Raw genomic sequence first — 144,120 nt, 5'->3', positions numbered from 1 at the left:
GCGAAAGCCGTGCGCGTCCCACCGCCCGGCCCCAGCGGCGCGCCGAAGACCGAGCCCCCGGCGTCTGGGGCGGAGGCCGTCCCCGCCGAGGAGCGTCGCTCGCCTCGCGGCGAGGCAGAGGAGGCCGGCGGGCGCCGACGCGGCGGGCGGCCATCTCGGGCCTTGCGGCCGCGAGGGGCCCGGCCGGCTCGCTCTGCCCTCCGCCGCCGCTCGCCAGCCGCCGCGCGGGGCCGGACGAGGCCCGGGCCGGACGGCTGCGGCACGCGCGCCAAGGAGGCGTCGAGCCTGCCGCGCTGCTGGGGTAAAGGCGCCCCTCGGCCGCCTCCGGGGAGTCGCTGTCACGGTGAGCGCCGGCCGCTCTCGGCTGGCTGGACGCTTCGGGAAACACCTGCCGAGGGGCGCGACGGGAGCTCACCCCGCCGGCCTGCCACGCCCAGCACCGCCGAAGGCGAGGCGCGAGCGGACACCCGCGGCCCCGCTGCGCCAGGCGGCCGCCGCCTCCGGGCACCCTCGGCGCGGGGGGGGGGGGGGAGGGGGGGGGGCCGCGCGGCGCCGCACCAGGGCGCCCCCCAGCGGCGCCGCGGCCTGCCCTGCGCCGCCTGCCCCGCTCTGCGATTGGCTGCCGCTCGCCGGAGGGGGCGTGGCGCGCTGAGCCTGCGCGGCGCCGATTGGCTGGGCGGGCGAGGGGGCGGGCGGCGGCGGCTGAGCCGGCGGGACGGCGGCGGCGGGGGGCCAGGCGGTGGCGGTGGCGGCTGGGGGCGCGGACGCCTTCGCGCACAGGTAGCGGCGGCGCTCGGCGGCGGGGGCCGGGGAGGTGCCGCGGCGGCGGGGGCCGGCGCCCGGGGTCCGCACGGACGCGGGGTGACCTCCGAGCCCGGCAGAGCCAGGGCTGTTCCCTGCGCGGGGCCAGCGCTGCGGCCGGGCGCGCCGCGGCGGTCCGCGCCAGGCTGGCGGTGGGCGCCGCGCCGCGGGGCCCCGAGGGAAGGCGGCGCTCAGCGGCCGCGCGGAACGGCTCCGGCCTGACTTAGAGCGCGCGAACCACGAAAGCGGTGTTCCCCGCTGCGAGGGTGATGGGCGAAGGCCGTGCCTCCGCTCGGGCCAAGCGCCTCCGCGTCGGCACGGAGCCGTCGGCGCCGCTCCCGGCGGGCGCCAAAGGGCGGCGCGGGCCCGGGAGCGGTCGGCGCTGCCCTCTGCGGCACCTCGGTGTTTTTAAATGGCCTGAAAGTTGATTAGGCTCATTAGGTCGTCTAGTTTGACGTGTAACAGAGACCGTAGAAATGAATCTTGTTGTTCTGTCTTAAGAGGAGTGCTTCGCATCTGGCCGTGCACCTCTTCCAAGAGGCACGCGCTCTGTCAGGCAAAACTCCGTACGTTATTTCTCATTAGCGCTCGTCTAACCAGCAGCCTGACCAAATAGGGCTTTGTTAGAGCCCTTTAGGCTCCCGCACGAATGCCGGAGAGTCTGTTAGGGAGGTCTGTGGAAACGGTCTCCAGGCTCTCCGCGATGAGCGGTGGCGGGGAGGACCCGCTCCGCGCTTGGAGCGCCGCCCTGCTGCCATTGCTCGAGGACGTGCGCGTGGACAGAGAGCTGGGGAGGGGAAGGGGATGAGACTGACTACTTGAGTTTTGGGTTTTCCTTCTGTTCCCACAAAGCTTTTTGGATGCCTCTGGACCTGGGTGGTACATGCAAGGGCCGCAGCTGAGCTCGGACTGCCAACTCCGGTGGTGTTGGTCCAAGCTCCACCAAAGCCCCTTCTCAGCTCCCACCTCGCTCTGGTGAGCGATGTGCCAGAGGTCCTGGGCATTCCCAGCAGCAGTGGCAAGAAGCTCAGTAGCTCTGTTAGTCCATTTCCCACTGGGGTTGGTGGTATTTCCCCATCTAGGGCCCAGTGTGACAGTCCTTCCCAAAATGCCGGTGTACTGAACCAGGTTCCCCAGGAACGTGGCAGGAAGGGAGCTGCCAGAGCTCTACTCTCCCCCTGGCCCCTGTGGCTCAGTAGTTATAACTTGCGTCTCCCTCCTCCATGAGCATGCTCAAATCGCCCTCAGGTAGCAAAGGGAGTGGAACAGTGCTTACCGTGCTCTAAATGTGTGCTCTAGGCACCGAGTGCCTAAATAAATAGCGAATGCCTCCTGCTGACTGTGCCTTGTGAGAAAGAGCTTATGCCAGCCCCAAGCCCAAGGAGAGACTTCACAGTTGAGTGAACCAGAAAGAGGGTGCAAGTCCTGGAGAGGGATGAGGCTCAGGGCATTTTCTGCTGGCTGACTTAAGCAGTCAGATCTATTAGTATGCAAGGAATACCAAGACTGTCAATCTGGTTTGACATCAAGGACTGAAAAACTTGGTGCAACAGCTCACGAGGATCTTTACCTAAGCCATCCACCTTAGATGCATACAGACCTGAAAAACATACTGCAGACTCACTGACCTCGGAGCTTAAGTTGAAATGCTCTGCCTGTCATGCATCAACATAGTTGTTTATAATCACAACCTAACAAGCACTCGTTGTTAAAAGATGTAACTTACTGCTGGAGTTTTGGGGTATTTTTTCCCTTTCAATAGCAATCATAATAATCGATTGCATGCAGAACCAACAGATGATGACAAAATAAAACAACAAAAAAACTTTGCTATGCCATGCCAAAAACTCCTATGAAAAGTAAAATGCTAGTAAAGCACATCTTCCTGCCCTCATTTAGCACATCTTTTCTTCTTTTTTCCCCCAGTAACACAAGCTCAGGGCTATATTAAGAGTTTATTGTTTGACGGTTATAGATAGTTGATACATCTGAAATGAAGCTTAAACCAATTCCCCCAAACATAAAGGGACAACACCATACAAAGTACCATCACAGGTGTCATGTGGGCCTACATATGTATTACTTAGGTAGTAACCATCACAGTCCTTCCGACCTGACAGAACAATCTTGGACAAAGAGACAAAAATATCATTTCATTCCTCATAAGTCCTACAGAGCCTTTAGAGTCCTTACCACTGTACAGATGGGTGGCATGGCAGGGGGAGAGGGAGGAGGAGAGGAGAGACCATGGTGAGGTCAGGAACAGAACTCGGAAGAGAATCTAGAAGTCAAATTGTATTTGCTGAGACTAGAGAGAGCAGGATTAACTGCTGGGTTTATCCCATTTGGTGTTGCTGGTGCCAAAAATTATTTACAGTATTTTGTTGCATTTGCTGCCTTTCCACACCAAACTTTCCAACTTGCAATTTCTGTTTTTCTTTTTCCTTTATTCCTTTGCATGCGCCTCTGTCCCTTTCACTCAAAAGTGCCTGATCCAAGCTTTTGTTTGTAGGAAGCCTGAGGAGAACAGATTCCAGAATAGGTAAGACTCCAGATATTCAAAGTCAGGGAGGGTGCTGTTCAGCTGCGGACCGTATTTTTCCCTCCCTATTTGTTTGTACTTCAACCTATTTATGGCCCAATTTTGTGCAATTAAGAGGGAGAAAAAATGTGCTGCATCGTGCAACTCGGAATAGATGTGAATTTAGATCCTGTAGCAGAGCCACTCCCTCAGTATGTGGGTCCAGTCAGGCTGGCAAATCACTGAGGGGGATGGAGTCTCCCTCCTCTGCTGACAACAAATCCCTTTATATAGCTTCTGAATGTGTGTATTGAAATGGAAGGTTCTTTAGGGCATTACTTCAGCCACTACTCATCTAATCACGCCCTTCCACATCTGGCTGCAGTACACCCCTTGGAGGAGTACTCATGATGACCGCCTGATGACTGTGGACTGTTGGCCCAGCACCGATCTCAGGAGACAGGGGCATGGGCTTGCTCTTGCATTCAGCATGCCAAAGCCTGCCTCTTTCTTCCCCTGTTTGTTCTTCAGAAAGCAGAAAGTTTTCAGAAACATTTTCCTACTCTAGAGCTGCTCGTTTCTCCGACTTCCTCTGAAGGTAGCTTCTTACACTGCTACTGTCTCTCTGTTGCTTTTTGTAGTGAGTGTCTACGTTGTAGTTAATTTTAAGTTGCACTTCATATTGAAGAAAGTACATGAGTGAACACGCTCAACCCTGTCCATCTCCATCAACTCTGTCTGGTGCTTTGAGACCCTGAAGAAATACATCCTTACAGAAGGAAATCAGAAGTCCTGGGGTCATCCCTCTGATTTGAGGGAGACCATGATTTTGTTCTCTTTCAGTGACTTGTCAGCTCATGTTCGCCCTATCATGTCGGTATCAGAGACGATCCCCAGACTCTTGAAACGTAGTTCTTGGAATGATCATCATAGAGTAGATGGGGCTTGCAGAGGCGATGCTCGCGTTCCTGCAGACTCCGAACAGGCCTCTGTGCTGCTGAAGGTGCTGTCCCCGTGGATTAACAAGAAATCCCAATGATGTGCAGTCACAGGAGCCAGCTTTTCAGAAGCACTGGCCACACAACACTCTTCTTGGTGAAAGCTGTTTCTGCAGATTAGGTCATTTCATTCAGGTTCCCTCCTGGGGCTAAACCAGTGCCTTAATTTTCTGCAGACTGTATGGAAATTCAGAACATCCTGGCCAGCTCCGAAGAAAAATATTCTGGGGACTCAGAAGAATTAAGCAGTCTGTCTGTTAAATAGCTCAGGCAAGACATAAACAGTGCACAGCAGCCTTGAACAGCTACTCTGTGGTTTCCCTTCTAGCAGGCCTGAAGGGGTGCTTTGGGGTGAAGGGCAAGACAAGAATGTAAATCATCGTTATCCCAAAGACACAGGACTCAGCATATTACCCTCTTTCTCTTCCCTTTCCCATCTGGGTTTCAGCCCTCCACAGTTGTAGACACTCAGTACAAAAAGGATGGGAAAAACTGTGGACAGGGGCTCTGTATTAGTGATTCTATGAAATGCAAATAGAAACTAGGGCTACACACATTCCTGTGATCTCTGAGCTACCTCGTGATCTCTGAACTACCTCACTTCAAGAGGAAATGACTCACTTTCTCGTGGACGTTACGCCTGTATGGTCTTGGGGCAACACCATTAAACACAGAAGGAATTAGGGGCAAAGAAAAAAAAAAAGTTGTTGCAGACATAAATTGCTTCCCTTCTACAAACTCAGGATAGCGAAACATTTGCTTTTGCTTCAGAGTATCTGTATGTTTTTAAAAAACACCAGCTAACATGAGAACGATGGTGCGGAGGTGTAGGGAAGGATGAGCACGCTTTGGTCTACTTCCCCTTCAGTGGGGGTCAGAGCATTTTCAGAATGATGTGTCTTACTGGAAACAGCGGTGGCCCAAACGTAGCTGGGGTAACGGAGGCAGGTGTTGGCTTGTGTGGGTTTGTTCACGTGGATGGTGCTTTTTTTCCCCCTCGTCATTCAAGGAGGATTAGAGGCAACAAACAGCAGAGCACGCTGGCCTCTCGTTCTAAAACACTACCTTAGCTCTGGCCCAAAATGGCATGGTAACTCAAGAAAAAGGCTATACAGTCAGAAATGGGAGACTTGCTCCAAAGACCAAGGATTTCCTCCCTGAAGCTGCATCAGCCCGTCATCAGTTAGCTCACTGGGCTAGCACGATGCCTACTCCGTGTTGCAGCTGCACTCCCTGCCGTCAGCACCAAGAGGGCAGGGACAGAAAGGGGGGAAAGTGCTGGTACCCTCTAACTATCACAGTACAATAACTCCCGTGCAAATAATTATACCCACATAAAAGGTAAGTCAGACCAACCCGCTTCCTCTGTTATGGCAACACAGTTATACTGGTAGGAAAGGTTGTAATGGAACAGGTGACTTCCCATTAGAGGGCTTGAACTGCTTTAAATAGCCACTAAAGTGGGTCAGAAACTTGTGTTTATTACCTTTTTAAAGTAATTTTTCCAATTAAAGAGTGATGAGAACGTTAATCATAATCTCAGTTTAGATTAGAAACTTTTCACCTGGGTGTAAGTTTGCTACCTGGTCTCCTGCTGATGCAATCGTTTGCTGAGTGCAGCTTCACCACTTCTTTATTTTCCTCTCTTCAGAGCGAGTTGGAGATGGTGGACCATCTTGTAAACACTGAGATCAACAGCCAGCGCATTGCTGCCGTGGAAAACTGCTTTGGGGCATCTGGGCAGCCCTTAGCTGTGCCAGGGAGGGTCCTTTTAGGGGAAGGGATTTTAACCAAAGAATGCCGCAAAAAACCCAAGCCTCGCATATTCTTTCTTTTCAACGACATCCTCGTGTATGGGAGCATAGTGATCAACAAAAGGAAGTACAATTCCCAGCACATCATTCCCCTTGAAGACGTCACTTTGGAGACGCTGCCAGACACCTTGCAGATGAAGAACCGCTGGATGATTAAAACCTCAAAGAAGTCCTTTGTGGTTTCTGCGGCTTCCCTCACAGAGAGGAAAGAGTGGATCAGCCATCTGGAGGAGTGCATCAGACACCTGCTGACAAAGACGGGCAGGCAACCCTCCACTGAGCACGCTGCCCCTTGGATCCCAGACAAGGCGACAGACATCTGCATGCGCTGCACCCAGACCAAGTTCTCCACGCTCACCCGAAGGCACCACTGCCGCAAGTGCGGCTTTGTTGTGTGCGGAGACTGCTCCAGGCAGAGGTTTTTGATGCCACGGCTGTCCCCCAAGCCCCTGAGGGTCTGCAACCTGTGCTACAAACAGCTGCTGGCAGAAAAGAAGAAGGAAGCAGAGGCTGATCGCAGGCAGCCAGAGCCGTTCCACACGGCCATGCCAAGCTATGAACCTTCTAGTGGCGATGACAGTGACAAATCCGATGACGACAAAGTGGACCAGTGGCCAGCAGACACAGAGTTTTATACCTCAGAAGTATCTTGGTCATCTTTCCATAGCTGACCTTCTTGGGAGTAAGAGGCATTTAAAAACTGGGGAAACAACTGCTGGCCTCCAATGCATGTCGTCCTTGATATTTTCTCTGGAGGCCGTGCCTAGGAAGGTGGATATTGGCCTCTGTTTGTGCTGTCTACGTGGGGGACGGGGATGGGGGGTTGCCCCTAGTAATTCTGAGAATTCGTGTCGTTATTACAAGCAGGGAGAGAAACAGCTTAGTGCAGAGCACAGGCTCAGGTAGAGGAGATCTGCAGATTAATCCTGCTCCACATGAGTTCACCCTTCTGTGCCTTAGTTTTCCTGCCTGCAAGAATGAAGCAATACTGACTTCTTTTCTTAAGTGTTTTGAGATTTGCAATTGGAAGGAAAAGGAGCAAGAAATCATGGATTTAAATATGCTTGTCTGCAAGGGATGAGTTCTTCTTTCTGAGGCAAGAGGACCTGCAGATGGGGCACCGCAGAAACCTGGTGCTTTTGCTGCCTGCGGTCTATTTTCTCTGTGGAGAACAGAGCACCTCCAGGTCTCGCATTTTCCATAAGCATTAAACCTACTTTTAAAAATTCTCATTGAAAGCGTGCAGGCCCAGTTGGACAGCCTCTCTTCTCTGTAGAGCAAAATAAGCACAGGCTTTGGTTTCTACAGTAGGTTTTCTGAATCTGGGAAACACTAAGGGAATTGTGCTCTGAATGCAGAGAGGTCATATGAGGCTTGATAGGAGCAGCCTTAGCAAAGTGCTGGAGCGTTCAGCTCTCTCACGTGGAAAGGAGCCATTTTGGTGATATCAGGCAAGCAGGGAGGGAGGAGGAGAGGGGAAAAGGGTGGGTAAGATTTCATACGGAGGAACGAGGTAAGGAGGAGGCTTCCTGAAGTTGACTCAACTAAGTGCAAAGCCCCAGGTCTCAAAATAGATGGTTTCACCAGATTACTAAAGGCTTGATGAACTCAAGCCTGTCAGGTGAAAGAATAGCGCAGGGAGAAGTTGCTAAAAGTCTTGAAGGAAGATCCAGAAAATGCCCCAAATTAGGATCCTGTGAGGTGCAGCATTTCAACGTCCGCTTTCCTCCTGAGCAAGACCCCAGGGAAGTGGATGCTTACTTGTGTGCTCATCTCATTTGTATCAGTCTCACTGAGTTCAAAGTTAAGATCCTGAATGTGTTTTCAGGATCGGGGCCCAAGACTTTATAGTTAACTTAATTCGAACTTTTAAAGTTCGTGTCAAGTTAGAAGTAAACTGTTTTTATTCAAATATTCTATCCTAATATAGTGTGGGAGTAAACATACTAAAAGTTAGACAACTGCAATTGTATTGCAGCAGACAATTCTACAACAGAAACTCAGTTATTTCTTAGTATATTTTTGTATTGCATATTTTATATTCTGGAGAAGGAACAGGGCTGAGACTACATTTCAATGTTATAAGCCATTTCCTTACCATTATCTGGTCCAAATACTGCATTGCATGCCAAATGGAGAGATTTAGGTTTCTTTAATTTACGTTCAAAATAATCATTCTTACTTTCTTGTAAACTGCTGCTGTCCAATGAATTTGTATTATCTGACTGTGTGTTAATAAAGATATGGCCAACAGGAAGAAGCCAGGAAAACACAACAGAGAAGTATGTTGTTTTTTAATGAGAGTCTTAAGAAACAGGACACATGCTTTGATTTAAGCGTGGCCAGCCCAGCATGAATTCTAATTCTTCAGCAACTCCTTAGTCATGGGATGAATATTCTGGTTTTCTATTTACTATTTGAAGGTGAGTATGAGTGAAAAATTGCTAAATGTGATGCTTCCTTTCTGTTTATCCTATTCTTTCATCTGACCAAGTTTTCCAAGTCTTTCGCAATCCCCTGCAGTAGTTTATGTTAATTGAAATGGTATTTTTCCGGTGGGGACATAGCTCAGAGTGGGTCAACAAACTTCACGACCTAAACAGATGTTTCTGGTTTTTAAAGCAATAAGTACACAGAGTTCTGTTTTTTCCATCCTTCTTCAAGTTTAGTTCATAATTCTAAGCAGCAGTGATTGTTTTTATAATGCCTCCCACCCACCAGAAGGGTGTATATGCTATGCAAACAGAAAATGACCTTAAAAATAAACAGCCATTAGAACAGTTCACAAGCCAAAAATAGCACAGTTGTTGAATCAGCTTCCATAACTTAAGTTCCAATTCTGTACTCCTTAGTTAGGCAAAACTCCCTAGTTTCTTCCCAGTAATTGGTTCAGAAATATATTCTGGTTTTCAATCTACTCCATATCCTTAGTCCTCTTAGTGATCAACTTTTTTTATCTCATATATCTAAAGGTCTTACTATTAACAGGCCTAAGAGAGCTATGAACTGTTCTTACCCACTAATGAGGGACAGTCACAGCTTTAAAAAAAATGCCTTGTTATAGAGCAAGACCTTTTCTTAGTCAGAGAACAACAACAAAAAAAAAACCCACCCTTCTAAGCATGCGGTAGTTCATGGCCTTTCCTGAAATGCAGAGATCTTTCAGCAACAATTACTTCCCCTTTTCTTACAGGAAGTAGGCATGGAGAAGAGTCAAGGGTAGAAAAGCTGTGACACTCTTGAGTAAAGGGGTGAAGAGTTAGCATCACAAACACTGGTTATTTTCGTAGTGTTTTGGAGCTAGGGCACGAATTAGGACTTGCATTTCCATGGACTTCTTACAGACATAACTGGCTTCATGTACGTTGAAGTTCTCTCTCACAACCTTTTTGCATTATGGCTAGACACTGGATCAGTGTTATTCTCAGCTGCGCAGTAGTGCAGGCAGAGCACTTCAGAGTATCGCACAGCAGCTGCTGCCGAGACCCTTGGCTGTTGTGGCAGTGATGACCAGGGAGAGCTGTAGGGGCCAGGGCTGGAAGAGATTTGAGAAGACATTTCACATGGAAGGCCTAAGTAACCTGTGACTCCTAAATTGTTAATATGTATTGTAAAAGGAGTCTGCCTAGGAAAATATGAGGAAATTTAAACAAAGCCTCTTTTTTTTTTTTTCCTTCCCTTTTTTAGTTTCCTTAGCCAAGCTTAGGAGCTCAGCACTGGGATTAGAGCCTGGGGCTCCTGGCTTGTTGCCTGCTAAACACATGGGTTTTACATCATGGTTTGTGCTTTTATAGTCCATTTTGGAGTTTTCCAGCCTGATTCTATTCTATCTCCAGTGCATTAATAGGGCATTTCCTGTTTTTCTTTCTTTCTTTTTTTTTTTAAGCTAAATAAATCTGTTACCAGAGATTGGTTCAAGTTTGCAAATTCACGCAACTAGGAACAGGAGTAGCTTGAACGCTCACTTTGAGAACGTATGCTGGGAATTTTGCAGGGTTGTATCCTCTTCCTAGAAGAGGCTCTAACGTGGTGCATGGAGAGCAGTTGCTAGAAGGGGTTTCTTGTTCAGCGTCCTACCGGAAGGTGTGAGGATTGGACCAGCACAGCACTGTACAGCCACCCTTCCTGTGCACCTGCCTGGGTGTTCACCTGAGCCCATGGTGACCTAGCTCAGGAAATCTGGCCCAACCAGGGCACTTGAACAAGAACCAGTAATGGTGCAAAGAAAGGGATAATGATGCACAGCCAGAGCAAACCAAGCAGGACAGTGGCAGCCCTGATTAGACTCATTTAAACTTGCAGCTGCTGGGTCAGGAAAGCAGTGAATGGCAGAAAAAGTTATAGCGCTGCAGCTCGGAGGGTTGTCTAGCAGGGAAAGGTAACAGAATAAGAAGATACTACGAAGATCTTTCAAATCCTGGAACAACGTAGCAAAGAAAAATGGACAAGTAGAGACTGAAGGACTAGCTGGAATCCAGTTACATTTAGAAAAATGCAAGAATTTTTTGGCCCTCAGCAAAATCCTTTAATCCTTTCTTTTCAGCTGGGCACGCAACAGCCAAAGGACTGGCCCCACAGCTGTCAGGAAAAAAAAAGAAAGTGCATTGAATGAGACATACAAAACTTGAATTTTAGCTTCAGACCTGCTGAAACTGCTTGGGATTCTCTAGCAAAATGGCAGAAAAACAGAGCTAAAGGCCATGCAATGATGAAATCCACATCAGCTCTCCAAAGTCAATAGGATGATAAGGAAGAAGAAAACAGCTGTTACTGTGGCAGCCAATCATAAAAGCAGAATAAAAGGTAACTGGAAGATCTGTGAGTAAGTGAAAAGAAAGGGTCAAAGAGCTTCAGTGAAAACTGTGTGCTGAACCTTCCCTGGGGCAAAGCCAAGGGACACCGCAAAGTCAAGAGCATAGTGCTGACTCAGCACAGTTCACACATGTATGAAGGCAACACAATAAAGTGAGCCAGCTTCACAGCTTCAGATTCTTGCTCCAAGTTACTCAAACACTTAGTTTCTATCCAAGCAGGAGTTCTGGCTCTGCCACAGCCCATGGCCTCTTCCAACTGTACTATTGCAAGGCTGTTTTTCATTTTCTTCATCTTGGGATTTTTGGTCAACAAAAGGAACTGATGAGCGCAGAGGGCCCCAACTACTGCTGAGCTTTAAAGTAACTAAAAATACAGGCTTCTATTTTCTGACTCCTTCTGCTCAAAGCCTTAGATATTTAAGAAGGGGGTTAAGGGAAAGAGGAAGTTAAACTACATTTACTGTCACTTCCAGGGAGGACAAAGGATTGCAAAAGATCTCCAAAAAAACGCTTGCCCAACCAACCAAGACCTGAGCACTGGAGATGCTCTCCGTAGCGTCAGTGCCAAGCAGCAGCGATTGGGAAGGAAACCCCTGTCAGCTCGGAGCGAGTTCTTCAGCTCGTGCTGAGCGTAGTTTTCTAACGTGAGTGACTGGGATGAGCTTTCCCAATTGCAGCAGCAGCCAGGAATGCTGTTTAAAGGAACGTGGCTAGTTATCTCTTTGTGTCACATTTAAATACCAGAAAATAGCAGAAAAGTCACCGTCAGTAAATTCGTTTCATGCATCTCGGTGCTGGTGGACAACCCCCTCGAGTTAATGCTGCTTTGGCACTCCTGTCGTGAAAAAGCACAAAGTCTCCTTGGCACATGACCAAGTCCCAGACAAGTGCCAGACTGCAACTCCGTACATGCCTCCCTCCACTGCTGCGTGGTGGAGAGGAAGCTCGGCCGGCCTGGGCTGCCATCAGGAGCCGATACAGAGCGGAAGGCAGAGGGAACAAGGTAGCGATGGAAAATGTGTTGTCTCCACAAGGCAGGAGATGACCCCAAAGAGGCAGGTGCTGTGGTGATCCTCCCCACACAGTCCAGCCCGCTCCTAACACAAGCGGGAGAGCACGCACGTGGTTCTCCACGTGCCAGCAGCCAGAGTCCCACAGGTCACTGCTCTTTATCTCAGTTAGTCCTTTCCACCCACAGTGAAGGCTACACTGGCCTGGTTTTACTGAATTCCTGCAAAATGGGTTATACAGAGACCTCCAAAAAGTTCCTGTTTCCACATCACGGGGTAAAGCACTCAGGGTGCAACAAATAGCCAGGTCTGGTTTATGCTGTGTGTCATCTGCAGGAGAAATCACAGTGCAGCACATGTGCGTGGGAAAGAGCCTTTCCTGTCTGAGCACCTCCTTGTAAAATCCCAAAACAGAAAGAGGAGTCAGTGCTGAGTTCCTGGGACTGCAACCAAAGGAGAAGTGGCATGCAGGGAAACAGTATCTAATACTGAGTAACCCTGAGAAACTCCCTTTGAAGTTGGCATTTGGCTTTCTTTCCAGTCAGACCCAGGGATGGAAATAAATCATTAAGCAGGTTTTCCGTAACCTCTTGGACAGCGGTTCACAGGCAATAGCAAGTTACGCAAAATCTCTCCAGTGTGTTATGATAGGAAAGCTGAGAAAAAGAAGGAGAGGAGCTAAATATAAGTCTTGGTTCTTACAAAGCATTCTCACGTAGTGCCTCCTCTTGCACAGTGCAGCCACACTTGTGCGCAGCCATCTGCTGCGCAGCAGCGACCCTCCAGCACAGGTTTCCACACTGCAGCAAGGGAGCCCTGCACAGCTGGCTGAGGACTCGCCCGGTGGAACGGGGACACAGCCATGCTCTTTTTAGTTCTGTCTAGCCTCTTTTTTTGGTTAAAGAACGCTTGGTTCCTATTTCATGGGGATTTCATTTTGTCTTTATATTTTTACCCTAAAAACAATGTGTTTTGGTGAGAAGCCTTAGAAAAACAGGATTTGAGAAGGGAAAAGCATTAACTCAAGGCCAGCCCGGCCTCTTTTCCTCTAACAGAGGACAAGATTAAATAAAAGGTCACTTTTTTTTTAATCAGAAAAATTACATGTAGGGTAAAAACAGATGCCTTAGTGGTTTCCTATATGAAAAATCTTCCAGAGAGATCCGAGGAAAAAGTAAGTGTGACAACGAGGCCTTTCACAGTGGGGTTTTTTTCCTCTTCTCATCCAAAGCCACCAGAAGGAAACTTCTCCCGTAACACACATCCCCAAATAACCATTAGCCTATGATGACGGCATTCACACAGCACAGCAGAGATGCAGATTCAAGAGATATTTGATCTATTCTGACACGAATTCATCTCTCAGATGAATGCCCTAATTGCTCTGGGATGGGTGTATCTTCTGATTATGAAAACAGATCATCCAGGCATCAAAGAAAACACTAAAATAATCATCAAATACATCCTATCCCACATTAAGTGAATTTTTGACCAAACCAGGTTCATCCCGCTATCCAAATAGCTTTAATTAGAGCACCATCCTGCTTCACAGCGCTCAATCACAGCTATTGCCAAATGCTATTCCAGGTCTGCCATCAATATGTATGTACCAAATGAATAAAGCTGAACTTCCTGCCTATCTGGTGGCAGTGCTCATTTATTGTTAGGAGAATCTGCACCAGCTGCAGGCCCACAACCATTCAAGGAGAAGCTAGTCACTGTCCATCCTGTATTTACATATAGGAAAAACCCTTCTCAGTCATTGTTCAGGACCAAAGCAGCCATAGGACAAACTCAAATGTGAGTAGGTGAAAATGCACTGGAGATAGCTGCTCTTCGGACTGATGGTAGGCATGTCTTTTTGGCTACAGATGAAGCAGGTTGAACTAGCCCAGCTGCTTATCATCACCTTTCCCCGTCCCTCAGACTGCTCCTTGAAACTATTGAAATGGCCCAGGTTAGTTTGACAACACATTTTTGCATAAGCCGTGATCATTTCAAGAGACCCTGACAAGGGAGCAGCTACACATGGAGTTACGGACCTAGGCGGACAGCAGCAAGGGTAAGTGGGCATGCTGGGGCGGGGGGGGAGGAGGGAACCTGTTTGTGACCTGCTGGACATACACATTAGTCCATGTGCCACTTCCTGTTTCTACGTTTTACCAAAGCAGCAGAACAACCCCTGTGCCTCGGACTTCACGTCAGGAAAGCAGCACTTACAGAGGGACGAGGGACCCCATTACGATTCTCAGCTGTCACAACAGCATTTAATGGCTTGAACAGGTCAGATACTGTAGCGCAAGCTGGCAAACCAAAAGCGCAAACCAGAACAACCCAGGTCACAACACCCAAGTCACAACCACTTTGTCTCCATCAGAGCCTCTGTCTTGAGGAAGGCTTACTCAGCAGCAGGTTTCAGATAAACAAAACACTTTCCAAAAAATGGACTTGAGCAAACCCGTTTACTGAATAGCCTCTAGGAGCCAGGGAGCCTAGCAAGATTTCACTGTGTACAACTTTCTTAGTCTTTTGTGTCTTTTGTGTGTTGTTCCTGGAAGATTTCTCAACACCCTTTGCACCCTCACCCCTGCTCCCCTATGGTACCAGGAATGAGGACACCCATCCAGCCTCGGCAGCAGTACTGAAAGCCACCCACCAGCAGCAGAAGTGGAGAGGCAGAAAGCACTCACTGAGTCATCTTCACCCCTAGGACAGCCACCACAGCAGAGCTGCAGCTAGAGGAAGCTTTGCAGGAGATGCATGTGTTTCTTCTCTCAGAGGAGACGCTGTTTTTTCCTAGCTTGGCAGGATCCACCTGCTCCCCTGACACACTGCTAACGCAGCTGCCATTATTTAATCACAACAGTGGAGCAGATGGAGGAGCAAAGCTGTGCTCTAACCCTGCCAGGGCGTCCGCAGCATAGCTCTCTGCCTTGATTCACACGTTAGCCCCCTGACCTGAGCAGCGACAGGCCCGCATCAACCGCCCCAATCACCCTGTGGCCAGGGGAGAACTAGGCCTGCCGGGTGTCAGGCCGACTCCGCAGCATTTGTTCAATCTACTAGTACCATGTTCAAGGTAAATACAACACTTGCAGACTAGAAGGCTGAGAAAACCCTTATATCTGTGCTGCGTCCCACCAGGCACATGGGATGTCACACAGTGCAGCCATCTGTTTGCAAGGAAGGAGCGCTAATGATGAGAGGTCCTATGAAATCCAACTGGTAAAGAGCTGTGGTGTTAATCAAGGGAAAACGACCTGCAGAAATGGCCGCACTTCGCTATTTCAAGATTTCAGCGGTACCACTGGTGCTCCTATAACACAGCAGTTAGAGGTACATTAGAAAAGCGCTGTTGGTAAATCTACACCATGGATTTTTCCCAACATTGTTATATCTGCCCCACAGTGGAATAAACTGGTTCAAAAGTGCATTAGAAATGCCAGATGCTAGTACTTAATGGTGTTCATAGCCCCAGTTTGTTCAGTTCAGATACCCCATGAAATCACACAGTCTTCTATCTGAGCTCCATACCTGCCCTCAGTTGCGCAGTCCCACACACCAGCTCATTTCTGTCTCATTCCTTTGCAATACGGACAGCGGCACAAAAGAGAGGTGAGAAATCTTGCAGCAAGCCCGCAGCGCCTCCAGGAAGGCACTGCAGCAGGACTCCAGCACACCCTGGGCAGCTGCTTTCTAGCTCTGAGCATGGAGACGATGAGGCTGAGATTTCCAAAGTGGCAGGCTGTAACTCTTGCTCTCCTGATATGTAGCAGAGCCACAGAGTCGCAAGTTTGCTGTATTCGACCACAGCAAGTTTATGCGGACCCGAGGCGTGTTCCCTAGGTGTACATTACCTACATACAAATGGTGTCTGCGATGCAGCTAGCCTCAGCCCCCAGGGCCAGTATCTCATAGGGTGCCTTGTTGCTCAAACACAACTCTTCCCAAAGCCTCATGTTTGCAAGCGCTCCAGTAATCCACTTACAGAGTATTCCTCATTTCACTGACAGTCTCTTTCTCTCCTTAGAGACACGCAGTAATCAGAGCCCAGCGCATGACTGTATCACAAAAGGAATTCGAAAGCATGTGCTTGTTATTTTAGTCATCGCAAGTTAAAGACTCTGCTAAAATAGTGTTACTCCTCCACATAGCTCTCCCCGCTCTTTCCACCTCAAGAGTGGTGAATCTGGGCAATTCATGAACTACGCAGGGAACCCACAAGGATCGCATCCCCTCTCCCACTTGGGGGATGGGGAAGAGCCCCGCAGTGCAAGAAGGCAGAGGAGCTAGCCATTAAAACGAGCATGAGCGATGCAGCTCCCGAGAGGCAAGTTTTCACAGGCAGTTCAAGAACCAGATGTGGTATTAATAGCTGTTTTGACCAAACCAGACTGATCCACTTCCAGTACAGTTCTGCCTCCCACCCTGCAGCAGTTGAACTTTCTTCTCCCTGCCTGTCCTCTCCCACCCACCGCCCTGTGAGAGTTTGTCTGTCTCCTATGTTTCAGAGGCTGAATTTTCCTGGAGTTAAACCCTCATAGGCTATGTGGCCAGTGGAATGTATGCTGGAATGTGGAAAATTCCTAACTTCTGAAAGCACAGTGTATCTGGCCAAATGTGCCTCTTATAGCTGAACAAACCTCGCAGGACAAATATGTCTGTGAGCTGAGAGTCTGCTACAGCTTCTGGAAGGACAGCAAGAAAATAGATGGGTAAAGAGAAGGATGTTTTTTTACACAAACTTTTAATTAGTTCTATGAGAACATTAAACATTTAGAAAGAAAATATGAAGAACTTTTTTAAAGGAGTGTATGACCCATGTAATCTCCCTCTGTAAGATAACTTTTCCTTCTGCAAAACAAAGCAATAGCATGATGGTATTTTAATGTAACCTCCACTGTACCTGCATGTGAATGAAAGGAGCTTTGCTTCTTTAAAGAATACTCTCTGATGATTTGGATTCAGGTGGCTCCATTGCTTCATGGAGCACGCAATAAAGACCATTTTAATTTTTATGCTGACTCTGGAATCTAGTTAGAGAATATGAAATACCTGCAACTAACTAACAGAGGGTAAGTAGTTTTCCTATGGTTTGCTTAATCACTTGTTTGTACACTGGAAAGTTTTCAGGGAGGAAGGTTCCACTCTTGAGAAGGGATAACAGACACAAAGGCAAATGGGCAGGTCTTCCCCTGTTACAGGAAAAACTTTTCTTATAATATGAAGTGTGATGTACTGTTTTCAGAACATGGTTACTTTGGCAGCATATGTCACATTTTACTTGCAGTAGCACATATGCTGGCACAACGTTAAAGAAATTGTGTGTGCTAATACATGTTTGGGATAAAGTATGAGAACAGCCTTAACAAACAAGAGCAAAAGTTCACCTACCTGAAGATGGTTAGGGAAAACGTGTAAGAGGCAACTACAGAGCGATACTTTCTTTGTTGTAGTCTCCTGGCAGCCAGGGCTTAGGGACGTCTTAAGCCAGTGGTTGCAGCTAGACTAATGTGTTTAATGATCCTTGCTGGCCCTCTCTTCCATTAATCTGCCTAATCGCTTTTTGAACACATTTTTGTTTTGGCATCCAGAACATCCTGTGCCACTAAGCTCCACAATTCACTTTTACATTGTGTGAAAAAATACTTCCTTTACCTCAATCATTTCAATGGGTACACCCTGACTTTTATGTAATGTTATTGTTCTTCTTGTTCTTCTCTGTGCCATTCATAGCCTTTGTTTAAAGCTCTCCCCATTACTGTCTTTTCCAACGTGAAGTTTTATCTATTTGATCTCTCTCTACAGAAGTGCTCTCCCATGCTACGTTATCCTTCTCTGTGTCTTTCCTAGCTGTACTCTACCCTTCCTGAGTCAAAAAGGACTAACCAGACTGGACTGAGCAGACCATACACAGTATATTCAAGGTGTAGCTGCAGCCTGAATTTACTCAGTGACAAAACAAAGTTTACTGCCTTGTTCTCAATTTCCTTCCTCACACGTTCTAACTTTCTAATTCACCTTCTGAGCTGCTGCTGAGCTTATGTTTTCTGAAATCTATCTATCCACAATCACCTCAAGCTCTTCCCTCAGAGGAAATAGGTCATTCAAAGCCCAGCTTTATGCCTGTATAATCAGGTTATCTTCCTTCTATGGACATTATCTATACTGAACATGACCTACCATCCTACTGACCAGTCGCTCATGTTCATGTTAGCAGCTCATGCAAACATAAGATTGCAGACAACTGGAGGGTAGGTGACTTGGCTGCACTGAAAGGCTTTGACATCCTACTGTTAAAATAGAGCATATACACTCTTCCGTGACATGGCGGCATAGCACACGCACATGGAGTGCAACCTTTTTTTCCTTAGTGGCTAGTAGACATATAGTACAGTAAGTACAATAAGGCACCAGCAGCACAGAAACTGGGGCTCTTCAGTTTAAGCGCAGCTAGAGGGCCCAGGTTTAGCCCCTGTTCTAGTGGCACTGGGACTGTACCCTCTGGACAGGGTTAACAGTTGGTGGAGGCCATGTACATGGATGTACATACCTGGAAACAGAAACTCTGCAAAACACTGGAGTCAGCTTGGGCTTCGGCTAGATACCTGAGGTTCCTACAGATGTGCCAAAGCTAACCAAAAGAAACGGGGCAGCTTTGAAGTTGGCTCAGCTGCTGGGGTGTGGAAAATATAAGCAGACAGCAGTTGATTAATTGATTTCCTCATTCTTATCTCAAGACACCATCCAATTTTGTTTTATTGCCTAACAATATAATACAGTTAAAGTTATGCCTAGCAGAAACACATACCTTTGCCACAAGGCTGCTTGGCAGACTAATCAGCATCAGTACAGCACTTTGAAGATGTAAAGTGCTACAAGAGTGCTGCTTCTTATCCTCACTGCTACTTATCATCAGCAGTGCAATGCATAGGCTAATCTTCGCCCTTTACCCAAGGGGGATGTGCTGCAGCCATTGTCAACAGCCGAGTCCCACAGGGCCCGGACTGGCAACATGAAAGACCGAAAGAAGGATTAGGCTCAGCAGCACAAGCTCCTGCAGAGTTAAACTTCAGAGAGGAAAGAAAGCCTCAAGTAAGCAAACGGCTGCCAGGCAATGGACGACTGTTCGCTGTGGTTATGGAACAAATATTTCTATATACAGATTCCTTGAGAGAATGGCCTGAAGCTTGGGAAAAAGCAGGCAAGCCCTTTTTATGGAAACCAACCAGAACTGATCCAAGGGCCTGCTTCTCCATCACCCACAGCATTTTATAACTGACTTTGTTCCTGCATAAGTAATTAATTTAAGTGCAGTTCAGTAAAAAAAAAAAAGTCTGCTCCATGAACTTTAGCTAGTGGACAGGCACAGAACAGGAAGCTGATTCCTACTCATAACTCATCAAGCCCCTTTTGCTCTAACACAGTATTTGCTAGACTGTTTTGCTCTCTCCTCTCTCTTCCTAAGTTGAAGCATTTGCTCTCACATTCCATCTCTCCTGAGACCAAATAATATATTCTGCTGTTGAGTTTTCTGTACGCTTCACTGCTCTAAAGGGAGCAAGCTATTAACTTACAATTCTGGAAGATCTGGTTATGCAGGGCTTAAAATTAATCTGAAAGCACAAGGTAGAAAAGTTAGGTGGTCCCCTCATTTTTGCCTGAAAGAGTTGAATACTCAGAGCTAGAGAGATTTGAATAAATGCAGACAGAAATTAAAAGTCGAAGCTGCCCTGGCCTGCCTTTTTTCATGCAGAAAACTTCTATTAGTATCAAATGGAATCGCCTGCCAGAGCGAGGGGGGGGAAATATGTCCCCTGGAGTCAGTAACACTGTACATTAGTACTGTTACCTGAAGTGGAAATACATACAGATATAAGAACTTGCTTACCTATAATTTTGCATCCAAGTTTGCTTTTACCCATTGGCTCACACGCTTCAGCAAGAGCCACAGATCCTTTAGCTCCTAGGGAATGCTGATCTGTGGGGGAGCATGGTCAGGGTTAAACAAAAACCTTCCACCTTGATAGCCCACAACAAAAGTCACCTCCACAGCTTCTCTCATGACGGACTTCTTTATTTCTGTGTTTGGGGCCTGATTCTGACTCAATCATCAGGTGATTTTGAGTGCTATACTCAAAAGCAGCATGTCAGAACATGGGACAGATTTCTTTTCACCCTAAATCACTTCTGCCCACTGAGACTGAGCAGGAAACAAGGGATACAAAAACATTTACATTCCGTTAGATATTCCTGCGCAAGGTCTAATTAGTTAAGGTCAAACATCAGTGTGTATCTTTCAGTCCTCTGGAACAATGAAAGTAGCTTAAGTTTCACAATCTAGCAGTTTCTTCCTCATCCTGATTGCTATGAACCTGTACTAACATTTATTATACATTCTTCATTCTTTGATGCCGATATCTTGACTGCAGGATTGGACAGTGACTAGCTGCATAATAGTACTACTATTATACTTTTGTAACGTGCCATTTCGCACAGACAAATAAGTGAGAGGCATTCAGGAAAGAGACAGTAAGTTACTCAAGGTCACCCAGCAAACAAGGAGAAGAGCCTGCAAATGCGCTACCTTTTCAGAGTCCCAGCAAAACAGGCTTTCCACCAAGCCACGCTGCTTTCTTTAGTGACAGCTGAAATGTTATCTTTGGTGAGAGATCAGCAGTGATACTAGATGAAAACCACACCAATGTGAGAGAATCACAAAGGTGGAGAAGTTCAAATGCAATGTCTTTACCAAACGTTGAAAGCCGTCATGTTCATGTTTGCATATATCCTCCCTGCTGAACAGTCATCCAAAGAAACTGGAACGGCTTCATTCTGGCAGACTTCAGAATAATTTTATATATTTACCTCTTAGGCTCTTGTGGAATTCATAAATCATACTTAATGAGAAGTATTAGCACAGACTTATTGCAATTACATGATGAATGTTTGATTTTTGGCTTACAGCCTGAAAAATACAGAGATTGCTGTGATCTCTAGAAAGGTAAAGATGAAACCTCGTGTTTTAATTAGGGGCTAATAGCTTCAGTTGACTGCCATGTAAAGGCCTTCCTTTTTCATAAAGCTTTCCAACCCAGCTGAAAGGCTGCTGTTTTATTAGTCTTGAGTTATATATCAGCTGCTGGAGCCAATGGCAGCCTTTCTAAGGAGCTATTGCTTTCTCCAAAGAGCTCTTACTTTGCTTCTACGTGACTAGCTAGTCATCATCTGGTTGCATTGGTGCTAAACTCCTAGTGTAGACAGAGCTCAGTGGGTTCTATCACTGCATCTAGGCTGGATAAAAACCCTGAACCTGCCCACCTTTCTCTCGTTATCACCGCTGAGGCTGCTGCAACATTATTAGGAAAAGACAGAAGAATTGGATTTCACACGTTGCATGAATCTGAAAAGACTTTTAACAGAAATATTAGGATTGGTATAAATAAAGCATGACCGGAAATGTGTGTGTGTGTGTGTGTGAAACACCTTAAGACGCAGCAGAATAACGATTTTAAAAGGCCTACATTGATAGCAAGGGATGCTATTTCCAGTTAATCAAACTGAGGAGTGTGTTGTTTCTGTAAGGCCCAGAAGACCTTCACTCTGACAAGACCACAGTAGAGACGTCTTGTTAACAAAAGACCCTGCCTTTGACAACAGGATGATGGCAATGAGGTTGCAGCAAATCACATACGTCGTTCCTTTTTCTGTTAGCCCAGCAGGAAGGATATAAAAGATATCTGAAAGGATATGAGAGAGTTGTCCAAACAACTAGTTTATCATTGACAATCAAGAAGAACCGAGGAGATGAAGTGAGGGTTTCACTTGTCCTCCATGTTGTATACAAGAGATCCTGGTCAGACCATTTGAACACATTTGTCATGAGAGTATGACTGGGTAAAAGCACTCTGCTTACTGGCTTTGCATAATATAGTCACCTTCCCCTTACACAAGATCTTTCACTGACTTTTGTTACACTAATTTCCTACAAACCAATCAAAGGGCAGAAAAGGGATGCTAACCATGATCTTTTAGTCACTGCGTTATAATCATCAAATAACTGTCATCTGAAAGAAATGTTGACACAGTGGGTCTCAGTAGCTTTATGCTGTGTGTACTACACAGGATCTTCCTTCAAAAGAAGAGCTATCCCAGCACCCGAGTGCTTTGGAACACATGGGCTTTCCTCTCTAAGAGAGAGATGAGTGCCCTCAGAGTAGGTGATTGCAGCCATTTCAGCCCATCAGTGTATCATGCACTGAAGCACATATGACTGAAGCTATAAGCCATAAACTATGAAAGGGCAAAGCAGATCTGCTAGGGTCCAGTGGCCTACACTCAGGCTACTGTGTGCAGCATAGCACACTGCATCACCGGAATCATAAAAACAAACGTTTTTATGATACTATCATGCCCCCTTTTTTTTCCATCAGTAATTATCACCCCTCGGCTCGACATCAGGAGCTTGCTATTGTCATCACTGTTTCACGTGAAAGCAGCTGAATGGGGAAGCTGAGTGACTGCACAAAGTCACCCAGCAGATTATTGCTGCAGCAGATCAATCCGCCTTAAACAAACTGCCCTAAGACAACTAGTAAAGCATCTATACAAACCATTCCTCTATTCAAAGTGAGAAGGCACTTACAGTACAGGCAGGAGAGGGAAGTAGCCAGCACACTGAGGAAAAAAGACCTCCTCCTGGATAGTAAGAAAACCCACATGGTCAGCTATGCAGCACCCCCTCCTGTCAGCAGTTCACAGGAGCTGTATTTGAAAGAAGAGATGGAGACTGTCTAGATGGGAATAATCTTCCCCAGCAAAGCTCTGCTTGTGCGTAGTGCTAGAAGAACAGTGAGCTGTCCTGACAAAACAGTCAAAGTAATGCTAATTCATGCTACTTTTCATATTAGAATAATAGGTGAGAGCTGATGTGACAAAGACGATGAAACAGTTGGAGCCAAGAGCAGCCAGACCCTCCCGAGGTTCAAACACCAGCTCTTTGACTAACTCCCCTTTTGGCCTCCTCCCTCCCTTTTGTTGCTGTTTAGGTTCTCATTTCCAGTTGTTAGCTCAAGGTTATTAAGTTACATTTTTGTCTTGAGTTTCAGAGATCTCAGGATTGTTCTACTGTTAAAATTCTTTGTGCACTTTGGAACTGCCAGATGTACTACGGGGTACAACAGATGATCATCAAGTTTCACCCAAATCTCTCAGGGACAAACCTGGATGCCGCAGCGGTGGGCAAGACAGCCTAAGAAATTAAGTCATTCAGTGGGTCATTACAGGAAACCCTCTCCCACTGCAGAACCACCTCACCAGCACTCAGCATTTTCCTATGGGTCATTAATAACAATTCATAGGAAGTTACTGAGACAGCTGGTGAGACAGCCCAGGACAAAATGCCAACAGTACATTTTCCTCAAAAGCTGTTCACAATCCAGACAAAATTGAAGGGATGCCCATTTGAGGGAAGAAACCCATCCAAAAACTTACTTCCTCAAAAACACCCCTCACATTAAGAAGGGTACAAAAGGGGAACTACATGTCTGGGAGGCTTATGGAGTCCTCAGTCCAATCAGATGCCCAAACAGACACAGCTCTGATGCCCTCCATCTGCAACTGGCAAGGACGTCGTCACCTATCCCGAGGCCCATCTTAGCTCCACTCTCTCAGTTTTCACTCATTTCAGAACTAGAACGAAGCCACAAATCCTGTTAGACCTCCAGGTAATAAGAACTAAAACAACTCATTAGCCTAGTGGCCCAGTCACCATGGCACGCTACCATGCTGCACCACCCTAGCACCCTGCTCTCTATCCTCAATATAGTACAAGGTCTCTGTTCTAATTCTCAAATCCCTCCAGAGGACTGAGTCTAGGAGCCTCTTGAGATGCAGCCATGACCACAACCGTTTAGGAAGCCTGCGCTCTATGGCAGGGACTAGTAAAAAGAGACAGAATTTTTCACAGCCAGAAAAGGCCTCACTCCCGCCATGGACAAGGGTGCTCTTGGGCCCCACTACTTCTAGAATTAATGCAATGTTCAGCTTCTCTCCACAACTGGTGCATGCACACCTGGATTTTTGAGACAAATACCGCTATGCAACAGCACTGTACTGCCTGCATGAACAGATTCAGTAGTTTGATAAAATTAGTAAGAGAGGAACATGCCCGCGCAAAGTAAAGGCCTACTGAACTAAAATTTGAATGGTGAATGTAAGGTAGAGCAGTATTCGGATGACTGACCTTTGACATGGAGGATATTTGTTTTTTGTTAATTAGGCAGCAGAGCAATAAATTTTGTGATGCGTCAGCTTATTGGCATTGGAATGTATTTTGACTAGAAAGAAAATATGCTTTGATATAACTGATATAATTCATGAGAAATTATATGTTGACTTTGAGAATATTCATTATATATCTACAAGATTAAGTAAAGATGGCATTATAATTTAATGTCATTGTGATGTGAAAAACAAAGTCATATTAAACAAAGGGATTAGAGCATCCTGAGTTTACTGGGTGGTGTCATATATTCCACGTATAGTTAACCAAATAAGATGCGAATTAGCTGGTTTGGAGTCAAAGAGGAAGTTAATAAAGGTTCATTTGAACAGTTCTCCAGGATGACAGCTTGATGTCTGTCATTTGTCTTGCTTCTGCTATGCTTGTTAAAGTTGTTTGTTAGAACTGATTTTGATTTTAGCAATAAAGAGCGCTTGCGTTTTGTTTTTTGCTGTGCAAATACAAATCCTTCCAGTGACTTTTATGTGACTTTTTTAGAGGAGCAAACTCTCAAACTTTAACAAACCTAGCAAAGAAATTGGAAACCTTACTAAGCAATTCTTGAAAGCAACACACAAAAGGGAAAAGCAGGCACAAGCATTTTGAAGCAGATGCACAGAAGAACGCTGCACCAGAAGCATTTCCCAAAGCAGTATTCAACAGAGGGAAAATGTCTACACCACGTAGCTTTCGGTATCGCTGCTTCTGTCGGAAACTGGTCCGGCAATGCATTGGCATAGTAGTCTTACAGGGTTTTTAGTGGCTGCCCTGGCTTTTATTTCACTACACTGCTTTGTAACATACTCACATTTCATAGCGAATACTTGCCTTGCAAGGGAACTCTTAAGCAGCACCATCTTGGCAAAAACATGAACTGTGAAAACTGGGCCCACGTTAAATGAAAGCTCTCAGGAGTAGAAGCAGTTTAACCACAATCAGTATGAGACACGGCTAGTAAATTTCATAAAGAAATGACTTAATGCCGCTTCTAACTTAATTACTTCTTACTCGAGGATAGTAGCAAATATCAACATGAGAACTTTGAAAGCCAAAGTAGAGCAGAGCCCATGTGAACAGCAGTTAAACACAGGCCAGTCAGTCCTAAGCAACAGGTAAGTGCCATTCCAAAGCAGGCCCGGGAAGAGCTGCTGCAGGTGCAGGCTTCAAGGTGATCAAACTAGGAAAGAAACACGTATAGGCAAACCCCCAAGACCAAGCAATTATCCCTTAGCGGCTTGTTGATTTACCAGCGGTCAATGAGTCTTCACAAACTGGCTGTTGCTCAGCTCATTACAACCACTTGTCCTTCAGTAATCCTAAGTAAAACTGACCTCCTTTATCTGATTGTATATTTTCTCATGGTAACTAAAAATGACACGCAACTGCAGAAAAACATTTGTGCGGTCATAGCTCACGTGATAACCACCATGAACTTCATCAGGGAATGTATATGAATTCTAGTCATAGCTGGGCTGATATTTGTAATCTAATAAAAACCCACTGAGTCCAGAAGTTTGATGGATTAATAGCAAAAACAGGAGTTTCACCTACATTTCATGAAAAAATAACTGTGTTATGCATATACTGAGGCAGCCTTGATAGGTCACACGCCAGGCTCAAATTTAATTTAAGAAATATCTAATTGCCACTAGATGGCATATGTCAATTACTAATCTCTGTTGGAATTGGGTTTTTTAAACTAGATATTCCCTCCCTTTGCTAACATAATACTTTATCAGCATGTTTGCTTTCCATTTTTAAAATCAGACAGCTTAAAAAAAAGCACAGAGAAATAAAAAGAACCTTAACTAAAAACAGACCATCTGCCAGTGAAAATCTAGCTTGATTCTATCACATCTACAACCAAACTAGGTTAATAACCAGCATCACAGATGGTTTCTTTATACAAATATGTGCATCTCCCCACAGTGACTCTTTCAGCTGCTTCCCGAAACTGCTGGCACTGCTTTACCTCGTCTCCTAGGTGACAGCGGTCTTACACTCAGCCTGGACATTATGCAGCTGGAACGGATTTCAGAAGATGTCATCCCCTGCCTGTGGCAGCTTCCAATACCAACAAGGGATGCAGCGGTGGACAGCCATGTCTATACCAAAGAATAGGAATAGATGAATATTAATACATTCTCTTGCAGCTGGCTTCTTTTCCTCAGAAGAACAAATTTGTTGAAGAGTACTACTTCCGACTTGCCCAAATCCCCTGATAAGGCTAAGCAGTGAACATTGTGGTGGCCTTGCTACTACAGGACTGAAGTCAGAGGAATAAAAATGGAGTCTGATCTTTCCGCAGCATTCAACAGTAAGAACTGGCAGAAGTCACTGAAATACAAAGAACAAAAACATCACGGACTCCCATGCTCATTCTCCCTCCGCAGTTGTGTGTCAGGGTCTCCTAGATCACAAGTACTATTTCCTAATTGTTTCTCCACACTCACTTGGGATAAACAGTTGAGCTGGATTCTTCTCTTCTTCTATTATCAGCAATGAAATGCATTTCAGACCAAACTGCAAACCTGGCTGCAAACCTATTGCTACCACTTTGAAAACAGGTACCTGCTGCCTTCCAAGACGCTCCGTGGGCATCAAAGCTGCTAAACAAAGATACAGAGAACACACAGAATTCAATTCACTTCTTTATGACTGAGCAAGGGTTCTGCCTCAGTTGTCTGATAATCTGAAGAAGTTAAATTAATTATTTTAAGTTATAATGGCTAAGAGCATGCTGTTTTCTGTAGCACAGGGCGTAAGCCTTCCCATGCGCTAACTCAGGTTATGGCAGTAGGGCTTAGCGTATGGTAGACTGGTCCACGCTCTAAACTGCTTAGACCTGACTTTTGTTGGTACCCATATGGCTCATTCTCATTTACAGTACAAGGCAGGCTCAAAGACTGACATTAAAAACAGTTTAACATTATCAAAATGTATAATAAAAAATACTTGAAAGAATACCCTAAGAAATAGGGTAACAGGGGAGAGCACAGGACTGGGATCCACAGAATCAGTGCTCCATTCATGGCTATGACACTGATTTAAGTGATACAAATCAAACCACTACCCACATCTAGACCCCAATTTATGAGCACCTGTAAAATGAGAGTCAACATGCTGATGTCTGAAATCACCTTGAAATCTGCTAGTGAAGACATCTGTTTAAATACTGGGTACTACTACAAGTTAATTGAAACCAACATCTTTCTTATGGCCTACTTTACAATCAGATGTCAAGTTCTTTGATGCCTGGGGCTCAACAGCTGATCATAAGATGGCAGGCACTAGCCTACTGTATGATTGAATCACCTGCTGCTGTTAGCAGTGTGGCATTTTGGAAAGAGTCCATTTAATTTGTGAAATAACCAGGAAACTGGAAATAAAAGTAACTGCCTTCATAAAAATAGTGTTTTAAAATGGAGATACAGAGTATGTAAGGTCTTAAGAAGCCAACTGTCTATAATCTGTCAGTGCAACTATATAAACACTGATTTCGGATATGGAAACAGGATAAGGAGTATCCACTCACCATTCACTTCCTTCTTTCAGTTCACTGAAAAGATGTTTTCTAATGATGAGAAAAAACAATCCTTGCCATCTACTCCAGACAGGAAGGTAAACTGGATTTATTAATGACAAATTATAGTTGCAAACTAAATTAATCAGATGTGTACAGTGGCAAATTTTTAATTTAAAACTTCCCCATTTAAAACCCAACTTCTAGAAGTCTGACCACACAAACACACACAGATAAATCTTTATTTTTAGAGGAAAAGGAAAGAGAAATTGCCAGAATAGTTTCATTTGTGTTTTTTATATATAAAAGAAGGCACATGTGTACATTTTCTATTCATGAACTTGTTTTACAGGTGCCTTGAAACAAACGGTGAACAACTGGTTACAATATTAAGCAACATTTCACTTGGAGTTTACATTAACCGTGGCTGGGATGTTGTCCCATATCATTACTCCTATGCTTGGAGCTTACATTAACCGTGGCTGGGATGTCGTCCCATATCATCACTCCTAACTGTTGGCTGGCCAGTAGAAGGCTGCCTTCTTGGTCAAATTTCAGCACCCAATACCTAAAGATTTCACTTACTTTAAAGCAAAACATATGCCACTATGATGCTTCTTAGAAATTTGGTAGAACATTATTTTCTCAAGAAAAAGGGATTTTCTTTAAAATAGATTAAATTGTTAACTGTAATATAACTTTTTGAGAATATTTTAATGAAAATAGAGAACCAACTAGAATCTTCTGTTCAGATTCAGTCAAGAAGACAATGTTCAAATGACAATTCTAATTCTAGGGATAGTATAAAAATGGTAGATTCACCCCCTTTTTAAAAAAATGCCATGCTTTGCCATTCCAGGATATCAGGAACAACTAATTATGCATAGTTTGTTTACCCGTTGCTTTAAGTCTCAATTAGGCATTTCCTTCACATCTTAAATAAAGGAATAAATAACTCAAGAATTACAATAAAAATGAAACAAACAATAAAGAAAGGCTTGAGATTTTTGAGTTCACAGTAGAAGTCCCTTCCTTCTTACAGCTTTCCTTTGCAGGACTTTAACAGACAGTGGGTAAAATTCTTCCAAGCACCCAAGCTACTTTGGCACCTATCTGCCATTTACAGAAGGAATTTAAAGCACTTCTGAAAAACAGGATCAGATCTCCTATGTAAAACACAGTGACTTCGAAAATTTTGCCCAGTGCTACCTTAGCCTAAGAGAAGCCTAATTCCTTTCACTGATTTTGAATTCAATCCCATCTTACAGTGCACATTAAATCAAAATTACATAGCAAGTCAACATCAGGATAATGCAGTAATCTAATCCTAGCTTCACAAAAAGCCCAACAACAAAAAAAACACTTAGATCTGCCTAGATTTATCATTAGTAGTGATAACTAGTAACTGCTATACTGAAGAATTGCAACTGTCAGAGTGAAATTCATTACAATGTAAAAAGCCTGCTCTAGAAAGGTTTATTCTCCATACTGTATCTCTGCTCTTAGCTCTTTTGAGAGGTAATTTATCAGCACTCCTGTCAACTTTTGCTGGAGACTAGCATCTCCCATTACAAGAGCAGTCAGCTGAACAATATCAGTCCAGTCTAAGCTCCTGAGAATAACAAGGGCTTCATCATAGAGTTTCTGCCGCTCAGCGGGAGGCAATTCCAGTAAGATCTGAGGGACCGGCCTGAACTGTCCAGTAGTCATCCAGGCACCAAGCAATCCACCAAATGCTCCCCCTAGAAAATAAAGAGAGATGTTACCCTCTGCTCACTTAATGTTTCAACTTGAAATTCTATCCAGAGGCTGCATCAGTAACATTCCCACCTTTATTAGAAATCAATGCAGAGCTGTAGGGACAAGGCACATGTACTTTTAACTAGGTTTATACAAGATCTTCAAAGCACCAAGGACTTTTAAGGCTTTTTCATTCAACAGCAATCACAAAGAAACTCATTACAAAATTTGAACTAATAGCTTGAAGCCCTAACTCGGAAATAAAACAGCATTCCTTAGGGCATTAGTCTCTTTAGGATAAGTTGTATTACTAAATAAAACCCTACCCAAAGAAAAGTACGTAACCAATAGCTGCCTTATCAGCGCCCAGCCACGTGTAATCTCTTAATAGAGACTCCCAGAATGAACCAAGTTTTCTGCTTCTGTAAAATGGGGCGTTGCAGCCTTCCACTCCTGTGGAGTCAACACCTCAGAAGGTAACACCACAGAGAGTAACAAACATCAATTTTGTGGGGGTATTTTGGTAGGTGAAAGGCTGAATATGTCTAATCAATATCCCCTTATCAGCCAAGAAATACTCTCATAAGCAGAGTGGTTCCAGGTCATCAAGACAACAGCAGAGGGATCCTGTATAGCTGACGTGATGATTATGACTGCTACTGCTGAGAAATCAGCGTTACAGTCCCATCCGGGTATTCTCCTTCAAAGAGTTACCAGGTCAACTTGCCAAGCAGTGCTTTTACAGAGGAAGTTCATACAATTTACAACACAGCCCAGAGACACAGATATTGTGATGACAGGAGCACCTTCACAACTGAAAAGCGTCAGAACTCACTCTCTACTTCCAAAACTCCCATCCTCAAACAGTACTCCTAAAAAGTGATTTATATACGCTCACTAGGATGCAATTTTTCATTAGACAAAAATTCCTTAATCTGCACATTTTATTGAGTTCGCAATTTTTCCTGTGACATCAGTGAAATACTTGAAAGCCTACAATGGCTGAATTCATCCGCAAGAAACCTTTATGAGAATACTTGGTATAGGGGGACTTAATGCAAAAGTCAGTAGAAATACTAGCGTACAAGTTTCTAGCTTGAGAAGATTTCTTACATGATCCCTTCCTTTCCTTCCAAGTAACACATCCCCAATCCATTCCTCTCAAGGTGACCAACCCTCAGAAGGCACGATATGCTGCACGTTTCTTAGGCGGCTGCTGCAGAAGGAAGGTAACTTACCCCTTAACTCTTTTTGTGGAAGGCCGCAATAAAGACGATCCTTGCTATGCAGTCACAGATCTACCTAGGCTGTTTGTGCAAGTCAAAGTACATTTCATTGCAGATGTGTGCTAAAGCCCACTACAGTCCCTGGGACATTTACTTCCACAATTTTAGAGTTAAATGAGGATCTTCTGATTTTGCTGCAGAGTAGCTGCAGCACAGCTTTCCCCCCCACCCCAGTAACAGGTATAGTTGTCCCAGTGTCTCTATTACCAGTAGCTGAAGAACACTGAACTTGACTTGGAGATACAGAAAACTAAGACAGCTTTAAAAAACACTGAAACAAAGGAGAAAACACATCCAAGAGTAACTTCAGTGCTTCTAACCATCTCACTCAAGAAGGTGGCTAATTACATTCTTAATTGTACTTCTAATTCAGAGCTTATGAATTCCTTAGAAATGTTTACTTTGAGCTCTTAGTTCTTACTGACTTCAGCCGTACACTTGTCCAAATAATTATTTTCTGCTATTAATTAAGCACTGTATGTGTAACAGGTATAAACACACAGCTTTATTTTGTGCTTTCTGTTACAGTTCCTCCAGATTATTTCTTTTTGTTTGTTTGTTTGTTTTGTTATTCAAACTTTGCTAAAACTCAGGCAGGGGTACGGCATCTATTGTGATACCAATATGCCCTTGAAATTTGTGGAACTGCTTCCAAGAGTAAAACTGCAGGCATGACTCCAGCATTCAAGGACTGATGCCCACATAACCTCAATAACAAGATGGTTTTCAAAACAGACAACACTGTGTAGTTCAAGAGATACAGAGTAGAGACAGCTCTTCACTATTAGACTCAGACTTTCTGTAATTTTTAAATACATGAAAAAAAGCAAAGTGACAAGGAATAATACATTCTGGAGAAAAAGACCAAGTTCACCCAGAAGTGGAAAGCAAGTAGTTTTAAAATAAAGAAACTAACATTATTTTTAAAGAGCTCGTTAGGAAGACGATCCTGTCCCCTTGCTAAGGTTTGACTGAGAATACTTACTTTCCCTTTACACTCCAATTTCCTTTTCTCTGTACCACTGGGAACCAACGTTTTTGCACCTGAGCTCAACTGCTCTTCACCCTCCCTGACTGCTCCCACTGTCTCTCTCGCTCCTCTGCCACTGGCTCCCCCACCCTCCTCTTCACCCCCCTGCTACAATGCGGGAGCAGAATCCACGCCAACAAGCTCGGAGCCTAAGTTTGTTCTCTGTTTTGTGCCACACCTCTGACACGGGTGTATCTCAGCAGATGGGAACCAGCACTCTACCCATCAAAAGCAAATGGGTTTTCAACAGTTTGTTCAAAGGGTCCCAGAGGAATCAAAATCTAAACCTCAAAATGTCTGCATGGTTTCCTGTTTTTGACAAAGCAGTTGAAGTCAAAAGGTTACTATCCCTCTAGAAAGAAACACTGGCACATGCCTTAATGACGCGCACCTTGTTAAAAACACTCCTATAAAAAGCTGAAATACAAAATGGCATCTTGTAATGGCTCAGTAACATGAAACGTCACCGCTGCCTGCCCTGCCCTTCAACAGTCAGTGCGTTAACCGCTCTTCTTATGCCTAAGACGAGACACACTTACCTACAGCAATGCCAGGGGGACCCCCCACCAAGCCCCCAATAAAGGCCGTTGCACCCGCCAGCAGCGCTCCTCGACCTGAGTGTCTGACAGCAGCTTTCATTCCCTTCTCCTGAGAGAGGTGGCAGAACAGTTGCATCACATCATCAACCTTGATGGGCATCGTGGCTCGTTAGGATCCTGAAAAAGATGCTGTAAGTCATGTTTTGATCACTGCAACAGGGACTAAATCCTGCTGCTAAACTTCTTTTTTTTTTTTTTTTTTTTTTTTTAAAAAAACACAGTTCAGGAATCCATGAGCCTAAAAAGGCAGCAGCACAGTCAATACAGGAGACAAATCACTTTCTCCTTCCTTTCAGGGCAAGCCAAAAGATACACCCATCTGTAAACAGCTAAAGGTTAGTGAAGTAGCAAATGAAATCATGAAACAGACCAGAGAAATCTGTATTTGTGACAAATTCAGAGGCCTGAACAGGGACAAGTAACAGCAATTAAAGATTTAAGAAAGAGTCTGTCTAATTTTACAGTGTATTGTCTTTGCCTCAAGCAATTGCCATGTTCATTCTGCACTGCACGTGGCTCCAGGGAAAAGACAAAGCAGGGCCTCATTCTAACATAACGAGTGGATTATAATTGCCAATCTGACAGGTGTTTCCTCCTTGTCATAATTCTTCCAGTAAATCAGCTGTTTATTTTCACACACCTATTCTTTTCCTTGCATCTTGTAAGAAGTTTAACACTTCTAGGCTGATGTCTGCAGGGAGGAGACCGGGACAGCTGAACACAGGACTGATGATAACAAGCAGGAAGAGTCAGGAGGAAGGAAAGAGATTTGAAAAGGAGTTGGAACAGACCACTGGGACTGGATGTAAATGAGGGGGCGAGAAAGACAGGGAAGCAGAAATGCAGGGATGTAGGTGGGAGTAGAGACAGGACATAGACCAGACAAGCGAAACAATGCTCATTTGTACAATCAGGCAGAGGCAGGAGAGGGACAAGTACAGGAGGAACGCATCCTTGGAAACATCTTTTCAGTAGAGCATAAGGTAGCAACCTCTCAGGGTATTCAGTTTTCCCAGTTGGAAGTTAAATGGTCCACATGAAACTCAGTAGGAGCCAGGAGATGCTGCCGCTCAAAGCAGCAACATGCTGCAGATCAGCAGGACCTTGGCCCGTATGAAGCTCCAGGTTTCTGCCGAGTTACACTAAAGGAGCCCCGAACAGAACCACTGCCTCCCATGGATCTCTCTCTCAGCCCATTCCATGCAATTAGAAATCTGCTAGTGTGGGGGAGGTTGCTGACATCTGAACCAGACACTGACCTCTTTGTAACCAAACCCCTTATAACTCACTCGCTTGCTGTCACCAACAACCTAAATGCCCTTCTTTCCACAGAAACCCACGCAGAGTGTGGCTAACCACTGTTACTTTCGGTGCTACCGGTGACAAACGCAGCAGTGGAGCCTACAAAGATGAAGGTTACAATCCTGAACGCTACAGGACCAGAAAGCAAAGCTATTACACAGAACAAAACCTGTGACAAAAAAAAAAGCAGGGATATTTCAGAATTAAGAAACAGTAATATAGGCCATGATTTTGGAATCCCTGCATATTATATATTCTTTTCCATGGGTTGTCTGCCTTGCCACAGCAGAAGAGTCAGGGAGTATAATAAAAGAAGACATATGCCTCATGTTGCAGATGTCAGCAAGTACCGTGAGCAAGGCAAGAGACTATATGAAGAGACAGTATAGCTTCCCTGCTAAAAAAAAAAAAAAAAAAAAAAAAAAAAAGCTGCCCTGAAAAATTAGGTTCTATCCCTAATGTTTGTGTGCTGTTAAGCCAGTCACTTAAATTCAACTTTTTAGAAATGGGGTTACCTATCAGTCACTTTTCCAGGCATTCATCATATGATCTTTGACCTTTTTTGCAAATCAAAATAACAACCGTATTCAAATGCAGCTCTGCTTGAATAGCGTTACATAATGCTAAGCACTGAAAAAAATCCATTCTGTGGCTTCAAGTTTGGTGAAGCAAGTGGATACTCTTGACTTTAACAACTATTTTAATGATAGAACAGACAGAGAGAGATATTAAAAACATCCTCACCTCATACGGCAAAAACAAGTTCAATATTTACAAAACACACTGATTTCAGACCAAAGAAAACAGAGCAAAACCCATGAAGTGAAATTAGTAAGTTCCATCCAAATAGCAGAGTTTGAGAAGTGTCCAGTAAATAAGGCCTAAGGACTTATCACTGAATAGTCAGAAAAAGAATACTTATTCATTAAGCAAATAATACCTTTCATTCTGCATACCAAATGAGCAGAAGTCTTGCAGGAAAAAAAGTATGTAATATGGTAAGCAAATTCATCACATATACGCAAAAGGCACAGAATTATTGTTGTACATACGTTGTTGTATATTACGTGTTGTAACCTTAGTGCTAGCTAATGCTGAGTGTTTGACTTTCCAGTCTCTGGAATACTCTTTAAACACAGTGCATGTGCCAATACTTCATCAGCCCAAGTCAACTTATCTTCATTTTGCTTGAACAGATCTCCCGAGTGTAAAGTGAAGTGGTATCCACAATTCTTCATATTAAAAATTAAGTACTTGGAAAGTGAAAACTTTCTTTGCACTGAAACGGCTGACTCCAAAACCATCTGTCACCGCAGTACCCACGCACCACTGACACCAAACAAAACCGTGTCCTCTGGGCAAGGGATCATATACTTTTCATAGCTGCACAGACACCCCATAGGAAGTTCTTCAAATGGCTGCATTCCTCTCTCTACTTAATCTTCATGCCAATCTAATGAAAACATCCAAGTTCTTAGTCTTACCAGAGGTGCCTTTTTTTTTTTTTTTTTTTAAGGCTTCTGATACAGCAGTGTATGAGAACACTGGTGCATGTTAGCTACTGACAGCAAAGTGACACAATCTGCTTCTAGAGTTAAATATTTCTTTGTGAGCTCATTTGAGAATATTTAAGCTCAAAGTAATAAACACATGGCTGATCTGTTCTTTCCAGTGCAGAAGAAAAAAACCTCAAAAACACAACTTGTAGAACTCACACTACCAAGCCTGGTAACATTCAGAAATGAAAAGATTAAATACTCGTTTTTACTTACTTAACGAAAGGTAACTAAAGGATGCCTCATCATTTAAGAACTGGAAATCCTATTCACACTCCTGCTGTAAATTTCAGTTCCTGCTTTCCCAGAAGGAAGCTCATTCATGCTTGTCCTGCATCAACTTTCTGTAGCGTTTGATCCCATCAATCACGAAGTAGCACAATCTCAGACCAAACTGCCTAAGTACTGAAACGAATTAGGTTCTTCCCTCCGGGCTAAATCCAAAGCACACTTCACGCAAAGTCCTCCAGTATGAAGGCTTTGCAGCACTGACAAGACAACGCGAGTCGGAGCGCCGATAGTAAAGCCAGGACTAGCTGAGGGTCTCCTTGAGGATCAAAGCTAACCATACGACCCTGGTTTTCTTTACATCTAACAGAAGTCACGGTCTTGATGAGCTATCAAAACTAGGCTCAGGAAATTCTCCTCGCAGACAGATTTTGTCTGTCTTATAACACATTCTGTTATGGAAGATCTATTTCTCCTACATCCAGTAAGCTGCTTAACAATTCCTTTGTCCAGCTGATTTCCTCTCAAGTTTTCCAGTATCACTGTATGCTTTGAGAACTAAGACAGAGGGAAGAAAGGCAGGTTAATTCCATTTGCACGTAATATACACTGTTCTCAGACAGGGCTGCTTACAGTCATTCCTTGTGTTGTGAAGGGATAAAGAACAGATTCGCTACTTCGATTTTAAAATATTTGATCAGCACTCAAATGACAATGATAGAGATTCTCTAACTACCCAGCTGGATAGACCTGCAACAACCGTTAGCGTCCATCGTAACCCCATGGATCTGCATCTAAGAAGACTTAATGAGAGAAAGCTTCAGAAGGCTCAAAAAAATCCATGAGAAGTTGAAAAAATTGTGTTCTGCCAGACAGAAGTATCAGCATAGTCTAACACAATTTGAAAATGGGACTGTTTACCTCATGGGTATAGAGAATCAACCCACAAGAAATACAAGATTACCCATCTTTTCTCTCCTGCACCCGATCTAAAACTTTTTTTCTAGTGTAATTCAGCCTCTTGCTCACCTGAGTTCAGAAGTAACAGTCTGTTTCCTCCCATCAAGCTGACTTCCACAATTTTCTAAAGTAATTTAATTGTAACATATATGAAGTGAAGTTTCATGAGCAAAGAAAGCCAAATGAGAAGCATCAGGTTTCTGCAGTATGTAGCAGTTGGCTGTCCACAGAAATCAATCTGCATCACTCTTTTACCACACTGGCAAGTCAATAGTAAGAATGAAAGTTTCTCATAATGATGTATCACCTCAAGCAGTGCAAAGGTGAACAACTACTCCAGGGTTTCTTTGAATAAACAAACTCTTTCACGGCTAGATTCAAAGTGCAATTAGCTTAAGGGTGAAGAAAAAACAGGCCATAACGAAAACAGCAGCCATGCTGCTGTCTGGTGGCATACAAAGCATGGCAAAAATACAAATTCATAACATATATTAGTCTCAAGCTAAAGCAGAAACCTATTGGAAATCAAGCAACTTTAAGTATTTCTCCATAGTAATCTATTTTATGGCTTTACTCCCCTCATAACCTTTCCAAAGGGAATTTTCATTTGGAAAACTAATACTTGGGGGGGGGGGGGTTGCGGGGGGTGTGTGTGGCTTGACTGAACAAGGTTCCTTGGCAAAGCAGTAAATTTTATTCTTAATTCTAAATGTATCACACCCAAAATTCCCAAAGATATTACAATAGACACTCATTTCCTTCCAACTCCTACAAGTATTTCTACGATATCTTGGCAGATTAACCTACACATGTCATGCATCGGGTGCTTGCATTCAGTAAGCAGGACTTAAGGTATAGTTAACTATATTTATAGGGTGGAGTTTTTTTAAGTGTACATATAGAGCACAAGATGGACCCATCAAAACACAGAACATTTTAAAACAAACACACAATTAAAACAATTACCCTACAGGTTCCTATATTTAGCACAAGCATGTGGCTGAGCAGGCCAAAGTTCCAGAAATCTTTTAAGAAGTCAGACCATTACTAATTTTTTTTGATAATTTCAGTTTCCGATGAAGGACCAAAGTGCTCAAACAGATGACTACCAGTAAGGACATATTTTTTAACCATACACTGCTGGCTAGGAAAGCAGTTCATTTTAACAATACATTAGCAAGTTGCAGCACAGAGAATTTCACAAGCGGTCAAAAAAAAAAAAAATCAGCAGTCAGCTTGCTTCAGGCTGAGGAAATCAAACCTCCTTACAAAACTCAGCAGCTGCAAACCTAATGCTACATACACCGTTACGGTCAGCAAGAAGCCAACCGCAAGACTGAAGGAGAGAATATAAAGTTACCTTTGACATCAATCTAATGATCAGAATCGCTGGAGGATGAGATTATGAAGATGAACCTACGTGAAAAGGTTAGTGAACTTCAAAGGAGCCAGAATCTTACCCCAGATTAAGAGGGGCTCTTATTCTTATGTGTGTCAGAGGCAGGATCAGAAGGCCACCAAAAATATTTGCAAACTTTGATTGTGTAACTGACTTGTCAACAAAAATGCAATTTGATTCTAGCTGTGAAAGTGCTGACCAGTATTTACAGATTCCGGCCAGACATGAAGAAACACGAGCAACGTAAAATACTGGATTTGCGCTAATAGAGGGGTGCAAATGTCAATGACGTACGTAAAACCGGGCCTGGCTTTCAGAGCTGCTGAGCCCCCACACTTCCTGTTGCCTTCATGCGGCACTGAGAACGCTCAGCACTTCAAACAAAAAATATCAAGTGCTTTGGAAAACATACCTGAGAAACCAAGCCTCATTGTATAACAGATCTTCTTTTTTTAATTCTATTGCTGTTCAGATTTGGCTGTGTTCCTCCTCGTTTTGTGGTCTCCCCAAAAACTCATCTGAGATGCTAGACTTTGTACTTACGTCTGGATCAATTACATGATGCTCTCTCCTTCCCTCCAGAGACCAGGTATGCAAAGTGAGCAACTCTTGCGCTATCTACCCAGCCAGAACGCCATGTGTTTGTTTCTCAGTTTTAGAACCTACAACCAACTAAACAGCACGTTCATCCAAGAACAGGATTACTACTTCCTGAGAAGTAAAATGTCACAGAAAGAATTAAAACAACAGAAGGACGACACCATATCCAACTCGATGAAAGTCCTACTAATGCAAACAACCAAAGAGGGTCTGGTCCCCAGTTGCTGCTCTGGTGTAAACCTCATTTCAGCTCTTTCCTATTTATTATTCCCATCTCATTACCTAGAGACAGGCTCCTCTCACTTCAGGGAATGACGATTTTAATACAGAAAAGCCATTTTATCCCCTGGATTCACTATTCCGCTTAAAGAAAATATTACCCCACCCCACCTCAAACCCCAACAACATCGAAACTACAGGTACTCTAACCAGTACACCACCTGGCACAGCGGTGAACTATCCTCACTGCTCCTTACAAGTTCACTTAATATACCCTTCAGCAAACATCTCTACAATATGCAAATGCACAGAACAAAAGTCATCTGTAGCTCATGAGAGCCAATCCCATCTCACGAGCAATAAAGAGACAGGTCCAAGCACGCCATCAAGAGCTAACTTTGTCTTGGTAGACATGGCACAGTGAGGACCTCCATACAACTGCTAGGAAGCATACACACGATCCATGCAGGTCTTCAGACCGAAACTCCATGACAGTAGCAAATACATACCCAAGCAGGGACATGCAGGAGATAACCCAGGAAAATTTCTTCCCGTCTCTACCTGTACACAGGTTTACTGTGTACAGCTCCATCCATACAGCAACCTTTGTGACATTTCTTACAGTAAGTATGAGATCAGCAGCCAGAACAAAAACAATCACAAAGTATTCAGCAACTGAGACAGATTGAAGAACACATCTTTACAAACTAGGGCGCACAGAAGTCTGACTCGATGATTAAACAGGCCAGAAGAACATTAATTGTTTGTACAATAGCTGAGGAGCAGGAAGGGAATCAAGATACACCTATGCAGCAGGACATTCTCATCAACAGTCCATATGCATACTGTTAGCTTGAGTAGCATTTGTGCTCCTGAATCGTTACTTTCTGAAGTTCCTACCTTTAGACCCCAGTCTTAACATTTAAAGTCTGCAAAGCAGGTGGTGTGATTTAAATCATGGTTAGCATCAACAGTCAACATTTATTCAGATGCTAGATGCTTTCAGGTTTCAATTATGTTAGAAGATGGTAAGAAACTCATCTATTTGCTAGATGATCTGAATTCAATTAAAACACACAAAGCGTTACAGTGTTTTTTATAAGAACTGTGACCTTAAAAGAGTTGCTTACTCTCTTTTGCCCATTTATCAAAGCACTAAACTGGTTTATTTAAGAAAAGAGGCGACCGATTTACTCATCATGTGAACAACCTACTTTTAGCAGCCTAGGAGCCAATCTTACAAGGCTCTTGGATGCCTAAAAATGCAGGTAAATAGTCAGTGGAATTAAGGAAAACGCTTGCTTTCCACTGAGATTAAAGGAAATCAGGCACCCACCCTGTCGCGGCGCTCCTGAATATCCCACTTACCTGGGCTCCCGAGCCAGTATCTGTGAAAGATTAGCCAGGAGTCCTCCAAAGCTTAAAAACAACGGTTAGACCTGCTCAACTTCTTTTTCAATTTACAGAGCAAGAGTGGAAACTTCTCATTTCTGAGTCACCTTCTCCCTTTTGAAAGCACTAATCCAGAATGAAGGAAAAGCAGTCATTTCGCATCAGCTAGCCCATACCGAAGCCAAAACGAAGAAGAAACCGAAACGAGAACGGACACTCGGCAAACACCGAAGCCGCCGGGGCCGCTCGACGCCTGGGCTAACCTCCCCTGACTCAGCTACGAACACACGAACTTCAGCTCGTTAAAATGGATCAAGTGCTCGCAGCGTCTGGGAAGTCATCAAAACCGTGATGAGCGCCGCGGAGGGCTCCAGGCCTCGCCCCGGCCCCGGCCGCCCCTCACCCGCCTCCGGGCGCCCCCCGGCCCCGCTCCCGCTACTCACGCCCCGCCGCCGCCGCAACGGGAATTCTCTGGAATTTTCTTCACCTCCAACCGCCACAAGCGCAAATGGCTGCTAACACCGGGGGGGGGGGGGGGGGGGGGGGCAGAGCGAAACGAGACTGTTTGTATTTCTTCCAGGCGAGCGGAGCTGACGGGCCGCGCCGCGCCGCCCCCCCCTCCCCGCCGGCCTCCCCCACCTCAGCCCGCCGCGCTGGCGGCGCCCGGCGGGGACGAGCAGCGCCGGGCCTGGCCTGGCCGGGGCCGCCTGTCTCGGCAGGAAGCGGCTGCGGTGCGACCGGCGCCGGGGGAAGAGGAGGAGGAGGAGGAGGAGGAGCGCGGCCGACGGGCCGACCCTCGCGGCACCGCGCCGCCGCCGCCTTTGTCCCCCTCCGCCTCGGTCACCTCGGCGCCTGCCCGTCCGGCAGCGGCAGCGGGGCGGCACCGGGCTCGGCTCCCCGCGGAGGGACCGCCCCGGCCGCCGCCCCGGCCGCGCCCAAAACCCTTCGCCCGGAGCGGCGCTGGGTCGGAGCCGCCCGGCGGCCTCCCGGAGCGGGGCCCGGGGCCCGGGGCCCAGCCCGCCTCGGCCGCAGCGGAGGTGCGGCTGGGTAAAGGCTGCCTCAGGCTGCCCGCGCAGCCGTGCAGCGTTTGCCTCCTCCGTCCTTGTGTTGGGCGTAAACGCTCTCCTGCGTCTTTTGGCCCTTTTTTCCCCTCCGCCTTTTTTAGTCCATGTTTTCCAGCACCTTTCAGGGGCTGCTCTGTTCCTTCGGCGCTCAGACACGGCCTTCGTGCAGGGTACCGCAAAAACGCGGGGGTACGCGGAGGCAAGGCTGCCGCTGGGGAGCCGCTCCCGCCTGCCCCAACCCCGGCTCGCTGGGCCGCCGCCGCGCCGAGGGGGCCCGTCCGGCCCGCGGGGCGCCCCGCGCCGCCGCCGCCCACCCCGCGCCGTGTAATCCAGATCCAGCGAGCTACCAACCGGAGCCGCGCTCAACAGCTGTGTCGCATACGGCTCCAGAAATATCAGCACCGGTACAATCTTTGTTCAAAAAGTTGCTGCCTAATGTTAAAAAAAAAAAAAAAAAAAAAGCTGTTGTTTCCCAGGGATGGATTATTAACTGCAGTTTTTGTTTCTTTGTCAGCTCAAGTCTTTATTATGATTTCATCTCTCTGATTTAAAGCAAACCATCTCCCATCGGTTCCTTGTTGAGGAGATGAAAATATGGGACGAAGAAAAGAAGAAATATAACTGAACAATTGTTGTCTCCTTCCCGTGGTTGCACTAGGGACTTTTTAACCTCCCCATGCTTTATATGAGGACATAAAATAACTCTCTGTGTAACAGGTCTACTGGTGCTCTTGATGTTTATGATTTGGATATAAAAAGCAAATGTAACACCCAAAATGAGCAAAGAACCAAAATGCCATGAACATTTAAAAAAGTAATGTGCCAAAATTGCAGCTGTAGGCAGCTTTCCAAGGAGAAAATTTCAGAGCAATGAAGGCTGCTCGCCAGAGAAGGAGGGGAATTTGATCAGTCTATCCAAACTGAATCATTCAATCAGAACTCTAAATAAAGGTAAGCATTTACAGTTTGTTAGCGCTACATCAGCAGATACTTCTTAGATCCAATTTTTTTCCTATTGGTAAAAGTTAGTAAAATGAATATATGAGGTAATGATAGGGACTGTATTCTTTAAGGTTGCAAGTGCTGCTGTAAATCATACTACACTCTCAGTGAAAATTTGACTCCCTTTACGAAGTTAATGGCCATCAGTCAATCTGGCCCTTTTAATCAGCTGGGCTAAGATTTTATTCTGTATGTAGTTACCAGACAGCACCTGATGGCATATCTGTTTTTTCCTTGGTGAGCACTGATCTATTCACACTACTACTGCACACCACCCATCCCCACCAAACATTCTTTAATGTTGGGTAAAAACGCATGCACAAAACTTGTTTCTAGTCTTACTGAAACAGCAAGACATGCAGTGGATTGTCTTCCAAACAGCTTTTATTACAGGATAGCTCCATCTGGTGGCTCTCTGAACACCTAGCCACGTCAGGGGTCTAGGTCCACGCTGGCCGTTTCAGAAAAAGTGATCTTAAAATAAATGAGCAGACAAATCTCTGCCAACTTATCTTTTACAGGATTATGTATTCTGGTTGGATCTGACACCGTAATTCTAACATGTATTTGTCCACGTTTCAGCATCCAGTCTCAACAAGTAATTAGTGCCGTACCTGAGAGAAATGTTAATACTCTTTTTAAATGATAGGAGTCTTGCTGGAGTGGGAGAAGGTCAAGGTGATCCAGCTGCCAATCAGATCCTGCTGATAATCTCACCAAATTCACTGTGGTATGCTAGGCCCTTTTATGCAGTAGATGTCATTGCTATTCATATATAGTAGTTCTCTTTGTCCCCTTTATCAGCAATGATTCACTATATAATTTCCTTTTATCATGATGTTTAGTATCGTTTTTTCTGTTCAGGTTACTGGAAACTCTATACCTTTAAAACCAAACAGAAAAAAATAATTTCCCCTGTATACCCCAAAAAACCTTAAACACATATGCGAGTGGACTGTCAAAAGGCATGCATCAGATATCAGCTACAGTAATGGCACCTAGGCTTTCCGGTTTGGTTAGCCACTTTGCCTTTTTCTAAGTGCTTCGTAGCATAGCATATGGCAGAACCCAAAATAACTACACAGTAAGTCCAGCATGTCCTAGAAGTGCTGCGTTCACTGTGCATGTTTTCACAGCTTTTGACCTACCCGGAGATAGGCCAAAGATGCCAGGAAAGATTTCAGCTGGAGATCGGCTGCTGCTACCAACAGAATGATTCATTCCGGCTTGCAGCCTGCTCCTCCTTATGGGGTTTGCAGAAAATGGCTATCACGAGCAGGCTAACGGCTAGGGGAACTGCCCTGAAATACCTGATGCAATTATCTGAAATATCGACTACCTTCACAGGAAACCGTGGCCTTAATCTTGTTGGGCAGAAAAAGCTGAAGATATTGCTCACTTACGTTTTCTTCTACACCCAAGATTCCCTGAGAAAACATGAGGGTTAAGCAGGCATATGTGACAGACTTTGAGTTTTGTCCAGTTGCACTTTCTTTTTCTTAAAATCTGTAAATTTCTCACTATTACAATGGCAGGAAAAAAAACCCTTCAAAGCTTGAAGCACCTGTAAGTAATACAGATCCATCTGCGTAGATCTGCAAAGCACCTAAAATACTCTGAGATCTCTCTATTGTGTCAGTGTGTTAACTTGGGTACTGGTGAAGATAGTTTAATTTACAATGTTATTCATCAAAGCAAGTAAGAAAGAGGAGAAAATGTCATGTGTTCCCCCAGAACGTGTGATGAAGTGGTCCACAGAGAAGAAAAGAGATAGATGTAACGGTTATGAAGCACAGATTTCCAATAACAGATATCCAAGTTTAGGAGGAGAAGAGATTTGTATCTTCTCCCACAAAAGCTTGGGAAACACTATGCTATAATGTCTAGGATCCAGACAAACTCTCTCTCTCACTGGATACACCCCTTGCACACGTGCTTTTAAAGGCTCACAGGAATAACAGCACCTGTTCTGAAAGAATCTGCCACTTCTGCTTCTTATTATACTTATTATCGAACCTTCCTTTCTTGAAAAACAATACAGTTTCATAACTTCCAAGTTCCTCTGGATTATCAAGAAAATGGTGTACTTGAAAGACCAAATGAATGTAAGACAAGAGTAACGCTATGACATTTAAGTCCTTAAATAGAAACATTTAGTAAGGGAAATTATGCAACTACGGAATGGCTCTGTTTGAAAGGAACTATGCTTTCTCCAGAACTCTGCAATGAAAAAAGACCAAATTTCTAAAACCGGGAACCTAATTCCACTTTTCACCTAATAATACTTTTTGCATCAGTGCATGCAGGTGTTAAGTAATATAGTAAAAATGACCCAATCACTACAGGAAGACAATAGCAGGTTACTGAGATTCACTACGAAGCAGGCAGATGCTTTATGGCAAATCTTTTCCTCATTTTCTGCATTAAATATTCATCAGGGTCTGACTTCTAATTGAACGCAAAGAAACGATATAACAGGTTTTTCCATATCAAGTGAAGTTATAGAACATCTGTCCCTTCACAGCCTTCTATGTACCTTATGCGACATTAAGCAAAGAAGAGGTTTGCCTCATCAGCTTGTAGGAAACTTGGTTTTTTTTGAAGAACAGTGCAACAGAACTAAATCATTCCACTACTGCTGTAAAAGGTGCTTCTCTGATCTCCTGCACGCTCTCAGGTGATAAAATGCCAAGTTGGGCAACATCAGTTTCGGTGCCAAAAAGACGGACTACTGGTGCAGAAGGTCACAAAACACTATTAATTGCCTTATATCATCTCAGCCATGAAGGATGATGCAAAAAAATGGGCTAGAGCTTTGGAATAAAGTATCGAGTGCTAGCTAGCACTGTCCAAGCAAGCTGTTAAAGATATTTAAGGCATATCCTTAACTGCAAACTGTCTACCTATCTTCCGCTCTTTTAGACTCTTATTGTAATAGTCATTTATGCTGTTCTGTGCTTCCTCAGCAGCCTAATTCAAGAATTGTTTACTGGCTCAGAGTAGCCATTCTGTGACGTTTTCAGAAAAAGATACAGCAAATCTGAACGTAAAAGTCAGTGTCCTGAAATGACTTTATATGCTTATATGTTACAGTATGCCTGACCACTGAAGCAGAAATAAAATCCTGGTAAAACACAGCTACACATAAAATATCAATGGGGGTTCCAGAGAGGAGCGAAAAGGAGAGTCTCCTACAATCACTTTCTTCCACTGATCACTCTTTTTGTAGAATGTATCTAAGAATAGTGTATCCAAGGTTTCTTCAAACCTCTAATTGAAGGGCAAACATAAAGTAGGTAAAGTTCAAAATCAGATCTAAAATTTGTATTGCAAATTCAGTTAAGAAATTCTAGTATTCTAGTTAAGTATTCTAGTATCAAGAATGGATGACTGACATTTGAAGGTGTCTGAGATAACTTCAGTGATACATTTCCATGCTAAATACTGTTTAGTGGTGTGAGAATTTTTTAGTGTAACCTAATGCTTGTGGAGTCTCAGTAAATGGTCAGCTATCTACAATTCAAACCTAAAGTATATAGTATATTGGGGAGGTGGAGAACAAGCACAAACAAGGTGACCAAAGTGCCATCAAAGCCAAGGGACCTTGCCTGGCTTCACTCTGAACTTTATAATGACTTCATGGGTGCTGGATGAGAGCCTGAATTTTACACAGCTGTTAGACCAAGTTTCCTATACTTCTGGGAACCCTGAGAACAATTCTCTCCAGCCTCTCGCGTCTCAATTCAGATAACGTGGCAAGCAAGAGAGGGACTCAAGATTCAGACAGGTAGGACAGTGGGAAGGGAGGAGGCTACCTGGCACAGATTTCACTGTCTGATTTTGCTTTCTCACGTGATATGTAGGAGGCAACATGATAGAAAGGTGGGTTTGAATCACTTTGTACACCGATGGACAAGATTCAAAGCTTCCTGAAGTTACTGCAAATACTCAATAGACAATTGTGCTAAAAGGGGGTTTTCAGACTCTCTCATACAATTTTGCAGGTCATGTTTTAATGTTGTCTCCGGGACCACCTCTCAGCTTCACTTGCAATCACAAGGGTGTTTCTAGTTGGGATCATGTGATGCTTCAGTGGCTCCAGCAGAATTATTTAAAGAGCTACTGCTAAGCAGAATGAAGGGTGAGGCAGCATATTTACAGTTGTCTTACAATGCAATCTAGGCTTTGGAAACAGAAAGTCCTGGAACAAGCCTACTTTTGCAAACTACAAAGAAGTCCTCCACTGGTGTTCTGCAGGCTCACTTGGGGAACCACTCTCTTTAAAATGTCATAAAGAAGTCCTTCTCCTATGAAGAAACTGATGTGCACTCAAACCCTAAAATGGGCATAATTTATAAAGAACTACTTTACCTACAACAACCTGCATATACACAGTCATGAGATGCAACTGCCTCTGGAGTGGAGGGCGCTGACCAAGCAGATGACCTAATACTAGAAAGGAAAGTACTGGCCAGCCCTTTTTCTCTGATAAATTCCAGGAGACCTTTTATTCTACCATAAGTAGACAGGCATCAAGTTCTCCAAAGTCTGCTGAAAGACCCACAGCAGGATGTGCCAGTCTCTATAGCATGGAAGAATAAAAGGCTAAGACTTTGCTGCAATTAGAATAAACAACTATCCTTAAATTTCTGTCAAACAGTAGATGTCTCCCTTTGCCAGTATTTGAAACGTGTGTAAGACGTTGTTGGGTACACATCCTCAGCTAGCGTTACTTCTCTTTTTTTTTTTTCCCCAGCTCACACTCCCCATCATGCCTTGTAGAAAAATCCACCAGAGGGAGGAAAGATAACGCCGAGTCCAAACCCTGAGAACAGAGCCCCATGAAAGCAACAAATTATAAACTCTACTGAAGAGATTTTCTTCAGCGAGATCACAGGTCTCATGCTTTAGTCATGGCTTGTTCCTCCGCCAGCAGGTTCAGAGTGATCTGTGAGAGCTAAGTGATTTCTTTCAAGTAAGCTGCTCATGACGACTACAGAAACCTCAAGGATTACAGTACACAAACAATGGGAGAAAAGCGGCTTCAAATAATACATCCAGACAATGGAGTTGCCATTATGGTAGCAATGCAAAATATGGACAGGGATTTAAATGAAACGAGTGATATCTGTATACTTTGGAGGGCTCACGTGTGCCAAATTTGGCAGCATGAGTGTTCATACTGCTTGTTGCTCCACCCCTTGAACAATGAGGCTAAACCCCATATGTGCAAGAGTTGGTAGAGCACAAGCAGTTTTGCTAATCACGCTGCATGCAAAAGCAAAAAGACAAAGGGAACTAGTAATGCTTAGACTAGCATTGGGGAAATAATTAAGTATGAATGAAATATCGTATGTGGATTTGAAATGAATGTGAGGCATTCTTGGAAACAATTGTGCTGTTTCACTTGTGCCGCTTTCTCCCCTAAGTTTCACAAAGTAATTTGCATGTCATTTAACCAAACACCATAAATTATTGCAAACTTTTTGTTTTTATTTACATAAAACAAAATACTCATTTCCGTTGCTGTCTGGATTACCTGACAGGAGTGAAAAAGCAGAGGTTCTTGACAGGAAACTTGTCCCTCCCCAAAAGATTAGATTTGTCATGCATGAGCGAGCCAGGAGGAAAGGGCCCCACCGTTAGCCCTGCCTTACACAAGCTATTGGCCCTCTGTAGATGTCACGGACATACAGGATCAGGTTTTTGAGTTGAGCAACTGACAGGGCTCCACGGCCCTTCATGAAAATGAGAGCAGCCTCAGGGCTGCTAGGATGCCACGTTCATTGGCCAAACTGGTTTCTCCTGGGAGAGCTTAAGTCATTTGGGAGACGAGCGCACACCGCCAACGACGACAGCAACTCTACAGGCAGGCAGGCTCTCGCACAAACCGCTTGGGAGGCTGGACAGCCCCTGCACCGGAGCCGCTGTGCAGCCTTCGCACATGGGGAGGTTGGGACGCTGCTCACTTGTGTTTCTCTCTGATGAATTCTGTTTCTCTTTGAGAATTCATACTAGGTTTACCTTCAAAATCCATAACTTGTAAGGCCTGCACTCTTCTTTCCTGATACTCCTATTGTTTTCACTTCCAATTCACTATTATCCATGTCACCAATTTGATTTCACCTCTGCTGAAATATTTGCCTTCCTCCTTGACTACGTATTCAACTTTTTTCTCAGAGTCCTTCTCAAACCCGCTTTCACCTCTCACCCCACCAGAGGGGTCAAGAGTGGCCAATTCAGAGCCCTTCACAGGCAAACATTCAGACAACTAAAAAGAAATCAAATTATTCAAATGCAAGTCCTAATCCACTAAAAGGGGAGCACAATATAGCCTAAAAAGACAGATGCACATCCCTTTGCAGGAGCAAATTAGTCACTGAAAAACAGGTACAAGCACCATCATCTGAATAAACAAATGGCCTAACCACTTGCAAAAGGAGAAACTGGGTATTTAGCATGAATTTTTGTATTTTGGCGGTAAGACACTGAAAGATTGTTCTAGTTTCTGACCTAGAAAGACTGCCTGCATTGGTTTCCTCCACAATACTTCTGTTTGGTTGCTCTCTCCATGCTCTCTCCAGTCTAAAAAAAAAAAAAAAAAAAACACCCAATGAATATCTTCCTCTTTTCTCACACAACTCTAGCTGCTTTTCCCCATGCTGTTACTAAAATATGTTCAACACTTCAGATTGAAAACCAGGCGAACTCATGAAACAAATGCTCCCTTCACAGAAATTGAGACTACAGTATGTTATTCTAAGTCTACTTTTTATCTTATAAATCAAGGGATGCAAACCTCTTCCCATCTCAGATATGAAGGCATTTCCCTTCATGGACTGAGTCGCTTAGTGGGGTCCTAAGCTTTGTTTCGCCACAGAGCAAGTAAAAATGACTGGGTCTAACTTCATAATTTCCAGGTATCACTAGGGTGTGCTGTAGATCATGGAATTTCAGTAAAGCACAGTTGTTAACAGGGAAAAATCTAGCTGCTATACTAAATATTTTAAATTAATTAGAAACATTAGAAGCCACTAAACACCAACTCAAATTCCTTTTAAAATATGCACACTCAAGAGAGGTAATATAACCTGTTAACAATTTAAAACATTTTTCTTACATAGGCTTGGTAAACATACTGTGGTACACAATAAAAGAACTAACTAGAGTTAAGCAGATTATCATAGGCCTAAATCGCACATGGATAACTAAAAATCAGGAATGCAGTCCAACGAGAACTGAAAAGCGGGACTAGAACCAATGCATGTAACAAGCCAAGCCACAAGCAATAAGGGACTCATCGTGGAAACTTTGTTTGATACAAATTTATGATATTATCGATGTCGCTGGAACTCACGAGGGTAAGGCCTGGGAACGCAGGGTCACAGGCTGAAGAGTAATTATTTATACCAATTAAAGTATATTAACAATAGAGCTGCAATTCCCAGTGAGAGTAGCAGCAGAATGGAACCAAATCCGTCACAGGAGCCTGCACCTGTCAGATGCCTGCTATCTAAGTAAGGAGGTGTCCATCACAGAAGGACACCGGCCAGGAATGGGACTTGCAGCCTCTTGAGAAAAGAGGCTCCCAGCTCTTGGTTTCCACCCAGTCCTAAGCCAGCAGGAGATGGGAAGCCTTGCTACAACGTACACCCAACCAGCTGCTCAACTCCGGAGCATCTGCGGCATCTTCCAGCTCTCGCAAATTTGGGAAAGAAACATATAACCCGGCATACTGTCCTTCAGTGGCTGCCAACCCTTGGTGTAGTCAATACACCAAGTGGTAGTGGGATAAAGAACCCCGCAGAATAAGGATGCTGAATCAGAAGAGATTTAAGCACGTGCTTAACTTTAAGAATACATTTACACTCAGAAACAACCACAGACTTAATTACAAATTTCAGATCAAGCACCTATTTCAACATAAGCACAGGCTTAAACGGTTTGCTGCACTGTGGCCAAAACTGTCAAGACATATGCAGTATATCATAGTGAGCGGTAACAGCAAACAGAATTACCATGTGATGCTTCAGCAGGCTGCATGAGCTGGGTTTGGTAGTCTTACATCATGAACCTTGTATTCATTATTAAACAATTTGTATTACTATTTGTAGCATCTAGGGAACCCCAATCAGGACCCCATTGTGTTACAGACTGTACAAGCACAGAAAAATAGGATGCCTTTTATGATGAGTATATCACAAGCCCCACTGCCATAATTAACATTGATTAGCATCGAGGCAATCAGCATGGGAAGACAAAGATTGAGCCAATTTGGGAGCTGAGGTTGCCTTCCTGCTTTAGGGTGGCTCCTCTGGTTCCCAGCCAGGGAACAGAGCGGAGGCTCTTTTCGGCGGGGGAGTTTCAGTTCTCAGGGCTCCCTCCCACTCAGCAGCTCTCATGAGCTCATTCTAGGGACACAGCACTCAAAGAGGTATCTTTGCTGCTTGCTAATCCAGTCTCCGCTATTGCGGGCAACCACATCACATAATCCTGCCCTTACGTTTAAACCCTTGAACCATTCTAAACCAGTTAAAGAGTGCTTGTTCTTCCTACTCAGGCCATACATCTCTCCAGAAATAGCTTGGCTGAAAGATTGGATTAGATTGTATAGAAAATGATGCCCACACCTAAATATTGAGAAAACCCTGCTGTTTACTGTAGCAGATCAGTATTAGCGTGAAATGCAATGGCTAGAATTGACCTAAAACAAGAATTAGAGTTAGAATTTTAGAATAGGTAAATCAAGTGAAGTGAAAACACCAGCGCTGAATCTGCTCCTTCATTTTTGAGCTGGATGTTGTCCCCTGCTTCCCCAGGTCTCCCTTCCCAGCAATTGTTACTCCTCTTCAATACTGTTGTGAAACCATTAGGTTGCAACCACCACAATCAATTCTGATCAAAAAGAGACAGTTGGCAACCTCTGATCTAATTAATGTATTCAAAAAAGACCAAAAAAAGCCAGATTAACTGAAATCTCAAAAGAATGACCTTAATGGACATGACATGTGGAGCTGCATGTAATAACTTTCCTTTGTCTCATGTACAGCCCTTGCTGGATCTGTAATTATCATATGCATCTTCCCATCCCAGGCCCATGATATTTTCTCAGGTTTGCCTTGGATAATTTCCCTCCCAACTGTAGGAAAAAGTGCACTGACAGCTCTGTAATGCCAGTAGGAAAAGGTAACATTTTGAAACGGATAGTGTGAAATTAGAGGGTTGAGAATTTTGATCATGTTTATTAAATTACCTTAACTAACCAAATGAGACTCAACACTTGAAACTTCCCTATGAACCACACTCTCCCCAAAATTTTTCTGCATGTTTTTATTGTGTAACCTAAAGAAATACAGCTGCCCTGAATTTCACTCTCATATCTAGTGCCATGTAAAATATATCCACGGAAAATATATTTACACTAGAAATTTTGTTCGGCTCTGCATGACATCACTCACGTCATAACCTAACCTGCAATCTTGTATATCCTCAGACTCCTGTACCTGTCTGGAGAATTCTCACACGCATTAAACAAAGCATGCATGTAAACGTTTGCAGGATTACACTATAGCCACAACTTCAAATGCACACAGGATATGTTTGTGAGCTCAACCGAGTTACATTCTGGTGTTTTAGCTACTTTTTGCTGTTCTGGTATTGTAAGTTTTATAACTTAATTTTTTAAATATACTTCCTGCAATTTCACTCACAGGGAAATGAAAGACAATTCTACAAAGCCTAAAAATAAACTTGGAAATGCTAAAAAAATTCATCATTTCACTCCCAGGCTTTCACCAGATGGGCTTGTCTGCTTTAGGTTTGACACCCCCAAGAGCTACAAGCATGACTTACAAAAATAAACAAGTTTACATGAGAGTGATGAACACATTCTTTTTTTTTTTTTTTTTTTTTAAATCTTCACTTTGCCAAAATACTGTCCGGAGCACTTACTACTGGAAGACATTTATTTTTGGCAATTTTTTTTTATCACTCATTTCTAATACTGTGGTTGATCTATGTTATTCACACATTTGGAAAGGTAACGTCCAAATACATACACCACTTCACTTGTACCTCTTTCAGGTTTGCTCATTACATTTGTTAAGCTATTTAATTCTCAAGGATCTACTGGAGATACAGTGAAGACCCCCTGAACACCAGTTAAGAATAAACCTGTAATGAGAATAAATTACACACACATCTCAATTGCTACAAGTCCTGTATGGAGTGAGACCTTTTTACATAAACATCTGCTGCAGAAATAAATCTGATCCATTAATAAAAGCCCTCCCTACCCAAATCAAACAAGGGAAGTATAACAGTTATCAAATCAGTTAAAAGAATAAACCAATTAAATAAATAAATTTGCTCTACACCAATTTATGTCACTATGGTACTTAAGGCGAAACCTTTTAAAGGAACAGATTTACTGTGCACACAGATCTCCACCGGGTATGTGTAATTATGCAAAGGAAAGGCATTACTTTTAAAGTGGAAGAATGGGTGATACTTTTTGATTTACTGCTAGGAACAGAAAAATGGAAATAGCATGAAATAAGCATTTGCAAAACCGTTTCGGCAGACAGAGAATGTCTGATTTACCTAGGGCATCCATCAGGTTCTATATTTTAGATCAAAGTAGATAAATGGAAAGGCAAATGGATATTTGGAAAAAAAGCTACTGCTTTTCTGCCAACCCTGCAAGTAAGTTAAATGTTTGGAGGAAGGAAAAAGCCCTTTGGATGGAAGGATGTCATGATTCAACACTGATCTCACAACCACAGTTCTGTGTATTTACCTGGAAAGGTGAGAACTTCATGGAAGCGACTGCAACTGCCTCCTTCTGGACCTGATTCTGAGAGATGATTTGAAGAGGCTGGCAAAGCTCAGCATTTCCAGCTGACACTGGGGATCAGATAGTGGGTACTCTGGATTGTATTTTCCTCTCTTTATTCCAACCTTGCTTACTCTCTTTTTCTTTTCTCTTCTGGCTTGAATTCACATTGGTGAAGAATATACATTCCAGTCAAGACATTCCCTTTCCCCAACATCAAAAACTGTTCTGCCTTCTCAGATCCTTTCAAAACCTGTGCAACAGGAAAACACACTGAAGGCTTACTGGTCAGTTATCTGTGACAACTCGGGAGATGAAAGAACCAAAGATCACTTTCTTTCTATGGTAGAATTCTTCCTAGAACTTCCTAGTGAAAAGCATATTTCTAGGTGTGCCACGTTCCTGTTCCGCGTTTTCCAGACTGAAATATATCCCCATGAGCTGTGCAGTGCATGCACCGTGTCCAACCTCTTAAAGTATCATCAGACCTGTGATGCATCATGTTGCACAGATGGTCAGAACACGCACAGTAAATGAAAATGTTTGGGATACATCCAATTTGCTGTGCTTGTGCAAATCAACAGGATAGCACATGCACAAGAGGCCCAACCACAAGCAGACTTACTGTGAGTGGGCACACTACATACAGCGCAGAGGGCATTTTCAGTAAGGGTAAGGATCTATTCGGGTGCAGAGAAAAGGCTGGGATTACTAGACATCTGGAAATCTTGACTCATGTACAGAATCATTGAATATAACCTCTGGACAAAATTTCTGGCTGGGCAAGGACACATCTGGGGAAAGTCTATGCAAGTCCCTCTGCCTACTCCATCAAGAAATAATGCAGAGGGGCCTGGGGCCTTCCCAGCTCTCTCCACCGCATCATGAGCATGAGAAGGAAATCCATGGGCTACTTCCATATCCATTTATTCCAATGAGGGGTCACCCCACTCTTAAGAAGCACTGATGTCTTTTGCGCAGACATAAAAAAAACCAGCAGGACTTAAAATCATACAGTAACAAGAGAGAGCTGGCTACTCTCTACTATATTCCCTTTACGTATTTAACATAAATGAAATTCAGCAGATACCTGCTTTTGTTAATTTACATGGCCTATGGTTTTCAACCCAGTAGCTTGTCCTTGAACCCTGAAACACTGGAACAGGTTGCCCAGAGAGGTTGTGGAGTCTCCATCCTTGGAGATGCTCAAAACGTGACTGGACAAAATCCTGAGCAACCTGCTACAGTTTACTCTGCTTTGAGCAGGGGAGCTAGACTAGATGAGCTTCCTTCCAACCTCTATAATTCTGTGGTGGATGTCTTTCCCTTCAGTTTTGTAGATGTGCTTGCCTTCCAAAGAGTAATTCATTGCTCACACCATGGAGTTTAAAATGGCATCTCTACCCTAAGCCATGTGAGAGCGCAAAGATGCTGTACGTGCAAGATGGGCCAAATCCTCTACCGTGATCTGCAATTATCAACAAAAAGAGACCAAAAAATACAAAGCTTCATCAACAGGAGAGAGAGCGAGGAAGGACTATGCTAGCACACTGCAGCATTCCAGTATCTGTGACTGGTAAACAGCTGTTTTATATAAGGCTTTACATACACAGCTCCAGAGATGAGATGAAGGCCAGTGCATCTTTAGACCAGGCTCAGCATGCCACATCCAGACCTTCTGCAGCTATATGCCCTCCAGCCTTGCCTCTCCTCTCCCCCATAAACATCCTTTGTTATGTTGCTCTGAAACTAACAGCAACCTGCCTACAGACTTCTACATGAATAAATGAAACTCTTAAAATCTAGACTCAAGACTGAAAGATCACCAAATGCAAGATGCCCATACACATATAACCCTTGACGTACCTACGCCAGCTGAAGATTTGTGCATATCCAGGGATATCTGAAAGTTGTGCACCTTGTCCGTAGGAAAAATCATAGCAAGCTTCCAAGCAAGGTATAAAATAAGTGCTAAAATATTGAGCTAGGAGTAAGGCCAGACTGTATTTCTCCTCCTGTAATAAATCGGCACTGTATGTACATATTAAATCTAATCCCTTGATGTGTCCAGTTTCAGTGATAAAAACTTGGCGAGCAGGGCAAAAGTTATTGGGTAGAGATCGATATGTTTGCTTGTTGTCCTTGATTGGCAATAATGTGACATTCTCTCCTTGACTGCAAGAGGCGCTTTTGTGATTTGGGAGCATAAAGAAATTCTGTACTTGACAGATTTATACACTAGGAATACACTAATGTCCTTTGACCCGCTTAAGAATAAATACGACCTACCAAATTGTCATTTTTATGGGTATTTACAACTGAGACACTTTGTAAACCTAAGAACTAATATTTCCCAAAGGAAATCTGTGCTCTCGAATCTTGATAAATTATTGAAAAATATAAGCCACTACCAGTCCTACAAATTCTCTCTTCTATTTTTCCTATTTTTAGTTACACAGGAGTTGTCAAAGCAGATTGGGCCACTGATCTATTTCATCAGGAACACTGCTGCAGCCATGGCTAGTGCTTCAGAGGAATCCTATAGTATTTAGCTATTTGATCAAGGCTGTGTAAGAGAGAATTCTTTCCTGAAACTTGCAGGTTTTCAGTATGCAATTGGAATATTAATCATATAATTATTTAAGCTCTCAAATTACTATCATAAAAGCACTGCAGACTATAGTTTCCCCAGCCCAAACATCAGTGGCTTCATTTGCTCTCAAGAATGCCTCAGCAAAATTGTAGCATTGTTTGCATGGGGCCTAGTGCAAGGACTAGAATAGGCTATCCTGGTTCACCCACGTTCCACTGCTCTCCACTTCATGGGTGTGATGCACGTACTCTGTAAATTTGATAACCATGTTACTGACCTGCTACATGCCTACTTTCTTAACTCTGCAGGCAAGGTGACCCGAGAAGCCTCCACTTGATTGCTGTACCTTAACTCCTCACCTACCCACCCACTTGCTGCATTTGTTCCTTCCATCACCTCTGGACTGTCTCTGCCCCCAAAGGCTTCCTGAGAAACCAACCAACCAAAAAGATCTACCTGCAGACGAAAGGAGGAAACAACTGAGATGAGGGCCTTTGTGCCTTTACAGATCTTCCTTGGGAATATGACAGAGCATGGCCATACCTCTGTTCTATAGTTTGGTCTTGAGGAAACAGATGTTTTTCACAAGAGATTGATTTTAAATATTGTCGCCCGTAGCAATAGTTGAAAGCAATTTCCTTTTATCCTCATTTTCCAGCTGAAAGTTGACAAAAAGTCAATACATTTCAAGACAGTATCTAAGACGTGACTCTCACAGTATTTTTCCAGCAGAAGCTTTTTCTTTTTTCCCCTCCTTTTGGTTATTTGCCTCTACAAAGTACAGACCCTCCCATGCAGAGGCTTTCAACATTTCAGATCTTGACTAAAGCATCATGACGTGGAGCTCATCTCTACTTTTACTTCCTTTTCTAAGGGCAGCTGCTTCTCTATTTTACTTTGTGCATCTGTGGACAACAGAATCTTTTCTCTATCACAAGAATGTCTTCATTAAGTCAGTTTCTGCCTTCAGCTTATTCTTAGTCTTCTGCATACTATAATCTATGTGTATGCACAAGAAAGGCTCGAGAGGCAAAATGAAAAAGCAGGAAGCTGGAAGAGAAAACAAGTCAGGAACTCTGGGAAACTTAAGCATCTTTTCTTGTCCTTACTATGCTGCCTTCTTTCCATCCTTGTCTACTGTTGCATTTGGGATTCCTTCCCACAAAATAAGAATGGTACAGCTAATATAGTGACTACAGCATGAAGTGACACAATTCTGAATTTAATTACTATCTTCAACGCTTAATCTCATACAAGATTTGGCAAACTAGGATCTTTAAAGTTACTTTTACACACTTAACTTACACTTTTGCACTTAAGTACGGACTTGGTGATAGAAGATTCCTACCCATTCATCATATGAGAACACTGACTGAAGTTATTAAACTTAATGTAGGTCTTCAACAGCCATTATATGAGAAACAAGCTTTCTATCCCTAAAATAAGTGTTCAAAGGCTCAAATAATCCTTGCCACCAAGTGTCAGTGGGTAGGAAAAAAAAAAAAAAAAAAAAAAAAGAATACAAGTTCCATATGCCTCAACATGAACAATTTATTGCAAGCCCCAGTACAAGAACCAATTCTTATAAAAGCAAAGAACTAGTTGGGTATGTTGCCCTGATGCCTCTGTGGAGGAAGCCTACTTCAATACATCTTTGAAGGACTTTAACTCCTGATGACATTTCTGCTGCGGGGAGCCCAGAGTGGAGTGTGTGTATGGGGGTTACATTCAATTAAGCACCATGGCACAAAAGGAAAATCTCAGCCCAAATCTCCACCTTTTTTGAAAAAAAGAGGATAACAAACAACAAATCCTTTAGGTTTCACAGATTTGTGATCACCTTGCAATCACACTGCAAATGCTTATGAACAAGAACACACATAGTTCTGCTCCTAAGCTCCGTTTCTAGGTTCCAAGAGTTCTTTATTACGCCAGTTCCAGGACACTGTGCTTATAACATTAAACACGAGCTCAAAACAATTATTTCTCTGAAGAGCTTCCAGCTGATAGGGCAGAAATGGCTGCAGCACAGTAAACATTGAGAGCTGCGTGGATACCAGGGGCAAAGATGCAGAGAGTGAGAGAAGTTTTGGAATGAAAACCTTTTCATGGTTTCTTTTTGAAGATAAATACATTGTGCCTAAATCTGTTCCTAAACCACAGAGCTGTGAATTCCAACTGTAGAATTTGCTACAGAAATCACCCCTTACTGCCACAGTTATCCTACAGAACTTCAGCTTTCATTCAGTAAAAATGTCTCCCTAAGCACTCATACCAGCAGAGATGATCTTGGAAACATAACCCAGGACTGAACTGATGAAACAATCTGAAGTCAAAAGGAAAAACATCCCCATTTTCACTTCTCCCAAGAGTATCATGTAACATAGCAATTTATCACAGACTTCAATATTTTGCTACAGCCAAAATATTTGGTTTTCTTCCCCTTTCCTGCTCTGCCAGAACCTTCCTGCAAGTCCTTTACATTCTACAGTTTTCCCCCAGTGAGGAGCTCGTGCGAATAGGTGCTGGAAACAAGAACTGGACTCCAGCTTGTAATCAAGGGGTCTGGGGAGACAAAATAATGGGATAATGTGCTGGTACCACAAAGAATGGCTTAAAAGCTGGATCGGCTACCTAGATGACACAAGGAAGAAAATGATCTCTGAAAATTATTTGTAACTCTCACAAGCTTAAGTAGTTCCAGCACTGAAATTTGTTGGAAAAAAAACCCTATACTATTAGGACCAGGGAAAAGTCACTAATGATGATAAAGAAAGTAAGGGCTACTGCACTAAAATTTGGTTCCACTGACAGTGTCCAAACTGCACGGCTGGTGTGCTCTGCGGATGGGGGACCTAGTGGAATGCATCACCCCTCCTGTCTTGCCCATGGGTATTTTTTCAACACAAAAGGGGCGGTGTTTTGGAAAAGAGTCGGAAAATGACTGGTGACCTATATCTAGGCCCAGGAGATGGAAAATATTTCTAAGTCTTCAGTTAGATAAATCTGAAGTGCTGCGAGCTGACCAGCGCTCTTTCATGGGAGTCAGATGTAAGATGGCAAAGGCACATGTTAGTAGATAAACTCAAAACTGGGAGCCAGGAATTTTAGGTAGCATGACTTTCTGGGACTGCACTTCATCAAGTTACCTGCTTCCAGTGCAGGATAAAAGTATGTAAGTTTTAGGAATGGAGTGAGGGGTTTTAAGATTTATATATTGACTTAAACCACAAAGTACTGTTATTTTTATTATCGGTAAGTTCATTGACGACTTATTTGTAATTCCACTAAACAGATCCCATTTTTCCAGGTATCTTTTCTGCACTAAAGGGGGTACTGAATCTTTGTGTGAACTCATTTTGCTACACAAATACATATTTATATTCTTACTGCCTGTTCATAAGTTAACAGCGAGAACCACACATGAAGCACAGGTGGGCACATAAGGGAACTGTGCTGTGAGGAACAAATATTACACTTTCACAATCTATTCTTACATTTCTTATATTCAGCGCAGAACAGACACAAATATGTATAGTAACTACGCAAGAGCAAAATGTGAGACGAAGATGAGATCCAACAAGAAAGGGAGGCCACTATCTGACATTTTAAAAGGGCAAATCGAAAGTAATCAACACCCAACAAAATGCTCAATGTAGGAAGAGGTGATAGCTTAGGATACACTCAGGAAACTGTAATGAGGCTAACAAGTGCTGTGTGTTTTAATGTAAATTAACACAAGATAATCTCTTCACATATTTAAGTGATGCACTTCAACTTAATTAATACATATTTAATAGAAGTCTTCTTGAACAGCTGTTATTTACTTCTGGAGTTTCTACACATTAGCACTGCCTGCTTTGTTCTGCTCTAAAGTTATTCATGCTCCAAAGTACTTTAAGGACTCGGGCTGTATAAAAACTGAACACTCTTCCCAAAAGAGACAGCCTTTCTGATAACTTAGTATTTTTATATTAAATATTCAAACACTTTCTGAACAAAAGGTCAAATTCTATTTACAGCATCTGTGTGAAACAGCCAAGCAGATGTTTAATGCTGCTAGACAAATACTTTTAGCATAAAGAATGATAAACAGTTGGCGATCAACCACCTTCCCAGGCTTTAAAATCAGCTTTCCTTTACTTCTTGTCCCTAAATTCTGCAGTTAGTTTACACTCAATAATACAGATCCAAATTAAGGCTTGTTCCTCCTGCAAGGGTTGCACAATGGTGTGCTAAAATGCAGTACTAGTAGAGTGAAGGTGCTGTCTACGGTATTCACTGCATGTTCTGAGCATGACACCAACTCATTAGGGTTTTGTCTTACAAAGACTGCTGTGTATGACATTATTTCAGTTACACCTTATATATAGCGTTGAAGTAGTTTTCACTTACCATCCCTTTTATTTAGATGTAAGTCCACTGAAGTCCCGGTCACTTCTGAGATGTCAGGATGCATGTGAACATCAGCATGTTTCTTGTGTTGGTTTATAACACACTACATTTTCACATTTGTAGTAATGAATGTGACTTCTGGCAACTGTAATCAATTCCTTTAAAAAAGGATTATCATTGTTGAACAATCCTTATCAGTGTTTTGGTTAAAGCTTTCAACTGACTACTTTAAAATGTTTATTCTGCTTATGGCATTAGTGTTGACTAGTGCTCATCGCTCACAGGGCAGCCTTTCCAGCTTATAGGTTTACTGAAAATAACTTCCAAACTTGGTGACAATTCTCTTACCTAATATGTGCCAGTACAATCATCATTATATTTCCATACCTGATTGCACTGAAGATTTATGCAACTTGTGAAAGGCCTGAAAATAGCCCTGAACACACAAAGGTGAAAAATATGTACTGATTTAAACACATTGATACTACTAATATCTAAATTCATTCTTTTTTATTTCATTGTTTTTTCCCCTCCACAATAAAGAGGTCAAGGAACTCAATATTTAGGCTAAGAACTTAGAGAATAAATCAGATCAATGCTTTACCTGCCAGATATATTTATATCAAAACATGCAGAGGGTGAATAGATGCAAGAAAAAGAAGATTCAGAAAGCGTCTTTAAGATCCTCAAATATTTCTGTACTGCCTATACCTGCAGCTTCAAGTGAGAGCTGGAAATGGAATGAAGAAGAAGATGATCTAACTAAATATCTTTATGCGTGTGGCTGGTACAAGGCTGGTTTAGCTTTCAGCTACAATCCGTCTCCTGACCACTATGAGGAAACGCAAATGCTAGTGCTGTCAGAAGAGAAACGGTGGGGACAAGAGGGTGGGATGGAACCACATTTTTTGATGGAAGCGCAAACACACGGCAGATTAAAATGCCTATGTAAATACGGACTTGGAAAAAGTAGTGTCAGCCACAACAAACAGGCACCTGAAAGGATTTCTATGCATTGAAACTTTGTCAGTCTGCCCGGGAGGAAAAGGGAGGTAAGCAGAACACCAAAGCTGTCACAGGCTCTGAAGAATCTGTTTTCCAGGAGGCCAGAGATATCTGTCTACTTCTGATGGCAGCCAGGGGGCAGGCAGACTAGTCCAGAGAAACAGCACCCGAGGAGAAGATAATCTCAGGCTGAGATGTTTTCGTATCATCCTTACGTTAACGAAACTAAATTTTCTGAAAAATCTATTTCTGCCTTTGGAAGGAGAATGTATCTTTTGTTCAGAGGAAGAGGGGCAATCTGCTAGCTGACACAAAAAATATTGATATATAAAATGTAACTTTTATTAGGCTCAACAGAAGCCTGATGTATAGTTGTCAAGGAAAGAGAGAGAGATCCCACAGGACAAATTTAGCTCACAGTCCCAAGGAATGAAAACATATGCCCATACTTTATTCATCCATGACACAACAGACATTGCTTTTTTTTTTAAAAAAAAAAAAAACTTCCTTAGAGCTAAAAGAACAAATTGAAGTGCAATCTCTTATAGTATACATGGTCAGACTTGTCATATTTTTCCCCACGTTTTACAGGAAAAATGAAAACCTGTATTTACCTGTCAGTTTTTGTAGAAAAGCTTCCATCGTAATTACACCTGTGTGTACACGAAGGAACCTGGCAGTTTTTAACATCCCTAATACTAGTCTGGAGAGGTACACAGCTGTAGGAGCTTGCTGAAAAATAGCAATAAACCTTTATTAAAAAAAATTTTTGTGAAAACATTTTGACTAAATTCCAACTCTACTTAAAATGTAATTAAATATTTACATTTATTCTCTAATAAGTATTGTAAGTAAATCAATTTCCCAATTATCTTAAATTTTTGTATGGTATACAATTACTACATTTTTCTAATAAATGCACAATTCTAATGAAAAAATAATGATCTTGAACTTTAATAGAGCCCTTCATTTGAGGGGATGAAAGTGCTGTACATTCATTCATTCATTATGTCTTACAACCCCCCTGTGCTGTAGGTACTATTATCATCATTTTACAGATGGGGAAACTGAAAGGCTAATTAACTTGTCCAATTTACAATGCTGTTTGCTATAAACTTAGGGTGTCCTATTGTACTCACATGTGAAAGAAAACTCAGCTCATCCCATGATGAATATTTACTACAAATCCTTAACCTCCATAAGCATTTTACTTATAGTAGGGAATACATTACGCAAGCCTTCAGAGAGTTTGGCTTTGTGGATTTGAGTGCCACAGAAATATGCTGCCTAGAAACGAACATCAGTTTATTTTAAAGTGTCATCTGGTTTCCCAACTAGCTACGGAGATGATGTGCATTTTCATTTAATGTTATTAGCCGTTCCAGTGCACATTTGTGTTTTAATTCTGTACAATGTATCAAACGCCACTTGTATACACACAGACAAAAAACACTGCTTGCTAACAACTTCATCCGCTCAGTTCTCTTATGTGATCCATAAATTTCTTTACTTGGTCAGAATCAACACCATTTGCCCAGTAACCTTCTTTCTTGAAATACGAACCAATTATTAGGGCATTTGCATCCAAGTAATTCCTCACATTCTCCAGAGTCACTCCAGACCCAATCAGCACAGGAATCTTCACAGCCTGTTTAACCTCTGAAGTGAAGAAAATCAGTATTAGGGTTAAGTCCTCTGATCTCCTCTGTCCAGTCTTCAAAGTTCTATCGAGGCTATTTTAACTTGCTCCAACTTATGCGGTTTTCCAACAATAAAGAAAGGTAAGTGTCAAGAAACTCTTGATCATGGCTTTCTTACTTCTACTAGAGGATGAAACAACTTCTCTAGAGAAATGACCTTTAGCTTTGAGCAACCGTTAACACAATACCATTTTGCCTTGCATTCTGTCATTGTGTGAAAGGCTGCAAAATAATATTGCTGGCCACATATCAAGAGGATGGTTTCAGTGCTATGGAAAGGTGGGTCTAAAAATCCCATAGCTGTAATCCCTCTTTTTTCTCAGGGGACCAGGGTCCAGCAAGATCAGCTGGCAGAGAATACACTGCATTCAACCACATTCCTTCAAAGATTGATTCTCCTCCCATGTCCCTGGAAAGAAGAGATGCTGGATCCAGGAAGTCTTTGCACAGCAGGACTAGCATGGTTTTGCTGTATCCTGGACTCTCTTACTTTAGGTGACTATTACCATCATGCTTAGAGGCTCCGTTGTATTTACAGTACTACACACACATGGAAAGGAGCTATGTTTTACTGTTTGTATTGCAGTAGCGCCTGGTACAGATTCCAGGCAAAAGAGGTCCATTGCCTTAACAGAAGATTTACTCCTGCTGGAGTCACCCTGCCTCCTGGGGATTTTTAACTGCTTCTCAATTTCCTTTCACCTTAAAAGAACTGAATAACCCCTGAAAAATCTTCCTATGAAGTAATCAAAATAGAGAAACAAGAGCAAGATGCCATTCTTGTTTGCATTTATTATATTGGCTCAGATTCTTTTTCGCAAGCATGTGGTGAGATTAAGAGTGGCAGAACTATCCAGTAGGGCTGTGCTCATTACAGTTCTTCAGTTATCAGTTTAAATCACAATAATGGTAGTTGGCCTGGTGTATATTCCTGCCAGGTCTCTCTGCTGAATTTATGCTATATGGTTATTTAGCAGAATATCTTCAGTGAAGAAGCAGAAAAGGGCCTTATTCACATGGAAAGGGATAGGAACATGCTCTCTACTTCACAGTAAATTTCAGGGGACCTGGAAGTAGGAAAGCAAGCAGTGGTCATACAGACTACACTGATAAGCTCCAGTTAGTTTACTGGAAAACAAGAAGACAGTATCGATAAAGACGACTTCTCTTTCTATAAATTGCAATGGAGCAAAAAAGACAAAGATTGTTTTTTCTAGACATAGTAGGTGTTTTTCCATCCTCTGGCCCTTTACCTGGTTCCACAAGGACAAATGGGTGAAACATCAAAACACGGCTCACACACTATTTTACTCTCTTCCATCCCTCACGCAAAGGGGTGGATTTCACTCAGCGGCTCAGGTGACCACGCTTGCTGTGAAGTGCAAGCATGCCGAAGAAGCCTCCTGTACAGGAACTGACACCCAGCTCAGTCAAGGTAACCAACATTTTTAGACTGAAAACAAAAGGGGGTGGCTTTTTGGACCATGGAAAGGTTCCCCAGGGATAAAGAACAGGCAGTATTTTCCAAAGAATTTAAGTCAGTACCAGCTCCGGGGGGCGGGGAGGGCCAATTCAAGAGCTACTAAGCACCCTTCTCACTCTTCCCTTTCAAACTGGCCATCCTAAGAGTCACTCCTGTGACTCTTGGGTGCTTCACTGCTTCCTTGAAGAAATGTTGTGAGACATTATTTCTAACCTTTAAAAACATACAAATTGTTGTAAGTGGGATAATAAGCTGACGTAAGATGGTTAAAGCTTGAGGCAACTCGGGAAAGCATGCATGTAACATACAAAAGTGCTCCAAAACACTGTTTATATTTAAAGTTTCATCAGATGCCAAACTTATTAATTATGCTTCAGGAAAGACTAATTATTTATCAACTTTCTGCTTCACTGGAGAAAGGGGATCAGTTAAACTAGAACTCTTTTTAGGTCACATATCCTACTGTTTCTCTGTCTAGGAACAATAACCATTTGCTGCAAACGGTTGAACACAAAAGAATAGAACCATGCAACGCACTCTTTACAGAGAATTTAAAAAAAAAAAAACCTGGATCACACACATGATTAAAAGCAATGGTTATTTCCATGCATATTTTAATTGTCTGATAGTTGTCCTTTTTACAACAAAATAATTCTTTTTTTGGTTCTTTATAGTACTGTTAATGAAATCCTGTTCTAGAAAAATCAGAATTTTAAAGTATTTATGTACTCTTAGGAATATCAGATCTGCTTTACACAGATCCATAATTAAGGTGCTACAACTGACCACAGATTTGTGCACCAGCGTTTTACTGCATTCCCAGAGGGACTGCGTTCCAAGTCAATCTTTGTTTTTATGACAAGGCGTAAGACACATTAGCAGGTAGTTGTTTCATAATTATTTCCCATCAGCAGGAAAAACAAAGAACCAAATTATTAAACAGAGCCTGATCTCAAGGGTGTAAGACAATAGCATAGCTCTATTGGGCAAAGACTGCAACAAGGAAACCTGAGACTGATATGAATCTATCAAAAACCCCAAAGCTTCCCTATACAGCAAGCTATCTAGCGCCTACTGCGATCCATACGTGACATGCTGTCCACACGCAGCTCTTCCTGTGCTTGAGTTTTATTCAGACAGCACACGTGAAGGATGGCAATAGGAGTACCCCATCTACAATAAACCTAGGTTACCTAGTTAAGTATGCTGCAGAAATTACTTTTAAGTCATTCCCAAACATATCAAGGCCTAAAGTTGATTAGTATAAAATGACTTGTCTATTGGCTTTGTTAATGCAAATTCTAACTTGTAAAAGAAAATAAAGCAACAGCAGTGAGATATGCTTCTGCACGGTGACGTGCCGTCATTGTTAGATGTCTCTAAACATAGAGCCCCTTGTTTAAATCTTTTCCAGCTTTCTTCCTCTGACAATATTTTTTGACGCAGAGAGAAAAGGTGACAATTTTGTGATGCTGAAGCAACTAGATCCCAGCGTTTACGGAACTTGCACATTTCTCTACTTCAGTAAACTGTAACTAGAGGGCACTGCGCTCTTTCTTGTGACAGTACGTCTGCAGACATGTCTTTAATAAAATCAAATGAAACAGTGCTTGGTTGCAAAGCACAATGAAAGCATTTGAACTATGGTATGCATAAGTTACATGAAATAAAGGCCAAATGCTCCTAGCTTGAAAACAATGGCAAAGAGCAGTGTAAAAATAAGCACCACTGGGCCAATAACTTGCTCGACTACTCTCCTTTAACAGCTTTTTCATATGCAGCAATCACTGTACCGTACACAACACTATGTTTATGGTAATACTCCACTGTAACACATTTCAGTTTTTAAATTCAAAGGACTTCTTTCCTGTCATTAAATCTCAGGTTTACGAAAAGTACAGATCAGAGACTTGCATCTCCTGTTTTATCTATAGGAAGGTACTGCAAAGGCAGTAGCCTCTGTTTTGACTTAACCAGACCATCAAAGCACGGGAGGGCAAATCAGTCCTGATGCCCCTTGTATGAGCAATTACAAATGAGGTGACAGTCATAGCCAGCTGCTGGTTTTTGTGATGTTCTCTAGTTACTCAGCTGAGACCATTCACTTTGTTTATACCGATAACCAGGCAGTCATTATACAAAGGCTTTGGTCATCTTAATATGGACCGGATTTGAACCGGGAATTTAAGCTGAAAGCATTTATACTCAAGCAGCAAACCCGACATATTCACACTCTCCAATCAAAGAACCTTTTCACAGCGTAACAAACTGGAACAAAGTCATATAACCTCTTAAATGGAAATATGGTCTGTTAAATAAATTAATTGCAATTCAAAATGCTCAGCTACAATTCCTGCTCCTTAATGACTTGAAGGCAGCATTAAGATTTTTAGATCTCCTGCTCCCATGAGCAATGGTGCCTTGGCACACATGCCGAAGCCAGCTGTTTTCTATAGGAAGGTCACTGCTCACTGTAAGAGCAAAGGCTGCCAGTTGCTGTCAAGAGTAACATTGATAGTTGCCTACGAGAAGGTAGTAACACAAACTACAAGCAAAACCCTACTGAACATAGTTCTCTGGCTTGACAGGGAAACACTCGTTTCCCATACCCCATCACAAATCAGTCAATTTAACACACTGATGCAAAGACAAAAAGACTTCTGCATTACTGCACAACAAAGCTGTAAAAAAGACATGACAAAAATCTCATCCGTCTTTCTGGTTCTGCTTTCAAGAGATGCTTTGCAGTGTGATGAAAGGTGCCCAATTGTGTGCATCATCGTAATACAGCACTTCCAGTACTGCATAAATTCGTGAAATGCAAAATTTCACTCACGTCAACACCAACTTTTTATACTGTAGATCTGATTCCTTTTAAGAATCTGCCAACATAGATATGCCTAATCTGTCATTTCCTTATGCCCTGCAATAATGATTTTCAAGTTCTTCTCTTAACCATTTTAAGTCAACAGCCTTCTTGAGAGATGGCTTGCTAACGTCTCAAATTCCTGTGACCTGAGCAACATGAACCCATGATCCTCATATTCTTGCTTCATAGCACAAATTCAAACGGAAAATTTATGTGTGTACTTCATTCCGGCTGCCAACTCTGATTCATTTTGTTCTTTGGACCCAGAAGTGGAACAAGACCGAGACTGACATTTTTTCACAGGAAAGAAAAGCAGAATTCGTGGTGTTGTCTGGTTGAGGTCCTATCATAAAAAACCTACGGGCCTACAGGACAGGTTTTGCTCTCTGACATATGAAATCAAGGGAGGTTGCATGCACATACTGGAAAGCAGAATTTAACCTCGGATTTTGCCCTAAGATTTATTAAATTCATTTTTTTAAAATTTAATCTGCATAAAGAGTGTGACAACATTAATAGAAGGCAGAGATGGAGCTCCAGACTAATGAAATTTTGCAGTCTCTAAAACAGACCTAGCTTTTAGCGTGATCTGTTCTCCGTATCATTTCTAGTTTATGAAACGAAAAAAACCCAATTCACGAGCCCAGTTTTCACACTAAACCATCATTTTATTTTTAACACTGATGAACTGAAGTGCATTCATTTATCATCTGTTCGTTGGCCAACAGTTTGTTTAATGTGTATAAAACGAAAATCCATTTTGACAAGTTCAACATGCCTTTTAAATGCTGATAAGCACATATGATATGGGTAAAATACCAAAAAAGCTGAATGATTTCACATTATTCTAAGCGCTTGAGGCCCAGGTCTCTAACGACAAGTAAGTAAAGTATGTTTTTCGCTTGTTTTTTCTTCTTGCATGATAACAAAGAAAGAATAGCAACTGGGTGGTTTAGACCAGAACATGCTAAAGAAATGGAGCCCGTATCTTCCTTCAACAATTATTTCTGGCAAAGGTATTAATATTTTTTAAGTTTGACTAAGCATGCACTAATTAATTTTGCAGATTCATCCCTACAATTGCAGATGATCACTGCAATTTGAAATAGAAATTGCTTCAAAGGCAGCTGTGGATGTCTAATATTTCTCGTGACTTGCCCACACTTGAATAAAAGCGATATTTTTAAAATCTGTTTTAGCTAACATTTTAGCTAGCATGTTTTAAAACTCCAGATTAGATAGATGAATATACTTTAAGCTGGGTGTCCACCTTAGAGTTCACCTAATCTAAGTTGCATACAAGTCTCTGTCTGCCGTAGCACTTTAAATGCCAACGCTAAATGATGTCAGCACAAGTAAAATCTTTAAAAAATACACATTCTACTTTATGTAGACAAACTCTCAAATTCAATTCACTAATCTAAATTAGAATTAGTCATTAACACAGAATGAAAATTCCAGGATGGGAGCAATCCAGTTTCATGAAGACAGTTCAAATTTATGCCAGTATAAAAATATGAAGAATCACATAACAGTTCCGCAAAGGTCAGAACTCACTTCCTGGTAAGAAGTCCACAATATTTAAAAATTATGTAAATGCCATATAGTTTTCTAACAGTGAAGTAGTATTCTTTCTGAAAATCTTCTAAGCAGTATTTTCCCTGGTATCACTGTTTGGAATGCTACCAAATTCAAATGCCCCCTTTCCTGCAGAACTTCCACCTTCATTTTGGAAGATCTACATCTTTCCATTGAAAAGTACTTTTAGTCAGTTAGTTAACTTTTTAGTAAGGCTATGATGCAACTTTTTCTTATACTATAACTTTTTAGAAATTGAACCTCATTGCGTAAAAATGTCATCCTCAGTATCATTCTGTTTTATAAAAGCTTGAAATAATTTTCATGTTTATCCCACCAAACTGTTGTCTAGAAACACATCACAGACAATCTAAATAGAACCTCAATCACAGTAGTTTTGCTGTATCAAATCAAACTGTCTAGAGAAAGAGTTTCTTTTCTTCCCCCCTTTTTTCAAGCACAGCAGATATATAGATTTCTCTCTACATTAATCCAGAAGCTGATTCACTGCCTGCCGTCTGACCTTCGTATGACAGCTCTCACCTTTCAGCTCTTTCGGATCGGCGGGCATTGCAGTAGCTGTTCCAGTCAATATGACCCCATCAGCCAGGAAGAACTCAGCCGCCTTTGCCGTCTCGGCTACACTGACATCTGCCGTCAGAGCGTGAGCACTGTAAACAGCGGAAACGCACCCTCTGGTTACTTTCGGCACACGTGTTTGTTATCCATCTTGTTGTATGTTTAGACTGCATTTCTTCATCTTCCCTGCTGTCAGAACAACTGAAAGGAGGCTTTTTAAGAGAAGGTAAGCATCCTATATCAAAATGAGAAGATTGCAATATGAACAAGAGAGACAGAAAAAAAAGAGAAGAGCATTTCCATCACAGTGTCATAACTGACTGACCTATTGCTCTGGGTCTTTGCTCTGTCTCTAAACAACAATCGCTAAATGTGAACTACCAAGCATAACTGAGACATGTTGAGCACCTGCATTTCAGAAACACTGAGCGCACACAGCTTTTCTGGCTCCAAGTGGGAGTTGCGGATGTTCGGCCATTCATAAATCAGAACCCGTTACCTAGAACTGAATTAACCCTCCACTTCATTTCGTGGAGTCCGACTAACACAAAGTATGCTCACTACCTGTAACAGAGTCACAGGAACCATCCTCACGTAGCAGTTACTGCTGATATCAGTTACCTGCATCTTATCTTTGAAACAGCAGTGCTTGGTACACAGATGATGCACTTTGCCTGAAACCTACAACAACAGCAACTTTTAATTTAAGTAGTTCTAAACTTTGAAAGAATTCCAGTCATTGCAGGTTAAATATCTCATCTTCTGCTTTCTACTTAAAAAGAAATATAGAAACACCAATGGCTACGGCCAATCTATCACACTGATAAGTGGTGACAGAGCCAGGATGGAGACCGCCCCGGGGCAGCCCGTGCTTTGCCCGGTATGGAGCAGCAGCACATGCTCATTCTGCAGGTGTTTGCACTCATGGTGCTGGGTACAAAAGTCACTATACTAATTCCCCTTCTGCAGCTGCAGAAAGGCAGCTCTAAGTTAAGTACATAAGACACATAATGAGGTAGAAACAAGACTAGCATGTAAAGAGTAGCTATAAAGGAACGAGTAAACTATAAAATAGCTTCTCTTGATTTAGAGAATAGGAGGCTAGCAACTCTTGGTGGCAGGTATATATTTCTAAAATAAAAAAATTAAAAAAAAAAAACACACCCCTAACGAGTCCTTTAACCTCTCCTCCTCAGCTTAGGAATCTCACTGAAACAAAGATCTCTTTTCCTCTCTCAAAAAGCAACCCCTTCAAATAGCAAAGAGTGCAACCCAAATGTCAATTTATCAATTGTCAAGACAAAAAAGAGATCACATGATACAATCAATTTTGGGAAGAAGTGCAATGCAATGTATTTTTAAAAAACACTCAAAAAATATATATATAAAGTAATTAGAAAGAAACCACTCTGGAAGAACCTTAAAACTTAATTTGACCACATTGCATCATTTCCTCTATATTTTGCAACAATTAGTTTATTAAAAAAAATCAGTTAGTTAAGATCTTCAGGTTATGCCCATGATAACCTAATTCAAATGTTTATATTTAGTATGTAGGTAATTTAGCATGTATAGTATGTAACATTTGAATAATTCTTCTGGGGAAAAAAAAGAGTAACATCTACATAGCTGAAAGTATCACATGACAATTATGATAAAATACGAGCAGAAGAGAAACTGGATTCATCTGTCACAAGTTCCTTCTGTTTGATAATCATAGAGCATAATCTGCATACAGACAGCATTGATTTAAGTAGAAGAAACCAGTATTGTTGGCATAAAGGCAAAAAAAAAAAAAAAAAGAGAATAGCTTTCTAAAATGCCACAATCCTATGATATGGATGCTTTGCATGTGGCAACTGCTTGCATAATTAAAAATAAGCTTGGATGCTTAGCCTGCTAAACAAAAAATTTCTTTAAAAAACAGACATATAGCTAAGGATATAACATCTCACCTGATACGACATGCAACACATTTACAGTCTACACTTACAAATCTTAAAGGTTAAACAACTGCTAACTTCACAGATACAACAACCTGCAACTTACAGGTGCAAATTTATCTGTAAACATTTTCCCTAATGGCATTGCAAGACCTTGTTTGAACAATAAAGTTCTCCCGATATCATTAACTTTCCAGACACTAAACAGATATTTTAAAAAACAAAACAAAACCAGAAATGGAGAAAAAAAATATCTGATCACTGTTACATTAACATTTATATAAAATATTGCTTGCATTTACCTATGTTTCTTCTTAATATCAGCAAAAATCTGAATGTTCTCTGCTCCAATTTGTTTTCTGTATCGTAGCAGGTTGCCTGCACAGGCATTTATAATCCCTTCATCAGCAACATGAGAAAACACAAACCCTTCAGCTCGGATGAAATCAAGACCTGGAAAAAAAGTAGTACTATTTTATCCAAAACTGAAGACTGAGAAACAGAAATACTAAAACCAACCAAACACCTTACTGCCCTTACTATTTGGTCCCAATACAACTTGTTCCAACCTTGCTTTCCCACATATTTAAATCTTACAGCCGCTATCCTCACCCATGTTCTCTCTGAGCAATTCTTTCCATCCTGCTACCTCCAATTCCTCTCTCTCCCACACAGTGCACCAGTTTTTCCTCCCTGCCCACACAGTTCCTTCCTCTTTCTCAGCCCCATCAGTCCATACACTGTGGCTCAGCATCTGCCACTGCGAGCCCTGCCCCTTGCCATGATGTGTCCGCAGCACAGGCCAAAAAAGCCTCCTTTGCCCTAATGATGTGGCTGCTCTGCAAAAGAGAGCATTAACTTGGGTCTCTCTCCTCTTCCCAGAGGAGAAGGGGAAACAGGTTAAAAAGTACGTTAAAAAGTGACACGGAGGCAAACAGAGGAATAGCTTAGAGGAATAGCTTCTTTCTTTAGGAAATTAGGCAAGAAAACACAGCCTGCGGTGCACTATATATAACCTACATTTAACCTCTCTACTTGAATGTAGCTTGGGTTTTCTATACATCACCACATTAACAAATCACCTCTTGAGCTGTGGCAAAGGTACAGAAAGACTGTATCTGGGAAGAGTGGCACATTTTCCACTCCACTTCAAACTTCCTGTGAGCATCAACTCTGTTATGACTTAGCAACACAGTTTTAACCACGTTCATTCATTCTTTCAGTGAGGAAGCTTTTGTGAGACGGATGCTGAAGAGGAAGGCTAAGGACAGAAAGTGACTTTACACAGGTCATTCACCTACTGTCTGGTAACACTACGCACCCTTGAAATAATTCTGTATCGAAAACACCAATGCCTTGGGCTATGGTGTAATAAACCGCTGTCAGGCACAAGAGAATAGAATTTTGACTCCTTTAGAGTATTCTACTCTTCTCTCCAATTTTTCCATAGCCTGGAAGTTTATTTCGCCTGTCACTTAAATGCGTAAAGGCTCTGCACTAATTTTTCTGCAGCTTCTCCTGTTCTCCGAGTTTGCTTTAGAGCTTTATTCCAGGCCCTTCCGAAGTTCTGCTGCTTCTCCAGTTTTGGAGCGAGCCGCACACTTAGCGCTGACATTGTACCAAGGAAACAAACACGTGGGAAGGCAGCCGTCAGGGGTGCAAGTCCACCTCCTGGAGGCCTGCTTAGGCAGCAGAGGACTCATCTTAACACATTTCCAATATAAACAGAAACGAGGTCTTTACAATACATTTATCAAATGACAAGGTATCTATTTATTTTAAAAGTGAAATTTCAGTTGCATTTCAGAAGCCCTAACGCTGCAGAAACAGAAGCTTATGCACAAGAGAGGAGAGTCTGCATCGCTCTCAGCAACACCGATTCCAACCAACAAGACACATCACAGACGGACGCCAAATCACATACGGATTGTCCGGTGTCCTGAGATTAGCAGGTAAAAAGCATGGAGCGTTCTCAGGGTGCAAAGACAGGAATTTATCACAAGTACAAAGGTACTAGTAGGCACTTGGCAAGAAACGCAGGGCGAAAAACTAGACTGATATTTCTTTATGTAGGAAAAAAAGCTGTTTTATTTAAATGACTGAAGTTTACAGAGTATTTCAGAGTTAAATAAGAGAAATCAATTCTCCTGCAATTATAAGACTACCATCAAATCTAGAAATCCATTAAATTTTCTGCAATCATAGTCTCTTGGCCCTTATGACAAGGGCTATTCATTCAGTAATATCATTTATTGAAATCACTGCTTGTATGTTGTTTGTTAATGTTTGATATGTGTTTCCTTAACTTAGGAATTTGAGCCTTTCTCCTACACATTAGGATAATACTTAGTTTAACAGGGCTGTGCTCTCTATCTGGATCTCTGGGGGCTACTGAGATACAAATTTTAACCAACAGTAATATGGTGCAGGCACCAAATCATTACCCTTCTCTTTTATGAAGCCATAATCGGATTGCACTAATGAATTCATTTTTAGGCTCATAAAACTGTGGAAATGATACTGTTGCTTATTTTCACATTTGGCAAGTTGAAAAGTAATAGCCGTTAAATAGTTAATAGGCAGTTCCATTTCTGACTTATATGGAAGCAAAAAACCCTTGTAAACTCACTGGAAAACAAGAACAGGAAACTTCCAATGAAATCTAGTAAACAAAAGTTCAAGACTATATTAAGAACAGGGAATCAAGTATTTAGCACTTGCAGGGCTTGTTTAAGGAAATAAAGTTTGTCTCTTTTTCAAAACCTAGTAATTGTTATTATATTTACTTAACCGTAGTTAACACAGCTTTGCCTAAACAGCTGTGAAGGTCTATCAATTGTTACAAGGAAGCTTGATTTCTTTTTTCCTTCCCGTGACAGTTGATGATGAAAAAATTATCAGAGATTGAAACATTTCTTTTGCTGCATCAAAAAAATATTGCAAGATTGATTTAATGGAGGAAATACGACTTTTACATTACCCATGTTAGACACTACAAATGTACATATCACTGCATTTTAACAACATAAAATTGTGAATTGGATACAATCATTAAGAAGCCCTTCCTAAAGTACGTCCCTTCCTTGAGGTACAAAATGAAAAGGAGCAGGGAGCCAGAATTTACTGCCTTCATAGAAGCAGGATCTGGCCTCTGCAAGGCAGCAGCTCCTGGCTGCTGCTGCATTTGGAACTGCTTTATACAAAGGCAGGATACTGTAGGTGAATTTACCAGTGGTATCTTATTTCCTATGAGCAGTAAATCCTGACTCTCAGCTCTCCTTGACTTCCTAATTCAAAACGAATCTGAAAAACACTGATTTTGTGCTGAAAATAAAAACTCTGAGGAATACTGACTTTGCCTGCTATTGATGCTGGAGGCACAGAGTCTGCATGCTATGGAAGACCCTTTACTACTCAGGAAATCGATTTGCAACAGCTCCTTCCCCACTCAGCATGAACTCAAGCCTGGGGGAAGCAGCGCTGCCAGCCGAGTCCTTGGCAGTATCTCGCCTGGAGAGCCTGCGGCGCTCACTACCTTGGTCCACAGGTGCTCCCACAGCACACGCACCTGCACTCTTCCTGCTGGCATTCCCCGCAAACTGTGAGTATCGTGATACCTAAAGAAACAAAAAAGGCAGCATACAATTCTGCCCACTTCCACCCCACCATAAACACTACCATGCACTCTAGCAAAGAGGAATTCCTGGGGAGAAGAACAGACACTTTCTCCTATAGCAAGAACATAATTATAAAAGAACCTGGAGATAACTGGGTGTCAGCTGGCGTGAAGCCTTGCTTGATCAGCTAGCAACTGTCATCACTGCTGAAGACTAATTCAGAAATGGAGACGCACGGGATTTCAGTAACACGATCCTCAAAAAACAAAGGGCACTTTCACAGTTAGCTGGAGATGGCAGAAGATAAACTTTTAGAGACTGAATCCTGATTCATGGAGAATGTTACACAGGCTCATCCAGGTGCAGAGAAGCTGCATTTTGTAACGAGTGCTACTGTCCTTGCTCCCGATCACCCAGACTGAAGATCTGACCAAAACAGGAGACCATAACTCATCTATGGCCCGTGTGCTCGGCTTTTCCACCCCACGGAGTCAAGATACAACACGGAGGTGTAACTGAAATACAGGAAGCGTTCCCATGTATCATTACTTAGAGACAGCTGTAGGGACTGTTTTATGCTCCAAAGATCAGCAGAGGGCTAGGCCAACATCTTCCACTACGCCAGTACTTCTGGAAATTCTTTTCACCATTAGCTTTATCTGCCTTAGATTAATGATGGGCCAGTTGTTTAGTTCTTTCAATCGCTGCCACATTTTGGTAATGGAGAACATAGAATATATGCAAAAGGATAAAGGGAATTTCATCAGCATATTTTCCCTGTATTATAAAGGCTCTGCATTTGCTCTGCAAAGACCTACACTGATAGATTAGAGCCAAGCTGAACATCTCATTAGTGCAAGCAAAACCATATATAGCAGCTGAAAGCCTTTGAATGATTCCTTTAGAAATAATAGTCCTGCTCTCTTATATGAATACTGTTTCATAGTTAGCAAACTTTCAATAAAACAAAAACCATGTAATTTGGAAGTAGGTCAACAAACACACACCGTTGAGTACATGAAATCTAGCAGACAGTTCAAACATACAAAATGGTTAACTTCAGGAAATGATGCACTGGTTAAGTAAGGAAAAGCTAACACTACGCACAAAATCTGACCTAGACTCAGTGAACATATACCAGACATTCCCGAGTGTTGAAAAATGATAATCAGTAATATTTGATAAGCAAAAAAATAAATAAGGGAGAATTTGGATTTTTATCTCTTCTACAAAAGCTCAAGCCCTGCTTGTATGCATCATTTGGTTTCAACCTCAAGCAGATGTAGTTAATCAAATCAGAATCTACAAACAGGAAATTATACACCTCTAAAAACACATGGTACACCTGTTAATAATGAACCAATTGAAAAATAACCCTAGCAAACAAATTCTGACACAGTCACCATTTGCTGCTCCATAAAGGCCAGTTTAGTTTCATAAAACAGGAAAGAATGAAGATAAGACAGTCTTTGGGGGATGCCATTAAAATTAACTATTAAGAAAGTGCATTCTTCTAAAAATAAGTATTTGAGGCTAAGATGGCTTCCAGTTAAAAATATAAATACAAAACTGTACTTTACTGTATTATGTCCATGTTTTGAGGTCTGTGGTTATGTATAGATAGCACTGTATTTTACATTAAAAGAGTATAAAAATTGAGCAGGAAAAGACTCAAACATTAAGAAATACGTGACATGAATCTGCCCCACTATTTGTGTATATACTGATATTAATTTTTATATGGGCTAGTATTATCGTATTAGTTTTTAGGACCAAAGGAAAATTATATAAATTTTAACAGAACTTCCTGAAAACAAATCTGAAAGCAAAAGATTCCCCACAGTTCATCATACTGATGTTTGTCTGTGTGACGTGACGGGAAAACACGGAGCCTGCTAGCAAGGCCTGTGGTTAGGAGGAAGCAATGGCCTGTAGGATAGCTTTGGGGCAAACAGAATCACAGTATCACAGAAGGGCTGAGGTTGGAAGGGACCTCTGGAGATCATCCAGTCCAACCTCCCTGCTCAAGCAGGGTCCTCTAGAGCATATTGCCCAGGATCACATCCAGACGGGTTTTGAATATCTCCAGCGAAGGAGACTCCACCACCTCTCTGGGCAACCTGTTCCATCAGGTTGCCTCACTGAACCCCTGATCTCGGCTCATTCTGGGCCGGAGAGCATTTAGTGCTGATATAATAGCTGGCAATAACCTTCTGGGGCAGGAAGGAGGTTGGCAACAACTGTTTTGGCTCAACAGCTGTTTTTCAATAATCTGAAAAACTGCTCATGTTGACAGTTGTTTCTTCCCAGTAGAGGAGACACAGAGGTTCCTCTTTTCTTCCAAGATCCCCCACTACTTTCCTGCCACTGTCTCATGCTTTTGCTGAAGCTCCCCACAAGAGCACATTTTTTGGTGGTATTCTTTCCTTTAGGTGCCCAATTTCCTAAAGAAACAAAATAAGAGTTTTAGAAGTTTTCTAAACTTTCTTAGCCTCAATTTTATAATTGTAATTTTCAGATTTATCCAATAACTTGTTAATATGCTAGTGAAATTCAAACATCTAATCTGTTACTATTTGGTTACCCACAGTATGTTTATTAGCATAATCATGCGTCACTGATGATGAGGTCCTTCTACTTACACTGGAACTTTGTTGATTTTTTTCCCCCCCTTTACAAAAGGAAATTGTTATCTACACCTAAAGACCACTTACTGTCTCGCTGAGCAGCTCTCTTCAGAAGGGTTATTTCCAAAAAAGACAAAAATTTCTTCAGGGGAAGTGAAATGACAGCATAGTAGCAGGAGATGCCACATCTGTTGGGGTTTTTTTTTTTTTTTTTTTTGGTACACCACCTTGAGCAAGTATTTTTGTAGCGAAGATGTGCAGGCTTTGCTTTATTAATAGCCACCTCTAAAGGCCATTAAAATTGTATTGATATTAAAGTTGCTACTAAGTCACTACAGAAAAACTTACCAAAGGTTTGCTACCTCCAAAGTAGCATTCAGTTTAGCATGGCTTTTCTTAAAGTGGTTCTTCTTTTCTTTTTGCTCTCCTAGTTCAGTGAACTTGAGATAATAATTCTTAGAAAAGTGCAATGAAATGCATTAAACGCTGCTCTTTCCTAGCTGCTGTTCCCCAGTTACAGAGCAAGCAGTGCAGAACAGTAGTAGAACTGAACAAAACTCAAGCCCTCCAGGAATTCTCTCCCTCATTAATAATTGCTGAGAAGTAAGAGAAATGCATAATCTCCACACTACACTCCCATTTTAGTGATCAATTTTGTTCCTGAAGGAATGCACAACCCACTAACAATCTGACCACGGTGGTGTACCACCACAGCGGTGCCTATGCATCTTGAGTATCCTACACGCATTCAATCCTGAAAACTTAAAATACAACCGGATTTTGTTAGCTTTTTTAGATTAGCTCAATTGATGAAGTATTTAAGCAGTTTCAGCCTTCCATATTAGACCAGCCTCCATCTTTAAATAAGGAAATGTTATATATGAAAAACTCAAACCGCTCCTGAAGGCGGTAGGAACAGAAAGGTTAGCAAGTCAAACAGTAAAGATATATCAATTTATATTTAATTTTCCTAAATGCAATTTGATTTTAAGTCGTTTGGCTAGCAACATACTCAATATTTAGTTATCATACAAAAAGGCTTTATTCCATTCATTCATAAACAAAAAAGCAACAAAAACTTAGCTTTAATAGGTAGCAGTAGTAGCAACACCGTATAATTAGATACTGAAGCAGGATGCTTAACCACAGTAGGTTGAACTAATCCCCAAATATAATTCAACTGAAGTAAATAGAGTTATGCCAAAGGTGGCTTTTAAACATGAGTAGGTTTAAACTAATCATTGCATTTAGACAGGTTTCACCTCAAAAGCAATGGCAGTGGCCTTGGGATTTTTAGCTGTCTGCTACTGAAGCAGTGCGCAAGTATCATCTATTATAATCAAGTAGGCATCTTTCTCAAAATCTAATTTCTGCTTTTTCAGGGTACAGTGAGCTCTTCATGTCTCATTTTTCATGGTATCTATGTTAGCACAATGCACAATTTGCAGAGAGTAAATGCCATAGCAAACAACAGTAATAAGTGATGAGTCATTTCCATTACCTGCCGCAAGAGCGACCGCTATAGCCTGTTGATTTGCAGCGCACAGAATCTGGACACCCAGCGGGAGACCGGGGCAGGTTCGTTTCACTGCAGCACTAATGACTGTCATTGCTGCTGTTATTTCAGGCCCAGGACCAACTGTGTAAGGAAGATCATGCATGTTTTCTATTATCAAGCCATCCTGTGGAGATTATCATAAAGAAATATGATTACACTGGAGGAAAAAAAATGGAACCTGAAAAACACAGCTAGTTTACTAGTATGTTAAGATTTGTATTAGAAGACACACTAAGTTTAAAGGTTTTCCTTCAAAGGAAGGATTATCTACAGTAAATTGCATTGATGCTTTTAACCACTTGTACAAGTGCTTTCATCAACAGCACGGTATTTGGACAGAAATCATGAAGAGAAATAAATGTGATTTCAATTATACATTCATCAGTTAGGTTTCCTTTGATCTGTCCTAAAATGTGAACTATAGGCAAATGAGTTAAATTATATACCTTACTAGAAATAGTGTAGAGTCAAACTTCAATTATCCAAATGGAATATAGAATATTGAGTATTTGGATTACAGAGGGTTTAGATGATCAAGGCCATTTTCAATTCAGTTAATGTCAGAAGATAAGTGTTATTTTGCAGAAATAAAGGAAATTTTTCTTTAACTGTTATTTCCAATGTATGCATTACCACAGCATTAACAATCTGTATTTCTCCCACTCTGGATTTAAAATTACTTGAAGGAAAATATTACTATTTATTATCTACTGTACCTCTCACTCCACATGGGCATATACTTAGAGACCAATGGAGCAACTATAAAATAGTCTGCTGATATAATTTATGTGATTTATTGAAAATCTTTGTACATTATCTGGTACCTTCTACTTTTTTTAATTGCATAGTATACACTAAAAAATTCTCAACAGCTGCAATTCCTATATAATTATATTAAGGACTAATAACATGAGTGAAAATATAGCCTTGAAACATCTTTCAAGTCTGATGTTTTACACTTGAAATGAGAATGTGAAAAGAAGCTAGAAATTTCTCACCTGCTTCAATCTGAAAACACAAAAAGTTTAATAGATAAATTCATCGTACACACAGAAAATAAATCCTATTCTCTCTGGAGTTTTATCACACATCTTAATTCTTAAAATGAGGACTTTGCATTTTTAAGACATTCTAACTGAATCAGAATAGAAAAAACAGTATTTTAAAATAAAAAAAATATTAAATACAAGCAGAGATGAAATAAAGAAGTAGGGTTAATAATAACATAGAGAATCAAGAAGAAAGCTTTCCTTTTTAAAAATTACATACATAACGCTTCTTTAATCTTTGTTGTACTGTAGAAGCTCTTTTGGCAGTAAAAGATAAGGCAGTATATAAAATGCAGTCAGCATTTAATGGCTGAATTACAGGCTAAACCACAGACATCATAAATGAACACCAAACACCTTCTCTGGAAGAAGGGGAAAAGAAAACTGAGAATGTAAATACTCTCTCGGAACAATATGGTAAGTCCAAGTCCACAAACATTCAAAGATAAGAAATGGAGGACCATGTAGAGTACAGCTACTTTTACCAAGTGACTTGCAGCTAAGTATTTATATGCACAAAATACATGCTACCTTAAAAACAAAAGGTCACACCTGTTAACCATGGAGTAAGTAATATAATGCTACAAGCACCACTGGGTGCCTCAGAATTCCCACTCGAGAAACCTCAACCAACCAAAGAAAATCAGGTATGACAACTGGCCAAAATGTCTGCGCTTCATTTTGTGTTTCCACGTTCAATTCCACTGTACGATTATTGTCCGCACTTCTCTACCTGTGATGAGAGGCAGACAGAGAGCAAAGATGGCAGTCCACCCCACCCCCCAAAAAACCAGCAGGACTTCCAGAAATTAAATCACTAACTTTTAGCAAGTTTCTCTGAATGCAGTCAGCAGTATTCCAACAAACCTAAATTGACCAAATGGTCTTCTCGTACCTCTTTCCCAACCAGTGAATTCTCCAAGGTACCAACAGAAAGAGAAATCCCTTAGCCTTCTGCCCTCCGTACACACACACACACACATATAAGGTCACTCTACGTGAGAGAGTGAAGTCGGTCAGTAGCGACACACGGCAAAAGTATCACTGTAGGACTTTAACATTTTGACATCTGGTTTTATTCCGATTTGAAACTAATAAAAAGAATGCCATAAACCCTCCAAGCCAGGGGATTCCTTCAGGCCACAAACCCTGGAAACCTTCGGTCCTTTGTTCAAAAACGCTCAGCTTAGCGGACTTCACCAAAACCGGTACATCCTTGCATGGGCAAGGAGTTAGGATCTACAAACTAGCACTCCAGACCTTCAAAGCAGCCGAGAGTCATCCTCACCAGGACCCACGGGAAGCACGGCACCTGGGAGCAGGGCTCCAGGCGCTCGGCTTCTAGAGAGCCGGACTAGGGGCCAAAAAAACCAGGAGAACCACCTGGCAGTAATTCATTGGAGCGCTGCAGTAAAACTGAGCTTTCCATGAAACATTTCTATTTCGACAGCTCAGAGTTTGCACAAAGCAAATCATTCCATTAGATACGTTAATGAATTAATTTATTTAAAAAGTAATTAAAAGCTCTAGTCATAGTATTGTGCACAAAACAAACACCTTATGGAACTCTAGCTCCACACGCACGGCCAAGCCAGGCAGATGGGAGGATTCCAGAATTTCTCACTCTTCCCTTAAACTTATCATATCCACTTGGCAACTTCATCTGTTCCTATCCTCCCACAATCCAGGGTTACAGTGAATATTCTTGGTCTTATTTTAATAATGTGTTATTCTTTCGGTACCATCAGATAGACTATGTTCTTCTGCATATTATGTTTTGTTTAATTAAAAAAGAACAACATATGTTCTGCAATACAGAGAGCTGAATTACAGATGCATTAACTCAAAGCTTTCTTTCATATTTTTGTATAAAAATATAACACCACAGATTTCTGTGTTTACTGAATTTATATGTATATAAAACAGATTTCGGTACTATCAGACAGCTAATTAAAATGGTGGAAAGAAAACAGTTATGCTGAATTAAAGTTCTTGGAACTTAAGCTTACAGTGTAGAAGTCTATGAGAACAGCTACTGTATTACACGCTCCAAAGCAGAATTTATTTGGATAGTAAGAGATAAAACTCCAGCAAATATCTTTTGTGTTTCTTTTCCATTGAACATTAAGGAGATTTATGTGTTGTTTTATAAATAGAACAGCCTTATTTTCAATAATTCTCAAATAGTATACTTCCCTTTTACTTTGAATGACATCTAAAGTGTTACATATGTGCAAAGTGCCTCTTGTATCACAGTTAGCTAGTGGACAGTAGGTCTTTTAAATAGCTCTTTGATTATATAGAGAAACAATATCCTTAGCTTTATTTCACTTAGAGAAAGGACCTCTTAAAACACGTCAGCCACACACACGTATCACCACAGAAAAACCTCAGGAAAAATATAGTCATAATCCTATAAAGCACAACACGTACAACAAACATACAAGTTCTAACTCAGCTCCTTATCTAATAGAACTTACTTACAATAACTTTAACCTCAGTGTTTCTCCTAACAGGAAGGCCTCACCTCCAAATACAGACATATTGATAAAAACCTATGTCAGTTTAAAATAACTGCTCTTTCTTCCAGGAAGAGGTTTTTGTTTGTTTCATACCAATTAGTAAACAGGTGCAGGTGTGTGCTGAGATGATTACAACCCTCCCACCACCACCACCGTCATGTGCCTCTATATAAAAGAGATCAGGTACCTTTGTAAAGCATTTTTCTGTGCCCAGGTATAGCTTCCAAAATCTACAATTCCTTTAAAAGCTCTACCTGAGCAAGAGATCTCTATCTTAACTTAGCTAAGCAGACACGTTATGTTCTTCTCTATATACCACAGGTGGTTTTGTGTGTGTGTGTGGTTTTTTTTTTTTTTTTTTTTTAAATCTGCTACTGTAATATAGCCAAGACTTGGAAAGTTAACCGCTATTAAGTCAGATGATAACTATCTCCTTGTGTCTACGATAGAAATGTTGGTTTACTTTATCCCAACTGTTACTAAATCTTAACTAATCTTAACACTAACTACCGCAGAAGTTAAGAAAATCACAGGCTTGGAAAAATCTTATTTTGAAAATCTTCATGTAGAACAGATACTGGCAACTATCCTTTCAAGTACAGAGATAAAACAAGGATCAAGTTGCTCAGAATAGCAACAAAGGCATCTGCAGAGACCACACTGGCAAAAGAAGCAAACCTGAAATCTTGCTTGGTGACAAGCAACATAATACTTGCAACACAATACTGCATTTTAAAAGCTCAAATAAAAATAATTCTTTTGGAAAAAGTGCATCTTTAACAGTCTTTCCTGTCAGCTATTCAGGTAGCTGCAACTAGATAATAATGGTAACTAGTAAAGCGAGTTACATCAGTGAAATGAACAGAAACTTCCACTCTGCTTTTTTCTGGCTACAAAGCAGGCTTCCCTCAGGCTGAGTGGAGTGAATAAAAGTTAAGTAACTTGCACTCTATTTTTGCATCACTACTTTTTTTTTTTTTAAACAAAAGAAAATACAAATGGGAGGGAGCATAACGTCTCATAATTTGCTGCTTATAAAGTCTTGTCTAGGGAATTTCATTGTTCAGCAACACAAGTACAAAGCATAATACGTCTTCAGCCCAGATGACTTCCTATCTGAACACTCACTTGTTTTCATTATTGTGTTCCAATACCACAGATCTCTCATATTTATTATGTTAAACTGCTAACGTGCCAGATAAGTCACTTTTTGCTGAATAAAAATTTACTGTCAGGCGCAATACGTGTTGAGTGAGACCATATACTTCACTTTTGAATGTTAACACTAATTCAAGTAACTCGAGACAATATCCCAACATCTCCTGGTGGTAACAAGATGGTTATACATCTTAAAGACTACGGTAAGCAGCATTTGGAACTGCAGTCAGTGAATATATCCATAGAGAAGAAAAAAAAAAAGCTGTAACTTTCTAGGTCTTTTTCCACAAGAAAAAGAGAGATAATTTAGCAGTTTACTCTTCAGTACTGAAGGGGAGAAACAAACATATTCCCATTGGGAAGCAAAAAATCTAGTTTGGAAGAGCGGTGATCTACATGCAAAAGCCAGGAATCTCTTGAAGTATCCATCATGAAAACCTATGTCTCTCTCAAGTACTGAGGAAAAGCTAGACAACTGAATTCCAGAAAGTGTTAGGCAACCATACTGATACCTATGGAAGCTCTCTTCCTTATCTCTGACCTTTATGCCTTAATAAAAGACTTTTTTTGTTATACAGCTGTAACACTATTATGTATGGACCTATAAGTTCAGCTACTTAACTTCAGAATGATTATTGTGGAATATTTACTGACACTCTCAAGAGCCCTACAATGAAATATACTAAGTCCTGAATTTCTCTAAATCTGCAGAGAAATGACTGTCATGCACCTGTCTACCTGGGAGCTAGTTCTAAAATCTACTAGAGCTCAGTCATTGCAATACAGGAGGAGAAGAGATAGACCAGTTAGAACAGCAGGCTTTATTACAACTGTTGAAAAGACAACAAGGTGTAAAATAGGAACTAAAATTCTGTGGTAATAGCGATTTTAACATTTCTCTTAAATCGCTTTCAGCTTTATGCATTTCAGCAACGAAAGTAACTGCATCTCTACCCTCCCTCAACTTTATGTATTGCTTTACATCGTGCTTTCGCTCTGCTGCTAAGGGTTTCAATGTATAATCAGTATGTAAGGAAAACAGGTAAACAAGCATGGAACGTGTGACAATGACTTTAAGAGAATTATAGGTCACTCATGTAAGCACTTCCTCTAATGCAGGAAGGCAGACCAACTACTACTCGCCACTCTTCTGATGTGGATCAAATCATCCTGTACCTCACACCGATCCTGCAACTGCCAAGACAAAACATACAGTCATAGTACAGAACTACTTCACTTTACACAGAACTACTGTACATATTTTCTTTCAGAAAGTACGGAAAGGAGGAAAACTGACTTACTCCACAGATCTTGCAGTTGAAGATTATTCTAACCGAGTAGACACATGCCTGACCGGCTCACGGGCACTGAAACCTGCCTACGTAAACATGATTCTTCCACACTGTTTATCCTTTCAACAATTTACTTCTCAGGACTCTTTCCTAATTAAGCCTTACTCTGTTCATAACCTGCTTTGTGACTTGTCAAGAATTTTGACTTTGGCCTTCTGTAATTCAGATTAAGTTTAGATCCAATCTTGCTCTGATTGTAAAGTATAATTTAAAGTTATGCCATTAAAAAAAAAAAGATTTCAAGTGGGTTGTTCTTAAAGTTTAGAAGAAAAGAGCAGCTCAGAGCACTGACTACTTGTCCATTTAAGCCATTTTTAAGTCTCGGACATTACGAAACCACGCTACCACGCCAGCAATACTGCAGGCAGGTCAAAGAAAGAGCACACCAATGCACGAAGGCAAGATGCAATGAACTTTAAAACATACCTGACCTTTCAAAGGGACATAAACTCTGTTTAAAAACTGCTGACCTACGAAGGTTACTACACCACCTTAGGTCCAATGGCAATTCAGGCAGTAGTACCTGCCTTTTCTAGCCTCTGGCTGAGAGCCGCCTTTTGGGCCTCCTCTAGATATGCAAAACAGGCAAGCTCTCTGCCAGAGGGCTATGATGGAAGGATTAAAATGGGTAGAAAAGGGTCTAAGCAGCACAAATACAACCATGGGAGAATCCTATTGCCTACAAGTGACTGAGCCATGCCTGTGCACATGCCAATCCTCCATGAGTTCACAAAAAGTGTTGCATAGAGCTAAAAATATAGTGGTTTGTCAGACTGTAAGAAGCCTCCTACAGCCAGATACCTAAAATGCTGGCAACACTAAATGTCGTAGTCAACTTTCCATCTGCTTTTTTTTTTTTTAATTGACTTGTTTCTTAAAAATTGATAGCAATCCTACTTCAGTAACTTGAACTGTGCAGCTTTTTCAATTGCTCTGCATGCACTCAATACATGGCTTAGGTTTCAAAAGCTAAGAAGGCTTACTCTATTAAAACTACATCTTGTATTTTGACCTTCTTCCTAAACTCTGTGTTTAAGATGCTTTCAGTAAGTTCTAGGTATACTTGGACTCAACGTTTTAAATGCTAGCTATAAAGAAGCAGCTTTGCGTAAATACTGCCACAAGAAGAATGAAAGCCAATACTTACAACTCCGGCATCCTTGTAAGTTTCTGCCTCTCGACAAGCTTGATCAACGATCTGGGTCAACGGAAGAGAACTTCTCGGCGTCCCTGCAAGAACAATGCTGCTTACCCCAGTGCAAGGGGAAATCAAAACCAGGCAGGGTAAGTTTTCAGTTAAGATAACTGCAGGGATTAGCATAGTGAAATAGGCAGGAACAGGTAAACTTGCTAAAAGGCTGCTGTGTCTCCTTGTGGCATGCCTTAACGGCATCTCTTTCCTTAACTGAACTTGACCTATCCACTCTCGCGGTTCAGCTCCTAAAACCAAGTTCTCAAACTTGAGGAACATCCACTATAATCTCTCATTGCACCCAATCTGCCTTTAGCTTGTCATTGCTGTACTTATTACTGCTAATCCTTCATCAGTGATGCTCATGCAACATAACCTAGGGCAAGGGCAGACCACTGGCTCTGCAGAACACCTGCACGAAACACGAGCTGACTTTAAGATTGTTTGAACTATATTAAAACTCTAACTTGCAAGGCTGGTAGCGTCTGATCTTCAGCTACTCCTGAAGTAAGAACTTCCTGACAGGAAAGAACGCTCAGCACGGGTTTTGCTTGAAAAAAGCAAAAGTTTTCCTCAAGATAATTCTGAAGTCTTTTCTGACCACGTGGGCTCCTAAAGCCAGGTACCTGGAGCCTGAGATCTGCACTCGGAACAGCTCCTCTGGCAGTCTTTAGCCCGACTTAACCCGACATGGCGCGGTGCAAGCTGGCCGCGGTGCTCGGAAGCTGCTTCGGGGAAGGGGAAGGCGCGGGGCAGGGCGGCTCCGGGCCCGGCCCCGCGGCTGCAGCTGCGGCCGCCCCAACCGCGGGGCGCAGCGCTGCCGGCGGCCGCTACTCCGTCCCCGCGCTCGCTGCCGCCACCCCCCACCCCACCCGCCGCCTCCAAACCTCCTCCCCGCAGCAGCGAGGCGCCCAGCCCGGCCAACACCTCGGCTGCGGGCGCGCAGCCATGCTCCGCGGCTCCCTGGGGCCCGGCCGCGGCCGCGGCCGCCGCCCCCTCCCGCACGCCGGGGCCCGGCCCGGGCCTGCCCCGCGCCGGCGACGAGCGGCAGCCGCGCCCCCGGCTCAGGCGCGGCCCAGAGGGGCGGGGGCGGCGCCGGCGAGGGGAAGCGAGCACCTTACCTGGCAGCGCGGCTGCGTGAACCGCGCCGACCACGGCCGAGCGGGGCCGCCCGAAGAGCCGCCGCAGCGCCATGGCCGGCGGGGCAGGAGGGCACCGTCATGGCGGCGGTGCTGCCCCGCCCCGCCCCGCCCCGCCCCTCGCTGACCGCGCCGGGCCCTCGCCGCCGCCTGTCGACGCGCCGCGGGCAGCTCCCGCCGCCGCTTCCGCGTCGGGCCCGCCGGCTCCTCCCCCCGGCGCGGCCCCGCCCCGCCCCGCCCGCCCGGCCCGACCCGGCCCGGCCGCGCGGGTGCCCGCGCCCTGCGGCGCCCTGCGCCGCTTGGCCCCGGCGCCCCGCCGCGCCGCGCCGCGCCGCGCCGCGCCCCCCCGCAGACCCCGCCCCGGCCGGGCCGGCGCTGGGCGCGGGGCCACGTGTGCGGCCCGGCGGGCGGGCGGGGAGGCGGCCCCGCGCCGCGCGTTTAAATGTCCCGCTCGGCGCGGGCCGCGCTGTGCGCAGGGACGGGAGCGGCCGCGCCGTGAGGCAGGAGGCGCCCAGCGGAGCCCGCGCTCCCGCCCTGCCCTGCACCCCGCCGCTGCCGCCGGGCGGGCAGCGCTCGCTCCCTCCCTCCCTCGCCCGCCGCCCTCTCGCCCGGGAAGGCGCCGGCGGGTCGGCAGCGCGGGCCGCTGCGGGCGGGACAGGGCAGGGCAGGGGGCGGCGGGGCCGGGGCTGCGGCCGGCGGTGCCCGGCCCTTGCCCGCGCCGCGCGCCCGCGGCCCTTTGTGGCGGCGGCGGCGGCCTGCTCCGCCCGCCCGCCCTCAGCGGCCGCCCTCGCCCGCGCAGGGCCGCAGCTCGCCCCGGCCCAGGCCGGCACCATGCGCCGCGAGAGGTGAGTCCCGCGGGCGGCCGCGCCGCCGCCGCCTAGGCCCGGGCCTCCGCGGGGGCCCCCGCCCCGGGGTGCCGCTGCCTCCATTTCTCCTCCTCTCTCGGCAGTGACCACGGCGAGGAGAAGGCGCCCGCCAAGGGCGAAGGGGGCGCCGAGGGGGCCGTGCGCGCCCGAAAGAGGAAAGCCGATGTGGCCACGGTGAGTGCGAACCCAGCCGGCAAAATGGCTCGGGCCGGCTGCGGCCCCGCTGCCCGTCTCTGCGCCGTGGCTGCCCCGAGGTCGGGCCTGCAGCCCCTCGTCCCGCTCTGCGCGGCCCCCGCCGCCCGTGGGCAGGCGGTGGTCTGCCCACCGCCCGCCCCGGTGGGCCCGACGCCCGCCGCTGTCGCGAGCGGCACGTTTCCCCCTGCTCCGTCGCTGTAATTTGAAATTATCTCTCCCTTTCTGTAGTTCTTGCAGGATCCGGATGAAGAAATTGCCCAAATGGAAATGAACAGAAAAAAGCAGTATGAAAACCAGGTAACTGCTTTGACCTCAGGTCATGGTAGCATATAACCACATGTAACTTTACTATTATTTTACAGCGCTTCGTTACTCTTGGGAACACGGTAAAGCTGCCACGTGCTGTACAGCAGTGGTTGAGGGGGCTATCAGCCATGGATGATGAAAAGCACAAAACTGCTCAGTTCATACAGCTTGCTTTGGAGTCTTTGCAAGAGATGAGGGAGGCCTGCATTGGTCTAAAATGTTAATACTTCAGCATTTCCAACTTTCCTGGGATTGTAAGGGTTCAACTTACAGAGGCCTTAATATGCACTTAATTCTACATGGGGAGACCCTGTACTGACTCCTCTAGAGACCTCTAAGAGGACAGTGATGTGCTTACATGTGTACCTTGCAGGCCAAAGCATGAGACACTTAAGCATATGAACAGAATCATCTCTTGAGATGGAGCTTTTTGCGTCCATGTCTATACTTAGGCTGGGAGAGGGGAAAGATCGTTCATTCTTTTCACCTTCTGCTCCATTCCTGCTCAAAAATATCGTCGTCAGACTGCCAGAAAACAAGGAGTTACTGATTAGAGCTTAGAAGTTTATAATATTAGATGCTAATGTCGTGGTGAAGTGTTAGGCTCGGTCCCTCTAGAGCAAAAAGGGATAACTTCTATAAAACCACTTAGGCTGTGGAAATTGGGCCAGTAAGGGGAGGCTGGTGATGACCATCACCAGTTTCCTAAATAGGATACTCTGAATGATCTGAGGTAGGAAGTCAAAACTAACTGTCACCTTAGGGTCCTCTTCATAGTCTTCAGACATGACATGCACGATGCTTTCAAACATTGAGATGCCTGCTCTAAATAAAACAGCAAGATTAGCCTACTTTCTGAAATGGGTTTATCCCCTGTCTTAGGGCATGAAGAAAGACTGCGCACTTGCATGTACACATGCACGCTCTGTCACTAGGACTTCAGCCAGTTAATGCGCATGCGGGATGATACTCACACTGCAAAAGTCATGATCAGGGAGTTCAGGCAGCGCTCATTTGGTACGCAAGGCTATGCATAATGTGGCACATCTAACCAGAAGTGGCAGCTGGAAGTTCTAAGTCTAAAGTGCTACCATAACAGATGGGCATCATTGTTTGGAATGGCCTCTGCTTGTTGCAACTGCGTATGCTAGTTATCAGTCAACATATTAAGCAGGGCTCAAATGGTGAGCATTTAATGAGAGGATCTCTTTCCCTTCTGTCTTTCTTTTGTGCATATTAAACTAATTTCTCACTTCTGACAAGGAAGAGCTGCCTGTCCTTCACCACAGTTCCCTTCTTCACCAAAGGTTTCATTCTGTGTGAGCTATGCAATGGCTTTTTGTGTGCAGTTATTGCGTAATAATAAGTATTGTTTAAAAAATCCTACCATGGACCCAATTTTGCCCTTCTTCAGAAAGATAATGGAAAGAAACTTGAAATATGTTTTACATACAGTGACCTTCAGCACTGAAAGTAGGTAAAGACTTCCAATTCTGTATTCCTGTTTTGTCTTACTAGCTTAGCAGCCATTAAATGTGACTTTGTGAATGATGGGCGTATTAAAACTTAGATAATCTAGGCAGTAGGCATTTCAAAATGCAGATTTAGGAATTTTTCAAGTTAAGCTTAGGATACTGGTGGGAATTAGGCCCTTGAGTTTGGTAAACCATAAATAAAATGGGTACCTGTGTATCAGTCTGTACATGGAGAAGATTTTTTGTCATAACAAAGTAGCCAGATTGTTACAGATCTGTTTAAAAAAAGCTAACATTTGGCTGCACAGCAGCAGCTCTTCAGTCTATGGTGTGACACAAGCTATTCTCTGATATAAATTGCCATGGGCCACTAATGAGAATATGTTTATGGTTCCAGCAGCAGTATAGCAAGCTTGTATGATAGCCAGTGAGATGGTTATGCTGTTGTGGCATGCTAATTCTAAACTGCAAGTAGCTATAAATCCAGTACAGCCTATACCACGTGACTTCTACATTAAATAAATTGTTTACTGATGCTAGTTTATACACGAGGCAAAAGACTATTGTCGCATCCCACTTTATAGCATCTTCATATTCAATTCATTAGTTTGTTTCTGTTGAACATAAGGCATGAGTTCTTAATTAGGATGCCGTTACCCTTTATGTGATGAAAGGGTGGCTATATCATCAGGTTTGTGACGGCGGAATATTGCATAAATTCTGTATTTGATTTTGGAGAACTGGTACTGCTGTAATTCTGCTAGTAATTCTCATATTAATTCTGGCTGCTTTCTGTGGACTGATACGCTTCCAAGGCTCAATGTAAAACAAAATTCATCTAACTAGATTATTGTAACCCATGTAATCTTGATACAAAGTACGTGGCCTCCAAATCTAGAGCAGAGAATTTTAACTCAAAGTGGTACCACTTTGAGTTTCAACTAATCCACATTTTCAGATTTAAAAAAAAGCTTTCAGGAAATAATTGTTGTTAATTTCTCATGAGACACTTTTCCAGAACAGACTTACAATTCTCAAAATGTTCCACCTAGGCGTTTTAAAAAATATCCTCTGAAAAGATTCTTTAACTAGTCTAGGTTATGTTTGAAAGACCTAATCCGAAAAAATGGAAAATTTTGAAGCAAACGAACAATGTGAGCTGTATCAAAGTTGAGACTGACTTTACCCTAATGTGATGAAGTACAATATTCAAATTATTTTAGAGATTAAAAATACCGTAAGGTCCTATGCTGTTCAGAAAGAACTGAAGCAAGCTAATTGTGTGAGTTGCTCTTCTGTTTCCTACTTTGTCATCAGAAAGGGGTTCTAGTGCCCTATACTTCAACCTAGTGCCTCCTGTGAGTGAAAAATGGCTAGGATTACTTCTGATCGGTAAACTATGAAGGCTGTAGTGTGATGTCTGTCTGTTCTGAGATGCTGCTTTTTAGAGTGAGATGAATAGACCTGTTCCCCCTCCTGCTTCTTTGACTTCAGGTTTCCATGCTGAAAATCCTCCTTCCCCGTGCCTCTCTGGGCTCCTGCATCTGCAGAAGTTTCTTCTGGTGGCTCTCAGCTTGTGCCACGATGCGCTGGTGTCTCAGTAGCTAGTGTTCCTGGTTGTAGCTGCTTTGTTGAAGGCTCTAGCTGAAAAGAATAACTTGAATGGCCAAAACCTGCTTAATTTTATATCTGGCTTTATGCTTGAAGGGTGTCCAAAAGATCCATTTAAACAAATATTTGATACGTTTGTGAATGAAGGCATGATGTAGAACAACTGTTGAGGCATAATAATAATAATAAAATCTCTGAACTCCTGGATTTTTTTGTTTGGAGCGAAGGTGCTTGACTGTTCCCGTGGACTGTTTGATCACCTACCTCTTGCTCTTCCTAGTGTTTCTTCTCCTTATGAGCCTTTGTGTGTCCTCATTTTACTTTTTCCTATATATGTATCTGGAATATAACTGTAGGTGTCACTGAGCTTTCTTGCTGGGGTCCCATTTGCCTCTGGGGTAGGCCCAGGGCCATAGGATTTCCTCCAGTAGGCTGCACAGATTTTCTGTTGCATTTGTCACCTTTTGGCTGCAGGAGAGACCGCAGCTCCCTGCTTCAGGGTTGGCTCTGTGCAAGCCCAAAGGAAGTACTTCCTGGTGTTTCCTTCCCCTCCCCCTTTACTTTAAACTACCACTGGAAAAAGAAACAGTTTAGCAGTCCTATTTCCATACAGTTACAAAGAGATGTCTTGCAGTTTCTTGATATCTTTTGCTTGAGTCGATTGAATTTCTTGCTAAATATGCTTTAAAGAATCTGATTAATATTCCCATTCCCTCAACCAAAATGTATGCCATGATGCGTAGAGCTATGGTGACCCCTCATTTAAGCTAGTTCAGATTCCTGTCTACCTTCTTGGTAGCCTCTTGCTTTTGAGGTCCCTATGTATTTGTTCCAATTCTTTCTTTCTTTCTTTTATTTTTTTCCTCCCCTAGATAACATATGTACTTGAACTGTATCTGTTCCCCAGTCTCCCGGGTGAGATGCGTTATCTAGTCTAAGACTTTGTTCTCACTTCTTTTCAAAACACTTCAGAGACTTTGAAGTCTTCGTATATATTTCCTTATAAAAGGTTTGGGGGGGGGGGGGAGAAATCACTCTTAAATCAGATTCTTGTTGTTGCTTCCCTGTGGTACTGAGAACTCCAAATTTGCTTTCAGAAGTTCCTGGTATAGTAGGCACCTTTAAATCAGTACTGCATAATCTTCTGCTTTTCTATTGGTTTGCTGATTAACTGATAAGCCAGTGCTTCTCAAAAGGCTGTTGGCAGCTGGGCCTGCCACGCAGTTTGGAGGACAAAGTGTGACTAAAGTCTGACTTGGAGGGAGGACAAAAATTAACCTAAAGCAATGCTGATGTGACACTTTTATTCAAACTTTCAGTTCATAAAGCATGTGTCACTTTTAGAGATAGATACTATTCGTTCTTTTTCCCCTCCACCACACAAATTAAATTGTGGTACGATGGGATCACAAAACAATAAGTAGCTGGGGTAGATTTGCATGCAGAGCTCCAAGAGGAAAAACTACCTATCTATCTGTCAGGAACTCAACGCACAAATCTGTCTTAAGTATGAGTAAACTGTGCAGTGTGGTTTGTTTCTGAAGTTAGTGGGTTTTGTTTCTGAAGATAGGCTAGAGAGTAGCCATCTTGCTGGAAAGTGGTGTCGTTTGTAAGAAGAACAGTACAAAAAATAGGTTTGGAAGCCTCTTCACAAGAGGTAATATTTCAGGTAGAGCAATTCTACCTGTAAACATCTAATGATTCTTCTGACTTTGTTTTACTCCTTCAAAGCACATTAGGAATCTTTGAGGATTTCTGTCTTGCCAATGCTGCAGAACAGATCAGCTTGCAACAAGATGGCTGACTTCATTGTTAGATGGGGATGCCAAATTGTAATTAATCTGCATAGTCATGGTGGCAGGCCTCTGTCTTTTATTTTACAGCAAAATTAAAAGGAATATCATTTTCCTGTGAAATAATATGAAGTGTACACCAAGATCTTATTTAGCCAAGTTAGCCAGGCTAACAGGATAAGCAACCTTTAAAGAAAAGTAAACCTAGACTTGTGTTCTGGTCCATATGAAAGTAAAAGGATATGACAGATGAAGGGTTGAATGTCTAATGTTTGCAGACCTTGGTAAATTTCTGTGTATGAAGTGATTGACATGATTCTTTTCTTTAGTGGTAGTTTCTTAATATGCCTTTGCTTTGTTCTGAAAGCAACTGGATCATCTGAAGTGCTCTTTTGCTGTGTTCATTGCCCAGGACACTTTGCATGGAACCAAGAATTCTAGGTATATTCTAATATCTGCATATTCCTTACCAGAAATCCTGATCTTCTATTTGTATAATCATGGATTAGGATTTAAAGTTCCGTCTGTTTATTCCTTGCATGAAAGCAAGCAGCTTGCTTTCATGCAAAATGTTTTTGGTGGAGAAAAAAATGCAACATGACAGTAGAGGACTCTGACTTTTATATTTTCCTATGGGACACATGAGATCCTTCAAAAGCAGAACAGGGTAAAAGTTCTTTGCGCTTAGTGGCGAAATTTGCCAAATGTGAAAATGAGCAAGTTGAACAATTTGAAGAGGTAATCACAGTTGTTCTGTCATAGTTTCTTTCCAACTTCTGTGTTCTATTTAGAGCTAAAATGATTATTTTAAAAAGGCACAATGTAAAATGTTGTCTTTCATTTAATAGCCATCTTGGAATAATGTTCACAAAAATCCTCATATGCTGATTCCTACTCCGGATAAAGATGATGATCCAGTTGGTGTTGATTACTCTCATTTTATTCATCTAAGTGTTGTTCCAACTAGAGCTTCACCACTACCAATTCTGGGGTGAGTGTGCCATTTTTACTACTGCTCGTCTACCTTCCTTTTATCTTGGTAGTGTGAAACTAAACACGTTTATCTCTCTTAGCTGGGCAAACAGAGATGATGTATGGAAAAATATGATAAACAAAGAGGAGATGTATGTGAGAGATAAACTTTATATGCAAAGGCACCCTCTTCTGCAACCTAAAATGAGAACAATCCTTCTAGACTGGCTAATGGAGGTGAGCTTTTCTCTGCTTGTGAGTATTTCGAGTGTACTTCTGCTGAAGTGTTCTAATAACTATCTGTCACGAGTACATTTCATGATCTTTGTGTAATACATTTAGCACTAGACAGTCATCTTTGTCTTAATTTTGTCAGTGAATGGCACCAAGTTTGAAAAATACATATAATATTTTGATTGGCTGGTGTACAAACTGACAGCAGAATCTGATATTCATTTCGTTTGATAATGTATAATTATCAATTTGTCCATAAAGCAGCACAATGTAAGCATTTTAAAGTCACACAGCAGATAAAAGCTGTACAAATGTTTATGAAAGTCATTGTAAAAAGGCATGGTAGCTTAGAGACCAGATGCATCTCATAACATCTCTAACACTGTCACTGGTGTGTAGCATATACTTCAACTCTTCTGTCTGTATGAGAGTTTTTTTTTTTTTTTTTTTGCTGTTTGGATGACTTGGTGGCATAGTCTCTGTTCTTAATTCTGAAGTAGTTGTGAGAATTTTCTCTTTTGAGGTGTTGGAATGATGTGTGTTTGTGAAAACGAGGAACTCATGTTCTCACGTTGTTCAAACATATGCTTGCGTTTCCTGAAAGGGTTTTCACTCTGATAATCTCTGTGTTCTGGGGAGTTACTGTAGAGGCAGTGGTCTTGTCAGTCAAAGGTTTTTTAATTCCTAGTTTCCTAGTGTGATTCCTGCTCTTAGTTGGCATGTTAGTTCTCAGTATCAATGAAGCAAAAAGCTGATATGAACTATATCTCTAGCTCTTGCGCTTTTGAATACATCTATAGCATCTGTTTTTGACTCTCTCAAACTTGTCCTTGGTAAGTTATCATTTCTTTGCAGGTTTGTGAAGTCTACAAGCTTCATAGAGAAACTTTTTATTTAGCACAAGATTTCTTTGATCGGTTTATGGCAACACAACAGAATGTTGTAAAAACACTATTGCAGCTTATTGGGATCTCTTCTTTGTTCATTGCAGCAAAGCTTGAGGTAAGTGTCTCCAGCTTTTACCTAGACAAAGATGTGAGCATACAGGCAGCATACTTACTGTAAACTAGACGCATTTTGGCAGGCTTTGTGGAGCTTGTTACTATGACTTTGGAGCTGGGAGACAAATTTTTTTCCCCTCCCAAAATTTCTCCTACCTTTTAAAAGTAGCTAAAATTAAGACTACATGACACCACAAGTCTAAATTAAGACTATATTTCTCTTAATCTTAAAAGAGTTATTCTAATTTTGAAAAGACTAAAGTTTTTTAATTGCTGTTTTTAAATGGGTTTATGGCTGACTGCTGTATACAGAGACCACTTGTTCCAATTATACTGTCAGTGGAGTACCTACTGGATGATACAGTCTAAGCTATTCTATATCTACTTGAACAAATCAAACTATTAAAATGCATAATGCCTTTTTAGTTCTTACTGTTTGTCTTTTAAGAGACATCTAAATCTTCAACTGGTGGTTCTCAAGCACAAATTCTTACTTTGTTTCTAAATCATAAGGCTTCATTAGTGAGCTCTGTGTGTTTCAGGTGAAACTTATACTTGCTGAGGAGTTGAGGCCAAACTGTCTCCTCATGTTGAGAAGCAATTAAATTCTAATGGTGGAGTCAGAGGAGTTCTGTCTGGTGTGTTTCTGTTCTCTGCAGTTTCTCTTAAGGCTAACCTTGGGCCAGCAATGTTTCTCAACCTCTGCATTAGCTATAACCTTAATGTGAGAAAACTAGAATGGATAATGGCTATTTTGATGCTACTCATGTCTTTTAACTGCCCATTGGAACATCTACAGTTAGTTAGCTCTGGCCTGCTTCTCACAGGACCTGAGGTCATTATCTACTGGCTACAGCCTTGTAAAAATTGTTAAAGTATACAAGTATATGTAACCCTTAAATCTGTCCTTCATTGCAGCAGATAAAAGGCCTTTCCTTTAATATGTATTAAAAAATTTTAATGTTAGTTATGATACCACTCAGTCAGATACCACATAGTGCATGTTGTACTAATCCACTGGAAGTGAAAGGTGAAAGCTAAGAACAGGAAAGTTGAACAGGAAACCTGTGTTCATCAAAGGCAAAGGAGAACACTGTGAATTGGTGGGGAGTGTGGGAGTGTGTGTGTTTCTTTTGTTTTTTTTAATCGTGAAATGTTGAAGATATGGGGTGCTTTTGTTTCAACACATGGAACTAGTTACAACTTATTCCTCAACTGAAATATTTGATCTCCTATCTTTCAGGAAATTTATCCACCAAAGCTGCACCAATTTGCTTATGTTACAGATGGAGCTTGTACAGAAGAAGAAATCCTCAGTATGGAATTGATCATTATGAAGGTAATATTTTCAAGTGGAATTAGTTGTACCTCTTTAAAGACCTGTACCTCTTTATGCTCTTTAAAGCAAGGCATAATCAGACTAAAAGCAATGAGCCTCAGTTAATCTTATATGCTAGTAAGAGGCACATTTCTCTTTCTAATTAGAAACCAGTGTTCTCTCAGTAACAAATGATTTAAAGCATCCATTAATATGTGCATATTGACAAAATGAATTGATTTCCACCCCCCCACCCCATCCGTGGGAGAAGGCACAGGAGAGGATTGGATTTGTATGTTCTAAGGGTGCCTCGACCAACTGGAAATACAGCTTCCTATCAAGAGTAAATAAAGTTATGTGCTCTAAGTTAAGAACTCTATTAACACTGAAGACTTGTGCATGTCTGCTCTTTCAGGCTCTTAATTGGAACTTAAATCCACTGACAGTTGTATCATGGCTAAACATTTACATGCAAGTTGCGTATTTAAATGAGCTTTATGAGGTGCTGCTGCCACAATATCCACAGCAAATATTTGTACAAATAGCAGAGGTAGGACTAATTTCATTCTTCAAATGCTATTTCATCTTAAAAACTGTCATTTTGCAGTAGACGTACTAAGCATGTATTGCCTTGTAGCTCTTGGATCTCTGTGTGCTGGATATCGGCTGCTTGGAATATACATATGGAGTACTTGCAGCTTCTGCTTTGTACCACTTCTCCTCATCTGAGTTGATGCAGAAAGTTTCAGGTAAGTATCAGTAGCATTTACAAACAAGTCTAATAACTGTCTTAATTCAGGCACATAAGCATACCTCTTGTCTTCCAGGTTATGAATGGTGTGAGATAGAGGAATGTGTAAAGTGGATGGTTCCATTTGCAATGGCTATAAGGGAAGTAGGAAGCTCCAAACTCAAACACTTTAGAGGCATAGCTCCTGAAGACTTGCACAATATACAGACGCACATAAACAGCTTGGATTTGCTGGTATGTATTTGTAAAAAGAAAAGCAAAAGCTGTCTGTGAACTTCAAACTCTTGTTCCTTCTTTGGTTAGAAAGTACAGTAAACTCAAGTGAAACTTTATCAGATTGATACTGAGAGAGTGTATGCAAACAAAACGTATAAGGTTGTTCCCCAGGTGCAAAATTCTTGATGCAGAGACCTGGCTTATACAGTATCTAGTATATAAAAAGTGATCATGATTTAAGCATCTGATCTCAAAGGACAAATGGGAAGTGTATTTCTGTCCTTTAGGATACTTCGAATATGCGTTAGAACCTTATCTGTAGGAAATACAGATAAGAGATTATCTGATCAAGAGGAGAAAGCAGACTAATCATTTAAGACTGATCATGAGGGACCGCTGTGAGACAGCGGTGGTTGACAATAAGTTGAGCAACACTGATTTTTAAGACGAGAAACTTGCACAGGATCAAAATCTTGTCCAACAAATTGTAGTTAAGTCTGAACTATCAGGCTTTTTTGCTTTGTTTATTTCCCTGTTTAGGTTACTTAACTGAAGTAGAAGTTAAACTTCTTGCAGTTCAGTAGCTGCTGTCTTGAAGACACAAGTACCATAATGCTGATCGTGAGATTCCAAAAGTTATACTCATCTCCTAGGGCTTGTATTAACTAACGTTTTATATTGTATGATTGATTACTCATCTATAAGTTACCATGAAGGAGGATGGGTATAGATATGCATTTCCATATTAGCAGCCCATTGTGTTATGAGACATTGAATTACATTGATCTGTTGCATTGGTATACCACAGTAAGGATTTTCTTTTCTTTTCTTTTTTTTTTTTCCCTGTTCCCTGTGCTTTCAGGACAAAGCTCAAGCAAAACAAGCCATATTGGCTGAGCAAAATAGGACTTCACCTTTCCCCAGCGGTGTCCTTACACCACCACAGAGTAGTAAGAAACAGTCTGCTGGACTAAAACCAATATGACTATAGAAAATGTTGACAGACAGTTTTGCTGAAGTGCCTGTTCTGCTGGTTCTAACTCCTGCTCCATTATGGAAATGCTGCCAGTGAAGTTCATAAGCTTTTATAGAATCTGAAACCTTGCCTTTTTGTGACAGAAGAATTTTTCTATATGAAATATTTTTATTGAACATTAAAGTATTTTAAATAAATGGATCAAGTACACCAGCCACTTAAACGAACACCGAAGAGTGCTCCAAATGCTGCTAAGGAGGGTGATGCTTGATGTGACCAACTGTTCAGAAAAAGGGCTTGAAGTTTAGATTAGCTACTGTGCCAATCTGTCTTTTGGAAATCTGGAGTCATTCTGTCCCCTACTGACAAATGGGCATAAAAGTGCTGCGGAAGACTACATTTCAAAGCCTCTTTTTCAAATGGTTGGCTTACAACTTGATGCCTTTAAAAATTCTTTATTGTAAATGCTGCTATGTCTGTGTATCCATTTTTAATAAAAATGCTGTCTAAGACAGCTGGTTTTATGTATATTCCTATTTTTTCCTTTGATTATGGTCAACTAAGCTTTTTCTCAAGCTGTGACTGAGAGTAGTGTGGGAGTTGGGGCAGAGAATGCAGTAGCTATCACTTTTTATTTATTTATTTACCATTACTGGCTACCAATGAAAGCTTCCTTCCTGAGTACTAAAATAAAATTATGATTTTTCTGTTAATGGGACTTCCCATTTGTTCCGGCTGCGCGTGACTGGGAAGGGGACAGTAACTATGATGGGTATAGTGGAATCCTTCCACAACACACTTTCTAATAATTGGTGTATTGGGAATTTCTTGAATTGGGTTGTCTGGATGGTCATTCTTGATAAGCAATAAATGGTTAGGAAGGAAGCTGCCTACCTTTCCTTAAACATTCGTTTAAACTTTTGGGTTTTGGCATATTCTTTCATAACTAGTCTCATCCTATGCAAAATTGATGTCTGGGACAGCATGTGCCTTTTAGTCTGCTGTCCTTTAGGAAGTGTTGTGCTGCTTGACCTGTGCAACATCTGAGGATATGTAGTAAGACTGGAAAGTCATGGTTTTGAAGAAAAAGGAATAGAGAAATAGATGTAAAAACAGTTGCTTGTTTTTGTTGCGATGATCACTTTGAAGGACTGTTCAACAACACTGAAAACACTTGCGAGACTTTGAGGATTCATCACATGCTTCTCTAATTTACTTAGATGCTAGGACACATATTTCTGGAAACTCGCTCTGTTGGTTAATGTCTGTAAGCATTAGTTCCCAGTTCCTTTTAAAACTTACTTTTATTAGGTTATTCTTTTATCCTGCTCCCTGAACCAGTACTCTGATAAAAATTAAAGCTCTGAGGTATTAGAAATGCCTAATGTAAGTAATGGTAAGCAAGTTATTTGGTTGCTTCTGTGGGTTTTTGTGGGTTCTTTTTCTTGCAATGAATGATTATAAGTTCTGTGCCAACAGAACAAGGGTATATGTTAGCTGAACAAGTTGCTTGTTCATAGAGGTTTTCATTTCTCAGAACTACAGATTCTAGACAAGGGAATGTTGTAACACTAGAGGAATTGTAAAGACATATTTTGGTACTTTTTTTTATTTAAAGAAGGGAAAAAAAAAAAAACACTAACAAAAGCACTCGTGAAAGGCAGTCCCTAAGTTTAATTCCTAAATACCTGGCCAAATGTCAGTACTAGTCTTTCTGCTGTTGCTCTTGAGTGCTTTGTTTAAGTTTCATTTGTAAAAGGCACATCATATTTAAAACTGACTGACCCCTTATAATGAGTACATTTTATTTAAGACTTTTTTTTAAAACTGTTAAAGAAAATACTCTGTAATAATACAGATACCATGTACATTAACTTCCAGTTTAAGCTAAAAATAAGTTTCTGGTTAGTATCTATTCAAGAGTAAATGCAGGTGTTCCATGTGTTCTCTGGGCTATGTGGGAAAGCTATCTGCTAAATTATATACACAAAAAGGGTCTGTGTAACTATTTGGATAACAGACCTTTTTCTACATTGGATCTCTGCTTTAGATGGTAATCCCGCTTATTTTCTAAGCGATAACTTTTTTTTTCCCTCCTCCCCTCCCTTTCCCCCAAGGTTAACTTGCCTTACTTCTATGGGAAGCAGTCTGTTCAGAATGGGGAGACCTCTGCATGCTTTGCAGCTTCTGAGGTATGAATGCAATCACTCTCCAGAGGTATTGTACTTTCCAAGAGGCTGACTTGCTTTAAAATCTGTTTCCTTTTCTTGTTGTCTCTTCTCTCTATCATACTTCAAGAATCTTGTTGTCTTGTAATACCTATGAATACTTAAGTCTGTCTTTGAAGCATGCTCTCCTTCTAACCTAGTCTGAAGAATTATGCGCTGGGTCCTGCAGGATGGCAACCATTTTGGGGAAGAGCGGTGCAACTAATTTTAAGGAGAATAGTTGTCTCTATTCCAAGAGCCAAAATAAAAATAGGAGGAGTTCCCTCCCTATTTCTCTGCCCAAGAATCCTGTTTTCCTAAATTCTTCCCAGTCGTGGATCAGTCTGGAGGCAGAAAGACAATTTAGCACTTTCTCTATTGGCTGGGGGGAGGAGAAAGGGCGGTTCTGCCTGACTAGATACAGAAGAAGTTTTGCAAGTGAGCTGAAGTTTGTGCAATAGAGATGAGCTAATATCAAATATGTATTTTTGCAAGCTGTCTCTAATCTAGAACATGTTACCCGTAAGATAGGGATTCTGAGCAAAAGGTATCTGGGAAATGTGCTGAGCTGTTCTGAAGATGGTACACCGTTCCTGGTACAGGAACAGAGGGGGCTCGCAAGTTCTCTGGAGAATGCTGAGAAAGCAATCTAGCTGTGTATTTTTGTACGTGCTTTGAGTTGAAACACACTCTTCCTTTAATAACTACAGACCAGTGCAATGTGCTGCAAAATAAATTGAATTCACACAGTAGCCAGGTAGCTTATGATTATCTTTCTCCTTCTGAAAAGTTTGTCATAACTATGTATCAAAACCTCATCTTGGTCTGAAAGCTGGAGGCATCAGTGAAACTTTGAAAATTAGCACTGGACTCACTTCTCTTTGTTGTGTTTCTGTTACTGCTACTATAAAATTGCCCTTGCAAGTTAGCCGTGATTGTGTTAAAGGAAACAGCACTAAGTGAAACAGCACTGAATTAGTGAGTCGAGGCTTAAATGGTGAGTTTGGGTTAGAAAAGAGGTGTGCTGGTGGATAGGAAGGATGAAAATGTGTAAGTCAGCGCTATGATTCTGCCAGATACTAAATTGTTGAAAACATTTCCAACATCTAATGGTAGTTCATAGAAATGGGTCTACCCCATAGTTTGTCCCCCAGAAAGCAGTAGGATGACCTGTACGTGGTTGTCAGTGTTTACGTCTCAGGTCAGCATCTCGTCTTGGTTCTTGGGAACTGCAACATGAGAGGCCTTTATTACTTCTCTGTTTGCATGAGGTGAAGTTGATAAAAGGCCTGTGCAAGCACCTCACTGAACTTGCATAGATACTGAGCCAAGCAGCCCACAGGGACCGTAGGCTCTGTAAGGTCTTATATCCTAGCTGAAGTTTCTAACTATTGCTGGGTTTCTGGATATGTTGTCTCCTTTGTTTACTGAGCCACTGGCTTGTCTCGCACCCGTGGGCTCTTCCTTCTAGTAGGCTGTGAAGTCCTAGGCCTCAATGCTAAGTCTGTACTAATGTACAAGGCTCAGCTGCAGTAACATGTCTCAGGAGAATGACATCAGGGTACCTGAACCTGGGAATTGCCAAAGGAACTGGATTTCCTCTAGACTTTAATGGGAGTAACACCCGGTCAGGATACTGCAAGATTAGGTAAGTTATGCTAGTAAATAGTCGGAGGCAATATGCAGTACAGTGGGAAGAATTGCTAGGTGCAGTAGTTGCCATGGGGTGGACCTTGCTTTTACCTTGCTTTTTGGCAAAAATCCTCTCCTATTTTGGGATCATGCTTTCTCTAGGCATTTAACATGTACTTAAAGCGTTGAGTTACTTGTACCTTCAGCTTTCAAACCCTTCTTTCCTGCCTCCCCCCCTCCCCCCCAAAAAAAGAGGGACCCCAGCATCTACTGTGAAATAATAAAGGCTAACTCAGACTTGTCTGGCCTTGACTTGGCTGGGAATTGAGCGCAGCTCCTCCTTGGGCTCAAGGTTGGAATCAACTTGGCCTGGACTCTTGTAATCTGGCTGAGGTGCTCGCCTCTTCAGGCTTGGCACATTGTAAAGAAATGCTGCATGCGGATCTACTGCATGACTTAATGTGGCAGGAAGTAGCACTGCTTTTGCTTCCTGTTTTACTCACCTCTTTCCCTCTTCACTGTTAGCTATAGATTGTGCTACAACCAGCAGATCTGCAAGGGTGGTTTAGACAAAGTTAAGGTGGAGTAACTGAAAGATTTTTATCTGAGATGGCAGGAAATGATGGATAAATAGTGTTGGGGAGAAGATTTTATGTCCATTTCTTGTTGTTGTAAAACTTGGCTTCTGGAAAGTACATGGAACTTGTGTGCTTTAAAGTAATAAGGCTCAAGACAAATGACTGCTTAGCTGGTTTTTTAAGCAGTAAATATTTTGATTCATTCTTTCAGCTATGCTACCTGCAAACAATTCAAATTAGATTTTACCTTTAAAGTACAAAAACTGTTTCTCAAGTTTTGAATTGTCTGCTGCAGACACCACTTGTATTTAATCAAAAATTTAATTAAGACTGCGGAATACTGCAATACTACGTAATCTGCCGCCTTTCAGTCTCCTGAAAAAATCACTTCAAGTCAAGCACAAAAGAACTTGTACGTGAAGGTTTCCATTTCTGTTTATGGAGAATTTGAGATTATGAAAAGAAATAAAGTATTGTTGTAGACTGAATAAAAGCAGTGTTTTCAAAAATCTGCAGACTCATTTGAGGACAAGTTAGATCAAATGCTTATCAAGGAAGAAAGGAACGACTTTGGTCCTAAGCTTGTTGGCAATTTAGAAGCGCAGATGGTCTACAGGAATAGTTTGTAAACTATTTTGGTTTTACCAGGCTGAATATGTTCTTGTGTAACAAGCATGGTAAGAAAGCAAATGGATTTAATAAAGTGTTGATCTTTGAAGTTTCAGCAGGGCTGCAGTAATATTCAAGGAGGAAATTCAATGGTTTGTCATTAAACAGACCAACCAAAACAAAGTTTCCTCATGCTAGTCTTTAAGGTCCGTTGCTATACGCTCTGGTACATCCAATTTGGAAATGGTCAGTTTCCCTTTATTGGCGAGATCTTAAAGCGAGCTGAGGTGGCCTCTGAAACGTCCTGCCGTGGCGCAGGCCACGGATCGCGCACGGTCTAGCGGTGCAGCAGAAGCAAGACCTGACAGGTCATCAAATTTCAGAAAGGGAAAAATGTGAAAGGCTTATTTCTGCTCAACTTAGTTTGTGATTGCCTGGAATACACAGAAAAATGGTATCTGGCACCCCGCCGTAATGCTCTTTTTGCAAGTGGACACTTGCTGGATAGAACTGTTCTTCCCCCTCTCAGATATTTCAATTCTTACACAGCTGCTTGTGTGAAGAGCACTGCTGTCTAAATGTGATGGATGTGAAAATCCTCTGTCAGGCCTGAGACTCGGCTCTCATTTCTGTCTACTCATGCATGTGTTCAAATACACTCATACCTACTTTTACTCATGCGATAGAGGAATAGCCTGTGATAGACAAGAATATCTCTTTTTTGGGAGGGGAAATGTTTACTTTACTACATCACAAGAAAACACTAATACAAAGCTCGAATGCTACATTTACACCTCAGTTTTGCAACAGAAATAAGGGTTTAGGAATGTGTTTTTTGTTTGTTTTTTTTTTTTCCTTAGCTTTGGAAAGAGGAGAAGCTGGTGGATTTACTGACGGTGTTCATAGTTGTGGTGGGGAAATGGTTCTTTAAATGGTTCTTTAATAAAAACATCTTTTGGCAATATTTCAGTTGACCTTCACCTTTTAAAAAGAGTCTCCTCTCCCAAAGTATTCTGCCTCATATGTCAATAGGCTCTCTTGAGCTATACGGGCAAAAAAGGCAAAATCAAAAACTTTTTTTAAAGTAAACTATACACAACAAAATTTCTGAAACTGAAATTACACTTTTCTTGGACATGAATTAAGAAACTTTCCCGACACAGAGATGATAAGATAAGCAACAAGCCTAAATATTTCCTTGAAAAACATGCAGATGAAGGGCACGTCACAGACATGATTCTGCTAGTGCTAAAAGCATATCTGGGTATGTCTCATTTGCCTCCTTCAGAGGCATATTCTTTAACTTTCAGCAGAGTTAGGGGAACTCTAAACAGTAAGTTCCAAAGTAACTTCTTGGCAAGTATTTTGCACAAGTATGACCTTTCAGAAAGAAACCAACTTGCGTGTTCATGACATAAAGATGCAAAGCTCTTTAGAGCTGAGAGGGTGAAATTATTGCTTGTTAGTATGCACAAATAGTACAAATTGCTATACTGTGGATTTAATATAGTTCTTTTTTAAAATACATAACCTCAATGGAAGAGGCATCATGTAGAACCAAAAGTCCATGGTTTGGATGGAAATTAGGCACTCACTGCAATGTCAGTAATAAAGTTATATAGTTATAGTTATATAACTATATATACTATATATATACACTACATATACTATAAATATTACTAACATAGTTATATATGGCACAATAAAGCTATATAGGAAGGGTTTCCTGTTCCACAAAGGAAAAGAGTAGCAACAGCTGTGATTTGCCAGGTTATCATGTTCAGATTCCAGTTAAGTGAACCTACCTATTGTGTGCCCTGTATGTAACTAGGATAAATGGTATGAACTTTTTTGGATTGAATCTCAAAGTAAAAATATCAGATAGAAAAGAGTAATACAGTATTTTATTTCGTAATTTTGCATAACATATTCTGCTTTTTTGAATGGGGTACAAAATGCCAGCCTCCAGCGCAGTGCCTCAACCCAATTATTGACCATGACAAAAGTTCAATGTTGCTTTTCACCCTAACATTTATCTTCCAAGTATCTGCCAGCTGTCAATGTAGTATTTGGACTGCACAGCTCACAGTGAGGTTTGGTTGTTACACTTCATTTTAAGGTCGGTCTGAGAATAAACAAGTCGCTCTCTCATCTCAGCCAGACCTGCCAAATGTCAGTTTCTGATGTTTATAAAGCTAACGTTTCTAGGCTTGCAGGAGGCATCCCCAGAAATAGCTGCCTGAATGTCGTTGTTGGTTTAGAAGGGTAAAGGACAAGTGTAAACCTTTTTAAATCTAGGTTTGGGAAGTCTAGTTGTCAGCCACAGGCTAGGGTGATCAGAGAAAAATATTTTAATTTTGGCCAAAGTCTTGCGGAGTGAAGACTGCACTGAGGAAAGGTTAAGTTATCCTAAGTGGTTTTATTAGTATTCTAGGCTTCGATCTGGAGATGAATAATGGTCACAGACAATATCTCTTCATATTAAAGTGCCCTCACTTGAGTAGTTTGGGTGAGTGCAAGGCACAAGTAAGCTGTCTTGTCTCACCCAAACTGACAATGAGTCAACACTATAAAGAGGAGACGGTTGGTGACAGTTATTAACATAACAAAGTGCCCTATAGGTCACTCCAAATTCATTTGACTATTTCTAAACAAATGTTTTCCTTTGAGAAGTGGCAAGAGAACAATTTGTTAAATATTTCACTGCCTTGGCCACTCTCATTCTGCAGACGTTTGGGGCATTTTGTAGGGTCCTGTTGAATTATTATTCCTGAGTTCTTGTAATAGAATGTTATTCGCCTATGGAGAGACTCTTTTTTTTTTTTTTTTTTTTTTTTTTTAAGTAGCCTGGCTTCCTGTTGAAACTGGGCTCATGATTTTTTTTTTTTGCTGTTTTTTTTGTTTGCCTGTCAGCTTCCTCCACTGGACAACTTCAAGATCTGACTTCCATTAATGTAGGTAACAAGAAAAATGAGTCAGCCTAGTGGTCCTCCCTGAGAAGGAAAGGCATAAAAGCTCAGCCATTGTCTTCTCCTTGGCTGCTGCTGGCCAGTTAGCACGTGAACCTCTGGACTAGTCACAGCGCATGCTGAGTCTTGCCAACTGGCAGCTCAAAAGGTAGGAAACACTGGGGAGTTGTGAAGAAGGAATGAGGGGGTGTGGGAGGGAATCCAGGCTGCTGCACCAGCAGCTGAGAGATACGTTAGGCACCTAAAGTTATTGAAATGGGGGGGAGGGGGCTGTAGTGGTTGTAGTGGAGGTAAGTAGAGACTGAGTAGCTAGCCCAAAGAGTGGAGGAAATGCCATGCGTGGAAGTAGGTTTGTTCGGCTCTCAGAGTTAACTTGCTTCACTTCTGTATGTACTACTGTGCTAGGATGATGTGAGAAATGTATTGATTATAGGTACTGAGAAGCCTTCATGTTCGTCTAAAATAGATAGTTGTTGCTGTAAACTTGTGTGCACTCTTGAACTATGCTAAGCCTGTAGGTTTCTATTCAGGTTTCCAAAGGCCTGCTTGAGGGCTACATGGGTCCTCCTGTTGCAAAGTGGACTTTACCACCCCTACCAGCTTATCTGCCCGGGAGCTGTGTTTCTTGAGACTGACGTAATGGAAAGGCTTCAGCTCTGGAGAAGGTAACTAATCATCAGTATGGGATATATTGCTGACGAGCAACTGTGACTGGCACTGAGACATTGGTAGAGAGACCACAACAACCCAGTCTGACGATAATTTTGAGAGGCCTCAGTTCACCCTTCATAACTGTATATCTGATTTTGCTGAGTGTTCAAAGATACTCATGTCATCACTTTGAGGAGACCTGTAGACATTTCAGATGCCTTGGGTTTGGGATGGCTAGGTGTATTTTGGCACGTGGTGCTCACATGTATGAGACAGATCCCTGATTTTCCTTGAGTTCTTAGTGTCAGCAGCAAATTGGATAGACCTGGTTATCCTCCATTTCTGTTACCAAAATTAAAGAGAGCTTTGTGTACTGGGTGCGGATGTTTCCTGGGTTTGGGGACAGGTCGGAGGAAGTATGAATATGTCAGTTTGTAAGGGACTCTGCTGGAGTTCATGCACTTTCTAAAAAATTTTAAAAAGTGGGTTGGAAGATATACATATGAGACCTGACTTAGAGAGGGGAGCATGGAAATAACAGTAACAGCTCAATGGCACTACTCTCATTGGCTTAATTGGAAATACGATGTGGCACTAAGAAACGTAAAATGGCAGGGATTCTTACAACCCTGTCTAGCTGAGCTTCGGCCAGAGCAGACATGAGGAGGCTCTACCAGTGAAAACAAGAAAACAGTGAAATCATTAACATCAATTAAGTACAGAATATGTACGTTACTGGCACGTTATTGTTACGATTCTAAAGGAAATATAATTAATAAAACTCAACCCACCCACAGCAAAAGCTGTCCTTTTGTGCTTCCTTTGCTCTCTTATTGACTGCAACGTCTATCTCGTCTCACAGACTTGCATTCCTTTCAACAACCTCGGACAACATTAACATTTGAATTAACATAAAATCACTTTCTGAAATCTGTTAACATTTATAATGTTTCTGTACTTTGCCTGATCATTGCATTTTCTTCTGTCAGTTTGAGCTCAGTGAGTTTTTTCAAATGCTACCAAACATAGACCTATTATGCTGCAAAAATCGCATATTTGTTTAATGATTTCCCATTGGTATCTTTGTTGCTATGAACCAAAGCATTAAATAGAAGCTAGCGCGTTAACGCTGTGTTGTTCTACATAATAAATTTGAATATCCCCAGAAGAATATTTTTAACAGGGATTTTCTGAATAAAATGCATACATGCCAGCATATTAGTAATTACTTAAAATCATTTTTTGACATTTAATGTTGGCATCTGAAGTATTTCCTTTAATTTTTGGTTGCCTCTGCAAGCAGAAATGATGGCATTTGTCCTGGGAAAGGCTGGGTGGACAAATAACATTTTTACTCATAATGAAATGAAAAGCAATAAAGAAAATGTGCTGAATGTCAACAGTAAGGCATATCTTCTGTTCATGTATTATGAGGACAATATACCCCAAAATGTGTACGTACAGACACACACACACACACAAACACATAGGCACAGACCCTTGAAGTGACTTAATATGTTTGAATATTAATGATTTGAACATTAATCCGTTGCAATGGTTCAATTTTTTTGAAAATTGACTGCTTAAATACATTACCTCAGCAAATTCTTTCTGGTCACTGTGGTAGCCGTAGTATGAAAAATAGTAATAATAAATCTGAATGTACAAATATCTTCAAAATTGCACAGATTTGCTGAGGGGAAACAAAAGGTGATGGAGTATATATTATTTAACTCAACACATTTTGTCCTTGCAGTGGCTGTTTATATAAGGAAACAGCAGATGGAGTCTGTTGGAGAATAGGAGGGTCTGGCAGTAGCATAAGAAACCAGTTCTATTCTGTATCTCCAAGGAATGACTGAAAACCTTTACCATAAAAGTTGCTGTTTGGTAGCTTCTGAAAAGGAAGCTGGTGTAAGCTGAAGTGTCCACTTGTGCAGGTGGTACCTTTGCTGGAAATCCCAGTGAATAGTTCCCCTGGGAGAAGTGAATTGGCAGGGGGCAGTGTGAGAAAGCTGCTTGTACTATTGCTACTTGTATTCTCCTGGCTTGTGGAGGAAATCAAAGGACTCTAGTTTCAGCACAGTCAACCAGGTTTTTTTCAGTTTTAGTGGATTTGCATTAAACTGAACAGAAGTGCAAGAGCTACAGCCTCTTACGGAGCGCAGCATCTGTGGTATGGTGCAAGCAGATGTGCTCAGAGCCTGTAGCAGGTTTCGTAGCCTTTACGGAAGCAATAGCTTTCCTGTGCGAGTCTGTGCGTGATGTTTTCTAACTGCTCCTTTTATAGACTGGGGAAAGCACACAGCTTTTCAACTCTGGCAGTCTGTAACTTAAATGATGTCACAGGAAGAGCTGACCTGGTGCCAGTTTCACAGTATTTTTGGCTCTTCGGAACGAAGGGTCAAACTAAACTAGGAACGTGCCAGTAGTGGCAAGAGAAGAGACGGTTTTGTATGTGTGCTATTTATTTGATCGGAACTTTTGATAGCGCAGAGTTTGTCTGCTAGTTCCTCGGATCCCTTTGTAACATTTAAGCTTGCAGGCCTAAGGAACTCGGGAAATAAAACGTACGACACCCACGTAACCACACTGACTCCTTCCTGCCACAAGGGCTGCACTCTGGGAATAATCTCCATTTACTGTAGCAGTGTGAACTGCAGAGAGTATTGTTGTACTGAATAACGGAGGTAGTAGCTGGATAAATACAACAGGGCTGTGAGTGGACGTGAGGATCATAGAGGGCCAGGTTCTTCTGTGGTGGGAACAAACCCTTCTCCCTGCCCCCCTTAAGTGTTTGTGTATGGGAGATGCAAAAAATGCTCTGGAAGAGCCGCTCTGTGTCGTGACCGTGCTGCGTTGCCTCAGTTTTGCTACTAGCAAGGCTACTAGGAGGGTCTGAAGGGAAAAGGAATACGGTATTGAATAGCACCTTGTGCAGGAAGATAGGAGTACTATAAAATACGGGCTGTGATGGTATATGTCTAAATGCAGGAAGGTAGAAGGTCGGGTACCGGACAGTCCAGGGCATAGTCTGTGCAAGGCATGTTCAGACAGGGTAGGTGGGGTGGGTAAGTTTTCTGTCCCTTCATTTCTTCATTCTTACAGCCTTTTTGCTAAAATAATCACAACATACCTCTACCCTATTGCACCCGTGTGTGTAACTTATTATGCGAGAACATGCATCCTTGTTCACTGAATTTCCTTTTTAATTTTTTTTTTTTAACAGGAAGAAGGTGTTATTTGTAAGTGCGAGCAATCACTGAGGTGTTCTTTACGTGCAGTTGGCTGCTCAGGCAGCACCGTGGCAAAGCAGAGGGAGAGGATGCCTGTGGTTTCCAAGTGCTTCCCTGACGCTTTGCCATAGCAGAATGAGAGCCATGAACAGGCTTTGTAAAATGTAGTTGCCAACAGAACCTACAAGAGAATGACAAAAACTGTGACCTAGAACCAGCACAGTTGGAGGGGTTACATGGTAATAGCAGTAATTTTAAGCATATAAGGGAAGACTGCTACATCTCTGACTTTATCAGTTCCCAGGGCATTTATTTCTCATCATCTCCAATCATCATTTTCAGCTCACTCTTCCCTCTTCATCTTACAAGCTGTTAGCACAGGGAAGCTGCTTCTGGCAGTCTGGCACTCTGCTGCTGCACTTCTCACTCAGACCTCCGAAGCATTAAGACGGTGAAGAGCTAGGCGTTGTAGTATACACATGGGAGGGAAGCTGGTGGATGATCCCTACTGCTTACCCCTGTAACACTCCAAATCAACATGCTCTTCTCCTACTCTCTGTTTTCTCCTGCTCCACTACTACCTCAAGCCACCTCTCATCCATGCATGAAGAACCCCCTGCAGGCAGCCGAGGAAAATGACTTTTTGTTGTTGTCGTCGTCCTCACATAGCTAATATCACTCAACAAAAGTAGATCTCGGTGAGGCAAAACTTGATAAGGCTGATAAAATGCTGGCCCACATAAATCAATGAGAAGTTTTGCCATTATTCTCCAGCCCCCTTTCATTTGAACTCTTATGACTGAAGTAACCTGTGCTTACTGTCTTGGACAAATGATGCGTCTGCGCTGCTCAGCCACATGTCTTGGACAAGGGCAAGGAACAAAACCCAATGATTCGCAAGTCCTTAACAAGCCTGTTAGAATGGGGCCATCAAGCAAGTATGAGAAATGAGCATGCCCAGGCAGCAAGTCTGGGACACAGACACCTGCTTTCGCAAGGTGCAGAGTCGAGATCCGTGTGCTCACAGACTGGTTCCTCTAGTGTAGAACTAGGGATGTCTTTGAGTTTAGGAATATAGCAATGATATTGACTTCATTGTTAAACCCTTAAAAAGCTAAGCACCCTAACTGTGAATTACAGCTTTCTCTTTCATATCTGCAGCTGAGTTCGACTTGTGTAGCTGCAGCTGGCCCTACCTCTCCAGTTTTATTTGATAAGTCTAATAGATTAGGGTTTTTTAATTCCTCTCAATCTCTTAAAATTTGAAAAAAGAAAAGTTGAAAAGAGCTATAATTGCAAGTGAGCACTATAGAAACCTACAACCAGCAGGCATGCTTCAAAAGAAACAGACAGCCTGGACCCTTTAGTTGCTGGCTAGTGAGGGCTTCAAATGTGCCTGCATGGTGACTGTGTTTTAATTTTGATCCATACTGAAAGAGCTTAATTGGAAGACGGTTTTTTTTTTTTGATTTATGCATCCTCTTCAATTCAGTGAGTGGAGGCTGTTGTCAGAGCAGACGCCAGAGGTGGTCTTTAGTTTGATGACGTGGGTGTCCTTGCAACCCACTGCAAGGACCTCACCTGCAGAGACCAGGGCCGACTATTTGAGGGAACGGGGATCAGTAAGAGATCAGGGGGAGAGATGGATTTGCACGGAGCAGGATAATAAACTCTGCTAAGATCTGAAAGGCAAGAGGGCTCTGCCAGAGGGAAGGAGAGATCCAGGCTGTTGCTGGGGTCTGTGGGGCAGAGGTGTTCTGGTACCACGCTCTGAACTCCTCAAGCTTTTGCAGCCCCTTAAGTTACAGCTGGGTTGCTGCTTGTCCTTGCTGTTGGCCTTTTCCTAATGGAGATGGGTGCACCCTACCTTCCCTCCTGCCCATGTGAGCTGTGTTTTGCGATTGGTATCAAGGAAAAGTTTTGTTCTCTGGGAGTAAAAAACCTATTTAGTGCTTTTAAAGCCCTAATGCTTTTATAGCGGTTTATTTGTCAGAGTTGACAGCTCGTTGACAGCCCATGTCTTTTCCATGTTCCCCTGCACGTGCTGTATCCTCTGACCTGCGTATACAACCGGCAGAGACACAGCTGTTCGGCATGCTGAGTAATTCTGTGTGTCCTTATGCCCTCAAGGAGCTGTCTATCCCATTCCTGTGCTTCTGGATGCATGTAGTGAGCTATCTGTACATCCTCCTGCTCTTGCCTGTTTGCATCAGTCCAAGGCCCATCTCTTCCCTCTGCTTATGAGTTTTGGGAGGCAGAGAGCTACAGCTCTCCTGTAGTTTCCACAATGGTTCACCTTGGCAGGCTCCCTTGCATGTCTGATGAACTAAGCAACTAATTTTCATTAGTGTCAATGCATCTTGCATAGAACTATAAACTACTGATTAAAGTTATCGATTCAGACCAGTAAAGGTACTAAATTCCAGTAGGAACTGAAAAAGCAGGTACTAAACTTACGGAGGCAATCTGTTTAATGCAGCAGCAGATTAAAGCAACTGATTTATCATCTTTGTATCTTTACAAATGCTAATCCTCTGAATGTAGGCCTTGACCAACTTCTGTGTATTTGGATTCTTTCATTTCATCTAACTGGGACAGGTTTTACTTCAGGATCGCAAACTGTTGCCATTGAATAACTATTCAGAAATTAGATGATTTTTCTCAGCTGATTAATTCTATAGGGTGATTATTTTTTGTATAAAGATAATTTTGTATTTATCAGTTTTGGAGTTGAGAATTTCTTCCTTTGTTGTCTGACCCTGGAAACATACACAGTAGCAAAGGATTAGTATCCCTAAGTTTATGTCACTTCACTGACTTCTGTGAATTTTCATGTGGGTTTCTCAGAAAGCCTGTTTACAGAATTTGGTCCTTAGTTCTCCAAGTCTTCATAGTACATTATGGGTCCATATATCCAAACTATGGAAAAGATATTAAACTTTTTTTATATATCATAATTTAATCTGACTGAAGGTTGCATCAAAAGAGGTCTCTACCAAAAGTCACTGAATTGAAACTGAATTGAAATAATAATAATTTAAAAAAAACTTCCTTCGTCCTCTATTACTCAGTCTGAGAGTTGATTCAACAGGCATGAATGTCTGAATTCCTCTGCGTCAAGTGACCTATGTCTCCTCAATGCATAGCAGTAGTTTAAAAAGCTAATAGTATGTTTGAACTAAGGGTGAGAGAGAATATGAAGAATATTATAGCCATGCATAACAGAAATTTCTATAATTAAAAATGGAATTCTCTGGCATTGGAGCAGAAATAGCAATTTTCTACCCAGTGAAGCTCCAAATTATTTTAGAGGAAATTAGATGTATTTTCCTGGACTGTGATCGTTCCGAAAGATTTTTTTGATGCTAAACTCTATCTGAAGATTAGAAACAGCAAGCTATATTGCCCCCTCATCTGCTGATAGCTTGAAGGTTGAAATATCAGAGACAAGTGTCACAGACTTTTGTATTTGTTATGCAGTTGATGATCTCTCTTCATGTGATTATAACGTGGGAAATACCTTTCATAACCACTGTGTATTCTTGGGTGCACGTTTTCTTTTCCTGTGTTTGAACCAAAACGGCTATTGACCTTACATACAGTTGCATCCTCTGAAAGTACTGTTATTAAGGTTTAGTAGTTGAAAGCTGTAGTGAGGTTCCTGTTACAGGACTGATCACTTTATTTGAATATTGCAGATTTGCAAAGCAACCTGAACCCTAAGGATGTGAAATATCCATCTGTTCAAGAAGCACGCGGCCTGAGGATTCCCAAATCTTCAGTCTAACGGTCCTGCCAGTGCTATGGCAAAAGTGAAGGAACCCTTTCTTCCTCTTTGTTCAGAAACCTTTTGTGCTACAAGCAGCTCTTCCAGTGTAACACCCTGGTGCGTATCTGGCTTTCCCAAACCTGATCTTCCACAGGCCAGAAGGCTGCCTAGATGGGCTGTGGAGATAACAGCAATGAAATATTTAGGATATGTATGTATACTGAAGTACACTAGGTTGCCCTCTAGTTTTATTTCCTCTGCCGGTTCATTCAAGGCTGTAACCATCTCCTCCAGGTTTGTCTGAACAGTCCTCCGGTGTGTCTTCCAGGCTGAAAGCCTTCTGTGGTTTCCTATTAAGTATCAACCCTAGAGTAAAACTGTACTTGTATGATTCATTTTACTGAATGTGAAAAAATTCGAGTGAGCGCTTGCTCACATGGGAAAAATTCCCTGGCAGCATGGTGCTGTTCTAGTTAGATCACTACAGCACTGCTGGTGTAGCTCCCCACTGCCTGCGGGCCTGCCTGCGCTCCCTTTGGAAGGATAGCTTGAGGGTGGTTTCCTCCTGTTAAGGTTGGTTATGGTCCGCTCAGCGTAAATCATAAGAAAGCGATCGGTGTTTGCCTCCATTAGCTGCGATATAAATATGCTGCTCTGCCCTTACTATTGACCACAAACGTTTTTCTGCTCAGCAGCACAGTGACACAGCTGACAGGCTGTTTTAGTATCTAGGCTATTTGACCTGGCCTTTAACTTCCTCCTATGGAGAGGAAGGTTGAGTTTGTGCTTAATGTAGTGGGCTAGCACCCAGGGGATCTTGTTTCAATTCCCAGTTCTGCCACAAACTTCTTGTTTGACCTTGGATAAATCATTTAATCTCTCTTTCTGCAGCAACTCCTCTTTTGGAGGGGCGGAGGAGGAGTAATAATGGCCTCCTTCGTCTTGTCTATTTTAGGGCTGTATTTTTTAAGTAGTGTGGCACCAGATGACATCTATTTAAAGGGCTGCCTTTTCAAAATAGGTCAGTTTTCACTTGGCACTGAAGACTACATTAGAGGGTTTTCTTCCATGGCATCTGCTCTGAGGCAGTCTGGCGGTGCAGACTTCCCGTCTTTTGTCAAGGCCTTCGTGAAGAGGAAGGGGAGAAATTGCTGTTGAGTTGAGCGTCTCTCGAAATCTGATCCAAACGTGGGGAAGAGGTTATATAGGTACGGAGATGGGGGAGATAGCCTCGTGCCCGTGGCCTACTCTCTTCCCTCAGTATATCCACGCTTGACTAGGACTTGTATCCATGCTGGGGAATTAGGCTTCACTATCATACAATTTATGATAAAGTGCACCACTGCAAAAGCCTGTCAGCCCTTCTGGTGCCTCCTCCTTCGCCCTTGCTGAGTGAGCCCTTCTTTTCCGAACGAAACTCGTCGGCTGTCCCCTGATGTCTGTGTTACAGCAAGAGGCAGCTAAACACCATCCTACCTATCAGCATGGAGAGGTCAGGTGAGGAAACGTATTTTACTTGCAGAGCTGACGTAACTGTTTAAAGCAAACAGACAGCTCAACTTTTTTGCTAACTTACAAAATTTGGCATCTCGGAAGAACGTGTTTGGACTGAGCAAGGCCATTTTCACAGGCAAAGCGCTGTCGTTAATCTGCGTGTTTGGCATTGCTGCTGGAGATCGTCCTTTTTTGCATTGAATAAGATGTATATTCACGGACTGAGAGTTGCCTGGTTTTGTTTTGATGGCGGCTGCGCGTTCGGGTTGTGGAGGAACCTCCACACGCTGGCGCTGAGCTCTCCCAGCTGCACCAGCACAAAGGCTCTGGTCGCTTTTGCTGGGTTGTCCAGCACAGTGGGTGCTGCGATTGCATCGAGGCCGCTGCCAATCACATCATCTGTTAGTCTGGGGGAAAAATAGGGTCTACATAAGATGACGAGTGAATGACATGGTCAGAACTAAAGAGTAAACAGCCCCTTTCTCTTAATGGGTTCTGTATAACATATGAAAAGCCCACGCATGCTTTATCTGTATTCTGACCAGCTACAAGCGTTACCCAGACGTCATACAACAATTCATCACAGCCGACTTGTGCAAGGCATATTTGATATGTAAGATGTGTGACTCAACCTCTTTTATTCCCTCATTAATTTTCTATTCTGCCTGAAATGGGTTCTTATGCTGGACTCATCACCACGATATGAATGCTAGGTGAAAATGGGGTGTAAAGATTACAGCTCTTCATTTTAGGCATCACAACAGGATAAAGGGCTAGATTTCCAAACAAATGCGCTATGCACCCATGTGACCTGAATCCATATGCAGTTATATACCTAATTCCATGTGTGATTGCTACTATTGCATGTGCAAATCTGATAAAGATTGAGCGTTGCTGCACTTTTGACAGCATTTTTTTAAGAACAACTGATGGCCAAGGGAGTTTGAAGTTTTTAGCTCCTGTGGGTACTTTTGAAGACCTTTTAAAGTGTGTGACGATCTGGTTTATTCGGTCAACTTGCATGCACATCTGCTGAATTGTATAGCTGGTGCAGGTTTGCTTTTCTATTTATTTCCTCTCCCTTCGTTCCTTTTCAACATTTCTATATGTGCTTCTTACTGTGTCTTTGTATTGCATGCCTTATATATCTTTCTGCCTTGGTATGTGTTAACTGCTTAGACTCCCAAGGGCCTCAGAAGATGAACAGCTTTATCTGTAAGATTCTAGTAATAATCCATTTGTGTATGAAATGTGCTCTCCAGTATTACTGCATCACAGAGAGTCGGCATTATCTGATAGTTAGAACAGGAGACTATGGATAGCGACTGCTGAGCTGCGTTCTGAGCTATGTATGCCTCAGGCTCTCCCGATAGCTCTTGACAAGTCACTTAAATTCTTTACGGTTCATTGTATCCAATGACAAAATTAGCCTGGCTAGCCAGGATGCATCAGGAGGTGTTGTGTGGCTTCCTTAGCTAACACCTACAAAGCACTGCAAGGTTCGGTGATCAAATGCAACAAGTAAGCGATTGTTCTCCACACAGTGAATCCAGGCACCTTGCGGGTAGATCCAGCAGTGGTGTGAGTAAGGGGAGGGCTCAGTGACACCAGGCATGTTATGCGATGGCAGAGGAGGGAGGAGGAAAGAGGAGCTGCCTTGCCACCCCCATCACCCACCCTCCTGTAAATCCACACCTGTGATGGAATGGGCTTTTCCAGGCATTTCTGGTAGTGACTGTTGCAACCTGGCAGTTCACTCTAGCACACACTGGCATTTTCACAGTACTGTCCCCTGGCTTCTGATTGAATTTCAGATGATATTAGTCCCGGCCAAAAATGCAGCATGTGTCAATCAAGAAGTACAGAGGACCCAATAAGTATAGTTCAAAAGCTGTTTTTTCCTTATCTATTAGTGATGATCAATTAGCATGAAGGTCAGTGGGCAACTTGGAAATGAGTCAGATAAGGGCAGAAGGAGGATTTGAATGGAAAGGAAATTCTTGATTCATATTCACTGTTTCAAGTCATAACTCTGTAACGGTGGGGGCGGAGGGTAGCATTAAGTAGTCCTGCTGTCACACTGACTCAAGCAGAGTGTAAATCATGGCAGATAGTAGCGTGGCTTTTTTTTCTGGTGCTGAAGCATCATATTGTATCACAGAAGAGATTTCAAGTTAGAAAAAGCTCTCCTTGCTCTCTACCTCTCCCTGACAATTCCTGGCCAATTTTATTCCTCTGGCTTTGTGTGTCTTGATGAGCACCGCAGGGGCTTGCTGCGGGTGCCACCACAAGGTCCTCCGCTGGCCCCAAAATGAGTGGGCTCGGCGGCGAAGGGAATGCCTGTGGGGCAGAGCTGGTGGGAGGCGGGGGGGCCGCCGCAGCCTCTTGGGCAGCACCCAAGCAAGAAATACCATTCAACATGATGTTAATATTTTGGGGGGAAGAAGAAAAGAAGACTTGTAACCAATTAATTAACTTGCAAATTTTGCACAGGTGATTCAAGTGTGGCATTAGACAGTGATCGGCCCTTCCCTGTGTGTATGTGCACTCTGAGATAAATAAAAAGGTATTAAAAAACATTACTGAGAGTTGCACACGTGGACCCAAGGTAGTGTGGGCCTCTTAATGTGAACACATGCTTGAGTCTGGTTTCTGTTGTAAGCTGCTGCCGTTCAGGCAGAAGTGACAGGGCAGTTCGGTTATGTTCATGGTAGTAAGGCATTGTGGTACACTACCTCTTTGCCTAAACGTTGTCTTTACTCTGTCAATTATTTTAAGTAAGTGTGCTCAAAATAATTCTATCTTCGCCTGCGTCTCCTTTAACGTGGGCTTTTGAGAAAGCAGCCGGAAATGCTCCAAACGTTGAAATAAGAAAGAGGGGTGAATGTTTTGGTCTGTGGATCCATTTGAAGTAGTGCGAGCGCAAGGCAGCGCTCAGAGGGAGAGCAGGGTGGCTTGCCTTGACTCTCACGAGTAACGCAGGGTAGCTGCAGGGAGAGCAGCGCTCTTGATGAGATTAAAGCAGTAGCATATATATGTACATGTATGCTTGTAATGCCAGAACCTATCTTTCTGTGGTGGCAGAGACTAAAAACCTGAGACTCCTAAATTAAAGCAGGACTCTGACAAGGCTTGCGTCCTGCATGCCACTATGTCGCCTTGGTGCCTCTGCACCCTGGGGGAACCAAGAACGAGGCGGGAGGCAGCACGTAGGAACTACTGCTTCTTGCGGTCCTTGGTTCATCGCAGCCTGCTCCTGGCCCTGCTTGCTGCGCAGAGCAGCGGGAAGGTATCAAACAGATACACCCTGAGCAGCTCCGGGCTCCCTCGCCTCATCCTTCATTACTCAGGCTGGATGCATGGATAGTCCTGGGACTCCCAGTCCCGCGGGTTTGTGCCTGTGCAAAGGCAGGCATTGAGTTGTAGCAAGGGCAGAGCTGCCGGCGCTCAGCCCTGGCCAGGACAGACCAGCAGCATCTTGGCCCAAGGAAGGGCCGGTCCTCTTCTCTCAATTTGAATACTAGCAGACGAGGTTTCCATTTCCAGCTCACCCCAGTGAAGCAGGGACAGAAGTGCACAACTCTTTTACCCCTGCTTACTTCTCAGCTCTTTCTCCTAACTGGCTGTGCTGGGCCATATTTAATTAACCGAGAGGCTGTTGTCTTCAGGCTGCCTCTGTGTTGGTGGGGCACCTGGGAAGAGAAGGCTGAGGGGGTCCCAGGACCTATCCAGTTTTCTCTTGACCATCGTGGAGTCCTTGTTCACCTAAGAGTTTGAGCAGGAGCAGATTTGTAGAGTAGGAATCATAAAGGCTTTTAGCTCCTGCCATACTGTGCCTTACCGCTCTTGCACGATGTAATCTAGAACTAAAACTGTGAACGGGGCTGTTGCTTGGTTAGCAAGCGTGTCACCGTTAACGAGTCATCACCAACGGCAAGCAGTTTTTGATCAGTGCCTTGCAAGGTTGTGACCCAGAAGAGAGATCCTGTATTTGGTGGTGTTCCTCCTCAGGATCACCCACTTTTTCTTCTGCACTTGGCCAAAGAGGTGCTGCAGGCACCAGTCGGCAGCAGGGAGGTGGCCTGCAGCCTTCAGCCGTGGAGCGGACGCCTGCCACCACCGCCCGCGGAGGAGCCCATTCCCTGTAGGCATTGCAGCCTCCTCTGGGCTAGTTAAGAGAGAGCTTCCCCTTAAGATGCATTCAACCAGCACAGAACAACATCAAAGCTGTTCCTTAATGTAAGAATTGATGTCTCTGAGGCAGCTTCTCTGGATTAAAAGACAAGTGAACTGTGCCGCTTGCCACGAATTTCAGACGATATGATAAAATCTCTCTTGTTTTCTCAAGTTTACGTATCCCAGATTTTCAGTGTTGCTGTGGGGCAGGTTGGTGAACGGATGAAAATACATCTGTCACTTTTCTGTGTGTGAAGTTTATTTCTGCTTATTTCTCCCACGCGTACATACATATGCATACATATAGAGGCTTAACAAAATACTTAGTCTCCTTTAATGCTGAGCGTGTGAAGGAGTACATGTGTACTGTACTCGCAGCTTCTGTTCCTGAAATACCATATGTTCTGGCCTGCGAGCTTAAAATATCCTGATGAAGTGATGTTTTAAAGCACAAGAGAGCTATGTGCAGTGTTTCTTCTCCACTCTCTAGAGGCTAATTAATCCCCTTAAAATAGGGAAATAGTAGTGAAATAGGTGCTCTTGGTATTAAGCAACTGAACTGCCTGCTGAAAGCGATGAAACGTAAGTACAAAAGAGAATAGGTAAGGGCAGGTTAAAAACTGTGTTTCTGCCTCTGACAGTTTACTTTGATGAATGCACTCATTCACTCATATTCACCGTTTGGATCCTGCATAATCAGAGATAACAGGCGGATGGTTTGCATGAATAACTAAGTTTGTCATGTTTAATTTTCTTTAAAAAAAGAAACAGCAGTAGCTTTACCCTCATCCTTCAGGCCCAATACATATTTATAAATTGTCAGGAAATGAAAAGCCTTTTAACAGCACGCAACAAGCATGCAAAGCTACCATGAGAAATAACTGGGAGAGCAGTACGCTGAGGGAGAAAGCAGCCTGTCTGCAATCCAGACTCGCTCACCCCGCTTTGGGCTGGGAAGCCAAGCTGGGCAGAGGGTGCTAAGTTAGTTGTCTGAATTATTAGTACGTGAGGCACTGATATTTGTTTTGTGCCCTTCAGACAGCGTGTTCTGACAACTTGACACCGTGAAACGAGAAGCATTAAAACTGAAAAATAAATCTGCATTTGGCAGTTAGCTAGTAATTCAGCAAGTGACTGTGCTGCTTAATATTTGATAGGTTGTTTGCTTTATAGTGCCTATATGCCATCACTGACAATTTCTTAAAACATACAGAAGGTGCAGCTGGAGCTGCATGGAGCGAAATGGCGGAGGACTGCCTCCTGCAGAGCGCCGCTCCGGTGGCCGCTGTCCTCCGCTCGCCCTCCGCGGCTCGCTCCCCCGGCCCCGCGAGCCAAGCGCTGCACAAACACGTGGGAGAAAGGGCTGGTTTGCTCTGAACACGGCTCTGATGCAGGATCAGCCCTCCCTGACCTGTCCCAGGCGTGGGCATGGGGCATCGCGGCTGCTATGGAATAGTGCTAATGGTGCAATTAAAAAAAAATCTAGTTTCTTCACTGAGCAAATGATTTCTGCAGAGAGTAGCATGATATATTAAAATGTCTATAGAAAGCTCCCGAGGGAGAAATTCAGAACAAGAAGGATTGGTTTGCTAAAACAGAGAGTGAAACCAGGAGTCACTAATGTGAGGCTGAAGGAAGAAGACCAAATCTAGTTAGAGGGTCTTCTAACCAAAGGAGGCTTTTTCTGTAATCATTCTGTCAAGAAGATCTTTGCAGTAGGAGACCTCCGACTTCTATACCAATATATATGTCACCAGACTCAAATCCCTCAAGAGCTAACTCAATGATATTTAAAGTAAAAACTACTAGGCAGAAATGCAATTTGATTATCAGCATGTGTGCAGCCTGTGAGATGCAAAAGATCTATGGGCACTGAAGTCTGAGAGGAGCCCAGGGCTGGAGGTGAGGCAAGTGTATTCTTCAAAACCGGCGCTGTGATTCTGCCACCCGATCTTTACGTTTATTCTGGAAGTGAGAATTCCCGTGGACAACATGGGGCAAAATACAACAAATCCACAAAGAAAATGGACCTTGAGCAGATGAGGGATCCCGTGGCTGGGAGTTTGTTTGGCTTTAGCGCAGTTTAAAATGGTCTCAGAGTTGCTCTGAATCGCAGCAGTTTGTAGCGCCTGAAAAGGGCCTACCCAGCCCGTCCCCCTCTCCCTGGAGGCACGGGGATGCTGCGCAGCCAGGGCGGCCGTGGGTACCAGACGTGTGGTCTGTGGAAGTACTGCTGAGCAAAGCAGTGTTGAAAGAAACTTAGAATACGTACTTGAGTGTCACATTCAGATTTAATAGCAAAAATGATATATCTTACCAAAAACATCACTGAGATGAAAAGTATGAAGTGTTTGCCACTAGTAGTTGTCTTGGGAATAGAGAAGAATGAAATAGCAAATTCAAAACCACAAGGGCCTGTAAAATGTTGTTTCCCTGCTAAAAATAATATCACGGAAAAATCTTTAAAGCATCAGTCCCTCTCTTTTTTATAGACCTTGCTTCATCCAAGCATTTAAGCGCGTGCTTAATTCTAAGCGTGTAAGCCGTTCTGCTGATGTCTGTGGGAAGAGCCCGTGTTTAAAGCGTTGGCACGTGTCCGCATTTGGCTGGGTCGAGCCGTGGCGAACGCTCGTGGGAATCTGGCAGAGGGAGGTGTGCAGAGCCTGATTCTCATTTGCGCGGAGGCGGCGCTACCCGGCTCCCCGGGCGAGGAGGGCTCTTGCAGAGAGTGTAAGTGTGTGCGAACTCTAAGCCATGTAATTAATTTAAATCCCCTGAAGTTAACCTAAAGTAGTCCCATATATGCATGGTGGGGTGGGTAGACCACAGGCGTCCGCGCGCTGCGCCTTTGTTCCTCCCCGGGAAAGCCCCCGGGACCGTGCGCCCTTCGCTCGCGGCCGCTGCCCCGCACGCGACGTCGCGCTGCTCGCTTCCTCCATCTCAGCTACTGTCTGGTCTCAAACAGAGACATTAACATTTTCCTTAATAGGGATATCTGTGTTGCTACATAGTCTGAATTGGCCTCTATTACTTATTAATGGAGATCCGAAAGTGCATGTACTTAAGACCTTTGCTTAGCTAAGGGGAGTCTTCTAGGGCCAATTTGCGTTCTGTTTAATGACTGATGGCTATTGAGACATAATGTCCACTAAGCAGATATCACATCCTATTTAGTATTTAATGTTTAAATATTTAATTAATTAAACACTGCCAAATATTTAATTAAACGCCATCAGAGCCATCCTGACACTTCCAGTATGCATAATGCAAAGGAAATCAGGGCTTCCCTTGTCAGCCCCACAAGTAATGTAAATTCAGCCTTCCACGGAAATAGCTGGGGTCTGCACAGCCAACATACTTGAAATCGTGCGATAAAGTGCCCTGTTTTTTGAAAACTTCTTTTTTTGCAAAATGAGCTGAGCTAAACGTTTTTTTAGTAAATCAAGCACAGAAGTGACACGTAGGCAGAGCGGAGGTACTGTATTGCACACTGAAACAGGAATGCTATGCTTGTATATTGACTTTTAATTATTTAAAAGTAAATGACTGCTACTTAGCATGGCATACCTGCCAGCAGTTTACACTAGTTTTGCTTAAATATTTACTCTGCTATTCAATAAAAAATGAGTCTACTGAAGCAAAAAATGAGAACTAACCATATCACGTGGTCCTGCTCCTACCTGTGGCATGCCAAATTCACAAAGAATTATTCACAAAGAGATGCTAAATTTTGCTGGGTTTCCTGGGTTAAGTCAAAACATGGGTTTAAATGATCCAGGCAAGTTTTCTGCTACAAACTGGATCATCATTATCAGCTTTTTGCATTAGGTTCCATATTTAATTATGGAAATAAGGCATTTAAGTACTAAAAAAATAAAGATCTTTAGATCCCAGTAGGTACAGAAACATTTTGGGTTGAATTGCTTCTTTGAACATTTCATTCCCAAGCTCCAGCCTCTGATCCGTGCTGAAGCTGTTAGGTCCCGTTTCATCACTCCCTGACCTGTCTTATTTTAGCATTCCCACATGGACTCTTTAGCGAACAAGGAATGTGGCTACCAGTTGGATAAACCATTAAAGTCAAATCGCTCGTATGCTTGGATTCAAGCCATTTATTAAAGAAACGAGGATACGTATTTGGGCTTTTTTTAGAGGATCTTACACAATCTTATTCGCTGCTCTAGTGAAATTATCTTTCACTGTAAAGAGCTGAAGCTCCAGTTGCTCAAATTGCCTTTTACTTATATAAACAGGCAAAAAATTGGACTCACAGTGTAGAAAGCCCCTATTGTTAGGACCTTTATCTCTCAAGTTCAGTGATGCTTCGCTTTGTCCATTTGCATTTATTGAACAATCAGTTGCCTGAGCAGCTGTGAGTTTGCCTACATCTATGGGCTGTGGGGATGTTTTTAATTTTCATGTTCCCCTGCCCACCCAAGCAATAACCTCAAACTGTATTCATTCATTTCACCACTTTGCTTCTTGCACAGGTTTTTAAACAAAGGTACATGCCACCCAACGTGGGAGTAAAATGCCATTGTGCTCCCACTTTGCCCAAACATGAATGCTAAAACAATGCAGAACGGAGGAATCACGCACCTAATTTCTGGTAACAAACCCCCAATGATCGTGCTTGATGTACATCGTCTCTTTTAATTACCTTTGACTTTATTCTCATTGTAGACGCACAAACCCCCAGGATTTGTTTAAAGTGGGCAGCGATCTCCATGTTAGTGAAGCAAAGTGGCAAGGGGCTGGCAATGGGGTGCAGAGGAGGAGGGCGCTGAGATGGGACGGCGGGACGCTTGTGTGTCACGTGTCTCTGCTCCCTTTCCTCTAGCTCCTCTCACCACCAGCACCTTCAGACTAGCCATAGCTAGGTGGGACAAGTGAGCTGCACTTAGAGAGTCATCGAAAAGATGTTTCCCTTGCAAAGCCAGGTGGGCAAGCCCCACCTGGGGGTTGGTAGCCCCATGAAGCTGCTGCGTTTCCGCCAGCGTGGCTCGCCGGGTTGCTCTGCTCATTCGGCCGCTGCGCTTGGCTGCGTTACCTGGGGATTTGGGCTCCAGTTGCAGCTGAGGTCTTTCCGCGCTCATTTATTATTCAGCACATCTTGACTGCTTAATTGAGGAGATGTGTAGCTGTCTCTATTAGTGCACAAACTCTTCGGGGAGAAAAATCAGTGTGGACAGTGCTGCAGTGTTTACATTTCCAGTTTATGAAGAGAAATTCCTCCAGCCATCTGCCACCACCCGCCGTCCCCAGATACTGTTGCCATAGGCTGAGTTTTGATGGTGCTGTTTTTGAGGCTGGGTTGCTGACTGTGCTTCATAGCTGTAGCTCGAAAGCATCTAACTGGTCTAATGCCAGCTCTGGGGCACTGCCATGGGACACCAGGTCTCCTAGAAAACAGTGGCAATGACTCCACAAAATCTTTGGGCAGCTTGTTCCAGTGCTCAGTCACCCTCACAGTGAAGAAGTTTTTCCTCGTGCGCAGTGCCTAGCTTTGCCTTTAGGCTGAGAGTCTCATGGGGTTGCTCCTCCCCAAGCCCTCCTTCCACAAATGACAAATTAATAGAAATAGTTAAGACAGAATTTTCTCCTGTCGTTATGCTTAAAAGATATCTGTGATACAGAATCTCTTATCTTCAGCGGCTGAAATCTCGCAGGCTGTGTCGAAGGTAGCAGAACGACAGAGAATAAAGAAAATTATTTCTAAGGTGGCTGAGGTAGGCTTGCAACGGCTCTCCTTCTGTCTGAACATCATAAAGCACTCAAAGGGAAACCGAGTTACCTTCTGGAAATATTTCCATATTGCTTCATCCCTGCCAGGAGAAGTTTCTGCAGAAGGTATGAAATCCCTCTGAGGGGAATTTATTGTTAAGGCAACCTCTTTGCTTTTACGTTCAAGGTGGCGATGGCTGTGTTACGCGAGGGGGCCGGCAGTGCTCAGGGAGGGGCAGGGAGAGCACGCTTGCGCGAGTTGTGTGCGATGAGCTCCCGACGCTTGGGGCAGGTGAGAATTTGGGAACGAAAACCTGCAGTTCATTCAGTTGGTTTTACAAACACCTCCTGGCACCACCTTCCCTAAGCTATTTTGGTGTTTCTTCGTTCTGGGAGCTCGTTGAGGAAACGGTTGGAGAGCTCGGCCTCGCCACGCTGCTGTCCCCGGGCGCGCGGGGCTGCGGGGTGACTCGTCCCACCACGCTCCGGCTCGGGGCTCCCCGCCGCCCGCCACCGTGGACATTTCCCAGCTTCTGCTGCCATCTCGTGGGCAAGGCCACAGCTCTGCAGGGACGGCGCGGAGCCGCACGCCGCGGCCCCACACCGGCAGCCGCCTTTTCGGACAAACGGGACAAGTTTCCACTATGAGTAGCTCCTGCCTGAAGGGTCTAACCTTGAAAAATTGCAGTTGCCTCCAACTCAAGCCATTCGCTCCTGCTGTGTTTTGACAAAAACGCAGACAAATTTGGTCGTTTCCCTGGATTTTGTTTCGCTGTGACTAAAAGTTTGGGTTTTGAGCCCAGCAGAGCGTTGAAATGCTCAGGAATTAGGATTTTCTATGTTATAAATATTAATCTAAAACAACTCTGTGGTTTCAGCTTCAAAATATAAAGCTTTAAAAACTTTTCACTTGTTTGGGTTGCTTTTTCAGGTATGTGAATGCTACTGAAAACACCCTGGCTTTGGCCATATAGATTTATGGGCAATGATTTTGTGCTTATGTTAGGACGTGAATCAATACGTATGTGGAAAATGCCATTTTCCTCTCCAGTTTCAAAATGTGCATATTATATTTCATTAGCTCACATAAGATTTTATCAGGCATGTTGTTTTCACTGCGCATCCTGACTTAATGCAATGTGGTCTACAAAAATTAGTCATAACACAGCACATCAGCCAGAAGAAGGCAAACATTTCCATAAACTGCATGTTCCATGAACATTTCAGTGCAACCTATGGGCAGATGGTTTTGTCCAAATTCAGCAGTCACGTGTTTTCCAGATGCCTTAATGTTCACAAATAGCGTATTCCGATGTAATCCAAACACGGGTCAAACTCAGTTTCTAAGTGAAGGTATATTAGTAACAAATGTGACGCTCTTTCTCTGTGCCCTATTTCTGGGCCAAGCGTACTATAAAGTGTTGGAGAGAAGTGTACTTAATTCTAAAAACAGGGTCTAGAATAATGAAGGTCTTCCACCTCCAGCGCCGTCCAGCACAGGCGCCTCCTGCTGAGTCCCCCTGTTTCAGAGAGGCAAAAAATGAGGTGGTGCATCTACCTTCATTACAGGTATTTTTAAGCATTGCAAGTCATATTTCTTAGCTGAGCTCCACAGAGCCACGGGGCCACGCACGAGGGCCGGGACGGCCATGGGGAGCCCGGCCGCGGCCGTGCCTCGTCCCGAGGCGGTGACCGAGGGGCCTTTCCCGCGCAGCCGGCTGCAGGTGAGCTCTGCCTCCCTGCTGCAGAAGTGATTGTCGGTTGAGCCTTCACTACTTCAGCGATGACGATCAGCTTTTGAACTGCTGTAAATGAGGCCAATCAGCATTACTTTCGTTTCATTACTTCAAGAGCTTACTCATAAATTTCCTCTTATCCTACTTCCCCTTTGGTCTGGAATTAGCCACAGTGCTTGCTACGAACTGCTGTACCCAGTTCTCCGCAATTGGAGCCGTTTGATCTTTCCTGGGTTTAGTAATCAACGGGCAAACATGCCTTATCTTGTTTGACTTAAAGAAATACACCTTCTCGCCCGCTTCTCGCAGCGCGCCATGCACAGCACCGCCGGTGAAGTACGTGACGAGCTGCAGCATTTAACTGACCTCACTCTAACACGGGAGGCAATGAATTGGCAACGACTCTGCAAAATAATTAACAACATCTTTCATGTAGCTGTGTGAATTTTATTACTTAGATGTTAAAAAGGGGGAGGATGGATTTCATTGCAGACTAATGGGTGTTTCTCCCCTGTAGTATCCAGCAGCCCGTGTTTCCTCGCGTGGCGGGAGCGGGAGCGGGAGCGTCTGACAGCTCTGCTCCTCCGGGGCAAGAAACGGCACCTTGCCCAGGAGACGCGGCAGCAAGGCGCAGCGCTCGCTGCCCGGACGAGCTGAGGGTGCCAGCCCCGGGCCCCAACTCTGCTCAGGGTGCGCGGGTGGCAGCCCCTGGCCCCGGGCAGCCCGAGAAGGTGGAGAAGCTCTTCCAGCCAGCAGGAGCTGATTACAACCAGCGTGGGTGCAAAACAGCTGTAACGAACGCGGAGCCTTTCAAACGCGTGCTCCGCTTGCCTGTCAGGAGGTTACCGCAAAGGGTAGTTTTCAAAGGTCTTTTGGCACGGCGTTATCTGTACCTAAGTAAACCAACCTGCTTTCAGCAGAAGGCGAGCTGCATGGTTTTTTTTTTCTTTTTAATGATGAATTTTTCATAACATTCAAATTAAAAAATTATTTGTTTTCCAAATGCTAGAGTCTTTTTAATGGATTGATGAATAAAGTGAATACGGAAATTGCTGAGACGCGTAAAAGGCAGGAGCGCAGAGGATCTGTGTGAACTTCTGCGCAGCGAGCGTCGGGAGCCGATTCTCCCGGGCCGGCCGCGCGGGAAGCGCTCCGGGTGAGCCGTCCGGAGGCAGCATCTCCCCTCCCGGCTCCGCTCGCCTGCCCCTCTGCGGATGGGCCGTTTCCCAGCTCGCTGGGAATGGCTCCACCTGGCACAAGTTGCAGCGTTTCTGAAATGCTTCTGTTTGTGACACCTGTGAGAAACCACAAGGAACCACAAGAGAGGCCCGTGAGCCCTTTGGAGGTGCGAGTTCATGCCCTGCACCTCTTCGTTTTGCAACTCTGCTCGGAGCAGATGCAAGGAACGTGATCCCCCTCGTGCTGTGCTCCCAGCAGCCCGAGTGTCCGGGTAAGGAAGAACCTGGCCTTCGCCGCCGCCCGCGTCCGCAGCCCCGGAGCGGCCCGCAGCGCGGGGCAGCGGCTGCGTGCTTGCGCCCGGGAAGTTTCCTGCAGCTGGAGTGCAAAGTGTTGTGGCTTGGCAACTCCTCTAAAAACCTTTTTTCCTTCCTGTTATGCGCAGATGAAGCAGGAGCGGGGGCTGGTGGCAGGCCGGCGAGCCGGACTGACCGAGTTTTGTCCCCGTCCTGCCACGAGCTGCGCGCTTGAAGGAAACGGCATCTGTATGTTACTCCAGTATATCACGTGTAAAGTGGGGATAATAATAATTACCTACGTCACAGGGGTGTTGCAAGCCTTAATTAATTAGTATTTGCAAAGAGCTTTCAGATAATTGGATTAGAGGTGCTATATTAACACAAACAGTTACTGTTATTATTTATTTATTATGCACTTGCAGAGTTCACCTGTGCAGTATATTTCTGCTGAGTCTATCTTGCAGGTCTAAGAGCAGGTTGCTGTGAGTTAAAAGGAAGAAAAGAAGTAAGCTGCAATTCCAGCTCTCTCTCACAACATCCGCAAGGGCCGTACACACCCAGGGGAGGCTCCGAGTGACTTGCCTAAACTGGAAAGCTGTGAGAATAACAGAAATGGTCAGGTGGGACATTGCTGTGGGGATGTGGTGCAATGGGGACAGCTGCTGCCATGTTGGGTCATGGCACAATGCATACCAAATCTGTGCTTTTTCTTAAGAAATAAAGGTATTGGGGAATATGTAAAACATGCTTCCTAAGGCGGTGAGTGCTTTTCCATCTGACTCCGGCTTCTCTAGGTAATTCGCCCCTGAGGTGAATGCTTGGGTCAGAGTTAAATACAGCTGCTTTGGGATTTCGTGGGTATGAAAACAGGCTAATTTGGTGCATAAGTCATTTTTAGTGCACTAATTTCCTGTTTTACATGCAGAAATGGTCCATAAATGGCACAAAAGTCTTCAGTAAACTAAGCCAAAAGCATGTTGTTCAGATATACTGATGTTGGAGTCTTCCTTAAAAGCATATTATACAAAAACTCTTGGTACTACAGTTCTTACTGGAGACCAGCAAATCTCTATCAGCTTATAGCTCTACATAGGTTATTAGTTGTCTCAGGCTTGTATTGCTCTGTTTTTCTTCATTAATATTAGGCTTTTATCCTTTCAGTTTTTTTGGAAGAGCTTTAAGTCCACAGCTGAGCATCTAAAGTTTTTCTTCATTAAAAAGAACAACAGCCAATACAGTGTGCAAATGAGATATTTAGGGAAACAACGTGGGGGCTGTTGTGACTCCAGCCAGAGCCGACTTCTGGTGGTTTTCCCGAGCGCCTCGGCGGCAGTATTGCCTCAGAGCCTGCAAGCATCCGTCCAGGCTTGGACCTTCTGCTGCACCACCTCGTTCTCAAGGGCTGAGTGTAAACGTCCGTAGCTGCTTCCAATGGCCCGCCTTAACGGCAGGTCCTCATTGCCTCTAAGCAAGACAGGGGAGGGATGGAGGGAAAAGGTGCTAAAGTCTGGAAAACTAGTGGAAAAATGTTAAGAACAGCCAAATCTGTAGCAAAAAGTGAGGATAAAGTTCACTTCTAGCTGCTAGTGAGTTATCAGCACGGGGGAGCCCGGCAAAGGCCGAGGTTAGGACTCTGTGTTAGGAGCGGCTGCGGCGGCGCGAGTCCCATGCCGCCCATGCAGCCATCGCCCCATCCTGCACCTCCTCTAGCGCTGTTCATCACGCAGTGCCTCCGCTCTTTCCCTATCCCTTTGCTTAAGCTTGCAGGCAGGTTTTATGACGGTCTTCAGTATGGAACATAAAATTAAGGAATCGCTGCTTCGACGGGGTCTTGAGCATAGCACCAGCAAGGTGCAGACCGTTGGAGTTACAGGGGATCGAGCGTGCGCACGGTTTGCCGGCGAGCGGCGGGGGATTGCACAATCTTCGCGTGCCCAATTTATAGTCGTTTCCATGTGAAATTGCTCTGATCTGATTTGCATATGCAGCCAGGGTAATCGTGGGCAAATTAAACTTGTAGTTCACAAAATCTGGGCCTGAAACCTTTACAATTCTCCCTGACATACTAATCTGAGTGTATATGTCACTTCATCAATTTCATGAAACCATAAATTTCTCGTGCCTGGCATCCCCAGATGCGTGCGTGAGTCACAGCGCCTGCGTTGCCGCTGCGCTGGGGCTGGCGCAGCCACGGGCCCCATGCAGCGACTGTGGAAGATATTTTTAATGAGCTCTTCCCTATTCAAGTATTGAATCAGAGCTGTTACAATGTCAGTGTAAGATTCATTGCAATATGTATGGGAGATTTATCTTCACTTTTCCAATTTTTTTTTTCTTCTTAAAATGTTGTTGTCCTGGAGGAGTTGTTACAATGTTAATAAATGCATCATCTACATTTGCTAGCACAAATGCGGTTATAAGATGTCAAAGAGAGATTTGTCTTAAGTTTTTTATTTCTACCTTACGAGGGAAAAGCAGAAGCGGTTTTGCCAAAGGCGCCGTGGCTCATCCCAGGTCTGGCATCCCGCAGGCGCTCTCGCGGTGGGCGGGCAGCCGTCCGGCACTACGCCTTTGCTGCTGCCCGCAGGAGTACCCGGTTTTAATTGTCCCCTTCCTCCTCCAGGGACGGGCACATATTCAATACCACGTTCAGCCTTTTTCTGAGGAAACAGTGAGTCTCCACCTATTCGTTTATGGAGCTCGACTTCTCAGATGCATCCCGCTAGTTTAGCAGTGTATTTCTGAATGCTTTCTGCTGGAGGAAAGCTTTATCATAGCCAGATGCTGTTGACGGCTTGAGGTTTGGCTTTTGTTCAGTTAGGAAAGATTTAGCTATTGAAGCACTGATTCTGGGGCTGGCTATCTCGGAGCCAGATGGTTTCGTTCCAAATGTTTAAAATCCATAAATCTTTAATCTATAAATTCTGTTGTCACTATGAAAATGATAGGTTAAATTTTGCACTCCTCGCAGATAGTTACCCTCTGAGTAGATATCATCAAAGATTAAGAAGTCATTATTTCTTGGGTTTCCATATATTTTTCCTTCTGTGTCGTTTTTGTGTAAGTTCTTAGAAGAAAATTATTCGAAGCTCAGAATTAAAGAACATCAGAAATCAGCTTCTATGAACTTAATTTGAAAGAATTTTTTTTCCAGTGTACTGCTCCTTTTTGGTTTATCAGTAATTTTCATGACCTGATATATTTGTTATTTATATTCCAGCCAACTATAGATTTCATTCTCGCAATGATATTTATGTTTTACGCATTTTGCAGAAAAGTGGTTATTTACTTCACTTCACTTTTACTCTTGTATTTTGGTTTTTCAGACCTGCAAGCAGCAATATTTTTCTCCCCTTCAAATCTCACTGGTGACACAAGAGTACTTGCTGGGTAATTTGCTGTCTGTGGGTGAGCGGTGAAATTCAAGGGTACCGCAGCTGACAGGCGGCTGTAGCGCATCATTTTTTTGCAGAACAACCCAGCCAAAAATAAAAAAATAAAAAGGGAGGAGGGGAGGTGTCGTGTTTCTGCTCGAGTGTCTATGTGGACAGGCAAGAGGAGAGACCGCTGGTGGGGCGGTGGGGATGGCCCTGCCAGGGCCGAGCTCCCAGCCCCTGGGCAGCAGCCCGCGACGCCCGGGAGATGTCGTCTCCCTCGGCGGGGCCAGAGCCACCTCCGGTCCCTGAACTCTGGATAACTCCCCCGCCAGGGAGCTGGGGCCGGGGCTGGTCCCTCCGCGCGGAGAGGCCGAGGAGAACAACCGGAGACCTGCCGTAGTTCAAGCAAACTCAAGACGTCTCTCAACGGACTTGATAACTCATCAGCTATAAAGCTGGGAGACAAGAGGTGACTTCTCAGAAAGAAAATACCTACTCCGAATATTTTTTAAGAGTCTGGACTTCTGGTGGTAAATCAGTGGTTTAGTCGAGGGAAGGAGGGATTTGTTAGCGTGCCCAGATCTCCTCCTAACTCCGGACCGCGCTTCCTGGCGTGGCTGAAATGGCTCCCGCTCCCTGGCCACAGCAGGTGACGCGTGGGGTGACCAACCCCGGGGGGAGCTACTAATGCTGGCCCTTAAAAATGGGGGGAGAGGGGGAAGCAGGGAAATAATTACCAGCCACTTAAAAAAACCTGAGCTGCAATACTTCCTGAAATCGTAACGCAGGCCCTGCCCTACTGCCAACTTGCCTTACGTCTGATTGTATGGAGCTGCGCTTCTGCAGCGGCGCTTTCGACGTCCGCGTGTGCCCGGGGGGGCGGCCAGCCCCTTGGCACCGCGCTGCGCGCCCGAGCCCGGTGGCTGGCTCGCCGGGGCCGGGGGCTCGCCTTGCCCCGCGGGGGGGGCTCGTGGCCGAGCCGCGCGCCGCCTACCCAGCTCGGGCCGCGCGAGGGCAACGACCGTCCGGCCCGCGTGAACCCACCCCGCGACACAGCTGCGCGCAGTGAGCTCTCCGCGCTCAGATTTTGCTCAAGCGTAACTTTGAAAGTGTTAGGGACAAAGCTGCTGATACATTTGCCTGAGTTTATGCAAATTTATTAAAATCAATGCAAATTGCAATCTATTGATTTTTTTTCTTTTTTCTTTCTTTTTTTTTTTTTTAAGATGATATTGGCAGGCAATGAGTGAGGCAGGAAGACACCGGACTGATTTTTCGCTATCTTGCATGTTTTCAAGTACTTTACTCTTGGGCACAGTGAACGTGAAGTGTCTGAAACCACATTTTTATCCTCACTTTGTACGGGTCGGCAAGCTAAGCGCAAAGCGGAGCTCTAATCGCGCACAAACCCATTAAACCAGTCTGAAAGCAGGGAGGACGCTCTTCACCGGCTCCTCGCGTCGGTGAAGCCGCAGACGTGCCTGGAGAGGAGCAGCTTGGGCTTCACAGGTGAGAGAGGGGGCAGCAGTGACCTGCGCGCGCCGGAGGGAGAGCGGCGGGGTCGGGAAAGAGCGCCGCAGGCCGGGGAATAGCCCTGGCGAAGGCCCGCAGTCAGGCGGGGCAGTTTCGGGGGAGCGGGACGCGGGCGACGCCGCGGGGTGGACGCGGGCAGGCCGCCCGTCGGCGGGGCCGCAGCTCGAGGCGGGGGCCGCAGCCGGCCCACGGCCGCCAGCAGGGCCCGGGGCTGGGGCAAGAGGCGGGAGGAAAGGGAGGTGGCGGTCGCCTCGGCCAGGCCGGCCGGGCGGCCGGCAGGGGAGCGCGGCCCCCGCCGCAGCTGCAGGCTGTACCAAATGAGTCGGTAGTTTATTTTTGAATTCCTTTTCAGTTTATAATAGCTGGGCTGAACCTTGGATTCTGTCTCTCCTCTCCATGTTGTTTTTTTGAAGTCATTGTTACAGAGTGCGCGCGTCTATCAATCCCACATGGCTTTTATTTACATGAGCTTGTTAAAGAATACACAAGAAAGGTGACTCTTGATGTTGTATATAGTATGGATAGGCTGGGCGGGCTGCGCTCCTGGAGCGGCTGGGCCGCGCGGTGGGGCCCGGGCTGCGCCCGCAGCACCTCGGCGGCGCGAGCTCGCCGGTGGCGACGTTTCAGGCTTCTTCTCATTCGGCTCCGGTTCCTTTCCGTGCGTTTGGAAACCAGTCCCGCACTTTCTTTGTAAGGTGGAAGGAGTTGCTTTTGCCGTTGGTTTTAAGTGGAGGGGCTGGAAGCCTTGGGGGAGCGCTGCAGAGGAAGACAGCCTTCGGGGAGGATGGGTAGCGGCCTCTTCACAGCCTCCGCGAGAAGCCAGGCGATTCTGGGAGACGGCTGGCCCAGGCCGCGCAGCCAATGCGGCCGAGCGGCTCTCGGGGCGGCCGCGCGTCCCTCGGCCGGCGGCGCGCGGGTCGCTCCCGCCGCTTCGCCACGCCTCGGCCCCGACATGGGCTCGGCCCAACCTCGGCCGGGCACGGCTGCAAGCTGTTGCCAGAGGCTGGAGGTTTGGTGACCTGTGTAAGCGCTGCAACTTTAGCACATTCCTCGATGGACAAATATCCACGCGACAGCTTGAATTTTTTTTCTTTTCTTTTTTTCTTTCTGGCAGTGCTAACAGCAAGGCTTCGGAGCCTCTTCCGTCTGGGTCATCACCTCTCGACGGCAGAGGGAGGCTTGCGCGGTCTGCAGGCAGGCAGGCTCTTCAGGCCCCTCTCCAGCACTTTTCATCGCCGCTAAACTTCTGTGGCGAGTTAAACCCGAGAACACCGAAGGGGAAGCGCGCGGGAGGCGTGTGTGGTGTCCTCCGCGTTACCGACAACCGCTGGGCATGGTGCAAATAACGGGACGAAGAAGAATTGATGACCGCTATCAGAAGCGTTAATAGAACGTTTCTGTTAGAAGGGAATTACATGGTTATGTTTGTATGGCTTTTCGTAGGAAAATATTTCATATTAATTGGCTACAGTACAAATCTTAGGATAGAAAATGCCTCCTCGTATCTGGCTCCGTATAGAAACCAACGAGGTAGAGCAAATTTGTTGCTAACCTGCGGCTTATATAGTATTTCATTTATTGGAGAGCCTAGTTAAATCCTAAACCTGCTGTTATATACCCATTTATGGAGCAAACACTCTATGCTCTTCTACTGGTTTAATATACTATTTGCTTAATGGGCCATTGACATAATCATTTGATATAGATCCTAGTCATACCATGTTACCAAGCTATGATATATTAATATAGCTACATATTAATGGCAGAGGGCAAGCATGTTATATTATTATCCATGACCAATTAGTTTCTATCTATCTTAGGGATACAGCTATCTAGGTGTTAGTCTTTACAGGCCTGATTTTTAAAAGTCTGAGTACTCACAGCTTTAATTGAAGTCAAATGTGTTTCTGGATGTACCCGTTATTCAGGGCTACTCATTCAGGGCCCTCTATATAATATAATCTTTGAACATGTAACTACATTGTATATTTCTACTTGCAGTTGGAGACTTTTATGTTTAATTACTGTTAGCTGGGGTTTTTTTTCATTTGTCTCCAATGGATAATTAAATAATGCTTTTCTTTCTCTTTTCAGCTTTCTACTTGATCAGCCAGGAGATGGCCTATAAAGTCAAAAGAGTGTGTCTATGTGAGGAAAGCATGACATTTTGCAGTTTTTTCATTAATAAATATGGATATATTTGGTTGTTCACAAACAGTATTTTTGTGCTGCAGTTACAATACATAGTACAGAAAGCTTTGGAGCTGCAAATACGATCTCTTTTCTGCTTTCCTTCACCCCCTCATGCTTAGATTATTAATAACAATCTGAAAATATAAGGGAGCAGCATGCAGATTTTGCTCTTTGTGGGATGCCTGCAGAATTAAGTGATCATTATAAATAGGAGGTAAAATTGGCATTTTATCTGTCTTGTACGCTGCAATTAAGTAGCTGATTTCTTCCTGATGTGGCAGCAATAGTGGCTTTAGAGAGGAGGAGAAAGGGTAACAGTCATCTAGATCAGTTCCGAGAGGTTGCCTTATGCACTAAAATAACAAAGAGATAGAGAAAGTACGGAAAGCGTAGGTGACGAGGGGACGGCGTGGTCAATTAGAAGGACGAAAATACGAGTTTTGATTTGCAGAGAGTTTGAAAAGGACGGGATGTAGAAATGTTTGAATAGAAGGAGAAAGGCCAGGACAGTCTGCATACTCGGACCACTTGAAAAGCATTAACCACAGCTCCTTCCCCCAGCGCGGCTGGGCGAGTGGGAGGAGGGAGGGAGCACTGCGGGGACTGAGATCGGGAGAGGTGGAAAGCAAGGAACTCGGGTGTATGACAAGCTCCGCACGTTATTTTGGAGTAGACTTTTTTTATATGTCCTGGACTAATTTTTAACACGACAGTTAACATGTGAAGGGGAAAAAAAAAAAGCTCTAGGTAGCTTGTGCCGTTGCTGCCATTTTTCTTCAGGTACAATGGAGACCAGTAGAATGGTAAAATGGTGACCAGTAAGAGTGTCTTTAAAAGAAGCTTTGCTAAGTGTCTTGAATGGCACACTCGGATAATGCCATGTGTGGACGCACACGCTTCACGACTGCTAATCCAGAGAGCGTTATTTGTGCCGTGCTCCGGGTAATGGAAAATCCTGTAGAAAGTGTAGTATGGCACCATATAGATAAAGTTATACAATGTGACTGCAGAGAGCTACTGAACTGAGGTCTCAGAAGCAACCTCAGCTTTACCACTGCTTAACTTTCCACGCTTGATTTTGCAACACTATCAATGTTTTTATGTTGGATTGTGTGAATAGTTTCCTAAGTTTTTAGATGGAGGCAATCCCTCCCCGCTCCGCTGCCCCCAGTTTCTTCTGCGGGGATGCCAGCCTGTGAAATGTCTCTTTGCAAGCTGAGACATTACTATTGCAAACAGGGAAGCTCTGCATTTCTGTTGGAAAACAGAGGAAACGTTGATGTTGTCGATCACTGTTGAGCTCAGCTCACAGGGGGCTGCCCAGGATTGCAGATAATTTCCTGTGCGCTAAGGTTTTTATTTTTACTCCACGGAGTTGATGACATCTCTTCTGTTTTCCTTGAAACCTCTAATGGGTCCTACACAACTGCTTTGCTTGGGGAGTCCTCCCTGAGAGGCTGTGGGATGGATCTGGTCTGAGGCCTTCCCAAAGAAGTCCACGCGGAGATGGGGGAGGAACGAGGATGTGCACAGATTATCTCACTCCGACTTAGACAACTGGCAGCCATATGTGTAAGCAAACAAAGTTTTACTACTTCTCTCTAAAAGAGATTGTTTTAAAAGCTTTATTTTCTTGCCAGTTGGCTAAGAAGCGAACAAGGAACAATAGATTCAAGATGAAATAATTTGCATTTATGATGAAGACAAGGAATATCTACCTTGCATTTTCCTAAAAAAGAAAAATTAAACCCCATTTTTAATTAACTGATAAACTATTAATCAAATTTTTGCAATGTTAGGTGACACATTATTCATTTAGATAGAATGACTGTGAACTTAAAACTAATCAAATCTGATTTGCCCACATATGCTTGATTGAAATACATTTTAACTAGCATATACAAAGAGAAAATCTTGGATTTCTTACCTAATCTTCAGAGTATACTGCTGAGTTAATAAGGGCAGTTTTTTTTAAATGAGACCACCATTTCTTAATCTGCATATCAAAATCAAGAGCAACTTAATTGCAAAACACATATTCCTGAAATCTAATCATTATACTGCTTTAGGGTATTTTATTGAAGCATGTTAAATTATGGACAGAATATTAATGATGAAGCTAATCAAACCCAATTAGTCACTTCTAACAATAGTCACATAAATATACAAGTCAGGTACTAAAGTACTGTAGGTATGGTTTAAGGTTTTTTTTTAATATAAAATTTGTGGTATATATGAATTATATACTTGTTATTTTTAATCTAAAAATCTAGGACAAGTCACTTCAAAGAAAATGAGATATGCTAGAAGACAATGGAAGTTGTCCCTTAGTATTAGAATTGACACTCGTGATTTTTGAATATATAAACACTGCTCAGACATTATGTTGACGGGCACATAATTAATAGGATAGAAGGGTGGATCTGCCCTAGCTCCCAAATGTGGGAATACAAAAGTGCACACACAATTTTTTCCTCTTGGTTGTGTGGTGATTACCATGACTGCAAAAACTAGTTGTCTGCAAGAGCTGTCTAGTCTCATACTACAAAATACAAGATTTGCATATGCTGCTATAATAATTGTAGTCTATTATAATTACAGACTTATTATGTCTGCATTAAAAATAAGCATCTTTGTTTAAGTTCAGATACAGGTTCTTCTAAAGATTTAAGCATCATGCTTATCTTTAAGCAGATTCCATCTGAGTCTACTTTGATACTGGTATTTTAGGTGGCTTTCAGTTCACTTCAGCTTCCTACTTGATAATTATGGGAGGGCAGCTGTCATCTTACTTTAGGTCTGTCTACTCTATCAGAGGAAAACACACAATGCAGGGGTCACAGATGACCTTCTACTGATGTGTCTTTTGAAAGATGATGTGTTTTGAAAATCCTTTTAAACTGCAACTCTTACAGATTCTATGATTATTCAGGTCACATACAAGAATGACTTCGCGTATTTATAACCCCTTTTTTGCACTTTCAAATTTAAGGACATGTATTTTCTAATTTGCAATCATCTACTTTTAAAAAGGGGTATCCATAAATAATAGGTATGATTTTAGTGCCAGACAGAGAGCCCTTGACAGCATTTACAATGCCGTCAATGCCAGCAGTTGCGCTGTGTGTCGAGGAACCTAACAGCACTTTTCCTATACGAGTGATGATCTTGGCTTGGCCATGCGACTCGCGCGTGGACCTGCCAAGGGGGTGTCACCGGGCAGAACATGAGCTGCGCCCGAGTCGGCGCTGGTTCCTAGCCCCGTAGCCCCTGGGGAGAGACGGGCTGGGAGGCCTGCCCCAGGATTTTGGGGAGTGCCTGGTAAAAGAGGGGCCAGGAAGCTACCCTGGGATTTTGGGAAGTGCCTGGGAGCTGGGCAGCAGCGCACAGGGCAGAGAGGGAGACTCACTTTGTGGGAGCAAAGCGGGGAGCAAGGAGCAGGGCAGGGAGGCGCGAAGGGGTGGAAGAGCAGCATTTCGTACGGGCCTCTGGGTTTAACTTGGAGGGAGCCGGTTTTTACATGCCTGCGGGGTCTGGTGTGGCCGGGAAGGCAGTGCTGGTGCATGGAGGGTTCTCCACGCTTGAGGAATGACACTGAGCATGACTTGGACTCTGCATTTGAAGTTGAGCAGCTCCTCTGTGAGTGTTAGCCCACGTGCTCCACAGGAGGGTGGCAGGAGGAAGGACCCCCTGCGCCCTGGCCACGTGGAGGACGGTCACGGCAAGCCCTCGTGAGCGATGTGCAGTGATGGTGGGATTGGGTGTAAGTGTTGTCCTCTAATCTGTGTAAGGGTTATTTGCAATCTGGTTATATGAAAACAAAAAAAATCCTGTAGAACAAAGTGCTCTAAGAACTAGCACTGATGTTACAAGTTTTAGATTCAAACAAGACTTAAACTGCCTAGTGTGCCTTTCCAAATCAGTTTGTCATAAGAAATGATTATCATGTCCACAAGAACAAGCTGGGAGACCAAGGGCTATCTGAACGGATGCACGATTACATACTTTTTAATGGGAGTATTTAGCTCTTTCCAGTAGGAATCAAAAGCTTCTGGCAAGTTTGAAAACTGAGAATAGTATTGATACTGCATTGTAAGTAGTCAAATTAACACCTCCTACTCCTTCATAAACTCTTCTGGAAACCTGTCTATGCTCTAAAGGCCACAGGCTATTTTGTTCTGCATTTCATTATAAAAAAAAAAGATTGAGAAGTGACTCAATTACAATGTATAAGCACCTTCACAGGAAGAGAATACTGGGTAGTGAAGAGCTCTCTCGCCTAGCAGAGAAATGTGCCATAAGAAGCAATGTCTGAAAACTGAAGTCACAATAAGAAATAAAGCATACATTTTGAAGTACCCACTGGAACTCTCTGGTAGGATTTATGATGGATTCTACTTTTCTTGATGTCATGTTCAGAAAGACATCATACATTGCTCTGAAAATTCTTCAGCTGTGTGTAAGTCGTTAATCAAAGGACAAGTATTAAGCTTAATGCAAGGGTATTTTGGTGAAGTCTGGTAGTTTATGCTGTGCATTTTAGGACAGATCATCAATAGTCCTTTCTTGCCTAAACCTCTCCAGATCTGTGTTAGGCTTCCTGGTCCATCACAGCTGAATTTTAACATAGTTTTGCTCCTATTTTGAATTCAAGAGGAAACCGCTGGATCCTCCAATTTTCTAGCATTTTAGTCAAATAACAAAGCATTGTCCCAACTCAAAGACCTCTTGCAATTAAAGAATTCAACATTATTTGTTTCCTGTCATTCTAAACAATATCTGGTTACTCCTATTATTGCTACACTGGGTCAGATTTTTTTTCAAAAGTGTTAAGTTTGTGCAATATTGCAAGTGTACTCTACAGCTGTATGTGCCCACTGATGGCTGCATGCAGCTTATCCATTTGCAAAAGGATAAGTAACTGCCTCTGCAGCTACTTGGCCAAAGGCACGTCAGCCTTGTGCAGGCAGTTGATTGTCTGCAATTCCTGAAGATCTGCCTTGGTAGGAGCGAGCAAATAGTGTATAGCGCTTTAGGGGAAGACTCATTTCAACTCTAGGTTACTACGGAGTTGTATTAGAATAAAAAGCTAAAGCTTACTAGCTGGGTTGTATGCCATCACACCTATACTGAAAATAAAGAGATTCTATTCTGTAGTTAAACTACTCCAGTATGGCTTGAGTGTAGCTCTGCTCCACCATATGAGTCTTTGGACCAAGCCAGCATGCAAATGGTGATATTTGAATTCATCTATGCTTCAAAAAACATTAAAATTTAGCAAATACATTTAACTAAAAAAAAAAAAATCTAAATAGCACAGAGGTAGTGATAAAAAGGAGGTAATTTAGGCTAAGATCTTACATTAACTTCCCTGTGGATGGACCTTTCAGAGAGTGTGGAACCTAGTCAAAGTCACTGGATTTCTTTACTTGGAGCCCAAAGAAGTCTGTGCCTGAGTTAAGATGGGCTTCATAACCTCCTCGTCTACTTTCAACATGATTTCTTTTTGCCAGGTAAGATTGAAAAACAAACAATCAAACAAGCAAACCCAAAGCTTTTTAGGGGACTGACTTCACGGGTGGGGTACCATGATACCTGAGCAATAGGGTGACCAACCCAAGCATTAGTCCAGCTTTGCCAGCAGCTTTACTGAGGTTAGCTTCTCTCTAAAATCTCTCTAGAAATCTCTCTGCAATAAGTGGATTTTCTGTCTTTTAGGTGGGGCAAAAGTTCCAAAATATTAGAAAAATATTAACTCCACATAACTTCGCATGCTTCCTTAAAAGTGTCTACTGCATCAGGAAAAGTCTCTCCATTGCTACCTTTTTCCCATCTCATGCTGAAACACCTCCGACGTGCTCAAGGAACAATAAAGCCCAGATCCCTTGAATTCTTTTAATTAAGGATGAAATTAAAGTACTTATACAGTGCTGTAGAGTACTCAGCAAATACTGAGTCACCACAGTGAGTTGTCAGTTCTCCTATAAAAATCACTGAAAATCATTATTGTGTGATTTACTTCCCGGGCAGTTTATCTAAATATAAAAATCGGACCCAGATTTTTTCAAGGCCTCCGCTTCTCAGCTGTTTCAAAAACTGAAAGTTAAGAGTCAAAGCTGCTGCCTGACAGTTTTAAATCACTTTTTTTGCTGCGAGCCAGGAGTGTGCGGCATTGACTGTCCCTGGGGCGCCAGGGCAGGCCGAGAGCGCTGGGCACGGACAGCCGCGCTGGCTCCCCGGGGCTGCGTGCGGCGAGAGCTCCCCGGGCACCTTCCCGCGTGGCAGCACAGGGGGAGCGTGTCGCCCCCGCGGCCCCCCTCTCCCTGCGCCTGTCGCCTCGGAAAAGCTCTGCAGAGCTGCAGGTGAGATGCAGCGGAGGGACTTCTTTCCTGGCAGCAGCCTCCTGCTTTGCTCCTGAGCTACCGCCAGCACAAGCAGGAGGCTTAGCTATCAATAAAGGAGGAAAGGTAGCGAGGGTGGCGGAGGGTTTGCTGCTGTGCAGTAAATGGCACTTCTTCCTCCTGAGAGCAGAGCATCAGCCCATTTTACACCCAATTTCAGAACCGCGTGGGTCAGGGCAGAGCGGTTTCACCACGAAGGCCTGTGTGCGCTGTCTTTCGGGGACCCAAGGGTTAAATCAGAGCGACTTGGTATAAAAGCCTAACCCCACTGAAACGAGTGGCAAAACTCCCATCCACTCTGGATTGTTGAAATGATCTGTAGAGCCCCCGAAGATTTGTGTTCTGTTAATAATTATTACTTCTACATAAAAGTAAACTTCTATATTTAAAACTTATAACTTGGCAGCCACAGAATGCACATGTCTATAATGAATAACCGTGTGAGCTTATTATTCCAGCTCGCCGCCGCTCCCATCCCATCTCGACCTTGTGCTTTACCTGCTATTCATCTATCTAAAATTAGACTGCAAGTTCTTCTGGGCAGAGACCGTTTTTTCAGCTTGCACAGAAAGCATCTCTGTGGCTCTGTGTTAAATAATAATGAAAGTATTTTAAATCTGGGGAAACAAATGTTCATGCTTTTGACAATTTCAGAACATGAATGCAAGTGATCAGGCATGCGTGTCTAGAGATGTGCTCTATACGCACACATATTGTTTCCTTTTAAAGACATCTGCAACTACTGAATTCTGTCCAGAATTTGGCCTAGAAGTTTACCGTTATTATGCCTCAATGCAGCAAAGCGTGACTGTAGGGAGACTTAAAATTAAGTATACGTGTAAGTGCTTTGTTGGATGGAGGCCTTTAAGTTTTTGTGCGTTTGTGCTCTTATATTTTTAAAAAGAAACATATTATTGGAAGTGTTCTGATCCTTATTCTGTCACTTACTTATTTTGATTTATTATATATACACACATCTCCTAAATTCTAGATGCTTTTGATAAAAAATTCAAAATACATTGAAATCATGTAAAAATAGTATCTGCTCTTCACTGAAGTGCAATATCCTGTCTGTTCATCGGCATCACTTTTGTGTAAACCGCAGCTTCCCTCTCATGGTGCTCTCATGCCCAAAACTTTTGGTTGTAGAAGACAGTCTGGCTATTTTTAGCCAAGGGCAAATGTGTGTGTTCCACAGTGGAGGATTCGTCATGCAGAATCACCCCTGCCTATTTTGCTGTCCGGAGGCTGCGCCTCCCCATCGTTTAGCAAACGCCTTTAATCAGCAGCCTCGCTGGGCGGGCGTTTGGGC

General features: G+C 43.1%; 3 protein-coding genes and 2 long non-coding RNA genes across 12 annotated transcripts; 4 read left to right on the top strand and 1 right to left on the bottom strand.

Moving 5' to 3' along the window:
* Window positions 1-697: 697 nt before the first annotated feature.
* PLEKHF1 (pleckstrin homology and FYVE domain containing 1) lies at window positions 698-8,409 on the top strand. 2 transcript variants are annotated; one of them, XM_068956196.1, is made up of 2 exons: window positions 698-780; window positions 5,972-8,409. In XM_068956196.1, exon 2 carries the CDS (start codon window positions 5,984-5,986, stop codon window positions 6,803-6,805), a length of 822 nt encoding a protein of 273 aa, XP_068812297.1. In that variant the 5' UTR covers window positions 698-780; window positions 5,972-5,983; the 3' UTR covers window positions 6,806-8,409. The 2 variants fall into 2 exon arrangements, with proteins under 2 accessions (XP_068812297.1, XP_068812298.1); XM_068956197.1 differs by lacking the exon at window positions 698-780 and adding an exon at window positions 1,245-5,661.
* A 19,583-nt stretch (window positions 8,410-27,992) lies between these two features.
* Window positions 27,993-87,524, bottom strand: C10H19orf12 (chromosome 10 C19orf12 homolog). Of its 6 annotated transcripts, XR_011143323.1 has the most exons (10): window positions 87,317-87,524; window positions 86,151-86,233; window positions 78,866-79,046; window positions 71,423-71,573; window positions 69,142-69,269; window positions 62,532-62,627; window positions 61,583-61,700; window positions 59,964-60,121; window positions 52,940-53,228; window positions 48,678-48,726 (listed from the first exon to the last, which is right to left on the bottom strand). XR_011143323.1 is itself a non-coding variant. In XM_068956191.1 (6 exons), exons 1-6 carry the CDS (start codon window positions 87,387-87,389, stop codon window positions 29,241-29,243), a joined length of 882 nt encoding a protein of 293 aa, XP_068812292.1. In that variant the 5' UTR covers window positions 87,390-87,524; the 3' UTR covers window positions 27,993-29,240. The 6 variants fall into 6 exon arrangements, 4 of the variants coding, with proteins under 4 accessions (XP_068812292.1, XP_068812295.1, XP_068812294.1 ...); XR_011143322.1 differs by lacking the exon at window positions 52,940-53,228 and having other exon boundaries at window positions 48,654-48,726; XM_068956191.1 differs by lacking the exons at window positions 48,678-48,726; window positions 52,940-53,228; window positions 59,964-60,121; window positions 61,583-61,700; window positions 62,532-62,627 and adding an exon at window positions 27,993-29,506.
* LOC138068493 (uncharacterized) lies at window positions 41,462-48,648 on the top strand. The gene is made up of 3 exons (XR_011143326.1): window positions 41,462-41,543; window positions 41,654-42,090; window positions 46,898-48,648. It is a non-coding gene; the product is annotated as an uncharacterized lncRNA (long non-coding RNA).
* Window positions 87,525-88,060: 536 nt separating the features above from the next.
* Window positions 88,061-99,761, top strand: CCNE1 (cyclin E1). The gene is made up of 11 exons (XM_068956190.1): window positions 88,061-88,179; window positions 88,284-88,374; window positions 88,624-88,692; window positions 94,429-94,571; window positions 94,654-94,789; window positions 95,642-95,788; window positions 97,031-97,126; window positions 97,521-97,655; window positions 97,743-97,854; window positions 97,933-98,090; window positions 98,935-99,761. Exons 1-11 carry the CDS (start codon window positions 88,166-88,168, stop codon window positions 99,055-99,057), a joined length of 1,224 nt encoding a protein of 407 aa, XP_068812291.1. The 5' UTR covers window positions 88,061-88,165; the 3' UTR covers window positions 99,058-99,761.
* Window positions 99,762-101,164: 1,403 nt separating this feature from the next.
* On the top strand, window positions 101,165-117,181 carry LOC138068481 (uncharacterized). Of its 2 annotated transcripts, XR_011143313.1 has the most exons (5): window positions 101,165-101,240; window positions 106,988-107,191; window positions 107,574-107,708; window positions 114,629-114,816; window positions 115,721-117,181. It is a non-coding gene; the product is annotated as an uncharacterized lncRNA (long non-coding RNA). The 2 variants fall into 2 exon arrangements; XR_011143312.1 differs by having other exon boundaries at window positions 114,629-117,181.
* The last annotated feature ends 26,939 nt before the right edge of the window (window positions 117,182-144,120 follow it).

Source organism: Struthio camelus, chromosome 10, assembly GCF_040807025.1.
Source record: "Struthio camelus isolate bStrCam1 chromosome 10, bStrCam1.hap1, whole genome shotgun sequence".
NCBI classification, from domain to species: domain Eukaryota; kingdom Metazoa; phylum Chordata; class Aves; order Struthioniformes; family Struthionidae; genus Struthio; species Struthio camelus.
The sequence above is the reverse complement of the archived record's forward strand: the minus strand, read 5'-3'. Positions and strand labels throughout refer to the sequence as shown.

Bases quoted from the DNA above. Each gene is read 5' to 3' on its own strand.
- PLEKHF1 (XM_068956196.1), top strand. From the start codon at position 5,984: ATGGTGGACCATCTTGTAAACACTGAGATCAACAGCCAGCGCATTGCT.
- C10H19orf12 (XM_068956191.1), bottom strand. From the start codon at position 87,389: ATGGCGCTGCGGCGGCTCTTCGGGCGGCCCCGCTCGGCCGTGGTCGGC. The intron at 79,047-86,150 runs GTAAGTATTGGC...TAATCTCCACAG, and splicing joins CTTACAAGGATGCCGGAGTT to GATGGCTTGATAATAGAAAA. The intron at 69,270-71,422 runs GTAAATGCAAGC...CGCTGTTTACAG, and splicing joins GATATTAAGAAGAAACATAG to TGCTCACGCTCTGACGGCAG.
- CCNE1 (XM_068956190.1), top strand. The intron at 88,693-94,428 runs GTAACTGCTTTG...TTCATTTAATAG, and splicing joins AAAAGCAGTATGAAAACCAG to CCATCTTGGAATAATGTTCA. The intron at 97,656-97,742 runs GTAGGACTAATT...ATTGCCTTGTAG, and splicing joins TATTTGTACAAATAGCAGAG to CTCTTGGATCTCTGTGTGCT.